The 144179-nt window shown below is 32.4% G+C and overlaps 1 pseudogene across 1 annotated transcript; it reads right to left on the reverse strand.

The window, feature by feature from the left end:
• Positions 1–64599: 64599 nt before the first annotated feature.
• Positions 64600–109358, reverse strand: LOC147823526 (eukaryotic initiation factor 4A-II pseudogene; annotated as a pseudogene). The gene has a single exon (XR_015443719.1). The product of XR_015443719.1 is annotated as a eukaryotic initiation factor 4A-II pseudogene (transcript).
• Positions 109359–144179: the final 34821 nt, after the last annotated feature.

The raw sequence follows: 144179 nt of genomic DNA on the forward strand, positions 1-144179 counted from the left end.
AGTAGGAAGTCTTTTGGAATGCATTTCCCCTCTAGCCAAGACAGGAAAAGAAATTTTAAAATTACCAGTGTCATATTCACCCAAAGTGAATTTTATAACTCTTTCTGAATATGGATAAAGCCATAGAAAAGTTATCAACCAAAGGGAACGGTGATAAGGGTATATGGATTTACCTCGGGTAGAATTATGTAATTGGTAACATTATGTGAGGAGCTCTGATCTTTTGGTGCACAGAGAAAATGTAGAAAATACATCTAGCAAGCCAACATTTTAATCCCCAAATACCCACAGAAGTTCTTGAGGCAAAATAGCTTACTGAGAGCAGATGTGGAAATTTGGAAAAGAAATCTGGGTGAGATATTACTTGAATGTGACTACTATGTGCAAAACCACATCTTGCAAAAGGTTTATTGTTTTAAGTTTTTAGTGTTTATAATAGTGCACACTTTTCTTCCCTATTTTGCTCAAAGCAGTTTCTGTGCAGTAACAGAAAAAGGATGGAAACTGAGGAGAAATCTTCAGCTGCAGCTCAATGTAAGTTTAGGGGAACCTTTAGAATTAGACCTGTGGGAGTATTTGTGTTGCAAGCAAGAATTTTCAGAAATAGATGCTGCGATTGTTTTTGGTATATGATATTTATTAAGAAACAGCACCTGTGGAAGCAAAAAGAAGAGAGATTGAGCAGAGGGAGAAAAAAAAATGGTGTAGTACTGACAAAGCCTTAGCAAGTCAGGTAGGTAACGCTTAAGTGAGTGCTGTCCAATGAAGTTGTCTCAAGTTGTGCTGAAATCATTGGGTTTTCATAACCCATCTTGTTCCCACAGTGAATGGAATTCACCTTCCTCCACTTTTCGAAGCCCCCCATACCCAAGGCCTCAGTCAAAGAACTGTTTGCAGAGGAGTTGTCCCAAAAAAGCTGAAAATTTGAAACTGTATTCCTGTAGCAGGGCATCAGGTATATCCTTGATTTAGGACCTGTGCGTACATCTTTGTATCTACAGGGGTTATATTAAAATTCTAAAATGGCATTGGAAGATGAAACTGAGCCCAATTTTGTATATCTAATATTGTACTCTTTAATGCATTTTAATTCTTTACCCTGCCCCTTGGTAATTTCTTTTCTTTTTATTTGTAAACCCAACAGAGATTTCTGTGCAATATATGTGAGAACTCTATAAGCTTCTCAATCCATGATCCATTTTCAATCCAATAATTGCCTATTGGGTTTTCAACCCAAAATTGAGGCAGCCACTCCTAAATGTTTCTTTATTTCTTGAAATATTACAGTATTTAGACTTTTAAGTTTCTCGTTGACTTTCTTTTGTTATGTAGATACAAAATGTTAAACTTTATTTTTTTAAGTGAAATTAGGAAAGGTGATGCATTCTTATCTTCTTCAAATATATGTAAAAAGGAAACAAAATTTATTATAAGGAAACTATTATTAACAAAGAAATATGATTAATGATTCTGATGTAGAAAATTTTAAAAAGTGTGATATATTTGAAACGCAAGCTTAAACAAACTCTAAAAAATTGTATGTATTACACTTCAAATAAAATATTTGTTTAAATAGCATGTGAAAGGTTTATTTCTCAAAATAAATTCTTGTTTCCCTGTGGGCAAAGAAGTACTCTCTTTTTCATCTTTGAGTAAACAGAAGTTTATAGTAATGTGTTCACAATCAACATCTCTAGTTTGGTATATATACTTTAGTTCATTTTATTAACAAAAAGGAAAAAATAACAGATCTTGCACTGATGTTGACAGCCCATCCTTTAGCCTTCTTCAGTCAGTCTTGACATTTCTTTGACCATTCCAAGCCTTGATGGAGCCTTCAGTCAGGAGTATTACAGAAGTAGGCAAGCATGAAATTAATTTTCTAAAGTGAAGTAGCTTACGGATGTCAGGAGATCTCGTAACTCAGTAATACTAGTAAATCCCTGAACTTGTTCTTTACCTTCTTAGGCTTTTGTTATTGTTACTGCTTTTAGAGTTTAACTGGGTGAATTCCTTCAGTATTTTTTAGTTTCTGATATAGAAAGGATGGATTACACAGTTTCAGAAAAAGGAAATATTTCATTAATGTGTGTGTACACTTACGTTTTGACTTTCTAGTTTAATCTTTTTACTACATCTTCGTTATCCAGGCAAATACCTATTTATGTATGTATGTATGTATGTATGTGTGTATGTAATGTATTTATTTATTTATTTATTTATTTATTTATTTGGTACTGGGGATTGAACTTCGGACCTTGCACTTGCAAGGCAGGCAGTGACTCCACTGAGCTAAATCCCTGGTGTAAAAACCTATTTTTTAATGTTACCCAGAGATATTGTCTTTTCACAATTCATTCAAAATTGTTTTAATCTTTTTATTATGATCCTGCAGGATACAGTAATATGTAGAGTTGATAGTCACATCTCTGTGATCTTTATTTTGAAGAATATAAATCTCTATGTAAAATCCTGTACAATTCACACATGAGGGATGGCAATATGCTCTCTCTCTATATATATAGGTTTCTCATTTATTGGTAAAAATAACGTACTAACAAAATCTTAAATCTAGAATTTCAATAAGGTGGCCATTTAGAAGATAACCTTTATAATATTTGTATTGATCTAAGTTTAATACTATATATAAATTCTTTCAAAGTAGTTATTATTCATTATTTTAAGTGAGAACCAATCAATCACCTAACATGGGAGTTATGGTATGTGTGTGAGTGTGTGTGTCTGTGTGTGTGTGTTTACATGTGTGTACACAGAAGATTCTCCAGTTATTTTGGGGTGTAATGATTAATTTGGAGATTATTTATAAGATTCCTAATGAGAATTCTCTCTCCCATCTTTCTTTGCACAGTATTTGCTATTAAACCCTGACTGATGTTTTGTGTAATGTGGTACATTGATTGCCCTGGCCACAAATTAGGGTAGACATGTAAACCAAGTTGGGAATATCAGATTCTCTAAACTAGGAAGTTACAATGAATTGCCTCTCCACTTTTTAAAAACTCTGTCAGTTCCCTTTGTCATTGTGCTAGTGTCTGGAACCTCAAAGATAAACGTTCACTCTATGTCCATCTCCGAAAGGGACCTATAAGTCATTGACTCATCCTCCTATAGTCATTTCCCTAGTATCTAAGTATACAACTGGGATGGATATGTTTAGAATTAGAAGAAGACTTGATTTTTTGATGACTTGTGTAATACATAAAAAATGGCAGATTCAGGAGGGGAAGTATAAAGAATCAAGCTGCAATATATATGTATGTACCAATTTCCCATGATAAATTTATCTATATGTCATATATATATACAAATAAAAAGAATAGAAAAAAAAACTAACACAAGTTTAAAAAATAAACCATAAGCACTATGACAACCAGATCTACAGATGGTAAAAGACAGTGTCACATAGATTTATAGGGAACAATGTTAATTGTCTCCATTGTATCCCAGTTTCCAAGATAAAAAATATTATTCCTTGGTTCTTGCTCCTACAAATAGGTGAAACACTTGGCCAATGTCTTTAGACTCTGAAGGCTACACATACCACACTTAGGAAGATGGCTTGGAAGTATTTGCTAATGCCTTGAACATTTGTCTTCCTTGGGTGAGTGCAGAGAAAGATAGGGTTTTGCAAAGGATTCAAGGTTTAATATTTACTGCTTTCAACATTAAGTCATATGGCCAGGATAACTCAAGTAACTAGAAGTGTTCTCTATAGATACATATAATTTGTTGTGTATCTTGCTAGCTTAAATACCTCTGAAAGAATTGGACCATAATTACCATAACTTTGGCTTATGGTATCATCATCAGCTGAAATCTATTCTTAATATGTAAAGTAGCTCCTGCCATGCAACTGGGTCTTAGAAGAGACTGAAAGCATACTCATGGAATCATAAATAACTACAGTTGAATTTATCCATTATGACCTGGGCACTGGCTGTGGTAGATCTGTCATTTTGGAAAGCTTGTTGAGAAAATTATTGTTTTCTATTGTTTGAGTGAAACAGTGCTTACATATTTGTCCCTGAGTTTGTTTAGTGGCTGTAAATTAGTTTAACCAACATGTGACCTGTCCACTCATATCAACACTTTCTGTTGCACAACTCCTAATTAAGTATATTAAAGCCTTGCACTAAAGAACAATCAGATCATTGAAAAGAAAAATAAATAACTAAGATCCTGGTTCATGAACTGCTAGCTCAAAACTGTTACAAGGGTAAAATGATTCACTGCTGCTCAAACCATCACTTAAAGATGGTCATAAAGAATAATGTTGAAGAGAAAACTGCAGAAAACTGTCTTGACTTGTAAATTAAACTTCAGAGCTTTGTTTCTAGTTGTACTTCTTGAAGAATCTCAATTAAGCTATCACTCTCTCTGGTATCCACCTTGGCTGAAGGTTTCTAGTCATCTCAGGCTTTGTCATTGTGGTACTAGTCCTGCTGAGACACCTACTTTCCTTCCTAGTTCCTGGTTGCCCATCTAATTTCCAGCCCAAACTCTTCTTTTTCATCCCGAAAGCCATGCTACTTACAGTGACTGATGTATCCTTCCTCACCAGTCTCCTACTCATGGACAAATGTTGCAAGCTGGGACCCCCAGGTTCCTTGTGACTCAGTCCTGTTTATGTATGAACCAATGCACTGTTTCCAATTTTATGGAACTGTTTTCTACCAAAAAATATATTGCCTGGAAATGTAACATCGATATCTCCTAATGTCGTGTCCTCAAACTGAATTTCTACCTCTAGCCTCCTTCTAGTACCAGAACTTTGATGTGAAGTATTTCCAATAATTTTCACTTTTCTCTGGCCTAGAAAGATAATTTTCAATATATGTAGCACTACTTCAGAAAATATATTTTCAAATTTAATGCATTTAAATGTCTTTAAATATCTAAAGCTAAAAATTAAATTCTATAATTTCTCATCACATTTCTTCTGTGGCTTTTTTATCAAGTAAAGATATCAAAGTCTACCTGAGAGTGGAGAAAATGGGGTAAAGTATACCTGCACATACACAATAGTTAGTACATGTAAATATTATTCCTCCCACATGTACAAGGAGAGTAGTATTAAGGCAATAGTTATAATGATATGTAATATGGGTAAGAATTCATGAATGATAAAATGTGAGCTTTTAGTTTAGCATGTGTAGAATACTTTCAAATAAAATAGAAATACTGAAATTCTATCATATGAAATGAATGTGGCATCTATTGTACCCATGTGAGTGTGAAGCAGGTGACATAGAGCTCTGAGGTGACATATAAAATACTTTTATATAGTCATAATAGTGAAATTGGATACAGATGATTCACTGTGATAATCATAGCAATGGTACTAGTGACTAATTATGCTCCGGAAGACTTCTGGACAAGATTTCAACAAAATAGAACTTTTATATTTAAATATGACTGCCTCTGAGAAAATATATGTGTAGTAATCTACACACATTTACCTATTCAAATGTTAGCTTATCACTTCCTGTAGGATAATTGTCTTAGTGTAATTTATATGTGAATATGATGCTATAATATAACCATAAATAATATGATAGAAAATAAAATATACATATCAATACACATACAAAATATAATTATATATTAAAGATAGCATAAGTAATTATATTTAAAGTTATATAATTATATAATTAATATAACTACTTTAAATTCAATATATTGTATTTAATATCTGATCATCATATATTAAAGATTTCTAAGTTATTTAATGACAGAACAAATCATACAATTATAATTTAATTAACATATTTTATACATTCTTATTTAAGAATTAAAGAATTCTTGAAATTTTGTTATGATTGTATGAAGCTTCTTTTCCTATATTCATATGTATTATATATATATATATATATATATAACTATGGGAAATATAGATATATGTTTCTAATATAATTCTTAATAAGAGAGTACTCATACATTCTAATTATTGCTGCCTATGATTTCTTTGAGCAACAACCAAACTGATTTTGCATAATGATGGCCACATAATAACATTTTGTTGATGGCTGAATTCTGATCTTCTTGTGTATTAGTGTCTTTACTCCTGTAAGTATCTTAAATTTATAGCAATATTTATTTAAAAAGGACAAGTTAGTGAGTATTGTGGAAATTACCCAGATTCTGTTACAAGTGAATGCCTCAGCTAGTCCAAGTGAAGAAGAATACAGATTGCAACGTCAGATTACAACACAGGGAAAAAGGTTAGAGGACCAATCCTAGTTTATTAACTTGTTTTCCAACATACCCTAAAAGAAAACAGACACTTAAAAAATTTGGGATGGCAAAGGTGATTTCGTTATAAATCTGTTTCCCAGTGTTTCAAGTAGAAAATATATGTTGATGATTGTATTTTGTCTTAGATGCTGAATTAATTTGCTGCTATTCACTAGTTTAACAATAATACATACCAAAGTTTCTCTTTTATAATTCTAAAATTGAAAATTAATTTCTAATCTTATCAGAATTTCTTTGATAAAACAAAAGAAAAAATAACCATCTCTCTTACTAGATTTGAAAAGTTAATCGCTAGAAATATGCTAAAGAAAAAAAAACTCTATGTATAGAAATTTCTAAAAATTAGCAAAAATCATAAGTGAAAAAGATCTGGACTTTTCCAAGGAATATGCAAGAGACTTTTAAGAAATAAATATTGCTATCTAACATCTATTGGAAGGGTTTTGTGTGCCAGGCATGTTCCTCATCAAGATCGAGTTATTTCACTTTCTCTGTAATTGAACAAAACAACAGCAAAAGAGATGCCACCATTTTACAAAGTGAACCAAGGAAGATCACAGAGCAAGTAAGTGATGCTGTTCTTATTTAAACCAAGCTAGTTCTAATCCAGAATAAGTGCAGTAAATTATGACATATTTTGTGTCATTGTGAAGAGATACTCGAATACAGAATGAACTGTGTGGTTTTATGTTTTTGGTCAGTAGGGAGGAAGAGAAGCTTCCTTTCTTGATGGAAGAAAGTGTACACTGAATGGTCTTCAGCCGCTAATACTACCTCACTTATGCTGTAGGGCATGCCGGGAGCCTGCCACCATACATGCCATGGATTTGTCTTCCAGACTCTAATCTCTAACATACTGGCAGATGAAACTGAACCCCACAAAGCTCTATTTCTCCTGGAAAACAGGGGTGCTTTCACCATGGGAGATGTGAAAAACTATGATGAGTAGCTCTATATATTCCCTCTGGTGATTGCACTTTGCTTTGAAGTGCCTCTGTTATTAAATTCAATGAGCATAAGGTTTCTGAAACTTTGAAGCTAATTAATGTCAACCAATGCCATGCTCGTAGACTCCCCTGAGGATTCTCTCTCTTGAGAGAAAAGAACTCTTAGTTCTTTCAATCATTCATCCTTTTATAATTTAGCAATGAATTAAGTACGTCTATATATATTTCACCAGGCAGTGTTTCACAAAGTGGGGATGACACATGAAGAAAACAATTCCCTTTCTCTAATGGATTTATGTTTGCAGAGAAAGAAAGAAGACTAGTATGGAATAAGACTAAAGTAGGCAGGATCTGGACTTTTTTGAAACTATGATGGAAAGTAACTGGACACTTGTGAGCAAGGATGTATTCAAGCATAACTTGTTTCGAAGAGATCATTCTGAGTACTTGGTGGCAGAGACACAGGACTCCGTTCATGTTGCCGAATTAATTTTCTTGATCCTAGATGAGCAGCTTCTACATTGCTCCCAAGACTTCCAAGAACTGGCACGTGCTGCGTTACATAGCTGTATGCTATATGAACGATGATTCGGGATTAAGACCCTTGCCCTGCAGCCTGAAACACTCAACATACATCATGACATGATGACATTTGGGGACTTAGCTCTCACTAAAGAAACAGTGTGTCTATTTACAATTCTAACAAAATAAGTTACGCATTTTGTGATTCCGGAGTTGTGTGCTGTACTTACGGAGAGGCTGGTCATTGCAGCAAGAATGATACAGTTCAATTCAAAGTAAGGAATTTGCGTGTGTGTGTGTGTGTGTGTGTGTGTGTGTGTGTGTGTGTAGTTTAAATGACTTCTAAATTTCTTGTATTATGTGCCATTATTTTTCCTGTTACTAGAAGAATGCCTAGCACTTAGCAGATATTTAACAAAAATTTTTAAATGAAAGGCTAAATATTGACTATACATAAATTCACAATCACTTACTAAATACTCTTTACATGTAAGGTAAAATGTTAAATTTTAAGGGTGATACGAGAAGATATTCTTTAGAGAAGAATATCTGTTTAGAGAAGATATTCTTTATGCCTTTCAGGAGTTTATGTTCTATTTTTTTGTTGTTTAAGAAATTAATCCTGCAACTATTAACATAATTTAAATAATAATATTTGCTGAATGTTTGCTCAATGCCAGACACTATGCTATGTACCATCTTTGCATTTTATTTTTTAATTTTTGCCACAACTAGAATAGGAGAATAATGGTATTATTTCCATTGTTCAAATAAAGAAGTAGAAGCTGAATCTTAGAAATTTTGAACACTTAGACTAAGGTTCCAGGACTGAAAAATAAAGCTAAATAGTCTGATTTGCCTTCTTAACAATTCAGTAATAATTGCCTCTAAAGAGTTAGAAATGGGAAGCTGTACCTGGTATTAACCTTTAGGAAAGGGAAAGATGTGCTATCTTTGGATCCCCAGGGAAAGGTTCCAGGAGGAGGTGAACCAATGAATTAACATAAAAAAGAGAAACCCATGCCAGGGGCACATTTATTAGTTTCAAAGTTGAAACAGTCAAAAACTGAAAGATGTGTAGAAAAGCCTAGAAAAAGGAAATTGCAGACTTAATAAGTTTTAAGTATATATGGTATAAGCCTTTTTGTATATAATTATATTTTTATTCATTAGATATGATTTTAAAATCAGAAATGTGATTTATCTGTATTTTAACATTTACCTGTGAAATAATTAGCTGACATAATTTTATGAATTCATTTTTCAGGGTGGCAATTTTTACAAATTATCCAAAAACATTCAATACCAAGAAGTTGAAAAGGACTTGTAAATTTAATGTAACACAACAGAGGAGGTATATATGGGGAAAGGATATGCAGAAGAGAGGGAGAGAAACAGAGGAAAAGAGTAGGGAGCAAAGAAAGCAAAGGAGAGATGAGGAAGCAGCTAAAATTGGAGAATAGGCTGTGAAGAGAACTAAATCCTCACAATTCAATGTCAGAAAAATAATTCTCAAAGGAAACTATTCTGTTCATTCAAATTCAAGTAATGTGTACTAAGTGAAGCTGTCTCAGAGTCAAACTATTTATACAGCACACAACATTGACATATAGAAATGATTGCTGGGGGTTGTATGTCCATATGTTTCCATGTCTCTATAGCTGTGCCCCAAGACTGCTCATGGTGAGCATAAGGGCAATCTTGTCTTCCTGCTGTCTGTCTCTCTTTCTCCTTCTCTCCCTCTTTGTTTTTCCATTATGCTTCCAATCTCCTATAGAGCAAGAAGACTAAGCCCAATATGTTCCATGCTGTGAGGATTTTAAATGACAAGATAAATGCCAGGGTAGTATACTAGTACTGGCAGGGTATTTCCAGATCTTAGGGTTTAAATGCTTTAACCTTCAGTTGCAAGTAGCTCCTTATCTCTGATTGACATATGTTTTTTAGTCTTGTTGGTTTCTTCCAATGCTTTTACCAAGGACTTTATATTTGTTCCTGAAAATGTATGTGATATCATCTTTGTGTATATCCACTTTTTTAATGGAAATTCCTTTTACAATTTTGAGCAAGACAACAGGAAAGAAACCACCCAGAAGAGCACGCATAGTGACAGCTATTCACAATTTTTCCCTTTATAACTCTCAAAATCTTTATTTACCCTAACCTTAATTTTTTGTTCCCTAAATTGTACTATAGTAGTTACAAATAACATTGGATGAAAGTAATAGAGAGTAAACTACAAAAGTTTAAACAACTTTGACCAATTCCCCAGGAGTTGAAATGAGAATATTTGCTTGTTAACATTTAATAAGTACTACTCATGTGACAAACAACTTGCTAAGGAGTTACATCTTATTTCATGTTCTCATTTCCTGTCACATTTTATTTTATATTCTTACCTTGTCTATGAAAGGGGCGTTACTGATAACTTGCTGTGGTTTTAATTAATAGAGTTAACACTAAATTCTTATCAAGCATCCTGGGCAGAGTAAAGCTAGACATCTCACCAGCCTTTATGTTTCACATAAGGAAAGATTGTGTGCTCAATGTACACTTCCCTGAGAGCAGAGTTGGGTGCTCTGTTAAAACTGTTGGTTAATGAATGCATGGTCACACTTATGGCATCACTTTAAATACTTATATCTGACTCCAGGATTGGCAGTTTGAACCACTCTGCATTGCTTTTTAATTTGTTCTTAAAATTTTCTTCTTTGGCGTTTTATTTATTCATTACTTCACATTTTTTGTAGTGCTTTTTTCTGCCAAATAGTTTCTCTGAAAACCTGATGGAATCAGTGTATTTTTATTGCAAGTGAAAGAAATCCAATTCAAAAAAAAAAAAAAAAAGCTTAAGTAAAATGGAAATGCATTTCAGGGAATTGGAGCTTGCAAGGAACTCAAGGATATGAATATGCTCAGAGTTCAGGAACAACTGAAAAGTACTATACCAGTAAAGTCAGCACTTTCTGTTCTGCGCATCTGTTCCTCTCTGTTCAATTACATATTTCTTTATCACTGCATTTTGTCATTTTATGCTTCACTGGTTCACAAAGAAGGGAACAACACATTGTCAGCACCCAAACGTGCTATGTTCTATCTGTATGAATGAGAAGAAAGATATTGCTATTATTATATTGCAGATGTAATTAAACCCCTAATTGTTTAATTTTAAGTAAGAAAGGTATCATAAATAATATGGAGGAGTTGACATAATTGACTTGCAAGTCATAATTGACCTGCTGATTCTTCTTAGAACTTTCCCCTACTGGTCTGTTAGCTTCTGGACTTATAACTAGACTCAACTCCCTGCAGGTCCCAAAAGGTGAGGTATGAGGCATGATCCAGAAATTTGTGTACTACCTACTAAAAGAATCGCATAATATTTCTATTATGTAAAACAAATTCAGAGGATATATTTAGAAACTGATCTTAAAACTGTTAGATCATGGTAAGAAGAACATAAAGGTGGATCAGGCTAAATTTATTGATATGTGCCCAGCTAAGCAGACACTCTGAATTCAATGCTTTAACAGGAATAATTACAGTGTCTCTAAAAGTTCACTGGTTTTAGGCTTAAACCTTTAAGCTGCCCTACAACAGAACAGCCTTATCAAACTGCAGAAAAAACTAAGGGATCGGGCAAATTGAAATGTTAGAATGAGTTTATCAATAAGAATTAATCACTCACTCCTGCTAGTACAAAAGATACACTTCTAATCACAACTATGTGAGTGGAACTTGTAAGAAGAGCCCCAAAATGCACATGGAACTGTCCTTCCTCTTCTCGAAGACCTTGAGTTACAGTAGCAACTGCAGAGTCACACTGAGATCTTAAACTGTAGTAGGGATATTATGACCCCAAAGCTAGCAAGGCCAAATGGTGGCACTTAGTCAGCGAAGATAAGGTGGGTTGTGTTTACAACAATTGACAGTGCAATAAAAGCAGTTATCAGAAGAATCTGACCCAGTGAAAGGAATTGAAAGTTCAAGTTGAAAATTGTGACCCTAAAAAAGAAACAGAAGGGCAGCTTACTAAATTCTTACTTGTCTCATATAAGCAGAAGTGTTCTAGGTCAAATGCACAGAATTCTCACTTGAACAGAATTAAGCCTTTCAATAAACTCAAACAATTTTTCACATACCCAAAATCTCTCTTGATGATGTACCCTGTTATAATGACCAAGATGTTTTCTGTTCAAATGTTTTGTTTTAACTCAAAGGAGTTAAAACAATTAACAGTATGGCTGCATTGGAGAAAAGGGAGTATTTTTAGGCTATTTGAGTTTTCCTGGACGTTGTCTTTGAACTGAAATAAATGTTTAGAGACTCAAAACATTTGGATCCACCATTCAGAGTAAGAGCTTGTGGAGGTCATAGCAATGGAGTTTTAGCTCAGATCCATGTATGTTGGCACTAACTGGTTACCAAATACATTCTATAGATTTTTTCCCAGCTGCAATGCATTATCATAGTAAACGTATTTGGCATCTGATAGAATTTTCACATCTGTTCCCTGGCTTATTCAGTGATGGTATTACAGTCAGAAAAGCCATATCAGAGGCACTAAAAGTTCCTCCATCAAGGATAACAATGGGCCAAAGAAATACCGTAATCCTTGATGGACTGCAAAGATTAGTGTCACCATCAAGGTCACGAGAAAGGCAGGAGTCCTGGCTCCCATCACATGATCACATGATCACATGATCACATGATCATTTCATTGGCCTATTTGTCCTGTGCAGAAGAGAGATGAAACTTGAAAAATGACAGTGGATTACAATTATCACAAGTTGAACCGGGTGGTGACTTCAATAATAGCTACTCTTTCATGGGCCCACCTACTGCTTTCAGCCGGCCAGGACCAGCAAAACCAACTTCATTGTCCTAGCTCAAACATATATCAATTTTCCAGCCATGAATCATAATTTACTTCATAGGTAGCTTGATTCCATTTCTCTGCCACAAGATATTACACTGGCCCATTATACTGATATTATTCTTATTGGATCTAGAGAACAAGAAGTATCAATTATACTTAATGTATCAGTAAGACATTTTTGTACCAGAGTGTGGAAAATAAATCTAACCAAGTTTAGGGTCCTTACATCTTGTTTCTATTGTTAAGGATACAGTGTTCTGGGACATGTATCTTTTCCTAGATGAATAAGTCACTGCATCTGGCTTCTTCTGCAGCAATAGTAGTAGTACACATAATGAACCTCTTTGGCATAATAAAGCAATACTTTCCTACTTTGGTCATGCTGCTGTGACCAAGAAAGCCACGAGTTGTAAGTGGAATCTGGAATTTAAAAAAAAGGCATTGCAACAGATGTGGATTGCCATGTAAGATGCTCTATTAATTGGGCAGTATAACCCAATAAGCCCAATAATGTTGCAAGTGTGGTGCCTTTGGAATATCTCTGAGAGTTAATTAAGCATTAGGTTTGCAGAACAGAGTCCTACCCTCCTCTACACATAACCACTTTCAATGTGAGAAATTGTTCTTGTTTTACTTTGGGGCATTGTAGACACACTGAGTACTTATTGATAAACCAACAAAGTATCAAATAATCTGAGCATGTCATTGTAAATGCTCACAAAATAGTGACCTCAGCAGGAGATGTGAATAACAAAGTGGATAGGATTACCAATTCTGTTGCTAAGAGTCAGTCAGTGTCTTTTCCTATCAGTGCCCTGTGTGTTCATGAACAAAGCAATGTGGAGCAGAGATTGTAGTTTTTCATAGAGTCAGTAATCATAAACCCATACCTGATGCTTCTGACCATATATTTGAGCATGCATAACAGTGCTCCATTCTCAAATGAAAGTGATGTACTGTATATGAAATCAGGCTTGAGCTGGCCCTAGAGTCACAAGTAACTTGCAAGAAGTCAAGAAGTGGCCCAAATGCCTATGGTTCCTGCTCTGATTACAATATTGTTACTCTTTGAAGACCATAGCAAACTTTCATTGGGAGGGCTCTGAGAAATGTAAAGAAGGGAAAACTTGGGCTTGTTTATGGATAGATCTGCATTATATCCATGTAACACCTGAAATCAACAATTGTACCTCATATGGGATATGTTTAAAGGATGGAATTGAAAGTAATTCCTCTCAGTATACATTTATCTATCCATTTATCCTCCAAGTTCTCAAATTTAACACATCATTGTTTATTTTAGCAGTTTATTTTAGAGGACAATGCTCAAATGTACAGTAAATCATGTTTAGGTTCATATTCACTTATTCTCATAATCTCAGAATTTTGAGATTTCTAGCTGATTACTTAACATGCAGCTCCAATCTCTGTAATCTCCATGATCAAGGAGTCATTTTATTATTAAGTATTTAAGCTGGGGCTATGTCTTTTTATGTAAACATAGTCTGTGTTTTTTACTTTCGGTATTCCAATATATATTGTAAGTATTCACCCATTATTTTCTAAGCATTTTACTATTCATGTCCTCCTTTTGTCTTTAACTTTTACTGGAGCAAAATTGCTGCGGAATTGTCCATTAACTCTTCTGAGCAATTGTACTTTTTAAAAAGCAAGACCATGCTAGCTCAAGGCAAAAGGAGAAGATATTGCCAGTGTTTTCAGAATCTCTCTTACATAACGAAGAAGGGAAGCAAATTAGGCTTAAAGAATATTAAAGAACTAGCAATACAAGGTCTTTGTCAAGAATATTTTTGCTGAAAGTTAATGTGCTACTCTGAACTACAGAATGTGTTTGTGATACTGATAAAGCTCTTCCTTATAATTCAACACCAACAAGACAATTAGAATATATTATCATTCTTTTAAGTATATATCTTTATGAAGACAACTAAAAGTGAGTTAAGGAGAGAAATGAGCTAGTAGGAAAGATAGGTTAACACAAGCTAGAAAGTGGAGCTCTTAAATTCTTTTCACATATTAGTTCCTATTTTTAAAAAGTACTGAAAAAAAATGAATTCTTGAAATAATATTCAATCTGTGGCAACTCAATGCATAATTTAGTCTGTCTCACAATAGCTTAACTGATTCATAGGATTCAGTTTGAATGTTATTTTCTTAAATACAATTTTGTCTTTTAGAAAGCTAATTTCAAAAATACTAGTAAGCTGTAATCTGTCAACAATGACAGATGACAAAGGAGAAAAAGAAAAAGTAGAGGGGAGGGAGAAAAGATGGGAGGAAAGAGAGAAGGAAAGGTGACAGAATGGAGAAAATAAAGGAATGCAGATAATTTCAGAGCATAAGTATTGAGGTCAAGGACTCTGTTTTATTTTAATTGATAATTTCTATCATGGTATATATTTTATCATTTTTGATGTACTTTTTGTGCCACATGTCTGTGTCTTTCATTATGTCTATTACTAATTTGAAAATGTTTTTAGGAGACTACTATACAGCATTTTGGCGGTATATTATTGAAAGCCGTGATAATTTTCATACCCTCAATTTTAGTAACATATCTCTTGCCAGATGAACCTAAAGAAATATTAAATACTCTGAAAAAATGTGTGTCCAGTATGTTGCACATTACCGTATACATTTCTAATAGAAAATATTTGGAAGAAAGGAATAAGAAAACAATAAATTCATGTGGATTGATTCAGTAAGTTAGGCTTCAGCTCTAGAAGGCCTATCCAAAGGTCACCCCTGCTCACAGGCCAGGCTTATGGAAGGTGATTGAATCATGGGGTCTCTGTATTCACCAGTGGAATCATCCAAGATTCATTCAGTGGCTCGTGTGCTTTAGCAGAAGCTCACTGAAGGAGGGTATATCTCCCTTCCTGACTCCTTTCTTCTCTCTCTGTTCCTCACAACCAGGACATGAGCAGACTTCCTCTACTAGACCCTTCCACCATGCTGTTTCTGTTTTTCTGCCTTCTGAAAAAAGACTGAAATTTCTGAAACTGTGAGTCAAAATAAACCTTTATTTAAGTCAAGGCTGTTGTATCTGTCTCAGGCACAAAGAAAGTGACTAACAGATTTGGTACTGCAGTAGGATCATTTCTGTGAACATGCCTGACCACGTGTTTCAAAGCCTTTCAAACTATCTTGCTGGAGAAGATTAGAAAGGTTTAGAGATGCTGACTAGGGAATCCCAAGAATGCTATAAACCAAGCTTGATTGGATTCTCCTTGGAACTTGGAAGACCAGAGTGCTGATAGAAATGCAAATGGTAATGGTCAGGCTTAGGTTTCAGCAGGAAACAAGGACTTCATTGCCAGTGGAATCAAAACCTTGTTTTCTATCCTCTGGAAGAAAATTCATCTATATTTTGTTCATATCCTGAGACTTTGCAGGTGACTGAGATTAAGAGTGGTAAATTAATTACTATAGCAGAGGAAATTTCAAGGCAACTCAAACTTCAGGCTGTGGCATGGACATTTTGGGGGGCTTTTAGCCAGTTCTACATTGGGGAATCAAGCACAAACAGCACAGCTAAGTGATTTTTGAAGTTTTGAGTTTCAGGAGAAAAAGAAACACTTGTAAAGTTGGTATGTGCAAAGTTTTGGTCAAGCAGAGCTAGGTTGCTGAAAAGATTAGCATTAAAAAGAAACCAAATACTTTTCATCAGGAAAATGGAAAATATGTCTTGAGGGAATCTGAGGAACCAGCACATCCCCACCCATTGTAGGTTAGAGGTGGAAGGGTGAAAGTCTTCTCTGAGAAGAAAGCCTCAGTGCACTCTGCTCAAAAAAGCCTCTGAGGGAATTGTTTTGCAAGAGTTTGGTTTATAGCGCTCAACCATCCAGGTACTCAGAGCCCTCTGCAGTTATGATCTGAGAAGGCCCAGCTTCTGCTCGAGCTCATGACCAAACTTGACATCATCTAAGTGGTTCTGGTTTTATTGCCATATAGAGTGCAATAGTTCTGGGGTTATGAAGGACTCTACTCAGATTTCTTTTTTCTTTTTTTTTGGTACTGGGAATCAAACTCGGGACCTTGAGTTTTCGAGGCAGGCGCTGGAACCACTGAGCCAAATCCCCAGCCCTCTACTCAGATTTCTGAAGAAGGCATGTTGGTAAGCCAGTGTGCCCCTAGGTGGGCAATGTTTGAAGCTGTGAGAGTGAAGCTAAAATTGCAGTGGAGACCCCCAAAATTTGAATGTGCCACAAACATGGGACATCTAAGGAAGGCTGCAGGGAATGAGCAGGGCTGTCCCAAGACAGAAGCAACTGGAAATGTTATGAGCACAGGACCAGCCAAACTCTTTGCTGTTCATATTTTATTCCCACAACTTTCCCTGCTGCTGGGCATGGAGCTGCAGTATATAATGTTTGTCCTGCTAGGTTTCGGTCTTGCTTTGATCTCATTCATTTCCATCCCCCTATTACTTTTTGAAATGGAAATGTTTATCTTGTGCCACTGCATGTAGGCAGTTTGGCATTCTTTTTTATTGTTTTAAAGGCTCACAGAAAAGACTCTCCTTAGAGGAGACTTTGGATTTGGACTTTTCAGCAGCTTGGGAACTATTAAATCTCTGGTGACACTTAGGGATGGATTACATGTATTTCGCACATAGCGATGAGCATGAGTGTTTTAGGTGCTAGGTTCATGTTAAATAAAAAATATTCCCCAAAGGCCTCATGTTCTCACAGGCAGAGCATGTGGAGGATGATTGGTTCATGGGCTCTATACTCATCAGTGGAATCATCCACTGGTGAGATCAGCAGCTGAGTTTGCTGATGGAGGGTGGGCCTGGTCACTGGGGGAGGGTCACCGGGGGAGGGTATATTTCCCTCCCTGACACTTCCTTTCTCTCTTTGCTTCCTGGCTACTGTGACATGAGCATCTTTCTTCTTTCTGTTCAAGCCCTTCTACAGTATTGTTTCTGAGTTTAAGGCTGCTGTACAGAGACAGACACTTCTGAATGTGTGAGCCAAAATAAGCCTCTCCTTCTTAAGTCATGGATATAGGTTATTTGTCCTAGTGATGAGGAAAGTAACTAAGACAGGTAGGATGTCCTTACTAAAATGATTAGTGAAAGCACTATGAGGAAAATTTAGTTGAGTGATAAATTCAGAAGACAAATTTTGCTTGGGTTTTCATTAAAGTGCTGTATATCTGTAGAACTGAATATAAAGAGGAATAAATATGTTTAAGCCGCTATCATATTTAAATAATGGAATAGTGGATAATATTTTAATAATTTTCTGTTATGCAATAAGCAAAAAAGAAAAGGAAGTTTAACTCCTTTTAAAAATTTTTATTTATTTTTTGTTCTTGTTATTTTCACTCTGTATTGGTTACACAGATTAGTGGGATTCCTTTCGACAGATTCATATATAGATAAAACAGACTTTGATCATCTACCTAACACCCCCTTGCCTTACCCATCACCCTAGTTTCAAAATGGGGAGTTCAATGTTTATAATATAAATTTTAATTTCTAAAAAAATGGTACTTTCCTTTTTTTTTTTTGGTACCGGGGATTGAACTCGGGTCCTTGTTCTTGCGTGGCAGGCAGCAAAACCACTGAGCTAAATCCCTGGCAAAATGGTACTTTCTTATGAATTTTACTTTTCCAGTCTCTCTGTTATGTCTCTTTTCAGTTTTTCCATGTCATTTCATCTCTTGGCTCATTTGTCAGTTCTCATTGTTTTGATTTTGATTTCATTTATTTTCAGATTTCTATATTCTTTATTATCTCAGTATTTGAAAAAAAGAAATAGAGTATATTTTTCTTTTGATCTAAAGGGTATTTTTAGGGAAAGAAAGAAAAGTCTGAGAAGAAAGGAAAGGAAGACCAAGAAAATGAGAAAAAGAAACAAGAAAATGCTACGAGACAAGCTCTTAAAGGCTCACAAATGGACTCAGTCCTCTTCCAAAATGTTGATCTAGTCAAAGAAAGGAAGAGAGGCATTAAAACTGGTAATGATGCCCGGGATTTAGCTCAGTGATTCTGCTGCCTGCCTTGCAAGCACAAGGTCCCGAGTTCGATCCCTGATACCAAAACAAAACAAAAAACCTGGTAATGATTTCTCACATGCTTATAGTAGGTAAGCTCCATGAAAAGCTAGCACTTAAACACACACAAGGATAAGTTTGGAGTTTAGTTTATAGAAACCATCCACAAATACTTGATATTCAAAATTAATTGTAAAGTATATATAGAAGTTATTGAAACTTTGCATATAAATTATTGAAACTAGGTAGAGAAGAAAAGATTTTTAAGGGCTAAGGGAAATTTCTATGTGGTAGAAATACTAAAAGAAAAGCAGGCAATAGCATGAAGTTTTTAAAAGATTAGTACATGGGAGAAAGTCTGAGTTGTGACTGAGTTTAGTACACAGGATTGGGAAGAATGTAGGCTTCTCACAGGAAGGCAGATGTTTAATGTATCTCGGTAAGAATTTAGGATCTTTAAGCAAAAAAACAGAACACTGGAATATTTTATTGAAGCAGACATGAGATCAAACATATGTATTTAAAAATTCAGTAAACAATCATCTAGAAGTAGGTAGAAAAAGTGATTCTGTGCACATCAAGTAGAAATCAGGAAGCAAAGCAAAGAAATCATAGTGGTTTAGACTGGGATTCTGGCATGCACACAAGGAGAAATTGTGTATGGAAGAAATATTTTTGAGCCAGAATTCACAAGACTTGGGGATTGGCTAATGAGAAAACAGAGGAAGGTAAGACCAGACTGAGAAACATTTAACATTTGAAATTTTGTGCAAGGAACACAAATGGAGGGAGGAGTCTGAGCAGAGGGGGCAGAGAAAATAGAGGTAAATTTTTTGAAAAGGTAACCATGAAGGAGGAAGTTACAAACTGTGTGTAACATAGCTGTAACTGCCCACTGTTTCCTTTTGGAAAGATGATCTGAGCTAATTTACTGGCTGCTGTCAGAATTTGCTTTTGCTTTTTCCCATGTTTTGCAGAGACTGATTTTTTTAGAAAGATGATGTTTTCACTGCCCCCTCCGGCCACGGAGGACTCCTCAGAAAATTCTGCTCTCTCTGCTGCATGCTTCTGTGGAAGCAAAAAGGGATTAGCTACATCGGACTTTGGTTCCCTTTGTCATTCTATCAAAACCTTCATGGAGCTAGAATTCCAAGATGAAAAATTATGCTCTGAAGGGCACAAAAAAAGTCTCCAAATGGAATTAAAGCACAGAAAAGGCTAAGAGTAATATTCTGGTTAATGTGGACTTTGACTTGAACAGCAGTAGAAAAAATCTCCACAGACTTAAGCTTCCTGAGAATTAGTGAAGCCAGCAGGTTCCTCCACAGCAGAGCAGCTCCCCTGGCCAACACGAGTCCTTTCCCAAACATGGGATAACTCCAGTGCAGGAGTGGGAAGGCAAACTCCATTTATGTTTCTTTTTTGTTTGTTTATTACTGTTAAAAAGCCAAAATCTGTGACTTCTTACTGCCAATCCTAATAAAAAACTTGACTCTAAAAATTAGCATTTCACCTTTAGAGACAATGCATGCTCTATCCATTCTAAAGATAGAATGATTTGTTCAATTAATACTCTCTTCCTCTTCTTTTAAAATTCATTTATCATCATTTAGAGTCAAGATAATTAAGTTATTTTCTGCTATGTTGGAGTGTAAAAACAACAATTCCTTGAAAACATTTGATGAGATTTGGTTTTGATTTTCCATTGAATATATATATATGTGTATATATATATGTATATATATGTATATATGTGTATATATGTATATATATATGTATATATGTGTATATATGTGTATATATATATAAAATCTCCATTCTTTGTTAAAAAGGAAGATAACAAATATGTACTCTGTCAAGTAAGTTATTGCCTGTCTTAGATACTAACTCAAATACTGTGAATACTAAGATATTTTACTGTGTAGAGGGTCCTGTTAAACCAATCTAGAGCTATCTAATGAGTGTGTTAGGGTATTTTCTAGACTAGAGTGAACTGAGAGTTAATAAGAAAGGGGGAAATAGAAACAGATTTTGGTCAGCACATACCATTTATGGCTCTGAAGAGGAGGAAAGAGCGTAATTATTGGATAGTGAATTTTCAATTCCAGGAAAAAAATGTTAAGTTGCAGAAGTCACTTCTTTATATATAAACAAAGATAAGAAGAATACCAGGCAGGAGGTAATGATATTAAAACAAGATAAATGAGACTGGGGAAAGTGGAGGAAGCAAAGGCAAAGAGGATGAAATTCAGAGCAAAAAAGGGAAAATGTGCCTTGATAACAGTTGAGGCACCATCTTCACTAAACATATGTACAAATAAAATAACTAATGGATTTTGTGGAGGTAGATTTGGATATGTGTGCTAAGAACTGAAAATAATTTTTGCTTTATGAATTTTATTTTCTTAGTGAAACATGATACAACACCAAGTATTCCAAATGTATAGAATTTACATTTTCTCTCCTTGTAAATATTACTGGGGAAAACTGATTAGAATTGTCAATCATGACTTTTTAGGTTTCACATTCTTTTGGGCAGTATGTGTGACATTCTGCAGCAGCTTGCTATTTTATGCAATACACAGAGGATGAAAACATATTGCAATCATGGTTCAGGGCTGTGTTTCACTTTTCCCCACTACAAATATGAACTACACCTTACTACCTCTCTACATCACAATGAACTTTCAAGCTATGATGAAATATATATCTTCTGGGTTAAATACCTCTGAGGCAGCAGTGCTAGCATTACTTTTTTGTTTTTGTTTGTTTGTTTGTCTATTTGTTTGTTTTGCACTAGAATTGAACCCAAAGCTCTCAGCATTTTGGAACCTCTTTTTGACAATAGAAAGTGCCCATCTTTGTGGTTTCTCAACTTATACTTTGCAGACCTCTATAGCATTCATATTAATACACACATCTATAAACAAGCACTTATATTCTTTATTAGAAATAAAGAAGACTAATAAATACATACTCTGTCAAGTCATTTCCAGTCTTGAACACCAACTCATGTTGTAATGAGTGCAGTGTTCTTATTAACATCAGCAAAATCTTCTTCCATTATTTTACCTTTAGTACATGAAGCTCAGCTAGTTTTTTGGGGGAAATGCTTATTCAACAAAAGGGAATGCATTCAAGATTTTATAACATAAATGCCCAAGGCAGAAAATCTTTAAGGTTATATTGTGACTATATATTTAAACCTTCTTTCTTTTTTTTAAGCCTACTTATTTCTAACTATTTGACTTTAAATTATTATTGTAGTGTTTTGCTATGAAATTAAAAGCCAATGTCAATAAACATTTCATTTTTCTCTATTAAAATTATTATTCTTGAATATAAGTGGAAGCAATAAATAATAATGTACGAAATGCTACACAGTTTAAGACTATGGTGATAAATCTAAAGTACTATTTTTAAATATAAATTTATTACATTACCATATATTTATACTCATATATATCTTTTTTTTTTTTGGTACTGGAGATCAAACTTGGGACCTTGTGCTTGCAAGGCAGGGGCTGGAATCACCGAGCTAAATCCCCGGCCCTATATCCATATATATCTTACATGTGTAAATTAATTTTCACCTGGTTATGGAAATTTGAAAATTTTGTCCTAACTCTGAAAAGGAGGAAATATTTTTATTTAGGGTGAAATCTATGTTATTTCCAGTCAACCAAGTAAAATACTACCTCTGTGTGCTAAATATGACTATATGCAGGTAAAGTTGATTCACTCACATTCCCTGACACTAGGAAGAAACTATGTGATCTTTCACACTATTTCAGTTTTCTTGTGTGTGCTTTTTATTGTTTTGTTTTATTTATATAATATCTGGAATATATTTATTAAAAATGTATTTGTTGGAAGGTAGAAAGAGTAAGGAAATCATCTTTACACTCAGGTGAATTTTAACAAAATACATGCCTGCCACTGAGTCCAAGTACATTTATTCTCTTCCTGCTTTTGATTATCATCTTTTACCTAAAAATATATTGCCTTAAGGGCAGCACAGTTATTCTATATTTCTAGGTGATTATCTCATAATTTCTCTTGTTTGGGGGAGCTTTCCTTAATAGAAAAATTTTGACTCTTGATCTATGAGGATCATTTCTCAGCAAAAAATAATTTTCAACAGTGGGAAATGGAAGTTTTGTGTCTCTTCCCTGGAGCTGACTTCATAAACTTAACATTAACAGAAGGAAAGAAACTACATCCTCAACCCCCAGGCTGTAACTGTTTTTTAATGTCATGGTCTGAAAATTCAGCAGGGTCATCTGAGAATGGCTCTTGGCCTAATCCTAAATACTGGCTAGTGAAATACAAGAATTGATGAAGTGGCTGATATGATATATCCTCTCTGCCTCAGGATTTGGGGCTGCTAGGAGAAGTTACGTGAGAATATTTTTCAGCATGTTCCTTGTAAGGGATTTTAGAACTACAAAATGCAGGGATATTTGTGGTAGACTTTGAACCTTTTAATCATAATTCAGGAACATATACAAGCTAGTCCAACCTTGACCAGAACTGGTGGCATAATCTTCACTGAAACATATGTGAAAATAAAAATAATGGGTCCTGTGGAGGTAGATTTGGATATATGTGCTAAGAATTGGAAACAAAAAATAGTAGGTTATATTTCATATTTTTAATATATATTAAATAATATATATATATTTATTATATATAATGTAATAAATATAATACATAATAAATATATTATGGTCTGCAGTATTTTTATTTATTGAATATTTTCTTTAAAAAATGATCCCTTTGCATCTTTTGGTTTCTCATCTTATTTTGTTCCCAATCCCAGGCCAGTACTTACAGTAATTTGATAAGTTATTTTAAGTAACTGCACTTAAGGCATTTTTAAAATCTAAAATTTGGATTTTAGAAAAATTGAGGGTATCTAATACTCTTGAGTACATTAAAAACCATGTGAGAAAGCTGATTAAAAATTATTTTTTCACTTGAAACTACAAAAGTTGACTTTGGCTACAAAATGGTAGGATAAGAAAAATGATCTTTAAAAAAATATAATGGTAAAATAGATTGTACCCATTTTGATAAAATGTTTACTATTACTGAATTAGCATCAGAAAAGCAGAATGGGTGGGATATGATTTGTTGACATTTTTTTTCTTGTATAACTTTGCTTAGAATATTTATTCTAGTTTGGAAAAGAACATTTTCTCATAAAAATGACTACCATAACATTTTTCTTAAAGATTTTTTTCTCAAGGGATCATATTCCAAAATACTGTGAAGGTTGTTTTAAATAAAGTATAATAAAAAAATTATGAGATAATAGAAGGGTGATTTTCCCAAAGTTTTCATTAATGTTAAGTATTTGTTGAAATAATACCTGCTTATATTGGAAATAGTTTTAAAGGCAAAAATACTAATATAAGTATCAACTATTACTCAAAATAGTACAAGTAAGGAAAATAAATTATTATCATTTGAGGTACTTACAAAATTATATTAGAATTTATGCTATGAATTTTGTTATTTTTGATAAGCATTAGACTGCTTTAAACATTATTCATGTTTTTCCAGAAAAATAAGTGCAAGAAATATTATTATATTTCTTTCTTCTTACATAGCTTGAGGATGTGAAGGAGCTAAGATTTCAAGCCCAACATGTGTCAGTCAATTTGAACACAAATGTTTTTCCTTGGATCTGTGTGGAAACTTTTTCTGATTGAGAAACTTATAAATATATTTTTGAACAATGAATTGTTATATAATACTTTATTAGGAAGCATGAAAAAATATTATAAAATACTAATCATACAGTGATCATAAAATTGTAAACATGTAATCTATTTTTGGTGTGTGTATAGGTAATCATGAAATCAGTGTCTCTATGTATATGTGAGTATCAACAATATTATTTCTATAGTTGGAATTCTGCTACTTGTTCTTTATTGTGACGTCAATGAATTCCATTCAAGGTTTATAGGTATATATTCTGAATTTTAAAAAGAAGCTTTTAGTGTTTGAACTTTCATCAGTTCAGTTTTTGAAAGTGAATAATTAAGCAATGCATGCTTTGTTTGCAATTATTTGTTTTCTTATTCTTCAATACTGTGCATTGTTATTTTAAATTAACTTATCTATTTCATCTGTCAATGTTATCTAACAAAACATTATCACTTCTCATTAACTGCATATTTCCCAAATTTGATAAAGAACTAAAACTTGTTTTTCACAACAACATGGAGTATCCATTTGATTACTCTTGGTCATTGACTTGATCAGAATGTTTGTTTATTTAATAGCTCTTCAATTAGTCAAAAAATAAAATTCATATGTGTCTCATTTCCTATACATTCCAACTAAGTATATATATATATTTCATAAAAATTTGTCTCTGTTTATAAAGACCAATAATATTCAAGAAAAGTAGTCAGTATTAAGTATTTATAGTTTATAAGAAGAACTGAAAATTGCTCATGAAACTTTTCCATATGCTTTTTACCTTTAAAAAATATCTTGCCTATACCTTTCAAGTATAAATGACCAGACTTTGTAAATTGTAACTTACAACTAAATCTACTGTAATCCCTATACAGTAAAACTTGAAAGGTCAGAATAGTGTTCAATGTTTTACAATTTATATAAAAATAAACTGAACCTTAGCTTCCTATTTGGCTTTGACAGGTAATACGGAGATAATAGATTATTCTAGACTCTCTCTTTAGAATTCGTACAATAATCTGACATCACCTTCAATTTTAAATTTGCCTCTCAGTTTGCTAACACTTGCAGAACTACTGGTATATAAAGGTCTTATTCATACCCTGACTCTATTATTACCACGACTGATCTGCATCTCTATTCAGTCACCAAAGAAAACCTGTCCTACTTATAATAGCAATGAAGTTAATGAAATAATTAGCTTAAAATGTTACACTGTGATGTTGTACATTGTAAAGACTTTTGCAGACATTATAGCTTTTAGGATATCATTTAGGACGTCATTTTTGAAGTGTACTGTTATTTAGAAGAAATTTCCCGACAAATTTAATGCACTTGGTATTTCTCCTTGACATTTATGCTGTGCATATATTTTCTTCATATTTTTGGTATTGAAAAAAACCTTTTCTCTCTTATGTAAAGCAGCAACATGATATTGAGAAAAAAGCCCAAATTTGGAGCAAGAGAGAGCTGACTGTTGATAGCCCATTTCTTGGAGCCCATGTCTTGGAGCCAGGTCTTGCTGCTCTCTCATTTCCAAGCAGTTTCTAACACCAATGAGAATTTGATCACTGGAGCATTAAATGTGTTCATGTAAACTTGTTCCTTGTAGCGTGTTTTGTTTAATTTAATTTTACTATATTCTAGTTATATTTCTCTCTGTGTTTATTTCATAAAGGGAAAAAAGCAATTTACATTACCACCATGTGTTAAGTTGGCAGCTTGAAAAATTCTGCAACTAGGAAAACTTTGATATAGAAATTTAAGAACCTGCTGTGGGAGAAAGAAAATAGACTCAGGAGTCAAGTATCAATTTTGCCAGTTAGTGGTTGCATGTCCTCTGGCAGGTCATTCAATCTTCTGAATTTCAGTTTATTTGGTGTATAAAATTGTCATTTTTACAATATTTTATTCAACAGGGTAGAGTAAAGCTTGCATAGTTAAGATATGTAAAGTTTCTAGAATGTTAACCAGCCACAATAAATATGTACAAGAATTATTACTTACCCTTTCCCTTATCAGGTAACTTGAATTCAACCAATAGAATATTTAGTTTCTCCTTAGTATATGTATGTATGCATTTCTATCCTTTATTTTTCAGACTTACTTTTCTGCCTCAGAAATAGCAGAAACCTATAGAGTGCTTAAAAATACTTTATGCTCCTTGGTTTAAAAAGCTGACCAGGATGGCTCAAGAGTGAATTTGAGGCAGGAAAATATAGAAATATGACAGCCATTGTTTAGAATAGTTGGCAACTGGTGAATAATAAAATGTATGTGTGGTTTTATTCTATTTTATTATTGTTGTTAACTTCTCTACAAAGGAAATATTACCCTTATTGCGTTTTCCTTTGATATGATGTTGATGGAACTGGTGATGTTGTCTGTTGTCCTTAGGATTGGTTATCTCAGATGCATCATTCCTATATTCCCATGTGTTGTTGCATATTTCTAGAAGTCGATGCCACTGCTGTGGTAGGATCAATTATTGCATATATCATTATTCTTATATAAGAAACTGTCATGTGGGCCAGGGATTTAGCTCAGTGGTTTCGCCACCTGCTGCGCAAGCGCAAGGACCTGAGTTCGATCCCCAGTACCAAAAAAAAAAAAAAAAAAGAAACTGTCATGTTTTTAAAGAATGATTAGAATACAGAGAAATTCATTTGCTTCACATACACCCTCCAAATTCTACAAAAATGTTCTATTTTTGCTTCAGTTGAACATAAGTAACTTAAGAAATATGTACATTTTAATATAAGTAAGAATCACAGGTCTAAAAGAGTCTTATCAAAGACTGATTTTTCAAACACAAAGAGTAATCCTTACTGTGTTTCAACTTGGACAAATAGCCAGACTATTAAATATACTTTAAAGGAAAGTCTTTAGGCAGAAGATAAAACATGACTTTGATATGCTAGCACAGAACTTTACTTGTTTCAGCTACTTCAAAGTTGCTCTCTTACATTTCTTCTCTAAAATTTGAAAGGAGTAGCTTTGACTCTCTTTTTTTCACTTTTGAACCTTTCATTCACCGTTCAGCCCACTGCAACCCAACTTCTGCTTTCAGCATTCAGCTAAAGCTGCTATCATTACAAAGGTCATAAAAATGGTAAGTCTTAAATCTAATGGATATTAATTCATTTGATTTTATTAAAAGACTATTCTACATATACCTGTCTCCTTGTTGTAACTTTTAATTTTTTAAAAAAATGACCACACTTGTCTTTCCCCATATTCTGCATAATGGTATTTTACCAAATAACCTAGACCAGTGGTTCTTGTCACTTGACAAATTCACCCACTTTCCTGGTATCAATGACCTTATACGTGTTGATTTCCAAACCTGTGATTTCAAGATCAGAACTTGAAGGCAAAAGTTGAAGTTGAGATTTATTGATCAAAATCATAGCTTTCTTTCAAAAAGATGCTGATATAATCATGAGTTGACCTTCTTTGATATCTCCCCCCAGAGATATACAATATGTACATCTAATTGAATACATACCAAATGGCACTAATTGTGTCTATGTTTAAGTAATACCAAATTTAAGTTTATACTACTAGCTTCTATTTTTCAATTCTAGAAATCTGGGTTATATTTTTAATCATCTTTCACCTACATTTGATGAATAACCTATTCCTAAATTATTCCAATTTCCATCTCTATTTCAGTTGCTCAAGGTCAAGTCTTCTCTTTATTATTATATATAAATACTGTGATTCTCTTGTTTTGGGTCTCATCTCACTATATCCATTCAGCAAAGAATCTATATAAAGTTCTATAATGCAAATATAAATATATTTTTCTGTGCAAGCATGGAGATATTTAAAGCATGCATTAATTTAAAAATTACATCGCTCTCCAGTACAGTACTATGTTTGTATTCTCCCATTTTATTTATTGTGAAGAATTCTTCTTGTAAGACATTTCACCATTGACAAGTTAAACAATGAACAAACCTGGGTACTTACTGGATCCAAGGAGCCAGGGCCTTATTAGGTCCAGCTGATAAATCTTCAAAATGTGATAATGCCACAATCAGGCTGAATTCTTTGTTTTCTTCATTATTTTTACCACTTCACAATGTTATTCTTGCAAACAGATGATTTATGTGATATTTTCCTGTCTCTGCTGATGATCAGTGGGGATTTCTGATAGAGTTCCAACACTTGTTTGTTATATGTACCAAAAAACATTCCTCTCTCCTGATATTATTTCAACCACAATATTTTATACCACCACAGTTATGTGCTCTCCATGTAATTGCACTTGAATGTACATGAATCTCTCCCTCTCTCTCTCTCTCTCTCTCTCTCTGAAGCACATCTTCATACTGTTAGGTTGTTTTGCTTAGGAATATGTCTAACCCAATACACTACTTGCTTCTTCAGGTACAAGCCATCTTCTATGAAATTCAAGGACTAGGGAAATAATTCCCCCCTATTTCATACTGAAGATTTCGTCCTCAAAGGGACCTTGGTATCCTCACTAAGGTGTCACAATCAATATTATATATTCTAACAACACTGACCTTTCAAAGGTAAGGAATAAACCTTGATTCTTTCACTTTTTTTTGCAGAAGAATTTCTCTATCCAGGAAACTCATTTTTTCTGTTTAAAATTGCAGTTTTTACTTCAATGACTGCTATTGAAAATAATATTCTATAGTTAGAATTTTCCATGTATAGTTCATATGTAAGTATGCTATTATTTTAACTGATATTTTATATGATTATTTTTGCAAATTATTTTCTCTTGATATTTTAGTAAATATCTTTGTACATGGATATTTACTGTTTTGACCCCCTTGGAATATGACTCTCTCAGTGGAGTTACCACAGGAATATTTCTAAGGTTCTTCAGCAAAAAGTCAAATTATTTTCTATAAGTTTATCAAATTTATATGTATAGCAACATTACATAGAGATGCCCAATTCTCTTATGGTTATGAGTCCTTTAGCATTTTAAACTGAAATAGCATTTTATATTTTATTTTAATTCAATAGATTCCTTGTAATCAGAACTCCATTCTCTCTGCCCTCACGAATCTGTCTGTTACTCATAAGGTCCTACAGATATTTCAGATTAATTGACATCATTCTGGTAGTTTCTACTTTTTAGCAAATTATTTCTACATTCCTCCATGTATTATGAAGACTTATTATTTTAAAAGACCTCACTGCTGAGGTTGCCAGGAGTGATTTTTCTGGCTGACCACTTTAAAGATGTTAAAAAGTCCAAAGGTACTCTCAGTTTTTAAATCCTGATGAATTTAAACCATACTATTATATCATATACCATTATACTTCCCACAAAACTAAATTTTGTTATTATATCCTAAATTGGCATTCTTTCAACCTTTGACATACTTTACTCATATGAATCCTGTATTTTCAAACACTATAATCTGATGATGAGCATTTTACCTGTTGTCTCTTGCAAGTAATCTCTACAGCTTTGGGTCAAAGTTATCTCACATTCTTTGGACCATTCTGAAGTATTCAAGCAATCTAAATGTGAGACAATGTCAGGTTATATTCACTTCCTCATATTACAGCAACGTTTTGGGTGATGGAGGACAAGGTGACTCCTATACTACATTGTGACATCAGTTACCAAAGCATGCTCAAAATTAGATAGATCAATATGCACTGTGGAAGCCCTAGATCCACTGTTATCATCAGTTGTTTATAATTAATGCAAAGCATAAAGAGGACTAAAAAGAAAGGAAGAATTCCTCTCATACCATGGTAAATTCTTTTAATTCAGAGATTTATGTAGTTTCATAATATACATGGTGCACCTGAATTTATATGAAAAATTTTGATTGAATCACTAATTTTCCCTGGTTTTTATAGATGCTTCCTGAAAGGGCTCCATGACTCAAAATATGTTTCATTATAAAACCACACAGAAGCAGCATTCAACAAGATGACAGAAGCCATTTGAGGAGAGAGATATTATCGAAGCAAGAGAGATTATATCAAAATCTTTACTTTGTCTTATTTATTGTTGAATTGCTTGTTCATTTGTTTGCTTTATGTCCTGTTCTTTGTGTATATTGGTAAATTAAGATGAAAGAGTTTAAATTTTTTTTCAGTTTTAAAAAAATTGCTGGTGGCAGTCTTCTCTGTTTAACACTACCATGCAAGTTTTAATTGAAAAGTGTGTGTATGTGTTGAAGAACAATAGGAAAATAATTCTGACCTTTCTGATGAGAAAATTATTGAAAATTCCTATCATCTGATGTTCTTTCTTTGCCCTATTTCCTACTGACCTTTATTGAATAATTTTGAATTAGATTTATATTTCCTTTGGTCTTTGTGGTATTTACTATTGAAATATCATTTGCTCTGTGGATCATTTTTAAGAGGTTCATTTCTGAATTTAGCATTACTATAACTTTAGTACAGATATTTCATGAAGACTTCCCCTTTTTATCATTTCAGCTAATGTTTGATTTCCACACATATACTATAATTCTGAAAATTCTGTTTTTCATTATGTATTGAAGTGTTATTTTTTGTCAAGTAATGATATAACAATAAATGCCACTATGTGGAAAGTTAATGCTAATAAGACACAAATTAACTTAATGAATAAAAGCTTAGAATTCAATTTTTTGAAAATAACATTAATTTTTTAGTCCAGTGCAATTTAACAAACTTATTTCAGTGCCTAGCATTTTCAAGTCCCTGAGCTAGGTATAGGAGAAAGGGAGAAAAATATACTTACATAATTTCACAATTTGCCACAATTTCTATATTCAGAATGCTTAGTGTCTAATATAGCATTAATTAGGTTATTGTAACATCACATGTGTTCCCCACTCTTATAATGAGTTAAACTGGTGACCCAGTGTACACAGGCTCAGACTTCTACTGAGTCATCCAGGACTCAGAGCTCTTGTCACCCATATTTTTTCTTTCTTCAACTATTCCCTTTGTCTGCATAATCAAACTCAAATTGCCAACGTGTCCAACTCTGAGATTATGGCAAGGATAAAAATTAAAAGGAGAAACAATTCTTAGTAGTTTTAAAACAAGGCCCACCTTTATAACAATTGACTATTTCTGTATTACCCAACCATATTTAACTGCAAAAGAAAGTATATTTTGACTCTGTTGCTATGGACAATAGATTTAAAAATTTCTAATAATATATGAGATTGGAAACTGGAGAATTACTACCATTACAAACATGTTTTTATAAAAAAAAGACATATATGTATATGTATATGCTCCTATAATAGGCAAAGAGGTTTTAATATAGGAACATGAGCTCTTAAATTGAATGTGATCAATTTGGAATATTTCATGCATGGCTTTTTGGCTGAGTGTTGCTTGATGTTTGATTTGAAAGTCAGCACATAAAGATGGAGGAAAGCACCTTTCAAAGAGAAAAGTTAATATGACTAAAGGTATAGAAATGAAAATGTGTGGGAAATATCAGGGGAAAAAAAGGAATCTGGTTTGATAAAAAGTAGAATACAGTTTTGAGATCTGATCACAAGTTTCGGACAGAATTCAAAGGATCTGAGGTTTACTAATTAGAGAATTAAAAAGTACTAAATATCTCTATAAATATTACCCTATATTAGAGAAACATTTCTGGAACTAACATGACTGAAAGAATAAGTTTTTAGCAAAAACATTTAAGAAACCACTATAGTAGTCATGGTGATAGATATTCATTAAGCCAATGAAATTAAACAGTTCAATATTTTGATTTGTAGTTCTAAAGATCAGCTCTTTAAATAATTTAATGTAGCCCTTGGAATGTCTATAATAATTAACATTTTAAGCTGTTAAGAAAAATATTCTCTCCATTTTTCTTTGATTTAAATATCTATAAAAGAAAGTAGTATTTCCAGATTGACAATATGGAAGATAACCTATATTGTCTACTGTTAATTTCAAATTATAATGTGACTTGAAATTAATCATACTTTAGTTTCTTAACAATTCTACCAATATTTTTATTCATAATATTTGTGATTGATAGATAGAAAATAAATAAAATAAATACAATGTAAGTATATAACAAGACATGTCATGACTTCTAATGGTGTACATATTTCGCAGGAAGTAATAATTGGAAAATAAAGTCAATCATTGTACATTTCAAAAACGTTGCCTCAAAAATCCAACAATAGTCTATGGTAATGATTTTGAAAGTATTTGTTAAAAACAATTAAAAAATAGTAATTAAATCACAAGTTTTGGATTTTTTCTTTAAATTCTTTCTGAAAGATATAAAATCTACTCTTTCCCTTTCTTCTTCTATACCTATTAAGGTGTAGGGGAAAAATATGATGATGAAAGAACTTTGAATAAGGTATTATTAAACTCTATTTATGTTCTAGATTGTCTACTTTCAAACTATGTCTGCATTTTGGTTGTTGATTATGGCATTATAACCTACTCCAGAATGTAGTGCTTGAAAATTAAAATGATAATTGTACTGCTCCTAAATCCAGTATTTGGGTTTGGCTCAGTGAGGGCAGCATATCTGTTCTATTCTTTGTCAGCTGGAGCCAAGGGATGAATCTCAACTTGGCTGGCAAGTTAGTGGCAACTGTCAGCAGGGAGTCCGAGTTGCTGTCCATGGGGGCCTCTTCATTGATTGCCTGGACATTTTCCAACAGGGAAGCCAATTTCTGAAGGACTGGCCAGGAAACTGACACAGTATCACTTCTGCTAAAATATATTGATCAAGAGAGTCTCAGAGACCCAGGATTAAGAGAGAAGGGACACTCAGTGGGGTGTGAGTCAATTGTATCTCAAAAAGAAATACTTGGATTGCAGTCTTAGCAAGTTCTGCAGTACAAACAGTCTCACTGTAACAGAATGTAAGTTATTCATATGATGTTACTGAACACAAGAGTTAAAAAAGGGACAGGACGCTGCTTTTGTGAGCTGGTACAGGCAGGTTCTAGCTTCATGCACTCGACATCTCAGTGGCACATAAATATGAGGCCACGTTTAAGCAGACACACATCCACAATGCCATAAAACTATGTGAGTGTCTGCAATAAGATAGGAATAGTTTCTGCACCAATTCACAAATTTCTGTTAGGCAAATATATAGGCTGTAATCGAAAATACTTTAAAGTGCAACATCTTCATTATGAGAAGTTAACTTGAAATTGTGTCCTTAATAATGAAGATGATATTTTGCTGTAATAGAATATATTTTGTTATTTTACCATCTAATTTTTCATGCTAAAATAATGAACATGCAGAAAGTGTTTCATTTTAAAGTATAACTCACTTTCCAATGAAAATATTATATTTTATTCAGGGATTGCTCTAAAAACTGTAAATAGTTTTAAATATAGAAATGCTTCTTGATTCTGAATAAATCTACAGGTTTTATTCATGTCTTTTCTGAGCTTCAGTCACACCTTTTCAGTGTTGGATAGAGGAAGACTAAAATTACTGGTCTCCTTTACATAATAGAATTCTTCCTACTAAAATATGATAATAAAAGTGGTGTTATTTTCAGTGTGATATTAAAATATAGGAAGCATTTTTCTAGATTAATAACATTTCAAATCACATTTTATAGACTGGAAAATCTTAATATTGACTTTTGATTTACAAAGAGTACTTTGCTCTGATGTTAAGCAAGTATTTTAAAAGCAACTTATTTCAATATATTTTATGTCTGTGCATTTATAAATCAATCACCATATAGGAATTATTTTGGAAATGGAATGTCTTCTACAACATTTCCAACAAATGTAATATCCATATATTTACTCTGAGATTTCAGGAAATATTATTTTTTGAGCATTATGTCTTATGAATGTATTTCCAACAACACTTAAAAATGTACTGACATTTTGTACACATCTATATGTTATTATCCACATGGACTGTATTTCTCTATTTCAAAAAGCATTTTCTTAGGTATTTCATACTACTAAAATACTAGCATCTTGGACTACCTTGCCCAGGTTTGGAAGAAGAATATATTAATCTGCTATGATCTATATCTGTATCTATATCTATGCATTGCCTTTCACTGCTGTCTGAAACAAAGGTTCTTTTATTTTCTTTTCTTTAGCTGTTATTTAGCTACTCTTTTTAAATTGTAAAATACTCCCTGTATAGTTTTGTTTGTTTTGTTTACAAGATAAGTGCAATATACATTGGTAAAAGAATTCAGAAATTGTCTCCTAGGGCAGAGAAGGTGAGCCGGACCCAGCACCCAGAAGGAAGCTCCCCACCGCCATCCCAAGCTCCTAGGGCAGAGAAGCTGAGCCCCGTGGGAGCCAGAAGCATCCCCCTCCTCCCCCATGGAAATGAGAAGACACATAAACAAGCCTCAAAAACAGACTTCCAGATCACTTACAGCAACCCCAAAGGGAAACGAGATGGAACAATCTGATACTCAACCACCTGGACTCTCTGAACTGGCAACAAAAGAGGATCTGGGAAAAATGAAATCAGAAATAATTACTCAGATAACAGCAAAGATTTTGCTCATGGTGTAAGACATGATTAATAAATCTAGAGAGGACACAGAAAAAAAAATAGGATCTGAGGAACATGACGGAATCCCAACATAGGAAACAAATGGAATCCATAAAACAGATACAAACAGATTTCCAAGAGATTAAAAATTCCATCGAAAGTCTGCTCAGCAGGATGAACCAATGTGAGGATGGAATTTCAGATATAGAAGAAAAGATTGCTATTAGTGATGAGGAAAAGAAAAATTGCTTTAAAATTTTAAGGGAACATGAGAAATCAATCCAGCACCTGCTAGACGATCCAAAGAAGAATAACATAAGACTGCTTGGAGTCAATGAAGAAAGAGGAGAGAGTGCAGATGACATAAAAAAAAAAAAAAAAAAAAAAAACTGTTCACAGAAGTGATGGCAGAAAACTTCCCAAGGAGGGGAAAAGAACTTGACATACAGATAAGTGAGGCCTATAGGACTCCAGCTAGCCTTGATCAAAAAAAAAATCTACACATAAGCATATAATAGTTAGGATTCCAGAAATCCAACAGAAGAACAAAATTCTACAAGCAGTGAGAGAGAAGAAACAAATCACTTACAAAGGAAAGCCCATCAGAATCACAGCAGACTTCTCAATGCAAACCCTCAAGGCAAGAAGAGCTTGGAGTGATGTATTTCAAGCCCTAAAGGAAAACAGCCTCCAACCCAGATTGATGCATCCTGCAAAACTATCTTTCAAAATTGATGGAGAAATAAGATACTTTCATGATAAAGAGCACCTCAGGAACTTCATGAATACCAAACCAACACTCCAAAAAATTTTAGACAATACCCTAGGAAAAGACAATGAGGATCAAAACCCCAGGAAACCCAGAAGAATGAATCCATTGGGGGTGACAAATTAAACACAAAGGGGGAGAATTCAACAAAAAGAAAAGGTCATGACAAGGCTTTTAAAACTTTTAACTTCATCTCCCTAATGAGTGTATAATTCAATCTTGTTATTGTACTGATTAGTATTTTTCTGATTCTAGAGCTGCACACCTTTCCTTGTGCTATACTGGCTATTTGTCATCTTCTTATGTCTACTTTTTAATTGGGTTGTCTATTAATGAACTCTAAGAATTCTTTATATATTCTGGTCATAGGGTATATGTATTGTAAATATGGTCTGTTTAAGGACTACTTTTCATTTTAATGATGTCATTTAAAGTTCTAAATTTTGATGGAATCCCATTTATCAATTTTTTTCTTTTATACATCATGTTTTTTGTATCCTAGGTAGTTCTTGCCTACCCTGAATTCATAAATATTTTCCCTCCTAATTTCTTCTTAAAGTTTTATACTTTTAGGCTTTCTTATTTAGGTTCATAGATTCCCTTCAAGTTATTTCCATGTATGGAAAAAAAATTGTTGAGGTTAATTTTTTATATAGGGATACCAGGTGTTCTAGTGCCATTTGCTGCAAACACTATCTCTTCCTTGGCTCTTGAATTGAGTTTATATTCTATAAAATGCTAATATTAAATAATCTTTCAAAACTCAGTGGACCATCTATGTGTGGTTCTATTTCTAGATTCTCTGTTTTATTCCAATGATCTATATTTCTTTCCTTACAACAACACTGCCTTGATTACTATAGCTTTAGAAGAAGTCTTAAAATGAGGTACTAAATGCCTTCCAACACTGTTTTTGTTTTTAACTTTTCTAGGTCCTTTGTACTCCTACATAACTTTTAAATTTCAATATCCAATTCTTCATTTATAGCAAGTATACATAGACCTGAATTTTTATATATACCTTGTGTTTTCTAATCCTGCTAAATTCAAATACAAGTTCTAGGGGCTCCTAGAGATTTCTTAGTATTTTCTCTGTAGATGATCATTTCATCTACATATAAAGATTTTGCTTCTGCTGTGGCAATCCTATCCTAGTTGTGTCATTTTATTGCCAGACTATTTTGGTGGGGACTAGGTTTCAAAGTTTAATGGACAGATAAAGAGTAAGCATATCTTCCCTTGTTCCCCACCTTAAGGAGAAAGTTTGTATCTTCTCCAGTCATATAAGGTGTTCTCTCTGGAAGTATGGAGTACATGTCTTTAATTTGTTGAGAAGTTTCTGTTCTACTTCTAGTCTCCTGATAGCTTTTACCATGAACAGCTTTAGAATTTAGTCCAATACTTTTTCTCCAACTAGTGACAGGATCATATGACTTTTTCCTTTCCTCTGTTAAAATGATGACCTTTGGGGGTGGATCTTCTAATGCTGAACCAACACTGCCATCCCTATAACAAAACCACTTTTTACATCCTGCCAGATCTGATTTCTAATTGTTTTGTTAAACAAATTTCTATCTATGTTCATACTTTTTTCTTCTATTATCTTTATCCAATTTTAGGATTAGCAGAATGTTGAGTTCCTAAAATGAGGGGACAAGTGTTCCTTCTTTTTTCTGCTTTAATTGTTTGATATAATTTAGCAGTTAAAATGTTTATGAGCCTGCTGTTGTCATATAGATAGGTTTTCAATCTAGGAATATACTTTCTTTAATAGGTGCTATTCAAATTTTATACTTCCTCCAGAGTTAGTTTCATTAATTTGTCTTCCAAGGTACTTCTTAGAAGTTGTCAAATTTATTTCAAAAAAGATTTTTGTAATATGCTTTCTATATCCTTTTAAATTCTATAACATCTGTGGTAATATCTCCTAGATCTTAATATTGTAATTTAAAAAAATGTATATCTGATATTGTGTAACAGGAAGAAAAGGTCTAAAAGAGCAGGGGAATTGGGAGTGGTAGGGGAAGGGAAAAAAGAGAAAGGAAAAAATATGCAAAGAGGAAAATAATGGAAACACAGCCTCTGCAAATAGGGAAGTGTGGAGGGGGGGAAGGGAGGGCAAGTGAAGGGGAAAAAAATAAGAACCAAGAGATTCATGTAATGGTACAAGATCCCAATGATGAATGTAATTGTATTTTATACCTAAAATGTACCAATAAAATTAATGGGGAAAAAAAGAATTCAGAAATTAATTTAGAGGTAAAATGAAAGTAAAAAAAAAAATAGAATAAGATTTCAGGCAGATTTCCAGACTCAATCTGATCCTTTCGGGGAGCTCTGAATTAGAAATTACCTCTGACATGATCTCAAGTAGGCAGCATAACTGGATTTTCATATCCAGGCCTCGTTATTGTGCAAGGCCTGGGCTCCTTGAGAGAATTCCCATAGAAAGACAATGAGACTGTAACTACTTAGGGCAGTCGTCGGAAAAGACAGGCAGCGATGTTCTTGTAAGATGAAAGGGAGGAAGAGATACAGAACCAAAGACAGAAATCTGGGGCATCAGAGCAAAACATCGAAAGTGTACTTACAGAATTGATTGTGTACAACTTTTGGAATCTTGTAAAGGCCTTTTTGCTTTTACTATAAACAAGAAGAGAAGCCATTGGAAGATGCTGAACAGAAATGACATAAGCTGATGATTGTTTGAAAGAAAATATAAAAGAGAGTGAAGTAGAGGGGAATAAAATTTTGGAAAGTTTTAGTTCTGTTGCATTTGATTTATTTTTATGTCTCTAATGAAAATAGTAATAAGTGAAACATTTAGAGATTCTTATATTTGTGTTAAATTTTGAATATAAAAAAGACAAAATTATTACACAAGTTGAAAAATGCAAAAACAAAAATAAAGATTCAAGGATATCTCAAAAAATTTTGTCTGACCAAATAACAAGATGGAATTTAAAAAAAGTGATATAGTAAAATCTAGGGAGAAATAATTTTTGAGGGTAGGAGAGCATATAAAGAAGATCACTGATATTTTGATTTAGATGAGTTTGTCAAATTTCAGGAAAAGATTCTTGTTGGAATTTAAATGTGTAACTTGGCAAATTATAAAGATATGCATAGAGCATGAGATAAAATGAATGTTCTGAGGGTGAATGCAAGCCAAAAAAAAATATTTCAAGAATAGACATCTAGAGCACTCCAAGATTTATATACAAATAAATGAAAAGAAAGAAACAGAGAAAATTAAGAAATAACGTTAAATGATGAAGGGGCCAAAATAATAATACGTGAAAGCCAAAGGAAGTAAACATGTCTTTCCCAATCTAAGATTATATAAGACACTGTTGTATCTCAAGATCATGACAAAAAAAAGTTTATTCAGCAACTTAGAAATTACTGATGATTTTGACAACTTGATTGAATGTATTTTGATGTAGTGACGGAAAAAGTTAAAAGGAATTGGTTTAAAAGAGAGAGAAAAAGTTAAATCCAGAGAATGTATAGCTGATATGAACATGAAGTTATGAAGTTTTATTTCAATTCAAGAAAAATAAATGAGTATTGGTTGAAAATGAATAAACAGGAAGGAAAATGTTAAATATTTGAAGTATGAAAAAATTGAAATAGTTATCTTTTGACCGGAAGAGCAGATAGAATAGAGAAATGTAATGACAATGGTATAACAGTGGGTACTGCTTTGAAATAATTGGTAATAAATTTAAACCACAATCAGCAAAATTTCATTTTCTCTTATCCACATTTCAAGAGTTAGTTTCATAACTGAAGATCAGAATTGGTTTTTGGCCAATTGAGTACTAAAATTAATAGTTCCATGAGAATGAGAGTTTTTGCAATTAAATGATAAAAATGACTAATCATAGAATTTAATCAAGTTATGTTGGAATAAAAACATAATGGTATTATGAAATAAGAAAAAAATAAAAGTGTTAATGGTAGATTACAGTGAGTTAAAAGGATTGTTGTAATTAGAATAATACATAAAGAGAGTGGGAAAATAGAGGCATTAAGTCAAATAATGACACACTAGTTATGATTATTTTTGGAGCATAAGTTTCTGTCTTTGTTGATATAGAGATCTAGATCAGAAGTGGAGTACCTATGAGATGTGATGCATTTATTACTAAACATGCATTTATTATTAAAAATTAAAATTAGCAAGTAAAACCAGCTTTTTCTAGAGATGCAGAAATGATTTCCATTAACAGGAAATTGAATCTGCCATTTGATCTCTTTGGGCTACTAAAGCGAGTGAGCACAAGGCAAGAAAGAGGTACCTGCATGACTAGACTAATTGATTCTGATTATAAAGAAAAGATTATGATGATGTACTGGAAAATGTACTGGAAATATGAAGTTGTACTAGAAAATATAGCACAAAAGGACAAATATTTCACTCTGGAGGCCCCATCTGTACTCTCATACTCTAAAGTTACTATCATCCCAATATACCATCAGCTCAATAGTTGGGATGTCTACTGATCCATATGTAGTAAGAGTAAAGATTTTATTCATTTAGCTTCCCAAGTGACTACAACCAGCCAGAGGAGAGCTGAGGAATACAAAATGATAGTGACAAGAGGCCAAAGACAAAGAACTATGCAAATCTTCTTAAAAAGAGAGTTTGTATGCTTATGTTTGTTAAAAGTACAACTAAATACTTTTATAAGGAAGTATGATTTCGGAATTTATACATGGCTACAAAGGATGTGTATGAATTCCAAAATGGCAAGAAATCAACCTCGATGGCATTGTACTCTGTCAATTAGGCTAAGCTGGAACAATATTTCACAGAATTGATTTCCATCTATGTTTTTGTTGGCTAGAGTTGGCCACCACAGAAACTTTGATGTGCAATTTAAAAGGTGGAAGCAAAGACCAACTTGCCTGAGGCCCAAACAATAGAATCACTTCCATTAAAGGAAACACACAGTGGTGTGGCTCCGGGCTTCACTTCTTTGGTGTGAAGCAGTGGCTGGGCTTCTGCATCCTGTACTAACTCCTGGATCTTATCGGTCATATTCTGACTCCTGGGCCGAGTGTAAATGTACACTCTTCACAAATAGCACCAGAGTCTTCCCCAATTCACCCACATCATTGAAGCTGGGTAGTTGGAACTAGTAATGCTGTTCCCAAATGATACTCTCAGGCTTAGAAAACCCGGCTTAATTTGTAGGTTTTTGTGTCAGAGTTCTATCACAGAAGAACTGCTAAAAATAGTACATAACAAAGTCTTTTTATTAAAGGTTTTGTTTATGCAGTTGCTGGAGTGGTTAAACAGTGCACCTATAACTACTGCTTCTATAGGTGGGGCTGAGTCTGAAGTGTAGAATTCTGGTGATACATAAGGAACATAGATATGTAGGGCAGAACCAGGGCAAAGTGGAACCTGTGATGATGAACTAGAAGATATTTAATAAAAGATATTTTCATTATTTTTGTAACATTTACATGGCTCTCTCTATTGTATATAATCTTCCTGTGCCCATGTAACTGTTTCACACAGGTTTTATTTTGTTTTTCTATTTTAAGAACCTAGCTCCATGATTGCACACAATACTTGTTGTTGGAATTATTTGAACAAACTGAATGTATTTGTACATGACTTTTCAGAATATGATTTTGCTGTTCTCTCTATCTAGATTTTCTGTATTTTGTACAATTTAGTGTTTGGAAGTTACTTTTTATAATTCAATTTTAAATAAACAAGGCCTTTTTTGTTAGATGAGGAGCATTGTTTCTTTTTCTTTACTTTTTCTGAAATTTTTTTCATGTTTGACATAATCTATTTTAATTGTCCTGTGCGTAAGTGAGCACTACAATTATCTGCTTTCATCTCTTAATTTGAAATGTACTCAATTATCCTCATAAAAATATATTTTTTTTTGGTACCAGGGATTGAACTCAGGTCCTTGCACTTGTGCAGCGGGCAGCGAAACTACTGAGCTATATCCCCGGCCCTCATAAAAATGTTTTTTAATTACACTGTGACTTTGGTATCTGATACCTAAAGAGTATTACATATTATCTATTTTGATATTATTCATTATTTATTTAAGATCACATGTTTACATAACAATGAAGCATTTTGTACTTACATTTTAATAAGGAGTAAACCGTGGCTGTACAAATATAAATATCACTCAAGATTATCAACTGTTCAGAGTTGAAATAATTATTTTGTAGGGAGTATCTTCATTATACAGATTGGGTTACTTTTTTGATTTCTACAGTGCATATACAGTGGACTATTTTTAGTCCAAAAAACACTGAGACTGTGTCTCCATTATGCCACTTATTAAGGTGAGCAAAAATTTCAATTCATCTAAATGAATACGCAATGTGGAAAAAACAAAACTTAGAAAATTTACTTGCATTTTTTTCTTAAGATTCCAGCTGAAATTACACCAGGCCCAAGACTGTCACTGTAAAAATAGTTTTGAGTAATAACCAGAATCATTTAGGAGAAAAATTTCCTAAGAATTGAAATTTTAAAAAGAACTAAATATATATACCTTAACCATCAAAAATATTTCAAGTCTATAGTGCAGAGTACAAATGATACATTTGTATCAATATGTAACATTTCTTCCCTAAGTTATTTATTTGCAATTATGTAGGCATGAGTTTAGTTTGTTTACTCTTAAGATTCCCTTCATGTCCAGGATAGTATCCATCTGAATGCTTTATTATGATTGAAATATTAAAATAATATATAATTTTTATCCTATCCAAAATAATTTTAAATTACCATTAGAATAAGAAATGTCAAGTTTTCCATTAGTAACAAAAATAAAAATGCCCTGCTCTGAATCCTCCACAGATATTGGCACTCAACAATATTTCTCTATACATTAATATGTTTCATATATTGAGAAAGCTATGATATTATGAAAATTATCTAAAAATTAGCACAAGAACTATTTCATTTTTATATTTGCCCTTATTATTCTAGATTGAGATATTTTAATAATTTGTCTTTCTACTTAAATTCTGGAAAAATCTATTTAATTTCTCTAATTTTTATGTTTTTATGTGGATCTATTAAATATCAAAGTCAAGTTATCTCCTCATTGATACCTCTGGCTCAAAATTAATTTCTCTCTCTTTTAGTACTAGACCACACATAGTACAATTTAGTACTTTGATGAACTCTCCATTTATAGAATTTGTGCTCCTCCATTTAGACAAGTGTCTTTCAAATAACTAAAGAGTTGGCTTTTATTCCCTTCTATTTCATTCCTTCAACAAATGATTCAAAAGTTATAGTACCAAATATTAATTGGATCTATTACATAAGTGTGAATAGTTGATGAACTGTTTTTGCTAAAAAATTTTTGAAGTAAGAAGAAAAACTTTAGTTGATATATCTACATACTTAGATCATAATTGCTTTGTCCTTGTGGATTTGGACTAACTCATTTATATATTAATGGATAGATGTGTATATGGGACTGTATCAATCAATAATAAAGACATGGAAATAAAAATAAATTGCAAACAATATAACACCAAAATAAAAATTATTAGCTCTAGGACCAAAATTCCTATACTTTTCTATCAGCTCTATGATATTATCTCAATCATTTGGATAACATCATCCAATGACTGTATTTTAATATTTTCATCCATAAAATGGAAATAATATTAGTTCATACTTTTCTAGGTGTAGAATAAGTAGGTAATACATAAGAAATAACTAGAATAATAAACAAATATATATTTAAATATACTTACATAAATACTTTAGAATGATTATAGGGTAAGTTAGGTGTTGTATTTATAATGTATACATCTATATACACATATAGTTCACACAGTACTTTACATTACAGTGAACATAATGTTGTGTCATTTTTAGATATCTTTCAGAACTGTTTAAAAGTTCTTTGGGGGATCTAGATAGAGGCAATATCAAGAAAGTTTCTGGAAAGAAATTCATTCTGACAGAAGTAATTATAACATTTAGTGTGAACTAATAAATATTCTTAAAATCAAAAAAAGGATAACTTGTTTACCACATAGACTGTGTCTTTTAAATCACCTTCTGACTCTGCCTGCAGACTGATCCCCAAAACCTACCTATGGAAAAAGGTATGTGTCACTAAAAATTATGTGTTTGACATTTGGAAGAAAACATGATATTGTTACCTATTTTGGGGAGAACGATTATGATTATTTCGGGGAAATGATGACATCGATACCAACACTTAAGGACACCTCAAGAATAGGAGTCATTGTCAAGGCTATTAGCTTTGAGTCACTAGTTCAACAAGCACCTGGGAAATATGATTTTATAATGTTTAAGTGTTGTATGTAGTTTCAGAGTGGCTTCCTAGCAATTTGGGGGTCATTTGCAGCAATCCTCTTTCAGTAGCAGGAGCTATGCATGTCAGGAAACAAAGGGAGAAGTTGGACTGCACAAAGTAATTTATTAAATACTATACAACTTGTTAAAGATTTGAAATAGCACAACAGGGAGTTTCAGAAAGCTTTTTTCTGATCCAGTGTTTTTGTACTATGCTTGGCCATCATCTTTACCTAGATTTTCCTATCTTGTTGATGATCAAAGTTACCTGAATAATATTTTAAAACATGGAGCCTTGAGTCATTGAAAATGGTCCAGAAAGTCATGTTTTTAAGTCGTTGTTTCTGAATCTGAGACATATTTAGTTTTAGAAATCAGTGACCTAGACTATAAAGGATCTTTTAATAAAGGATCTATATTCAACTTCTATTATTCATCTAGTTTAAAATCACTTAGCCTAAGTAAGCATCCTATTCAGTTATGTAATTAGCAGCTCAGACTGAGACATTTTAGAACTTCACAATTTTCTTCATAGAAACGACACAATATCAACTATTTAGTATTAATTAGTGTTGTTAATACTACAAAATTGTGATATGATCTGTCATAAGTAATCAATATATAATATCTCTTTTTTAGGTCAATAATGATTTTTGGTCTTTGTTGCATCAAAATAATTTTAATCGTTTTTCATAAAAAAAATACCCTGTGTATGACATGAAGGTTGCTTTCTATGCATTTTTATAGACATAATATGTGAGTGATTGTATGTAGTATATTTAAAAAGCACTGTTTATAATTTTATGCAACTAGGATAGGCATATAACATTAAAACCTACAACAAATTATAACAAATTGTTTAAAAATAATATCAAAATGAATGACATTTTCTGAGCTGAAAATTTTTATATTCTGGTATTTATCAAAGCAAATAAATTATTGAAAAGCAATTTTCAGAGACAAAATATTTATTTTAAGAAAATCAGGTGAAGCGGGAGGGGAAGGGGAAAGGAAAGAAGGGAAAAGAAAAATATGAGAAAAGGAAAAAATTGAAACAAAGTCTTTGTAAATAGAGAGGGCTGGAGGGGGTGAAGGGAGGGCAGGGGAAGGGGAAAAAAATAAGAGCCAAGTTACATCATGTAAAGGTACAAGATCCCAATGATGAATGTAACTGTATTGTATACCTAAAATGTACCAATAAACTAAATGGAAAAAAAAATCAAATACCAAGAAAGTATTATTATTTACTATTTTAATACTAGTTATTATAGAAAATTTATAGAATTTAAATTTCCAATTTGTCAAACACTATTTAGATATTTGTGTTTTAATATTGTTTTATAAATTATTCCACATTATGAAATTTTGCTGCTCAAATTTGAACTATTTTAATATGATATATATTTATAAAAATCAGAGGATACTTAACACATGATTTGACCCAGTTCTACATATTCTTGTAGACCAATAAAAAGATGAAAATAACAGATATTTGCAATATTAGAATTTCTTTTCATTTCTCAAATTATTCATAGAAATCTATATCTGTCTAATTCCTGGAGTATTTTGACCAGATATGCACCTATATTTTTATACACATCATTGCATAATTTTGGGGTTTTTTTGGCCAAACATCCTGTACCAGTTTAGATTCAATCACATTTAGTCCTGTTTATCATTCGTGGAGAATGCTCACCTAGAGAATGTAGCAATTTGTTTTGTTATGTTCATCAGATGTTCCTTCATTATCCACAGGGATCTTGTTCCAGGAATCATGGTGGGCACCAAAATCTGAGGATGCTTAAGTTTTTTATATAAAATGACACATTATTTGCATATAACCTAAACACATGATACCATATACTTTAAATAATATCTAGATTATTTATAAATCTATTACAATGTAAATGGTAGTAAATAGTTTTACCATATTGTTTAGGAAATAATGAAAAGAAAAAAGTTTATATAAGTACAGAACAAGTACTTTTTTAAAAAACATTTTTCAATCCACAATTGGTTGAATCTATAAATGCAGATTCTATAAATACAGAGGACCACCTTACAAACACACACATTTACACACACACACACACACACATTACATATATAAGTGTATTAACATGCAGAAACATAATTATGCAAACATTAACATATAACTTTAATTTTGTTTTGAAAGATATAGGTAAAAATTTTGTCTTTTCAAAACTTTAATAGCTTGTTAAAGAAAATATCTTTTATAAAAAGGCTTTTTATATTCTTGCCATTTTTCTTAGCTCTAACTTACAAATTTCATGGCCAATATTTAATCAGTGTTAGTGTTCAGTATGATTCTGAGAATCCACAAATACTGTACTTTTATTAAATAATACTGTACAACTCTATTTCAATTTTTCTAAAATATGATATAAACTGTATTTGAGAGTTGCTATGATTTCAAATATCAGTCATAATATAATAAAATACAACAGAAATAAGAATATATTTGGTCTAAAAATTATGTAGAAATAAACACTTCTGATAAGGAATGAACACATAGATGAAAACACAAGAAATAAACTAAATACAAATTTACATCAAAGGTATTATATCAAATGGATAAGCAAGTGTTCAATTTAACCAAAAATAGAATAAATGGTTATGGAAATATGTAATTTATATTGATTAGAGAAGATAGATTTTTTAAATTTCAGTGATGAACTAGAAATCTTCATAAAGAGATTTTGGTACAAATTTATAAGATAATAGATTGTACATAAAGAATAAAAAGAAAGGAAAAGATTTCTAGAAAAGATATGTGTTAAGGAATGTACTAGATCCATACCTTTTTAGAAAATTACAGATTGGTATCTGGCTGAAACATAAGATAGATTTGGGGATAATATATTAAATTAAAAATGGAAAAGTTGAGTGACATTATAATTTATAAGATTATATATGTTAATATAAGGAGCTTTCTCTTTAATAGTCATCAAGCAATTCCAAATAGACTAATGTCTCAGTTTAAACTGTTAGAATAACTACTATCCAGAGCATGAAGAATGTATAAGTAAAGTGAGGGAATCGAGTTTTAGTAAACTATTAAGCCATGGCTGGGCAAAATGTAATGAAATCTTGAATTGGCAAATAGAATAAGCTGGAAAGAAGAAATTAAGAAATACTAGAAAATTTTTGCCTCGTTTTCTAAAGTTGTATTTAGAAAAGTCTTAAATATTGTGCTTTGTAAAAGAAAATGATTAAAATGAAATTTTGTGAAGAAAAAAAAAAGAAAAAGAAATACCAGAAAATAATTTAGGTTATATTTCAAGGTGAATTAAGAAACCAGTGACACATTTTTAGTCTTAGTATAACAACATAAACTAAATTATTTTCTAAAAATCAAAATCAATTTAAAAATTCTACAAAATATGTTATAAAAATTTCTACAAATCTATTGAGTATTATTTAAAATATTTAATTATTTGACTTTTAAAGAAAATCCAAATTTATGCAAATTTTAATGTATTAAAGAATATAGTTAATAATACGCATATCTTAAAATATGTAATAGATCTAGAATGTTCTTGAGCTGATAGATATGCTCATTATGCTAATTTGATCATTCTAAAATACATACATATTTGTATCCCACAGATATGTTTTTATATATCAATCAAAAGTTAAATAAAATGAGTGATAGACTAAATGTTTTCATTTAAAACAGAAAAGAAGGCTTATGTGGAGGAAACAACAAAATACAACCTTAGTGGTGAATTTTTGAAATACTATGTTATTTCTCCATGATAAACTTTATAAATCTCAACAGTAATATTAGATATCATGTTACATTTTACTGTGCTTAAAATTATTTCTAGTGTGTAGTCCGTATTTTATTGTCATCTGTGGTTTTTTTCAAGTTATTACTCCCTAACAGAAAAGTCATACAAGATACCTGTATGTGGATACCTGTAAATGTTGCAAAATTAGAAAAATACTCATTGCATATTAGATAAACAAGTAAAAGGACACTTAAATGTTTTAATAATGTTTTGTGAGAATAACAGCAACTCAGTAAAACAAAATAAAATTTTGAAAAGCAATTCATAACACAGTGGGGGTTCCAAAGTTTTGACAATATTTAATGAGAATAAGAGCAACTCATCAAATCTAAACTAAATGAAAAGTCCAATTCATTTATGCTTAATCTCTTCAATTTCTTTAAATAAAAAATTAATGAAAAGGACTTAATATTTGCTAAATTTTTCCTGCTTCACTGTATTCTTTGGCATAAAATATCAAATTGTCAAACTATTCAAGAACAAAAATAAAAGATAAAGAAATGGGACAAATAATAAATAAACCCATGGATTGAAATGATATGGATTAATTCAACTATTTAATAATTCCTAAAATAATAGTAATTTCAGGATATGAAATAGTTTAAAACAAGTAAATGTTGGATTTTATGGCTCCATTATATATTTTTAATTTTTGAAAATTTTATACCACTTCTATAAATGTGCCTTATATATTTTTTAAATAAGGATACTGAACCTGAAAAATAAAAGAATAAAAAGTAAGATTAGATACTTATGTTAGGATGGAAATTTCTTAATGCCAATAATTTCAAAAGAATAAGAGAAAATATTAAATCTTTGTTCTAATCATTGTTTCCTTGAGAAGTCTCAATTTACTTATTTTCACTTTGCAACTGTACATCATTAACCTAAAAGCAGTTGAAGATATGCACTTAGAAATATTTCTAAAAGTTACTGTTGATAAGGCACACTTTAGTTTTTCAGTTCCAATCTTTTCTCAAATTTACTAGGCTTAGTTTTTAATCCTGAAACATGAGGAGAAGAATGATTGAATTAATACCCTAAATTATTTGGATTCAAAAATAGTGAAGGGGGAAAAATTCACAAGATCGACTTGAAAGAGTAATATTATAACAAGAGTACAAGTACATGCTACACATCAGTTTGATCAGTGAGGGTTTGCATTGTGCAAAAATGGTTCCACTGAGGGTGACAAATTGAGGTTAATTGTGATGGTGGGTGAGGAAGGTGTGACTGTTGATGACCAAAATAATAAAGCACATTCATCTGGAGGCAAACATTACCCAACTCCACTGTTTGATGTGAAAAGATAAAGGTCTCAAAGAAGGCTGTCACCTCACCTCATTCTTCTATTAAGGTAAAAATAGGAGAGTGCAAGCCAATTTGAGTCATTTTTGCCCCACAGACATAACCAAAGGTAAAAGAGATCTTTATTTAAATGCTAAAAGAGATACCGAATGGGCATCTGTGCTGCCAAGCTTCTCCTCCTGATTATACACTGCATGATTGCTATTCTCATAAACATATGCCAATGCATTTGTGTAGAATGTATGTAATCTCATTACACACTAAGTAGAATGTTCCTATCTCTGTGGAGTAGCTTGTTTTTATGTTTTGTTTTGTTTTGTTTTATTTTGTTTTGTAGTGGGCTTCTCTGTCTATGCAGCATCTTTCTGTTGTGTCTTACATGATTCTTACAAATCCTTTCTCTTTACCCTTTCCTGTTGACTATGTTTGACTTTTATCTCTCATGAGTCGAAGAACTCATTGAGCTGGTGACACCCTGAGCTCATAATAGAGCTGAAAATTTTCTATCCCCTAACAGTCATTAAGGGGGAAGAGCATCACATTGCTCATGCATTGTGGTAAAGGTGCTGTAAACAAATTAAATCAGCATGCAATGTCATGCTGGATACATCTAACACATCTTCAGTTTACTCTATGTCCAGGTGGCATCAATAGGTCACATGGAGCTATTGACCTGTACCATCTACATTTATGTAAGCATATTTATGATGTTTAGATTAAAAAGGAATCAGCTAGCATATTCTTTCTCAGAATATATCTGCTTTGTGAAGCAACTCACAACATATTTGCTATAAGTCAACCATGTAACCAATAAAGAACTAAGCCCTCAACATCATTTAGTTAATTATCACACTTTTCACAGGAATATTTATCAGCAATCACATTTTGTGTAAGAGAAAAGTGAGTGCTACTAATGCTGTCAGTTAATTAAAACAAATCCAGCCAGCACAAGGGTGGTGCAGGCTTCTAATGTGCAAAAGCTTGACCTTGTCCATGCTTTCATCTCTGTCCCACAACATCTCTCAAACACATTAGTTTCTGCAGAATATTGGTATTCTGTGCATTTAGGTCAGCTTTCATCTAGAATTCCAAGATTTTTGTTCTGACAGGTGCAGTACCAGTTGACTACTCCCAGTTTTTCCTTCTAGTTTTGAATCTCACTGAATTATTCAGCAAATGTAATAATATCCCTTTTATATGGGTGCAATTAAATTCAGAATCAGTGCCCCCAGAGTCAAATTAATGAATTGTCAGAGTAACATCTTTCTCTGTTGTCTTTCTATTTAATCTTAATAAAGAACCAAACTGAATAATGTAATCTCTCCACTATTAACTCTAATTTGAGACTTTGACACTTGAATTTCAAGGTATTCTTAGTTTTATCTTCTTAGTTATCTTTTAAAAGTTAAATATAAAGTGGGCTACCACTACTAACACACAATTTTATTTCAGTATGAGCTCTTCTAGCTGTTTTTGCTAGGGTAAGTATTGGTTTGAATGATTAGAAAACATTTCACATAATTTAGAGGACAGAAAATGAGCTTTTCATGCTGAAGACATGGCTTCTTAGAATTCCTTTGTAGAAATTTTCAAGTACGTACTTTGCTCTTATCTAGGTCTTTGATTTATCTTTGATGCATTTCACCATTTACATAAAATTGAGAGATTGATTTATATATTAAATTTCTGAAGGAGGTAAAAGTAGCTCATCATTTTTCTTCTGCTTAAAAGTGTTAGATCTACATTAAGATCATTTTCCATTTCTCTTGGGTCTTTTAAAATTGTGTTCTTAGGTGAGAACAATGAATTACCTGACAGAAAAAGGTTTCCCTTGCACTGCCAAACTTCCACTGCATGATAAAAGGATTTTATGCACTTTTTATGCAGCCCATAATGGCTGCTGGCAGGAGCTGTGACAGGTAAGGGCCAGGCAAACCTTTATTTTACAGATCACACAAAACAGTTAGTGAACCATGGAAAGGAATGAAATAAAGAATGAGAACTCCAGCTCACTTTATTTAGAAAGTACATGGCTTACATTTGGCTTTCTACTGTTGAACAAAATTGCAGTAGTGCAATAACCCAAACTCTCTTAAAGGAGATACAGTTTGGAAAATTACTCAAAACTAGCAAGAACTGTGTTGTAAAATTAAGAATCTCGCCATAGAAAATGGCTTACAATTAATTTCAAAAATATTATGATATCAAAGATATCAAAGATATCATATGAAGTAAGTGTTATCAGACAAAAGATCATGATATGATTCCACTTATATAAAATACTCAGAATAAGAGAAGTAATAAATGCAGAAAGTGTATTACTAGATGCCACGGTCTATAGGGAAGCAAGGTCTAGATAGAAATGCAAAAGAATACAAGTTTTGGGAAGGTGACTGAAGAAATGTGTAAATAATAATGATGGTTATAAAAATTTATTGACTATATTAATACTAATTGAATTGGCTGCTTTAAAATAATTGGATATTACTGTAGGTCAATTAAGATTTTTAAAAACTTGCCCCAGACAAAACATTTTGAAGATATTAGTAACTGAAATTTTGGGAGAAAGAAAATAGAAATTTGACCAAATGCTAAAGAGGTTAATAAAAATACATATTTTGAGCTGAATTATTCTCTAGTATGTGAACTATCCTTCAGTTAAGATAATTATTATATACAATGGGCAATTCTAATTCCTACAGTTTTAAAATACATATTTTTATAATATGTATGAAATTTGAAATCTAGGATTCAGTAAACTTTTTTTGGTAGAACTCCTGATGAATAAACTTTCAGAAGACACACATAAAATAGCCTTCAGGTGACCAAAATATAGAAAAGCAAAGTAAACCAGGGTTATTATGTTAGTACATCCACTATTTATTCTAATTTTACTCTGTGGTCTACATACATAATTTAATATTTTAATATTCATTCTGAAATATAACCTCCTACCCTTTAAAAATCTAGTTTTTCAGTTTCTTTCTTTCAAAAATACATACTCTAAGAGTTGTTTTAATGAAATGACACATTAAAATTGCTTTTTAATAAATAAAACTGTTATGTTTATATGTAGATGTAGCAATTTTTATACGGTGTATTTAAGTATATTGCTTACTCAAAAGCAATTGTGTTTACGGCCTATTTAAAACTTCATTGTCTCCTCACATTCAAATACAGCTGAAACCTCACAAAAACATCCACCAATATAGAAACTCTGGCAAAAAAATATATACTACTCATATAAAATTTCTTCTTTAAATATTTCTGAATAGAAAAGAAAAAATTTGAAGTATCTTATCTCTGTACCTGCATTATACACAAATTGAATTGCACAAAAAAATAAATGTTCCATATTCAGATTTATAGTTGATTACTTTTATTTGCTAAATCATCTCTTCAATGTCTTGAAGTAAAACATGATTCAATATCATGAAGCTAACATTTTAATAATCATACGGAGAGACCTGAGGGGAAAACAAGAGGAAACTAACAGAATAAGTATCTTTAAAATTTAGAATATGAAAATGGTTGTATGGGAGTGTTTACTAATTATTAGACACTGACTTTTTATAAAAATATCAATTAATTCTCTCTTCATACCTTCAACTCATCGACAAAAAAAAAAAAAAGAAAAAAATTAAAGTAGAGGCTAGGTGTAATTTAGTGATAGTATGCTTTGCTACCATAAAACTGGTAGGCCCAAGTGTCTGGGTTTGATCTTCAGGAATATTTAAAAAATGGGATAAAAAGCAGTTAAACTTTCCCAAAGTCACACAACTTCCTAAGTAGAAGTTGATTATTTAATATTTTAATAAGATTAGAACATATCAGTTTAAATGATTTCCATCATGCTGTAAAACTGGTTATAGGACAGACAACTATACACTAACACAAAAAGAAAAAAAGTAAGAACAATAATTAATAAAAAACTACCAAAGTTGATTCTTTCTTCTTAAAGATATATATATATTTATATATGTAATATATATATTTAATGTCATTTATATGTTTATTAAATATATATTTAAAACTACATAATTATTTTGTAACCACTCCACTGGCACATATTTAATTCTCCAACTGTCAAGTATAATTATTACATTCATTTATTATTCACAGATTTTTGAAAATGTGCAAGAAGGTATTCTATAATGCATAGTGATACAAACCTGAATGAAACCCCAGAGATATAACACATTTATAAAGTATGGAAACTTTGAATCTTTCTACTTTAAATGAGATAGTGTTATAGGCCCCATAGTTACCACAATTTGTTGTTAAAGGAACAATATTTTGGGTAAAAAGCCAGTTGCTAAAGATAATCATAGTAGTATTAGATAAAATGTATTAACTGAACTTGAAAGAAATACTAGTATAATTTCCAAAATAAATTTATTATATTGCATATATATCCCTATTTGGATTCACAGACTGTTTATATACGTTAATTTTCAGTATCTGTGTTATACATCTAATACTATTTGAATAAAATGAATGAAAATTCAATGTATGTATGTAAGTATATATGTATGTATGTTTTTTGAGACAGGCTCTCTCTAGGTGGTTCATGCTGGCCTTGAATTCAGTATGTAGCCCAGGCTGGTCTTGAACTTGCTATCCTCCTGCCTCAGCCTACCAAGTTCTGAGATTACAGGTTTATGTTACCATGCCTGGCTTCAATAACTCCTAAATAAATGCTTCTCAGAATTTAAAAATGTCACCAACATATGTTCCTTATAACCTGAATAAAGTTCTATACCTTTCATGAAATACTCAATATCATACCCTTCAATTTTTTGTTGCTGCAATTTTATGTGACAATGAAAACATTGAGGTACTCTAGACATAAACCACAGTCATAGCATGATTATGTGTTTATGGACAAAATGTAGAACACAAACTATTTATTGGACATCAGTGGCTTCCAGTCTATGTCTATATTGCTTTCCTAATATCAGTCAAGTAAATTAGTCTTTTTATGAGAGAGAAAATGAGAAAAAGAGAGAAAAAAACAGAAAATGAGAGAGACAGGACAACAATCCATATTCAAAGAACATCGATGAAACATATTAATCCTATTATTAAGGACTATAAATTTTTCTCAATTTTACTTACAGAAAGTAGTCCAAATTTGCTGCTTCATTGAAGGAAACCTTGAAAATTAGGACTGAAATGTACTTCATCCCAAAGCAAAGATAAATAATAAGCCAAACTAATAGAAATCAATAGCAGCAAACATAGAATAACCTGTAATGATTTGTTAAGGTTATGTGTGTGTAGTTATCTTGTTTGCTTTTGATTTTATTTTTGTTTGCTCTCCTGTGGCTGAATTCTTCATGTCTTTAGCTACAAGGAAAAAATCTTTATGTGTTTGAGAGAATCAACTAAAATATAGAGTGCAAAAAATATTTCCTAATTTATCTTTCTGATCTAACCCCAAGAAGAATATGCTTTTTCCCTTTCCTTTATCATATTAATCTCAATATTAAGGAACTAAATGCGAAGGAGTTACCAGTGATGATGAAAAAGTCATCCATCCAAAATAGGTCAAGATATAAGATATTTACAATGGACCTTCATGTCATGTCTCCCTAATGGATATGAAATTTGCAAAGTATATAAACCGCTCCTGTAACTGAGAAGCAAGAAGACCCTAATAACTCATTTAAGCAATAAACAAAGGACTCCAATATAGATCTCTTCAAAGAAAACATGCAAGTGACCAGTAGTTGTACGAACAGATTCTCATATTATAAATCATTAGGAAAAGGAAAATTAAACCAACATGAGCTATCACTTCACATTTGTTAGGAGGGCTGCGTAAGATATACCATATACAGAAACCTAATAACTTCAAAGAGTTTAAACGTTATATGGCATAGATATGAGCTAAGAATAATAACAACAACAAAAATGAAAATGAGGAAAGGAGATTTAAAGGAGGAGTTTGGGAAGTGTGTGAGAGGTGGGTGAGAAAAAGAAAGTGATTAAAAATAGCAACAAGGTGTATTATGTTCACTTACCTACTTCCCAAGATGAATGTAAATTTCATGTACTGCAAACATGTACTAATAAAATTTATAAAATAAATCAATTAGTCTCAGTAAGCACAGTAATAAATTGGTAAGAATGTAAAATGATACAGCTGTTATAGAAAACAGCATAGAGTTTCCACAAAAAATTAAAAATAAACTACCATGTGATCCAGGTGTCTCACTTCTGGAGATATATATATATATATATATATATATATATATATATATATATATATGGACTGAAATCAGGATTTTGAACTAATATCTATGCTACATGCATCAATGTATCTATGTTTTATGTTCATTACATAGATAACATATAGAAACAACCGACATGACAATTAGTGGAATGATGGAAAATAAAATTTGTTACAATATGTTTCTGTTGTCAGTTTCTAGTTTCACTCCAATATGGTGTAAAAGCTTCTTTTCCAGGATTTCCATTTCTTTGCATATGTTAAGGTCTTTTTCTCTGAGTATGGACTCTTTTGAAAAAAAATTAAATACCCAGAGTAGGAAAATCTATGAAGATAGGGAGTAGCTCAGTGGTTGTCAGGGTTTAAGGGGAGGATTGGGAGATGACAGGCGGTAGGTAGCATTTTGTTTTGGAATAACGAAGACAATTCAAATTTGATTGTGGTCATGGTTGTACAGCTCTGTGAATGTGCTAAAATCTACTGAACCGTACACTTTCAGTTTGTAAATTGTATCATATGTAAATTTTAGTTCAATACAGCTGTTATTTAAAATAACAAAGGTACACTACAGTGTCTTTAAAAAAGAAGGGTATATTGCCCTATATTACAACATGGATGAAGCTGGAGGACATTATGCTAATTGAAAATCTCCAGTAATAAAAGAATTAGTTCTGCATGATTCCACTTGTATGAGTGACTAAAATGGTCCAACTCAATGATGGTGTCTAGTTGTTGGAGAAGGCAGAAATGAAAATTGCTTAACTGATATAAGTCTCAGTTACAAAATGAGTAAGTTCTAGGTTTCTTCTGTAAAATATTGACTGTAGTTCACAATGCATATTTTGAACTTACAATGTTATAAAGAAAGCAGATTTTCTGGTTTCGTTTATACCACAGTTTTTAAAAAGAGAAAATACTTAGTAATTCCTGGAGTTCCGTAAGAAATAGTTTGGTTGCAAAACAGTTAATTTACATTTATATAATTCTCTCAAGGGCGTATCTGAATGTAATTTTTTAAAAACACAGTACGTTCTTGGACGTAATTATGAATATTTATTGAAATGATAGGAAAATGTAAAATGAAGTAGCATTCATATTTTTGTTAGATAATATGCACATAAAATTTTTTCATTTCCATTTAAATTTATGCTAATATTTTAAGTATCCTATATATAGCATGTCTGTTTTTGTGGCTTCAATAGAAATAGTAAAATTTATCTAAAACTAAAAGGCTTAACATTTATTATATTTTGTCACTACCATTATATGTTTTCCTTTAATCTTTGATATTTCTTTTCCAGCTTACTTCATCACAGTAATTGTTGAATACACTGTGAATTTGCTATCCTACTAGGAACATAGTATTTCTAACCTTATACTCTCAAGAAAATCCCTACTCAGTTGGAGCTAAGTTACTTGTTAGTGAGATGTCAGAGAGTTTCATATGAAGTCGTTAGATCATGTGGTTTCAAGAGTACTGATTTTCCATATTTTAAAAAATACTTTTCCTTCAATAGCACAGGGTTCTATAGTGACTTGTAGAATATGTTGTTCTTATAATGTGTGCTTAGTGGCATGCTTTCCTTAAGAGGCATGCCATAATGAGTGAGAGGAGAATCGTTTTACCAGAGGTAAAATGTAATATAAGTTAGATAGACAACAGTAATTATCATAGGAAATGTCCTATCCCTGCCATTTTAGGATGAAGCTTTTGCCTGATGTAACAGTATTTTCAAACTGTCTTTTCATATCTGTTTTAGCATACAAAGCAAAACATAATAATAATATTTTACTCTATAATGAATAACATTTTTTCACTCAGTGTCGTCAACTACCCATGTGTAATTAATATAATCACTCCTTTTATTGCTTTCAGAATCATTAACTGAGAAAACCCCTAAAGGTAGATTCAAATTAAATATATAAGATCCTGAAATTGTAGATCCTGAAGCAATCATTTATCAAAAACACCCTATTACTAGCATTGGGATTGGTAAATAGAGCTTATGTCACTAAAGTACTTGTTTGTTTTGTACATTTTAGAAACATACACTACTTAGTATAAATTTAGTGATAGAAAATATAATCACATTAAAGTTTTGATAAGCTTATTTCTTGACAATATTTAAAGATTTTGAAAAGCATAGGAACATACATATGTACAATAAAATCAGTTGATTTATCCTTCACGATTTTTTCTTGTTATTTAAAAAGCATTTTTAGTAAGTTATTGAACAACTTAGCCACATATCTTCATATTTGTTGTGGCCCATTGATTAATAAGAGTAACCAGTCAAAACTGATGTTTTAGTACAGATATACATATGTGTAGCAAACACCAGTGAAACAAACCAAATATTGTTTTGAATTGTTAGCGAATGTCATATGAAGTCGTTAATCATGTGATTTGAAGAGGACTGAGTTCCTGTATTTCAAAAATACTTCTTCTTCAATAACACATGCAAAAGAAAATTGAATTTTAAAACTTCTATATGCTAAAAGGAATGTGTTGCATGATTTCTCTTAAATAAAGCCAAGAAAAAGTTAAACTAATCTGTGATCCTGTTATAGGCCACAAATAAAATGTAACACAATCTGCTATGGGTACTGGTGATCTGCTCTTAGCAGTGTGTTAATTACACAAGTGGGATGTCCACCAATGTAGTATGTAATTAGTTAGGTCAACTTCTTTTAAAATTGTGGAAGTAAAATTTCTTTTAAAAAATCTTCCATAAGAAGGAGTAGTGAATGCGATGGCTTCTTAAACTTAATAAATTAAATGAATATATATTTTACTTTCTATGTTGTAAAAAATATTTGGCATTAAAATATGTATTTTCAGCATGGAATGGTAGACACAGTCATCACATTAAAGTGCTAGTATAATTACAATTATTAAGATAATATTTATAAAGAATTATAAGAATTTTGAATTAAAGCTAAACAGAATAAAAGGAAACAAATATATTTAGAGACATTGCACAATAAAGTTAATAAATACAATAATTTTAAAAATGACTATATTATACTATGAATGGTTAATCTTTTCTAATTATACTTTTCTCTATTTTCAAATTTTCTAATATTAACAAGAATTATTATGGCCTAAAACTCTTTCATAATAGTGCCCATTTCAATTGACCAATGATTCTAAGACTGGGTTTTATTTTGTATAAATTTACATACAAGGTAAATAACATCATGGCATTATTTATAACAGGTGAATCTGATGAATGTCTAATCAAGTTGGGACATGAATCAAGAGACTGTTATTGCCATAGCTATTATATACATTTTATAAAGAATTTACAATACCATAGTATCATAAGATGACTTTTAAAATTATAATTTCTCTTTCAATATATACTTTTCTGCTGTTATTATATACCCTGAAATTACATTTTCTTATTAAATTAATTTTTTGTTTGTTTTGTTGAAACACTGTCTCACTATTTAGTGTCTTACAGACCTTGAATTCACTATGTAGCCCAGGCTGGCCTCAAACTCATGACGATCCTTCTGTCTCAGTCTCCTGAATACTTAGATTACAGGTTTGTAGACCATGCTTGGCTTAAAATCAATATTTTAAGTGCATAATATAGGCTTTTATTAAGCAATATTTAGGAAATATTAACTACATCTCATACGCTAATATTCTAGGTTAGCCCCTGTAAGAACAGTGTTAATTTTTCCATGATGGAGACACATAATGAAACCTTTCTGCTTGGAATTCTTATGTAAAGGAAAACTAAAGGCACATCAAAATCTCAAGCTAATGAAAAGCATGGGGAGTAAAGCGTCCTGTGCACTAATTCTGGCCCTTACCTCTGGTCCACACATATTTATTACAATTTCAAAGGTAACATTATTCCAAATGTTATCCTAAAGGAATAGAGCCTGGAGAGTGTAATATTTCTTATGACAATTTCACTAATAGATCCATTAAAAGGTTATTTCTTGAGTCCCTAAGAGACATGAGTTAAGTGCCAATTCTCTTCTTCCTGTATTCTTTGAGATAGCAAGCAGAGCCGAGATGGCCAGGTAAACACAGTTGATCTGGAAACTGTCTGAGCCCAATGTCCTACATGAGTGCTCTCTGAGATCTGGTTTCTGCAGCAGAACACTCCATTTGTAGAAAACATTTTCATAAGCAAAACCCTACTCTTTTTTTACTATTCGTTTGTTTTATTAGTGCATTTTTGCAGCATGTAATGTTTACATTCCTTGCGTGTGGAACTGGTATGGATAAAAAACATCATTTTTTTGGATTTTTTAAAATTAATTTTATTGGTCCATTTTAGGTGTACAATATAATGACCTTCATCATTGGAAATTTGCACCTTTACATAATCAGATCTTCATTCGTCTTTTCATCTCCTTCCCTCCTCCTCCTTTTCCTTTCCCTCCATCTCTTGATGTCTTTCCCAATTGAAAAAAAAAAACCCATCTCCCTACTTCCTTTTTTCTTTTATTTTGCTCTTCATTTATAATTAAGTTTCTCATGTAAGAGCAACCATAAAATATTTAAGCTTGTGTGTCTGATTTATTTCACTTAACATTATGGCCTCAAGTGCATCCATTTTCCTACACATGACTCAAATTTATCTTTTTTTTTTTTTTTTTTTTGGAACCGGGGATCGAACTCGGGTCCTTGCAGTTGTGCAGCAGGCGGCGAAATCACTGAGCTTAATCCCCGGCTCAAATTTATCATTTTTATAACAGAATAGTACAGAATAGTGTGTAAGTGCCACAATTTCTTCATCCATTCATCTGTTGATCGGCATATAGGGTGTTTCCAATACTTAAATGTTATTAATTGTGCCACTATAAACACATTCATAAATGTATCACTGTGATATGATGTCTTTAACTCTTTTGGGAACACATCTAGTTTTTTGAGGACTCTATTTGACACCAGCACTCTGTCACTTTCTGTTTGACCTCAACAACTCACACGAAGACTGAAATGTTAGAGGTGAACACTTTTTTAAAAATGGAGTTATGTAGGGAACAGGGAAAGGGGGCGTTACTAGAACCTCTTCAGTGAGTCCTAGTCTCTTGCGAGCCATGGCAGCACAAGCTGAATTAACTTATTATACAGGAAAGGTAGAAAAAATGAGACTTGGAGAAGAAGCTGAGCTTTGGGCCTGATCAGTGCTGCTCTGGGCGGCAAAGATGAAAGCCCCCAGTTTACCTCACCTTTTATTCAGTACATTGGGAGAAACAGATGTAACAAATGACTCAGGACAGAGAGTTCAGTATATAGGGATAAACAAAGTGTAACATGACTGGGCGTGGTGGAAATCCAAGAACAATGAGGCACTGAGTAGATGAAGATTTTGCTCCTCCCAGGATGTCTTCAGCTGGTGTAATCTTGTCCTGGAGAATCACAGCATCAATGGATCATTGAGGTCTCAGTTGTGATCGGAGGCCAAAATGAAATTATGTCTCGAAATGCCATAGCTGGCCTGTAGGCAGGAGAACTAGGCCTAATCAAATGATTTTTCCCTAAAATTATGTAGCATTGCTCCCGACAGAGATAAGGTATTTTGAAGAAACATTAAAAGTGTTTAGACTGATTGCTTGGTTAGCTGACAGAGAGCAGAAGCTCTGGCTAAAACTCTGTATTTAATCCCGATTCTGTTGCCTTACCATTTTGATACAACTGGGTGTGTTTTTAACATAAGGAATTGGGAAATACTAACATATAGCACTGAATCTCAAGCTATATGTCTATTTTATAAGTGGTAATATTGAGTCTTATCTAAGGGCAATGAAGTATAAATGGGGGGGTGGATAAAGCCAGGAAATTGACATGAATGTTAAAATGTGGAAAGCTCTGTTTGAACAGGTGTTTTCCAAGTGCTGTCACCAGACCAAAGAGAGCATCCACATTGTTAGGAACTTATCAGAGCCTTGGCTAAGTTCTGCAGGTGATGCTGATCCATGCTGAAGTCTGAGAATTGTAAGTGTAGACTACACTATAAAGGAGCAACACAATGTAATTGATGTGAATATTTGCAACAGAAATGACTACAGTAGAAAAGAAATTACCTGACTAGAAATTGCTAAATTTATTGGAAAAATTCTTTTCCAGAATAATTACATCCAGATCTAAATGTAAATGTCTAGGCCCAGGCTCTTACAACCTTTCCTGTTTATAAAATTATATACCCTTACCGTGAAAAGATGAGTGCAGTACAAAAGAAAAATATTGTAAATTATTGATTTATATCCATATAATGAATTTCACATCAAGAAAACTTTTCTACAATCACCATTTAACTTGACTTTATCCCCAAATTCACCAAAAAAGTTTGAAGAAAATGTCACTTACATTCTTTATAGACTAGGAAGAATACTGAGGCTTAAGAGGAAATTGCTTTCTGAAAATCCCATAGAAAACAATAACTAAAGGCAAAATTTTTGACTATGAATTTAGAGATCCAGTGTACATGTTTAAAGAAGAACAGAAAGAACAATTTTTGCTTTGCAAGCATGAATCCTCAACAATTTTATCATATATAAATGAATATATATATAGGAATATATATATCTGTTTTCTGAGAGAGGGAAGGAGAGAGAGAGAGAGAGAAAGAGAGAGAAAGTCTGTATGACATTAGGTTCCTTATCCTTGTAGAAAAAGAAATGGAGTTTTATATGAATCACACAGTTACAATTAAAACAATCAAATCCAAGCTCTCTAAAAAAACTGAATAGATTGCAGATTGCTTAAGAGCAGAATATAATCAAGCAAATCCAAAGAGAATTTAATAGACAGAAATTTCTCCTATCTTTATTATATGTATCGGTGCAATAGAGCCTGTAATAAAGAGGGATCATCTTATTTTATTTTCAGCAGACTGAATCTCATTATCTTGCCATTCATCATAACAAATATTTATCTTTAAATTTGTATGTGACCAACCTCATAACTTTTCTATGTAAAGTGTCTGGATGTAAATGTCCCTTTAAAAGCAACAGGTTATTCAAAGCCCATGGGTTTTTCTAATTGTTTATTCATATTTAGGTCTACATTTGAGAGAAGGTGATATATACTGTTTCAAAAATTACCACAAGCACACTTCAATTAAAAGTAAATGCCCTGGGCCGGGGATTTAGCTCAGTGGTTTTGCCATCTGCTGTGCAAGTGCAAGGATCCGAGTTCAATCCCCAGTACCAAAAAAAAAAAAGTAAATGCAATTTGTTTTAGTTATGTAGATATAGAAATATGCAAAACAGATTACAATATAAATTGAAAGCCTGGACAATACTGTCAATTACAAATCTTTCTATTCATATATCATTGACATATTTTACAGAATTGGATTTTTTAAATTAAAATTTAACATTCACATTAATGTATACAGAATTTTCATGAAAGAAAAACTCATATTAAATAAAATTGGATGCCTATTATATGTTGGCCGCCATGTTCGGTCTTGAAAGTTAAGTAATAAAAATGAAATATATGGACCTTTTGGGAAAGACAGATAATGAACAAAATATTCCAAGTGAGGTAAATATTGTGAATGAATGTGGAAGTAAATACAAGTATGGGTCTGACTTAGACAAGGGAGAGACTTAAGCCCTTTCACTGGAGGTTGCATTTCAATTGAGAACAAGTAATGTATTAAGCAAATGGCATAGATGTGGAAGAAAGATTTCATTCAGAGAGCATGTTAGAAAATGTAAAGAACATGGCTTGTTTTAAAAAACAGCTAGAAGAAAAACAGGGGTGGGTGTGAACTGAAAGTGTGCTGAAAAAGAAAGCACAAGCCATTTATATGTCCCTGCAAGAGAGATACAGCTCTTTACCACAGGTCTATGAACAAACATGAGGGGAAATTAATCTTTATGTATACATTTTAAAATAAGTGATCATGTAATGATACAGTGTGAAGAATCAATTCAAAGAAAGCACACATGGGGAACTAATAAAATAACGTCTTATCTTTGCTTATGATGGGGACTTAAGGATCCATGGAACTAAAGTACTAGAAGGAAATGTGACGTTATGAAACAGAAAGATTGAGTGGTTGATTAATTAATAGGAGCATGCATTAGGAAGTTGATGGCTTCCTGATAGGAATGTTGGGAAAGGTTGTAGTTATATTCCCCTTAAGAACTGTAGTAAGTAACTGGAAGAGAAGCGGGTTTTGGGTGAAGTGCGTAATAAACAGTCCAGTTAGGAACATACTAATTTTAAGAGGTTAAGGCAAGTCTTGATGCAGATCTGTCTTCAAGTATCCAATTTACTAATTTTGATTTGTGTTCACATGGTCCAAAATTATATTTTTTTTGGCTTAAATTCTTTTATTGGTACACTTTAGGTATACAATACCTTTACATTTATCATTGGGTGCTTGTACCTGTGCATGATGTAGTTTGGTTTCCATTATTTTCCTCCATTATCTGTGCGCCCCTCACCCCCTCCACCTTTCCCCATTTACATAGACTTCGTTTCTTTTTTTTTTTCCTTTTCTCATAATCTTTCCTTTCCATTCTTTCCTTTCCCCATCTCCTCCCACCATCCGTACCCCTTTGGGACTTTTCCTGTTTCAAAGTATCAATTATTCCTTATTAATCCTTTTAATCTTTATTTACACTCTCAGGTTCTCACACTAGAGAAACTATTCATTATTTACACACGTGTGCCCTATTTATTTCACTTAAGAGTATTGCCTCAATATGCATCCATTTAGCTATAAATGTCTCTAGTTTCTCATTCTTTATGGCCGAGTAGTACTCCATTTTATAAAAAAACCACATCTTCTTAATCCAGTTTCCAGTTGATGGGCACTTGAGCTGTTTCCAATTTTTAGCTATTACAAACTGTGCCACTATAAACATGGGTGCACATATATCTCTGTGGTATGATTCTTTTAATTCTTTGGGGAAGATACCCAGCAGGGGAATAGCTGGGTCAAATGGGACCTCCAGCCCTAGTTCTTTGAGGTATCTCTATACTGATTTCCACAGTGGTTGCACCAGTCTGCACTCCCACTAACAATGGAGAAGGGTTCCTTTCTCTCCACACCTCCGCCAGCATTTGTTATTGGTTGATTTCTTAATAGCAGCCACTCTTTCTTAGTTTGAGATTCCACCTCACCCCAGAAAGAGTGGCTGCTATTAAGATTATTACAATTTTGACAGAGATAAAGTTACCTTCATTGAAATTCTTAATACTAATATTAAAAAAATTATTTTCATTACATTTAGATAAGAATCTTTATAAGAATTCATAAGAATCTTTATAAGAATTAGATAAACAAGATATTAATCAGATCCATCAAACATTCTATTTCATTATCATTCTCCTGCACGATGAGAAAAATTTTGTGTTGCATGGTCTAAATTACATGAGTCTAAACTGCAGCTTTACAAACATGGGAAAGTTGGTTAAAGTTCTTAACCTTCTGTGACTATTTGTAAAATAAGGAAAATAATATTTGCTTTTAAAAGAATATAAAATATAAAATGTCACACAAAATCATGTTCAATAAATGTTCTATTTTATTATACCAAAAGTTTGGAAGCACATATTTTGTTGTTGATGTCAGTTTTCCATTTTATTTTTTGAGAAAATAAGCATTAAATTTAAGGCATCATTAATTGAAGGCATCATTAAATGATAGGCATCAATAAACTATTTAAAGATTACCAGATTGTAAGAGGGAGTACAATACCTACCATTTGAGTTATTTGGAAAAGTCACTGTGTACAACTTGTTTTATACTTTATTATAAAAAATCAGAAGAAAAGAGACAAGAGAATGATACTTTTGGAATGTCTGGTGTGTGCACTAGGTACATGTGTAATTTCTAACCAGTATCTTATCTAAATCTGGAACAATCTTTACTGTTGCTAGTCACAGGGAAGTAACTGAAACTCCAATGGATTTGAAGCACTCTTCCTAGATAGCCCATATATTTCATAAGGAGTATGTGCTGTAGACCTATTTGAGGACAATGTCTATCCACATAATGCACTGAGAAAATAGCTTTTGACAAAGACCTAGTTGGGATCAGCATCCGTCCACTACATTTCAATGTATCCTGAATCACTAAAAAGAAAATTCCATAAAATGTTTCCATTTAGAAAGCTTCATGATAGGAACTCCCTATTAGGAACTTGAGAGATTCTGTTCCAGGAATAAATTGTCAAGCAATTTTGCTCACAGTCAATTAATAAAGACTTTGATATCTAATCCTCAAGATCTTTGTTATTGATTCTCATTCCATCACTAGAAAAATAATTCATTGACATGCCTGATTAAATCCTATCTCTTTTCCACAGGAATACTATATATTTGAAGAGCTATGTATTGTGGCATTTTTTGCATCCTGTTTTCTGTGGAAATAGGAATCCCATGTCCAGCAGTGATGTGCATTTTTCATAAAACACTGAAGAAGATAAAAAATTATCACGTCTTAAGTCTGTAGTATTAAGAGAAAAAAATAATTACACATTTAATCCTACTGGCTCTTCCTGAACAACCTGTAATTCTTATACCAAGAATTGAAGATACTAAATGTTTGAAATAGTTTTCAGTCAGCAAGAGAGTTAGAAAATCTTCTTTATATATTTATCCGATCTAGAAAATTCCATACATAATAGACACAGCTTCTATTTCAGTGTTTTCTCTGTCAAAATTGGCAAAACAAAAAGATGCAGCCATCTGAGTTATCATGACTTATTAGCTTTAGGCAAAACAAATATATTTTATGTTTTCTCATTTTTAGACTCCATTGAAACACCAAAATACAGGATGAAGTAGATTGGAAATTAATGGTGAATCCTATTCTCTTTCTCTCACATTTGAAAGTATTTGTGTTTACATAATGCATGGTAGCAGCAGGTGTTTGCAAGATATAAGTTCACACACCCACGGGAACTCACAAATTTATATAGGTTCTAAATAATGAATAGTTACATTTGGTATGCATCACGTAGAGCAGTAGAACAGATGATTTTACAACATTAAAAGCTTTTGAACTGTGGAATCACACTCTCATATTCAGATTGTTGATGGATTTTGAGTTTGGAAACTGGCAATGTTGCCTGTTCTAATGATTTTGAGGCTGCACACCCCTATTCTCATTTTCTCAAATGAGAATAATATTGTGCTGAAGTTGAGTATTAAACTATTCAGTTCATTTGCATTCACCTCCCACTAGGGTCCTATTGTCCTTTCTCTTTTTATCTTATAGTACATGATTAATTTATCTGTTAAATTTTACACTTGAAACAAATCTTACATTTAAGAGGTAACATTTGCTTCAAGAAGATGAAGAGACTGACTTAGTTAATGTTTTCAGCCTGAAATTTGGTTAACTATAAGAACTTTATGGGAGTAGAGTAATTGCACATTATAAAATATATATAAGGCTGTTTGGTGATTCTATTTTTGTGTATATTTTGGTGTGCATTTTAAAGACACAATATAATATTTGTATTTTCATGGCAAAAATTCATATATGCATACCAATAAATGGATTTTTCTAAATGTCTAATACTTTGCTTGTGTTTTTCCTAAAGTACTTACTACTCATTTGATGATTTTGTCTCCTATGTTATTAACTTACTGTTATAAATTTTTTTAAGAAATAGGATTTTAAATGTAAACAACAGCCTTTAAAATTTAAGTATTCTTATAAGTATGTTTTAGACAAACAAATGAATTTTTACTTAATCAAATTACTATTAGAAATAATATTTAGGGCCAGGGGTGTAGCTCAGTGGCACCTTACATTCCTCGCAAGTACAAGGTCCTGAGTTCCATCCCTGGTACCGGAAAAAAAAATTTTTTTTAAATCACATTTAAATTTAATTGTGAATGGCAAAATGTCCTTGAAATTAGTATCTTCTTACAGTTCTGAGTGTTCTTATGAGATCTGTCTAGTTCTCTATGTTACTTATGATGGTTATCACACTTCATTCTTTTTTTTTTCTGATACAGATATTGCGGCAGGTTTTGTCAATTTGAAAAAGAAATGCCTAGCAGATTAGTTTAGCACAGTTCTGAGTGTCCCTGAATGATTGACTTCCTGAAGATGGAAGACCCACCCTGGGTGTGAGTGGCACTAACCAATAAGCCAGTAGCCTGGATGAAATTGAAAGAGAAAGAAGAAAATCTAGCTTCTGCTTCTTCAGAGGAGCTCCAGTTCACCATTGTCTTTGGACTTCCATCTCCAGGATTCCAAAGCAGACTCTTCAGTCTTCCTTCACAGACTCTTTGGCTTCCTGTTACGGATGTGAATGGGACTCTGCAATGAGCTCCAGGGCTTCAACTTTTGACTGAATCTGCTATCTCTTTGGGGTGCAGAGAGCCCCTTGCATTTTTCCACATATATATATTCTGTTCCTCTAGTGACCCCTAACTAATACAAATATTGATACCTAGATATCAGTAAAGCATTAACCAAAGATAACTATATAAACATATATCTCTATTTTATAGCTATCCACATATACATCTATGCACAGGTTGATAAAAATCTCTCTCTCACAGAATCTGTAGTTTTATAAAAATTATGCATTAGAACCACCATCTCATTAAACCAGAAAGAGTATATTGGTTGTCATTTAATTCAAATTTAAATATTCATTAATATTAGTATCTCTATGTTGTCATTTAGATAGTTTAGATCCTAAAAACATTGAAATATGCTTAGATATTTCTTAGTAGGCTTTTATGTTCAGCTAAAATTAATCTATAACAAATTCTTCCATTTTCTGCTTTCTAGGTGGTACTATTTTGAGTTATATTGACTCTGAACTTATTATCCCTCTACAATTTCAACTAGCATGCAAAGGAGTTATTGGCACTTTTCTGTTACTGCCAGCTACATGTTTATTCTCATAGATTTGCTGGAAATGTTGAGATAACAATGTTTTATTACATAAATAATTTTAATATTTACTTTGGTATCATTCCTACAGACAACTATTAGTACTATCTGTAATCATTATCCATAAATTCAGAGATTAAATACATGTATTTCAATTTTATAGGTGAAGGTATTTTCTTTATTTCAATATTTCTTTCTCTTAACAGATATTCAATACTGAAAACATTTTCTTATTATTCATATATAAATATAAAATACTTGTGTAATATAAATCAACAAGTTTATGAAATACACAAGCTAATCTAGTGGAAAAATAGAATTCTATAACAAATAAAACTTCCGATGACTTTTTTTTTCTCTTTAATGGTACCACTGAGTACATTTCAGTACTAACAGAGCTAAAATCAAATTAGACTCGGAATCTGTTTGGCATACATTTATTTCTATTCTTTTCTGATAAAGGAAAGACCTTTGATATATTTGTCTATACCTTTAATCAATGTACTAACATTTCTTTTGTTTCAGGCACAATACTAGATTCAAAAATGGGTAAAACATATATGTTCCCTTCCTCATAGAATTTTGTTCTATTCCCTGTGGAGTTCAAAGTAGGTTTTTGCTAGAACTTTAATGTCTCCTTCACCACCTTGCTACAAATGCTCTTGCACTGTAGAGACACTTTTATTTATTCTAATGTAATATATAAGTAATTGAATTTAGACATACTGAGAATATGGGATTGAGAAATGTACTTTGGTGTCATTTCTTAGCATATTATATTTAATGAGGGAAATTGAGGAGAAAAGTAAAAGAATAGTTTTGAAAGAATGAAAAATATACAATTTACCTGGTCACGACTAATAACCACTTGTATAATTTTCCCAGTTTGATTTATATTGGAACAATAAAGTATAAAAAGGAAGAAAACTTTTCTTAGCATTTTAAATCTCATTTTCTTTTTTTGACAGAAAATGCTAATGGCATTTGCAATTTAGCTTAACCATTAACTGGTATCAGTGCAAATAGAAGCCTTCCTCTATTTCTCCCTGGAATCCTAATACTAAAGTTATTCTATCTTTATTTAAAACCGTAAATTGCACCATTTTCATCAGCAACATATTGCTCTGAAGCAGTTTTCACAGCAGTCTCTTTTACCATGCATCAATCAACATGATTAGTCCTGTCAAATACTCAAGAGTAAGAAATAAAGAGTAAAAATAAGACATACTTCCCTGGTACAACTTTTGAGAATATATGATTTCAAATTTCTGTATTAATGATCACTGCAGCCTATAGAATACTTAACAAAAAGGAGCTATGAAGCTAAACTTATCAAAAATCTTTAAAGAAAAATCTCCTGTGATTTTCTTGAGTACTGTTTTTTTTCCTACATAATGTCTAGTAGATGGTGATGAAATGTTGAATTTCAGTCACTAGTAAGGTAGGTGGTGTGGAAAGGACTACACCTAAAAACAAATTGTAAAGAAAAACATACAAGCAAATGGTTTTGGACTTCCAATTTTCTCTATGTTCATTCTCTCTGATGGTTAATTATAATTGTCAACCACTTTAGTTTGAGAACAGTCTGGGAGATGAGCAAATTATACTTCTGGTCATGAGTGGGTGGATGGGTCAGGAGGCTGGGTCCTTGGTGACTACATCTGGTCTCTGGCCCCTTCTTTTCTGGCTCTGCTCTCAGCTTCCTCATTGTCCTGAGCTAGCAATTTTCCTGTCCTACCCTTCCACTGTGATAATTCTGCCTTGGAACCAGCCAATCATGGACTGAATCTCTTGAAATAGTGAGCCAAAGTAAAATGTTTCCTCCTTTAAGTTGTTTGTGTCAAGCATTTTGCCAAGCAATGGAAGGTGACTAATACATGCTCATTAAACATGACTAATTTAGACAACAAAAGTCACATACTTTTTTAACTACCAAAGATAAAACCTTATGATGGCATAGATAAAACAAGGTTCTTATGGGTGTTGCAGATAATTGTTTCAAATTCCTTCTAGTGTTATTCATAAGAACTATAATTATTATTGCAGAAATTTCATAGTAATGTACTGTTTTACCTTTTGTTCCTTTGATTTTATTTTTAGTTCATCTGTGATATACATTTTAGTATGAGCTTTAAAACTTAGTGTAATACTATAATAAAAGAAACCTCATATATATCCATGGGGAAAAATGAACAAGTACAATATAAGCAAGTCATAGTCTTTATATGTCCTCTCTAATATTACACGATGTGTGAAAAATTAAAAATTAAAAGTCAATACTGCTTCTACAAATCAAACTATATTATGAGCTTCCTATTATTTCTATTCTTCTATTATTTCTATTATTATTCTTCCTATTATTCCTATTATTTCTCTGTGTTTATATATGTGTAATATGGCTGAGCATTCTATCATATTTTCTCTTCTCTTTCTCCCTCTCTATCTCTCTTCTCTTTTTTTCTAGACCATGAAGAATGTTCCTTGTATCTGATGAAGGGAAATATTAAGAAATGCAAGTTATATTGATATCCTTGGCATGGAAACATATGCAAAATATTGCTGATGGTAATGTAAATTGATAAGTCAATAAGAAAATCAGTATGGAGTTTCCTCAAGAAAATGAAAACAAAGTTATAATTTGATCCAGCTATTCCTCAGGATGTACCAAAAATAATTAAAGTCAACATACTATAGAAACCTGGATAAACATGTTTAATGTGGCACAATTCATGAAAGCTAAGATGTGGAAATACCCTAGGTACTCATCAACTGATGAATGTATAGATAAAATGTAGTTTACATATAAAATAAAGTATTTTTCTGCCATAAAAAAGAACAAAATATGCCGCTTGCATAAAATGGATGGAACCAGAGATTGTAATGTTAAGCAAAATTAGACTCAGAATTATGTATATATATATATGGAGAGAGAGAGAGAGAGAGAGAGAGAGAGAGAGTTTTTTCCTGTACATACAATCAGAGAAAGAGAGACTATTAGAAAAGAGAAGAATATGAGAATGAGGAAGAGGAGAAAGTGAAGGCCAAGCAGGGTAATTTGGGGATGGAAATGAACAAAGTATGTTATACGTACATTTGACTATGTCAAAATAATCCATTATTTTTTATAACAAATATGCACGAGTAAAAAAAACTAAGTCTCTGAATGAGATTTACTGGTTTCCTGAGGAGATTGTACTGAACATGTTTCAAAGTATATATAAGAAAGGAAAAACACACCAATGTTGAATGACCAAAATGGTAGAAAAATAAAAAACCTTACACCGAACCCCACACAGATTAGTTCTTCCCCTAACTACCCATTTTATTACCCTTCCTTTTATTCGAGGTGTTTGGTTGATTCTGAATACTCTGGGTCTCTAATGATTATCATATCCACCTTGTTAGGTATTCTTCCACAAGGCCCAGCTTAAATTAATCCTAGAATATTTCACAGTGAGGAGAATTAACACAGTGTAAGCCAGTAAGATTCAACTACATCCTTTCTGGAAATTCACTTTTAAAATGTAGATGACAATGCTACATTATCTATTGAATAAAACTGCTATTGCCCCTTCTCAGCAATCATTCCAAATCTATTATGACTGCAAAAAATTGGCCAAATGAGGCTATAGAAAATATGCATAAATTATGATTCTCCAGTGCCCTTAAGACAATAGACCCTGAATTCCATTTTCTATGTGACTTTTCTGTGATGTGATTAAGCATACATTAATATTGCTCAAAGCAATCTGAATTAGATTTTCTGTTCCTTACAACTGGAAGTATATTAACTAATGCATTGTTTCTTCATTGAGTGTTAGCTTCATTTCAGACCAATAATTGATTTATTCTTTTGACAAAGATTAAATATCTACTCTCTCGGTAAATCAAAATACATACCTATCTCTCCCTTGTATAAATACACTCTAAAAAGAGTGGTCCAAGCCCAATTACTGACTCAGTCCTAGAACTCCCATTGGAAACAATGACTTTTTTCTTCAGAACTCTGTAATCTACATGATTTTTTCAAGGTCACGTTGCAAAATGGAGAGTAAACTTCCCAATAAATGACATGTGAAAGTGGACCCCTCTCAAGTCAAGATGTATGTGCGAGCTTGTTTTAAGAAAAGTTTCTGGAAACTGGCAGAAGGCATTTCTGTCCATATCTTTTCGATAGAATTTATCCACCCAGCCATACTTGCCCCCTAAAGCAGTCATGTGTTGTCTGAGTTGACAATATTTAATCCTGGAAAAATTGGAGTGCAAACAGTGAGAATGACTAACTGCCTCACGCTGAGATTGTGGTAGATGCTGAGCATTAACCAAATGCATAACTTGCAATGTCTTTATGAGAATTATACTAATAAGTGCCATATGATTTATTGTGTGAAACAAAACAATAGTCGATATGAAAGAAACCATCATTTAAAACTACTCTGACGCTCATGGGTGTAGCTCATTGCTAAAAAACATGCCCAACAAAGATGCTGCCCTGGATTCCATTCTTAACATCATGAAATTAATTAATTAACTAATTAAATTGCATTATGCTGGGAGAACCAACCCAAACTGAGATTGACAAAGAACATTATAAAAGTAAGTAAATAAGGGATCCCATAAAGCTGCTAGTGACTTTTAAGAATTTTTTTCTTTTGAAATAAATTATAATCTGTTACACAAGTTATTTTATATCAATTATACACTCTTGGAATCTCAAAATTTAAAAATTAAAGTATGTCTTATGTATCATTCAATATCATAAGCATACTGATTATCTTCAACATTTGGAGACATTTTGAAAGCTATAAATATGTATAGCATTATATGTTTTATTTTACATGATTAAACTGTATGAGTTTCTGTTTATTCTTTGTGCTTATTTTCTATTCTCCTTTTTGTTTCAATTTAGACATGTAAGAAATGTAGTTTATAAATTACCAATATTCTACAATAGATTTTCTATTTTTTACTCTTTGCTTGGGCCACTATATTTTTAAGAATTATTAACTCACTAAAATAACATTGTTCTTCCAAAAGTGGTTCACTTTGGACTGAACAAAATAATGAATGATTTTGCTAGAATTTTGGGTAAAATAAAATGTCAAAATGGATCTAGATTCTCATCATGAAACTTAAGATAGCTATTTTAATTCACTAAGAATTTGAATTTTCTTATATTAAGTCAAATTTTTAAAACTTACTTAAGAATATGTGCATATAAAACAGAGAAATGTGTCCTATTGCTATGCATTGTATGACATTTGCTTGTCTATATGTTAAAATGAACTTTAGACAAATTCCTTTTATAGTACCTTCCCATCATTTGCCAAGTATATTGTCATTGTATCTGCCACAGTTCATTAAGATAAAGAGAAATTCCTGGCTTATCAAACAGCCTCACTGCATCTACAAGGTTGCTTAAGGCTAAAGGACAGGATGAAATGGAAAAAGAATAACACCTAGATATCAAAGTTATTGAAGCTTCTGGGCTAGATGCCATCAGCTGCCTTCAGCTACTTTGTGCTAGGAGAAGCAGCAGTAGTAGTTCTGGACCCACTAATGAGGTGTCATTTTGATTAACATTGAAATAATCAGAAGAGTACTCAAGTCCACTATTCCTTCACTGCTATTAACCACTGTAATTCCAAGGGGGGAAACAATAAGAACCAAGATGCATCATGTAAAGGTACAAGTTCCCAATGAGAAATGTAATTGTGTTGTATACCTAAAATGTACCAAAAAAAGAATTTAAGAAAATAAATAAATAAATAAATAAATAATAAAAGCTACCCAGCAAGACATAAGAGAAGTGTGGTTTGCAAATTCCCCAGTGTCCTACAATACATAACATAAAATAGAAGGCCACAAATGAGGTACACCTTACACAAGGAAAATAAGAATGAAGATCACTATTTGAGCTTTAAAAATAAAAATAATAGCTCTCCCAGCCTCAACCAGCCCGGTGAGACAAGCAGCTTCAACCTCAGGGGCCGTTGCTGGCCCCGCCCACGCCATAGCGAGGTCTGCTTAGCCTGGCGGGCCCCTTTCAAGTCCCAATTCCCCCCACCCCCGTGGGCCTCTGGCCTTCTGGCTTTTCTGCTACCTGGTCCCACACTACAGAGGCACAGGGAATTATAAAGACCCTTGTCCTGAGCACCACAAGATAGAGCAGAAGTTAATAACAGAAAGGGGGCTTCTCAGGCTCCTCGATGAAAACTGAAACCCAGCGGAAAAGTAAAGAGAATCTCTACAATAAAGGCACATCAGACCACTGTACTTGGTCTGCTGCTGGCTTGCTGAGACTCATTGACTCGTATATGCACATGGCTTCCTACGCTGCCTACTGTGACAGCAGAGACATACCCTGAAGGAGGCCCATAATTTTTATGTTTTGCTATTTGCAAAACAGAAAAAAAAGTTTTTTTCTTCCTTATTTTTAATTCTTAATTTTTACTTTTTCCTACTCTTCAAATTTTTACTTTTCTTTCTTTTATCTTTTCTTTCTTTCTCTCTCTCTCTCACTCATTCTCTCACTGTCCCACATTGCTCCTCATCTCCCCATTTGTTCCTTTCTGCACTGAATTCAGATTTCTCCCTTATTGTTCTTTTCTTCTCTTGATTATCATTAGGTTTAAAGGAAAGTAAATATGGTATCTAGCCTCCCTGTTGCTGTTAGGTGATCCTATTCACAACTTTGTTCTTTCATTCTGCCTTTTCCTCTTGCCTTTAACAACTTCTTAGAGTTTGTGTGATCTTCCTGTGTCTTCTGGTCTCACCGCTAATCTTACCTGTTCTTTCTACCTGTCCCTCCCTCCCCAACTCCTTTTAACTCCCCACCGTCAAGGAGAAAGATGCTATATTGAAGAGTTTATTCATTATAAACTTATGTTGGGTCGGTCCTCAGCTTTACTTTAACTCACATGGTTAAATGTGATAGATTAATAACTACCACAAATTGTCGTTTTCTAAGATGAACTTGATGCTATGGTATTGTTGACTATGTCATTTGGGCTAACATATTGTGATTGATCTAATTAGTTTTCCTTTCTGGTATAAGGAAAGTAAAATAGCCTCAGAGTCATTAGAGTCTCAAAACCCAAACACAAGCTATATCTGCAAGACACCTCTGAAAAGCAATCATTCCACAGGGGTTTTAAACACAAGCAACAAAGATACTTACACTAAGCAATTTTGAAATATCAACCCAGGAATTAAACCAAGGACAGGACCAAAAACAAAAATGAGAAGACACATAAGCAAGGCACAAATGCAGGCTTCCAAGCCACAAAATGGAAGTTCTGGGGGAAATCAGGTGGAAAAGTCTGATAAGCAACCACTTGGACACCCTGAACTGATAGCACAGGAAGTAACAAAGCAGATGCATGAGTCTCTAGGAAAATTCAAAACAGAAATAATCTCCCAGATAAATACAGACATGGTGAGCAGAGTGAAAGACATGATTAGAGGCTCTAGAGCAGAAACAGATAAGAAAATAGATGAGATCAGAAACGTGCTGGAAGCCATGAATGCCTGGCATAAGAAAGAAATGGAAAACATGATCGCCCAAAATAAGAAAGAAATGGAATCCATGAAACAGATTCAAACAGATATTCAGGAGATCAAAAACTCCATTGAAAGCATGCAGAGCAGACTAAGAGAATCTGAAGACAGAATATCAGATATAGAAGGCAGGATTGCGGTTAAGGACCATGAAAACAGAGATTTCTTAAAGATAGTAAGGGACCATGAGAAATCAATCCAACAGCTGCTAGATGATGAAAGAAGAATAACATAAGAGTGATAGGAGTCCACGAAAAAACAGGAGAAAGTACAATTGACATAAAAAGAACCTGTTCATAGAAGTAATAGTAGAAAACTTCCCAGACAGAGGTAGAGAATTGGACATACAGATAAGTGAGGCATATAGAAGTCCAACTAGACATGATCAAAAAAAATCTACACATAGGTCTGGAGATTCAGCTCAGTGGTTCCGGTGCCTGTCTCACAAGCACAAGGTCCCGAGTTCAATCCCTGGTACCAAAAAAAAAAAAAAAAAAAAAAAAAAAAACAATTTACACCTAGGCATATAATAGTCAAGATCTTAGAAAACCAACAGAAGAACAAAATTCTACAAGCAGTTAGAGAAAAGAAACAAATCACCTACAAAGGAAAGCCCATCAGAATCATGGCAGATTTCTCAACACAAACCCTCAAATCAAAGAGAGCCTGGAGTGAAGTATTTCAAACCCTAAAAGAAAATAACTTCCAATCTAGACTGTTGTATCTGGCAAAATTATCTTTCAAAATCAATGGGGAAATTAGGTATTTTCACGACAAAGAACACCTGAGAAATTACAGGAACACAAAACCAGCACTCTAATCAATTTTAAGCAATATCCTAGAAAAAGACAGTGAAGGTCACAACTCCATGAGGCCCAACAGAGAGAATGCACCATGCAAGGTAAGACACTAAAGCAAAAGGGGGGAAAATAAAAAAATAAAAGAACCAATAACAGTAAAACATCATGACAAGGATGAGTCAATATCTCTCAATTGTAATTATCAATGTTAATGACCTCAATTCACCAATCAAAAGAAACAGACTGACAGAATGGATTAAGAAACAAAACCCAGCAATATGCTGTATACAAGAAACACACTTAACTCAAAAGGAAATCCATAGACTGAAAGTAAAATGATGGAAAACAGTTCTCCATGTGACAGAAACCCAGAAAAAAGCATGAGTAGCAATCTTATTTGCAGAGAAAGTAGATTTCAAACCAAAACTAATTAAGAGAGACAAGGATGGTCACTACATATTTGTGAAGGGAACAATCCAAGAGGAAGAGATGACAATCCTAAATATATATGCACCAAATACAAATGCCCTGAACTATACAAAACAAATATTAATGGACATAAAAAACCAAATAAGCACTAATACAATTGTAGTGGGGGACCTCAACACCCCTCTATCACAAATAGACAGATCAACTACAAAGAAAATTAACAATGAAATTCTAGAGCTGAACCAAGCTATTGAACAAATGGACTTGATAGATGTTTACAGAGTGTTCCACCCCACAAAATCAGAATACACATTCTTTTCAACTGCACACAGGCCATTCTCCAAAATAGATCACATACTAGCTCATAGGACATATCTAAGTAAATGTAAAAGAATTGAAGTTACCCCTGTATATTATCAGACCATAGTGCAATAAAATTGGAGATCAATAACAAAAGAAACTGCAAAGCTCCCATAAACACATGGAAATTGAACAACATCATCCTGAACAAACAATGGGTGACAGAGAAAGTTAAAGAAGAAATTAGAGAGCTGGGGATTTAGCTCAGTGGTTCTGCTGCCTGCCTTGCAAGCATAAGGTCCTGAGTTCAATCCATGGTACCAAAAAAACACACAAAAAACCCAAAAAACAAAAAGAAGAAAATAAACAGTTTCTACAAGTAAATGATAATGCCAATACAACATACAGGAATCTGTGGGGCACAATGAAAGTAGTTCTATATGGGAAATTCATAGCACTGAATGCCCATATTAAGACAACAGAGAGAACTCAGTTAAATAACCTAATGCAGAACCTCAAGCTCCTTGAAAAAGAAGAGCATAACAAACCCAAAGCTCATACAAGAAAGGAAATTATAAAGATCTGGGCAGAAATCAACGCAATGGAGACTAAGAGAATGGTACAAAAAAATCAATGAATCAAAGAGTTGGTTTTTAAAAGAATAAATAAAATCGATAAACCTTTAGCCAACCTTATCAAAAGAAGGAAAGAAAAGGCTCAAATCCATGCAATTAAGAACGAAAAAGGTGAAGCCACAACAGATCCAGCAGAAATCCAGAGGATCATCAATACCTACTTTGAGAACCTGTACTCTAATAAAATGGAAAACACAGAAGAAATGGACAGATTCCTAGATACATATGAATTGCCAAAATTAAATGAAGAAGATATAGAAATTCTAAACACCCCAATTACAATGAGTGAAATTGAAAATATAATAAAAAATTTACCAACAAAGAAAAGCCTAGGTCCTGATGGCTTCACTGCTGAATTCTACAAGACATTTAAAGAACTATCACCATTACTCTTTAAAGTCATCAAGGAAATTGAAAGGGAACCAAGGCTTCCAAATTCATTCCTGGAAGCAAGTGTTACTTTGATCTCAAAACCAGGGAAAGACCCAACCCAAAAAGAGAACTACAGACCAATTTCCCTAATGAACATAGATGCAAAAATCCTCAACAAGATACTGGCAAACAGAATACAGAGGGTCATCAAGAAGATTATACACCTTGACCAAGTCAGATTTATCCCAGGGTTGCCAGGATGGTTCAACATTCATAAATCAATAAATGTAATACACTATATTAACAGACTCAAGGATAAAAACCACATGATCATTTCAATAGATACAGAAAAAGCATTTGACAAAATCCAACACCCATTCATGATAAAAACACTACAGAAAATGGAATAGAATGTCTTTATTTCAACCTGATTAAGGCTATCTATGAAAAACCAACAGCCAATATCATACTAAATGGTCAAAAACTGAAAACTTTCACACTAGAATCAGGAACAAGACAAGGATGCCCACTATCACCACTCCTGTTCAATATTGTTCTGGAAACATTAGCTGTAGCAATTAGAAAATAGAAAGAAATAAAAGGAATAAAGATAGGAAAGGAAGAATTGAATCTGTCATTATTTGCTGATGATATGATACTTTACATAGAAAATCCAAAAAACTCAGTCAAAAGTCTTCTAGAGCTAACTGACAGATTCAATAGAGTAGCTGTATACAAAGCCAACACTCAAAAAACAATAGCCTTATACACAAATAGCAGACCCATTGAGAGAGAAATTTGGGAAATAATTCCTTTTACAATAGCATCTAAAAAAATGAAATATCTAGGAATTAAGCTAACAAAGGAAGCAAATACCTCTACACTGAAAACTATAGCATTCTGAAGAATGAGATCAAAGAGGATATTAGAAAATGGAAAAATATCCCTTCTTCCTGTGTAGGAAGAACCAATATAGTGAAAACAGCCATATTTCCAAAACTACTATATAGATTTAATGCAATGCCAATTGAAATTCCAACAATATACTTCACAGAACTAGAGAAAACAATCCAGAAATTCATTTGGAAGCAGAAGAAACCTAGAATAACAAAAGCAATTCTAGGCAACAGAGACATGGCTGGGGGTATAACAATCCCCAACTTGAAACTATACTACAAAGCTACTGTGACCAAAAAAACCAAAAACATGGTACTGGCAAAGAAACAGACCCAAGGATCAGTGGAATAGATTAGAAGATGAAGAAACAACTCCAGACATACTCAGCCACCTCAACTTTTACAAAGGAGCCAACCACCCTCATTAGAGGAAAGATAGCCTATTTAATAAATGGTGTTGGAAAAACAGGATTTCAACCTGCCAAAGATTAAAACTAGACCCATACCTATCACCGTGAACTAAACTAAGATCGAAGTGGATTAAAGATCTAAATATTAAGACAGAAACACTAAACTTGCTGGAAGATAAGTTAAGTAGAACTCTTGAAGACATTGGCATAGGAAAAGACTTTATGAACAAATCTTCAGTAGCTCAGAAGCTAGCACAAAGAATCAACAACGGGGATCTCATCTTATTAAAAAGCTTCTGCACTGCAAGAGAAAATACCAACAGAGCTAAGACACAACCTACAATGTGGGAAGAGATTTTTACCAGCTATACCTCAGACAAAGGTCTACTATCGAGAATATATAAAGAATTGAAAAAAAATCAGACCCCTGAAATTCAAAGACCCAATTCAAAAATGAGCATCTGAAATGAACAGACATTTCTCAGACAAAGAAGTAAAAACAGCAAATAAATATATGAAAAAATGTTCAACATCACTTGTCATTTGAGAGATCTAGATGAAAACAACACTGAGATTCCACCTCACCCCACAAAGAATGGCTGCTATCAAGAAATCAACCTAAATGCTGGTGGGGGTGTGGAGAGAAAGGAACCCTTCTCCATTATTGGTGGGAATGTAGACTGGTGCAGCCACTGTGGAAATCAGTATGGAGATACCTCAAAGAATTAGGACTACAGGTCTCATTTGACCCAGTTATTCTCCTACTGGGAATCTTCCCAAAAGAATTAAAAGAATCATACCACAGAGATATATGTGCACCCGTGTTTATAGTGGCACAGTTTGTAATAGCTAAAGCTTGGAAACAGCCCAAGTGCCCATCAACTGGAAACTGGATAAAGATGTGTTTTTTTTTTTATAAAATGGAGTACTACTCAGCCATAAAGAATGAGAAACTAAGGACATTTATAGCTAAATGGATGCATATTGAGGCCATACTCTTAAGTGAAATAAATAGGACACACATGTGTAAACACCGAATAGTTTCTCTAGTGTGAGAAACTGAAAGTGTAAATAAGGATGAAAATGATTAAAATAAATAATTGATAATTTGAAATAGCAAAAGGTCCAAGGGTTTGGGGGTGGTGGCATGGGAAGGGGAAAGGGAAGAAGGGAATGCAAAAATTATGAGAAAGAAAAAAAGATGGAATCAAAATCTGTGTAAATAGGCAAGGGTGGAGGGGGTGAAGGGTGCACAGGTAATGGGAGAAAAAATAAGAACTAAGATACATCATGTACAGGTACAAACACCCAATGATAAATGTAAATGTATTGTGTACCTAAAATGTACCAATAAATATATAAACAAAAAAATAAAAATTATATAAATAGAAATTGAGGACTCATCTTATAACACATGGATGTGTCAACAACATTTGGTCCCTATCCTGGTAACTGTTCAGTAGGTCCTTCTTCCTGGGAACTTTAGAGTAACTTAGGGATACACCTTTTGCTGTCACATTCACTCTAGATTTCACTGCAATTAATTAACGACTAATTATATGAATTACATAGACATGGGAAGCACATTAATACAATTAGGAAATCTTACATAGTTCTCTGGAAAGTTGTGCTAATCTAAAAATTTCACTTGTATTTTGTAATGAAATTATTTTTCTGCATATAGTACTATTCATATTATTGTAAACACATTTATTTTCTATTCATCAATTCATCTATAATATACATGAATTGCATATACACATTAAAATAGAAGAGCCTAGGTTTTGGTGTGCTAAAAAGAAAGTACGAAACTCTCTGACACAGATTTATTTCTTGCTGTTCTTATCTCAACTATAGGTTCAGAAATTTGTCTCAACTATTTTATAAACACTGCATGGGGCAAATAAGTCACCTATGTTGCCAAATTATCAACATCTTCCTCTATCTCAAAACAAAGTCTCTCACATTATGCAGTATGGCATGATGAATGGAAAACATTAGACACAAACCTTCCTAAGCCATTGATTGAAATTTATTACTTCCAATTACTTCTAGTTACAAATCACGAGTTTCACTTGAATACAAGGGGAATGGGAGAATTGGAAATCTTGTCTTTTATCGTGTTTCCAAAGAAGAGTTTCAGAGCCCAGGAGGAGAAACAAAGAATATAAATATACTGAATGATAAAATGTTCATATAATAAGGATCATTTTAGGTAGCGTGATCAGGAATAATCTTCATAAGTATGTAACATTTGAGTTCAGACCTATACAGGATATACTTTTGTGTGAATCAATATTTGTTATTGACTCAGGCCTATATTTAGTTTTCATGCCATATGCATTTTATCTTCAGTAAAAGATGCAAATAATTTCTCTCCAAATGAAGACAAACCATTGTAATGAATTTCCTCGTTTTTGACACAAACTAGTTTCATATATAATTGATAAATTTGCTACTGTTTGTTTTGGTTGATTCTGTTAATCATTTATTAAAATATTCTCTCTATATACATATCCAGCCAACTGATCTTTGACAAAATACAAATCAAAAGAGAAAGGATAGATTTCTTTTTAAAAACAGCATTGGAAAAACTGGACTTCCAGAGACAAAAAAAAAAATGAAACTCTTGTAAATTTAATAAAAAATAACTTAGAATTGACTGTAGAACTACCTAAATTTAAAACACAATACTCTAAAATTCCTAGACGTTGATAGAAGAGAAAATTTCATATTGTGACCTTGGACTGTTGTTTCTTATATACAACATCAAAAACACAATCTGTGAAAGAAAAAATTTAAAATTCCTTAAATGAAAATTTGTACTATGTGAAAGACACTGTTAAAAGATGATAAGGGAAGACCAAACATGAGAGAAATTATTTCTAAAATATTTATTGGATGAATGATGGTATCCAAATTATACAATTAAACCTGAAAGCTACATAACAGAAAATAAAGACTCAATAAAAATGGGCAGAACATCTGAACAAAAGTCTCCTCACATTAAATATATAAATGACAAGTAAGCTCTATATCATATGTCATTAGGGAGTATCAAATTAAAAGAATGATAAGTAATCCATACAGACTGATAGTCAAACATTGCAAATAAAATGGCTGGTGAGGATATGAGTCAAAGAAGCTCTCATTCTTTGCAGGTGAACATGCAAAGTAATTTATTCACTTTAGAAAATATTTTAATAAATTCTTGCCAAGCTAAATATAGCCTTAACCATGTAGTCCAGCAATCACATGCCTTGGTATTTATCCAAATGTGTTGAAATATTGTCCACTAAATAAAATGTAGCTTATGACTGTTTACTTCAGCTTCAACCTACATGCTCAAAACCTGGGGGTTAAAAAGATGTTCTTTAATAGGTGAATCCAAAAACAAATGTGGCACAACCATACAATGGAAAATCATTTGGTGTAAAAAGGAAATGAGCTATCAAGTTACAAAGACATAGAGGGATCTTGAAAAAATATTGATAAACCAAAAACACCAAATGTGAAAAGGTTAACTATTGTTAATATGTTAATTATTGTTAAAATTATAGCATAGCTACTATACTATTCAATTAATCAAGTTAGGTGCTTGCCCTTCCATTATCTAAAAAATAGATAAATATAAAACAATAGCAGTAACATCAAGCCACCTATAAATAGCTATCAAAAATGAAAAAATAAAGAACAAGAAATTGAAACAGACTAAGTCAGTAATCACATATATATGTGATAATACAAGCAAAAATACCTAAAACATACTAGTAGTTATTTTGAAATAAAATATTTTAAAATCCATGCATTAATCTGGACTACTAAAAGAAAATTCCTCAGAGCTGAAAAAACACAAGATTGTATATATTGGACCTGTCAAGTACTGAAATAAAATATAAAGGACTTTGAAAGGGTAAGACAAGTTGCTTACAGAGGCATTTTCATAAAAATAGTGTCAAACTTTCTATCACCAAAATTGAATTATATTTTTAAAGTATTTTAGAGGAAATTATTTTTCAATATAGAATTTTATACCAAAAGAATTTTTAAAATGAGAAAGGAAAATATGCCTTGTGAGAATTCAAGTATTCAATAAATTTATCTCCCACACATATTTTGTTAATTTTTGTTGTGCTAACTTATAGGGTAACATATTTTAAAAAACTTTATTAGTACATATTTTCAGTAAATAATGATTACATTCATTATAGGGAATTGACACAGATGTATAACACACCTCAATTACATATTTTCCTTAAAAATTATAGAATGCAATAGATTTATCAAAAATATTAGCCAGATTCATCAACATAATTTTCAATAGATATTGATGCAATAAAAATTTACAAAGATTATGGAGCTATTAACAGAAGAATCTATTATATAGTTGAATTGCTGTTTAGTAATAATTATAGTTAACATTATTTGTCTACTTACTCTGTGTGACCCTCAATTTTGATTGTGAACTTGACTAGGTTAAGAGATTAAAAAAAAAAGAAAAACATTTAGCAGATTAGTCAGGTATCCTTCTGGGTGTACCTGGGTGGCTCTTGGAGGTGTGTCTTTGTGATTCCTAGCTTTTTCTTTACCCCTTCCTCCCTGATAACATTCCCCTTCTCTACTCCACCATGCCCTTACACCATGATATTCCTGCCTTGAAGCCAGCCAACCATGGACTGAATCCTCCGAAACCCATAATCTTTTCCTTCTTTAAGTCGCTGCTGTCAGATATTTTGTCCAAGAATAAGAAATCTGACTAATACATTTTAACGTGTATTTTGTCTTTGTACACATATTTTATTTAACCATCTAATTATGTGACATAGATAGTATTTTATTACTATTGATAGATATAACACAAAGCTCTAAACTGCAGCTTTGTGTGCTTAATTCGGAAAGCTGAAATTCAAATACAAGTTGTCAATGCTGGTGCCCTCTCAATCAACAAGTCACCCCTCTCTATCTGTGGGTTCCAATTCTGCAATTCAATCAACTGCAAATGAAAAACATACAAGGAAAAAATTTCATCTGTACTGAACATGTAAAAACTTTTCCGTATTAATTCCCCTAATAATACATAATAACTATATATTTACATAACATTTGCATTATAAATATTATAAAAAAATAGAGATGACTTTAAAAACCTAAGAGGAAATTAAAAGGCTGTAGATGAATGTCATGCCACTTCATATAAGAGACTTGAGCATCTGTCGATTTAGGTGTCCATAAAGAGTCCTGGAATAAACCCTCCAAAGATACTAAGACATGACTTATGTGATAGAAAGATTTTAAGGTAAGTGCACATTAAATCACTGTAGTATACAATAATATGCATAACATCATAACCATTGCAGAGAAACATCCTATAGATGATATTAGTAATACTATGATATTAAAAATAATTTAAATAAAACAGGATAGTAAAAATAATGGGCTAGTCACTAACATATAGTGCATTATATCATATATCATATAATGCATAGTATTTTTTATAAGCGTGTATGTATACAAAGCAAGTGGCAGTATAAGGCTAAAAAATGGTATTATTTAGAAACAAGACTGAACCAACATAGTAAGAATAGATAACACTTACTGACTACTTAATATATCCCAAATGCTTGAGCTTTTCTCAGAAAGTAAAAGCGGTACTTGGTGGTACTTCTGAAAGTAACTGTGTGAATTCATTTCAGATGTTCTTGACAATCATCTGTAACTTTTTGTCCTACAGTTTCCCACATATGACTCATAAACTGTTCCTGATTGTACTTCTCCTTCTCATTCTATCATATTACTGTCACCCAACTCCCTTCCTGCCGGTAGTGGAGATTCACTATTCAGGTTTGATTCAGGTATGCTTACTGTTACTTTAGAAAATTTAGCCCACTTGAACCCACTTAATCCTCTGGAAGAGTACTCTGGAGTTTCCAGACACAGCCATTTAGTAATTAAGTTTATCATTTCTATGAATGATTACTTCAACATTCATTAAGCCACACATGGAGCTCAGGCGAGGGTGTTACTTGGAACTTCAGGGGTTTAGAATGATAGCATCTGATTAAATAGTCACATTATATTAAGTACCTTACAATACTCTTAACAAATTCACTTAGAAATTACCATTTCTACTATATCATAATGATATTCAGACATGATATGATTTCCACATATTAAGGCATTAAAAAATTGCTCATCACATATTACTGCAAAATTGACTGCCTTATATGAATTATACTCAAATGTCATTGTAAAATTGAGATATTCATATGATAGGAGCTACTTTTCTTTATAACTATCTGAAAAAACATGTTCCAGGAATGGTGAGTAACAGATTTTTTTCAGGCACGGAGTAGTTGAAATTGGGAGTTGTCTTGAGCAATATGCTATAAATTCCCATCTTAGATTCTATTCACATCTGCATGCTTATTAAAGACTTTGATAAAGTTATTTTGTTTGTTGATAAAAACAGATTAGCTAGAGGAGAGACAAGAAATTCATACTTAATGAATGTAGTTTTCAGATAAATTGAATAAGGAGGAGAGATGATCATCCACAATAAAAAAAAATACAGACATACACTTACACATAAACACAGACACACATAGTGGATGTACTCATTCTATACAAATTGCCTTTCTAATTAATTAGCAAGAATATAATATAATAATGGAATGAAGTTTTCCATTCTGCCATAAATTTATGCCTAAAATCCTTAGTAGGAGGAATACAGTTGTTTAAACAGAAGATAATTTTTTGGTTATCCAAAAGGCAATGTCTGCTAATATTCTGAATTTTTATGCATGGCATGGGATTTTAATTGACAGTTTGGTGAGTATTCACTTATCAATTGATGTATTGCTTTTTAAGTAAATGTATAACAGTATAGAAACAAACTATGTCAACAAGAAAGATAGCACAGTTAATACCTCAAGGACTTTGAAAAAGATATTTCTGCCTCCAGTTTTCTCAATAAATGCCTTTCTTCCTACACTAGTACAACTCGATTTCAAAAAGCTCTGATGAAATAAAGAATGTGAAATTTAGCCATGATAAATGGGATGTCTACGTTTAGGCTCAGAGAACAACAGTGGAAATATTGTATCACTGGTGAGTCAGGGGTAACTTTGATTTACCAAGAAAAATGTCTATGTCAAATATATATATATGACTTTATTTTAATATCTAATAGTTCTCTGTATATCTACAAGATTAAATAATTGTCTCAAAAATTATATCAGAATGAACAAATTTAGGATCTAGATAAGGAGAAACACCTATGAAATCTATATACTCCCAGCATTATCTTTTAATTAGAATTGTTGAAAATCAGAGTAATGAAAACCATAAATAACATACAAGAAAAATAGCTTAGAAATGTACTTTGAAAGAGTGACTCTAATAACCAGATTCAAATACTTGATGGGGTTTCAGTTAGAAGTGAGCTGAGTTATTTCATGTTGCAAAAAAAAAAATGTTACAGAAGTTGACATTTAATTCTTCCAAGTGATGATATTGATTATAATTAGAAAAATACATAAGTAAATATAGACTATGTTACAGTGACAGAAGAAACAGTGTTTTGTTTAAATAAAGATAGGGGTATCTGTTAAAGATTTGTTCGTAGAAGGGATTAAAATGATACAGTTAAAACACAAAGCCATACCACAATATGGTCATGAGAAATAGGCTACCAAATAAAATTCTTGGCTCTGAAAAATCATTAATAGCATGGTACAATACAATTGTTTAGGAAAAACAAGCTACAACTTGTATATTTTTCTGCTCTTCTTTTTTCAATTCTTAGAAATATAGGTGAAGGTTTTAAACTATTCTTTGGCCAACACTCAGCCATTCTGTTGGGTCCATTTGTATATGCAAGCTGTATTGAACATTTGGGCTAGGTTGAAGTTCATCTTCATTTGTATTCTTGTACACTAGTTGCCCATTAGACTAACCTGTGTTTTTGTTTTTTAATTTATCAATTCTCAATTCCCTCTACCCACAGACATTTTGATAGAAGGGTTTAGAGGCTCCTTTCCCTAGCCATTTTGATAGAAGACTGAGTTCTTTCATAACATTTTTATTTTCCTTCTCCCTACCTGAAAGCTTAAAAAGGTCTAATTTCCTTAAAATATAAGTAAATGGCAATCCTGCTGGTAGATTTTATGTAGAGTTCAGCAGGTCCTAGAAGCAAAACCTTATTTCTCCTTTATTAATATATTAAATAAACACTTTTGCTAATGCTGAGAATAAAAGGAAAGATAAAATGACCATCTTCTGGGTGTAAAAAAATCCAATAACTTTAAGATAGGTTAGTGTGAATAGAAAGAAGATATGAAATTGGAAAGATAATAGTGTAATTTTCAAAGTGCAAAATATAATCCTGAAGAAAACATCTTTCAGTGGTGGTGTGGATGAGAAGAGTAAAATATTAGGATAGGAGGGTGAACTGGATTCAATTTTAAAAGAACTTTCTCTGTCCTAAAACATTTGAGTCTTATTCTAAAAAATGTAAAGGTATGTGAGACAGGAAAGAATCTCACTCCTTAATCTTTTCCTATTCTTTTGTTTTCAATCCTTGGACATATAAAAACAATTTTTAAATTATTCTTTGGCATGAACAAGGGAGTCTTTAAATATTTCAGAATATCTGCATTAGATATCTTTTTTGGATTTACATTTTTAAGGGAAAATACAATCCTCCTCTATTGTCTGACAGAGCCCAAAACTAGTGCTGAGATTCATAAAGACCTTTAATGAATATCTACAAGCATGGAGTATGGAACTTTGGACAAATACGGACTGAACAGATTGTTTTGAATTACAGTACTAGATATTGAAGAGGATAAAAATTCAATGAGGAATATAGTAATGGATTTTAGTTATTTTAAGAACCTATGACATCAATTAAAAGGCTTTGTCTAAATACAGTTATCCATGTGTTTTTTAAGAGTTGTTAGCACATACAGATTATTATATTGTTAATGTAGCAAATATTTGTCATACTTTTGCACGACATACACGATAAAATTGCTAGATAACTCATCAACAAAAATTATACAGTAAATAAAAATGTGAAAACAATTAAATTATGTATTTATTAGATTATTTCAACCAGTGTCAGGACATACTAAAATTACAGTGGGGATTTAGGAAGTACCGTGTAAAATACATGTACAAGAATTTATGTTAGGCTAATTTAAAAATAAGCCTAAATGTAGGACACACGTCACGTTCAAATGAGGTCGTGGCCTCGATTCAAGCTTCTGTGAAAGAAATACGTATAGGTACTTTTAATCTTCAGTGTTCCTTGTTTCTATGTGTAAGAACATGCAAGTGAATAGCAGGGAGTTAATAAGCTTCTGCAGGCATATGGCAAGAGGCTGGGCTTCCTGGCATGTGTAGTAGAATGACTTTAGTGATTTTTGAGTTATAAGTGAGCAAAAAAAGAATACTTTTAACTTTGTAAAACATTTGGATTTTCATAACTCTTTCTAATCCAAAATAACAGCAGTTATAAACTTTATACTTGGCAACCTCAACATTCTTATTTCAAACCAAAAGAAGCTTATGCTGTGAAGTGTATGGAAATGTAATCATCTGCAGGCTATTTTCAACACAGGCAGGAGGAATTTAGTTGAAGACCATATTTAACTAAATAATTAAAGCCCTTACAGATATTCTGATTTGTTTAGCAGTGTAGCTGAAATGAAAATTTAGCTGATTTCTAAATTAATATACTCATTAATTATTCCTGTTCTAAGTTAATGCTATCCCTTCAGTAAATTTTCAGATGAATGGTATTTTATAATTTTTGATTCACTTTGGGGAAGTATAATAATAAAATTATTAGTTTTATTTCTTATTACTCTGTTTAAAAAAACATATTATATTTCGTGTTTTTTGTGTGTGTTTGTTTTTTGTACTGGGGATCGAACTTGGGCCCTTGCGCTTGCGCAACAGGCTGCGAAACCACTGAGCTAAATCCATGTGCTCCCTCCCGAAGCTGCACGCTCCGTTGAAGAGGACGACCACCCCCGATAGAGGAGGACCGTTTTCCCGGTCAAGGGTATACGAGTAGCTGCGCTCCCCTGCTAGAACCTCCAAACAAGCTCTCAAAACATACTATACTTAAAAATCTTTAGCATAAGGACGATTGTAGAAAATAGTTGCATCATTGTTTCTAGAAAAGTAAAATAGAAACATGAAATTTTATATTAAATCATCAATATTCCCTACATAGACGTTGAGGTCATGTATTTAATTTGTGTACACTAGAAAAGGCTTTTCATGTCATACTTGATCAAAGCAATTTCTCAAAGACTGAATTTAACATTGATTTTCAACTAGAAATATGCTTTGAATAGTTTACTACTCAGGAATTTTTGACCTTGTTGTAACACTGATTCACATATGGTTAGCAATAATCACCTGTTTACTATTTTGAAAAAAGTGAATCAGGAAGGATTTATCTCAGTTATAGCTACTAAGTGATTACAAATGGAGAAATTTAAACACAACTGGAGGACAGATGGACATTTTGTATTCTTTTCCCGTAGCTGATTCTTGCAAAATGTTGCATATTTCTGCTTTTTCATGATGAGGGATGATTTAAAGTCTGTTACAAATGTTTTAGTTTATTTTCTATGAGAAAATTTTTAGGCAGTAATGTATTTGCAATAATAATTGAAGATGAAAGTTTTACTTGTAAATATGCATTTACATGTTTGTGGGTATATCATATGCAATGTTCTAAATTTTTTTAAAGGTTTTATTAAGCCCATACATTTTCAGATAATTATGAAATATTTATAGAAAACCTTTCAAATACTTATGTTGTTGGAATATTGTGCATGATTACTTTCATGCTTAGAAACTATTCAGTATTTATTGGAGCTCTGTTTCAAAAAATGGCATTGACTAAATGTAGTGAAAGTGGACATTCTTGTTTTGTTCTAGATCTTAGAGAAAATTCTTTCAACATTTCTTCATTCAGAATTATATTATCTGTCGACTATATATGAGAGGTATATGTCTTGTAATCTTAATTGTTTTTATCATTAAGATATGTTGAATTTTATCAGTGATCATTATGGGTTTTATCCTTCTTCATAAAAATACATTCTATGTTTACTGATTTAAAATATAAAAATTTTCAAAATGTCCATACTCTCTAAAGAGAGAAAAATGCTAAGATTTGCTTGGAACCACAGTAAACAAGCAAATACAAAACAACAACAACAACAACAAAACCAAAACAAAGAAACCTAATAGCCACAAAAATCTCAACCAAAAAAGAACAAGGGAGACAATATCTGAAAATGGAGAAGGCAATACCTGACTTTAATACAGTCTAAAAATTCTAGTAATAAAACAATATAGTATTGGGAAAAAATGAATGCCTAAATCATGAGACAGAATAGAGAGTCTGAAAGTAAACCCACTTCTACAGAAAAGTTATATTTAACCAAAGTGCCAAGAACATATTGGAAAAAAGCACAAGTTTTTCAGTGAAAGATTGGAAAATTGGACATCCAAACTCAGAACAATGAAACCGTACCCCTATTTTTCACCAGTTAATAGGATAATTTGAAAAGTAATTAAAGACAGGATATGTAATTATGAGCCTACTAGGAGAAAATATAAAGGAAACAACAATATAAGCCAGTTGGAAATAAATAATGGGTCTAAATAATTTTCAAAAGAAGACATACAAATGGCCAATCGGTATATAATAAGATGCTCAACATCGCTAATCAGTTGGGAAATGAAAATGAAACTACAGTATCACCTCATTCTAGTAAACGTGGCTGGAATTAAAAAAGAAAAAAACTAAATAATAAATGTTGACAAGGATGTGGAGAAAAGGAAACCCTTGTACATGACTGGTGAAAACATAAATTATTACAATCATTATAGAAAATGGTATAGCAATTCCTCAAAAAATTAAAAATAAAACTAAAATATGATCCAGCAACCCCATTCCTGGGCATATATTCAAAGGAAATGAAATCAATACGCAAAAGAGACATATGCAGCCCCATATTTCTTACAGCACTATTCACAATAGCCGAGAATTATTCTTTAGCTGATGAATTGATAAATACAGTACAGTACATAATGAAACACTATTCGACCATGTAAAAGAATGAAATTCTGTCATTTGCTACATGAATGGAAGTGGAGATCACTATGTTAAGTGAAATAATCCTGGCAAAGAAAGACAAGTACTGCATAATGTTATGTTCCCATAATATTATATTCCCATATGTGGAATATAAAAACCTTCTGTCCACGGAAGTTGACAGTAGAATAGTAGTTAGCTGAGCCTGGAGGGTGAATGTAGGGTGAGAGGGAAATAGGCAGAAGTCGATTGATGGTTACTCAGTTACAGATAGGAGTAAGAACTTCTCGTGTGTACAGCAGAAGATATATATAATAATGTACATACATAATATTATATTTCAAATTGCTAGAAGAAAAGACTTTGAATGTTTTGAACACAAAAGACATGGATATATTTAATATGATTTAAACACTATGCAATATGTAAGTTTATCAAAGTATCACGTGATGCTCCATATATCTATATCTATCTACATATCTGCATACCTATACATCTATAATTTTTGACTCTGTTTTAAAAAATAAATTTTTAAGATCTGGGGATGTTAGCAATGTCTGTAATCACAGCACTTTGGAGGCTGAGGCAGGAAGTTCACCATGAGTTCAAGGCCAACCTGGGCTACATAGTGAGTTCAAACCCAGCCTGACATACAAAGCAAAACCTGTCTCAAAAAGCCAAAATAATCAAAGAAAAAGCAATAAATAAATAAAATTATTTAAAATCTAGTACTATTTTACATATTGGAGTGAAAATAAAATATTTCAATGCAGGTAGTTATGTATGGTCAGTTTGTATAAGGGAGAAAATTTCCTTCTCTGATTCAATTGACAGTTTTGAAGTTGAGGTTTTTGTGAATTTTTATTTATGGAAACTGTGTTTAATGCTTTGGTAGAAGGCTGATTAGCCTCCTGTCTTAGCTTTTGATGGAAAGAATACAAAATACCACCTAATATTCACGATGGTGCAGTTTGAACCTGATAAAGTCAATGCAAATGTCATGTATGGGATTTTTCAGGGGGTGAGGGGAGGCTGGGATAGTGACAGAGTGTTCCTTCATGAAAGAAGTGTTTGTTTGGGCTCTAAAATGAACTATTTGTTGCTGTGCTCAGCTGGCTGCAATCCACAAAGTTTAGACCTTGCATGTCCTTAGCGTCCCTTTGTTTGGTATACTAATACTGTATTTTTAGCAGTTATGAAGACGGCTGACAGTGTCCCTGTACCTACAAATACAGTGGTGTGATTTTTGATTTTAGTCCACTGTAGCAGTGGACATCATGACAAGCTTTACACATGGAGCTATATTGTCTATGCTAGCATGGAAGTGAAGATGTCTTTTGCACAGAGAATCTATTTTGGTAGAACTGTATTTGTGTTCATGTCAATGTTCATGGTAATCAGTAGTCTCTTTTCTCTCTAGAATATTTTAAAAATACAGGGTAGCAGTGGTTTCAATTTAATAGCATGGCAAAATTCAAGAAATGTTTCTTTAAAATATTAAAAAAATACAGTTTGTTTTACTCAGAAGGAGGGAAATATTCAAGCAAGTCTTTATGCACTGTTTGTTTAGTGACGGAGTAGCTTCAATCAGCCTCTGCCTTAATTATAGATTATTTTTCTGTGTGGATATATTTACAAAAAATTAAAATATCTGTAGCATAAAGGAAGAAATTTTTCTTTTTTGCCCTCTGCAATTAAGTGCAGTGATTTTTAAAATGGATATGTTTATCAGTTTTTTATTTAAAAGAATGATATTTCTAGGTTGTAACAAACAAGATAAAAAAATAAATGAGTAATAATCAAAACTAGAGATATATTTTAGGGATTGAGGCCTTTTAACATATTTTAATAAACTATTTTCATTATAATTTAAATAAAATTTCAAAGGTAGTCAAAATACTAGTTTAGCTAACCAGAGGTCAATTATGAATTGTTAGGGAATTGTTGAACCTGACATAAATGTAAGGAAAATATTACTTATTAATATAATAACTCATTAACATATGAAATAATCATGAATGACATAATATATGAAATGATATATTTTCTTTTGGAAAAATAAATTTTAAAATTATAAACAAAACCATTGAGTAGCAGTATATTATGATAAATGAAGGTAAAATACTTTAATGAAAGATGCAAACTAGTTGAAAGACTTCTTAAAAGAACAGAGATCACTGCGCTCCAAGTTTCAGACTGAGTCTGGTATAGTGCCTAAGAATACATATTCCTAACCTTCTCAAAAGTTATGCCAGTCCTTCCTCTTGAAAACCACTAAATTAATGATGAAATAGGGAAATCCTATTGTAGGCAACGGACAAAAATACAAAATAAAATTAAATTTCCATTACTGTCGAGAAAATGAATGCATTTTAATATACATATATTTATTAAACAATGTGAACCTAGTGAGGTACATTCAGTGACTTAACTTCTCTCTTCATCTAATCATGGACAGAATCCACAAAATTTGGTCCTTTTCAGGCATGAAAATGTAAGGCAAGCCTAATGTTGTCCTCTATGTCTAATTCAGTGCAGGTCTTATTCCTCCCTGCCTAGGTGAGTCTTCATGTGTGGTCCTCATAACCTGTGTGCTATAGGAGCTATAGTCTACTGTGACAGACTATCCTTTCAGATGGTCCTTTCATTGGGCGATTTCTTTCTCCTTAGCTGGGTACTGGAAAAAGTAAAGTATAAAAAAGATCAGTGTTTCTTTTGAATGTACTTTCCTTCCTCTTTTATCTAACAGTAGGTGACTACTGATATTATCCATATCAAGAGTGCGAAGGCTGACTATCTCCTTGTATCTGAAGGCAAATTATTGACTGGTGATCACTAAAGATGCTGAATTCCTTTGGCCTGCCTTCTTCTACACTTTCTTCAGCTACAATTCCACAGTCTTTTGCTTGCTTGGTAACCAGTCAATGTTTCCCTTACAAATTGTGACAGACTGTTTCAAATTTGATCATCTTCTTCATACACATATTGTTTAAAATTAACTTCATTGGTTAACTCAAATTAATGGCTTTGGTTGTCTTTTTTAAAACTTGATAAATACAAATGATTTCCCTCATTCTCCTACTGCTAAGCTATATCTTGATTCACTTTTTAAAAAATGTAACCTCAGTAAGACTTATGACAAGAACAAAATGTAATAATATACATAGCAGATTCAACTACATAATTGCAACAGTTACAGTACTTGCACATCAACTATTAACCACAGTAGAAAATAAGTGGAAAATAAAGCATATCTCACAACATTAAATGATGTTAACCCATGATGTTCTGTTAAGGAAATGCAACAAAAGGCATTTCTACCAACTGCATAAAATAATGGTTGAACTCATCCACTTTTGAAGAATTAGATAACACTATTCTAATAATTAATACAATCAAACATTGTCAGGACTTTCATAAATTGACATCTGCAGGGTTGTGGAGTAGGCATCCCTCTATCTCCCTTCTCCCATACAAACACAATTTCGGCAATAATTCTTGGACAAATTCCCTTCATGAAAGATCAGACACTAACTGCAAAGCTTCCAAACCTCAGGAGAATGCCAACCAGACTCACTAATGCCAGGTGGGAGACACAGGACACCTTCTCAGCATAGACCACCTTCCTAATACAGTGCCATACAGTCAGGAAGAGGGCATTAGCTTCAATCTTCAACCAGGGTAAGGAGTTTGTTTTTGCAGCTAGCACCTTATTTTTTTCTGAAGGTGCTCTTCACAGGACTAGCTTCTCTCTTTCTAGTTCTGGATTTCTAACAAGTCTGGCACAGTCTAGCAGCCTGGGGGAAAATGAAGGTGGAGGCTTGGACTAGTAGGCAGCATTGATTTCTCATCCTGCTGCTCACAGAGTGAGTAGAAGGGAAATCACAGCTTCATAGTTTTTCTTATGGGGAAAAGACTTCATCTGTCCACCAGGTGTTCCAACTTTTGCAAGGCTCCTCAAACAACTAACATCTGCTTGGTGTTCCCAGCCCTCTAATGAGTCCAGAGCTGTTTAGTCATTTGGAGAACAATGAACAAAATGGCTAGTAGACATCATAGGGGCCTCTCCAGGCTCATCCCATAGAAAGCAGAGAAAAACAAACCTGCTTGGGTCTCTCTCAAGAAGAAAAGAATTTGTAGAGCAACCAGGATCTGTGGCCAGATGGACTGATGGAGTTCTTCTCTTGTATATAGACAGTCCACAAGGATTAACAAAAATGTTTTCTCTGTCTAAAGTGCAGATGTCAAAACACAGGGTCAAGGAGTAGAAAGAATTAGACAAATACAAAAAGAGGAGTAAGATAAATCTACAGAAATTGATTCTAGTAAAGCAGAACTATTTGATTAACTAACAAAAATAACTCTCAACGATATTGTGATCTCATCTCAAAAAGTATGTTAAATAATGACTTTATTTTATGTATAAAATATATACTTAAATTAAAATGTTGTAAAACTTAAATATATACATGTAGATTAATCAACTACAATTTTTGAAATACAAAAGAAACAAAAATATTTCTTAAACTGTTTGCCAAGGTCATGAGATCAGTATATAAACAAAATAAGTCTGAAGATACAAAAATTATTCACAACTAAAAAGTCATCCAGAGCAGCAAAATACAGTGGTTCCTTATACCCCAGATTCAACAGGAATTTAACACAATAAAAATTTATCTCCAGGTCGAAGAAACCTTCATTTCAGAAGATTCTGACCTTAATCAAGATACACTATCTGTTTTAAAAGGGATTCAAATTACTCATTACTCTCAAATGAGAGCAGATTTTCTCCATGAGAGAGTATCATCCCATGGAGTGAGGATCTTTTATGTAGGGGAGGCAGAGGGCTTTATCTTCAATATCTTGAGATACCTCCAAATAACTCCAAAGGGATACATTATCTCTAAATTCCAATTCCATCTAGTGTTCAAGCAGGCCCTTTGCTCAGAAGTCAAAAATACATGCAGAAGCACAAGCAGTCTATAGATAATTGTATCCTATCAGTGTTTAATACCTGTTTCTAATTTTAACTACTATGACTATAGTTCTTTTTATCCATCTTATGAGTAAAGGGGAAAAGTAACAAGTAATGCTCAAGTAATGCACACGGACGGGAACATAGACTAAATCTTGATTTCTGCCCTTTTCCCTCATTCCTGAAACTTGCAAATTTTAGCCTCAGATTACTTATTCTTCACATACACACACACCTGCAGAACTTTAGACATGAAGGTACAGAACATGTCGTGTTTAGAAGATATGCTCATACTGTAGTTAACTTCAACAGGTAAAAGTGAAACAGGTCACTTTGGTCAAGATTAGGTTCTCTGTCTAGTGTTATCAGATCCCTAGTGTTGTTTAGGCTTTGAGACATTATCCTTTACAAATAATATATTAATCATTTATTAACTGAAATTAAGTAACTACTGAGGGAAATATATAAGAATTTCTAAGCACCAAAGCATTGGCCTTTAAAAGTGTAACCATAGTCCAGACATTTTCTACTACCTGACCTCCATTACCCTACACAGAGCCTTTGTGAGAACTGGGGTGGGAAATCCATAGAAAACAACTGACTTTAGTAACTCTACCTGTAAAGGCTTGAGCAGTGAGCTCAGTAATTCTGTAGCATAGAATTAAGGGGGTGTTTATAATCCAGAAAAATTAAATAGAGTTGTGTAAGTAGAAAATAAGCATTGGAATATTCTAAGTCCTCCTTAGATGATTCTAATGTGAAGTAAGCATTGAGATCACTTAGCTAGAGTTTCTCTATACATGTAGCTCTCTAGCAAGGCAGGTGATTCCCAAAGGCAAATGCTTTTCTACTCCTTGATGATATTCCTATCACCTAAGAGATCATATTGCTTTTTGCTGCTTTGGTCAGGGACTAATTTAGAAATGTGATCAATGAAAGCCGGACTAGCTTTTATCCACTGGGAAATGCAGGGAATTATTCTATTTTGAAAGCCTTTTTCAAATTTGGCCAGGAGATATATATTAACTGAGGGCTTTCCTCTTTCATCTGTTGACTCTCTTGAATCAGCCCTCGAAATAGGAGAATGACATTACCAAGAGAAGATTATAAACAAAAGGCTTGGCAAATATTGAGATTTTAAATTAAAAAATTAAAATCTCTGTAAGTGTAAAGCAGAAAGATATAGAAAGTTGAATCTCTACTCTCAGACCATACAGTCTCTGGGTGGCAGGTAAGACAAAGTGGTATGTGTGGATATGGAAAACAAGGTAGACATGTTTAGGTTATTATTTGTATCTCTCACCTTTTTTAGTTCCAGGGCTTTTGAATAATGTGTTATAAATGATACAACTCTGTTGAAGTCCTGAAAATGATTTTAAGAAATTCACCACTACAATTTCAAGTTAAAGTATTGTCCTAGATCATCACTCTAGTATTATATGTCTAAGTAAGAGAGAGTGAAATCAAATTCCTAGAACTCCTACAGGCCCTCAGCATGATAGGATTACATTGCAAATTTACAGTCCCACTTCTGTGTTCCTAAATGAGGCACATAAATTAACTTCAAATGAGAAAACACAAATAAGAAACTTTCTAAGGGCTCTAAATGGCAAATTGAGGAGCAGAGCAGCAGAAATTGAGATGAACACTAACCTGAAAAATTCATTTTCCTTTTTTATCTTCTTTTTATAGATGAGTAAAGAGGTGAAGAAATTATCTCCCTAAGGAACAAATGCATGTATGAACATAGTCATCAAAACTATCTGTTTAAAGATTTTCTAAATTAGCTGAGGAAAACAAAATTAAGAAACCAAAAGAGGAAGCAAGCAAGCAAACTTATTGATCCATGAAGAACCAATGTAGTTTGGGCCCGGAGACTTAGCTCAGTGGCACTGTTGCCTGCCTTGCAACCACAAGGTCCTGAGTTCGATCTCTGGTACTGAAAAAAAAAAAAAAAAAAAAAAAAAAGAACCAGTGTACTTCAACTAAGAAACATTGCCATTGATTGAAATCAGCAGTTTCACTGCCTGGGCTACTCCCATCTCCACACCCCACTATCTTAATCCCATGATATTTTTACCATGGGAGCACTGGCTATGAAAACTAGAAGCTGCACTGGTGGAAGAAAGCGACTTGACTTATTTCAGAGAGGATATTCCAACTGCACTGCTATTGCTAGTAAAATTAGCAAACAAAGTTGGAAAAATATATGGAAAGCTTGCAATGATTATCTAAAGGAAAAATCTTGAATGATGTGAGTGGAAAACTAATGTTCAATTGAATCTTTAGGCACAAGGATCCTGTAAATAAGAAAGATATAGCAGAGCTTAGACACACTCTTTTGCACTCCTGGTTTAAGGGATCTTTGTGTGGCCACAGAAAGGATTCCAAAGGACTCAAGATTTCCAAGTAAATATGACTGAATGTGTCAGGTAGGAAGGAAAAAAACAGAGAAGTCTTAAAAACTGCTTGATTTCTGAGAAATACTCTCCAATAAACTATAAAAGAACCACTGTAGGAGGCTGGTTCCCTTACTGGTTTTGGATTTGAACTTCCTCTTTTACCAACACTGAATAAAGCTATGCAGTATGCAGACACAGGTACAACCCCTGGAATTCAAGCTAAAACTCAAAATAAGAAAACAAAAACAACAACAATGGAGAGAAGATATTACTGATAAAATACTGCAAAAGAGATTTCACAGATTAAGTCTTGACAAGTTAAAGCATAAACCACAGCCAAATAGAGAAATGAAATATAAGAAAAAGAAAAAAAAGAGAGAAAGATGAAGATATGAATAGTAAGAAATATTACTTAAAAATCAAAATCTGAACAATGTTATTCTATATGAAAGACGTAATTTGCCACAAAAAATTAAGAGACATGAAAAGAAATAGTATGATGTTTACTCAGGAAAACTACTTGTCAATAGAAAATGTTCCTGAATGTAACCAGTTAATGGATTTTGGAAACAATATGAAAAGAGCTGTTATAACTGTACTCAGAGAACTAAAGAAAATGATGTTTATAGAATTATAAATGAGATGAAAAGATTTCAACAGAAATGATAATATCAAAAGATACAAATTCTAGTAAATCAAAGGGAAATTCTTATGTTGAAGAGGAAAAAAGTCTAAAATGAAATATTTTTATCAGACTCAACAGCAGTTTGAAATGACAGAAAAACAAAGTGGTAAAATTAAAAATAGATTAATAGAAAATATAAAATCAGATAATTTAAAAAGCAGTGTAGAGGATTCTAAAAAGAAGTAAAATATAATTACCATGTAATCCACTAATCCACATTTTGGTTTATCAAAGAACTTTGCTTTATCAAAGAAATATCTGCAGTCCTATGTTCATTTCAGCACTTTTCCAATAGCCAGGACATAAAAACAACCTTACTATCCATTAATGAATTAAAAAAGATAACCTTTAGAAAGAAGGAAATTCTGCCATACATAACAACATGAAAGTAGTGGATGTCATATTCTTAAGCCAGTCACAGAAAAAACAAATACTATATTATCTCCTTTAAATGTGAAATTAGAAAATCAATGTTATTGAAAGATGGCTAATAGAGGCTGGCTGAATGGGGAAAGGAAAATGCTGATCAAGGGTCTAAAGTGCCAGTGCTTCCATTACACTGGAAAAATAAGTTTTGGCGATCTTCATGTGGTACACGAAGAAAACAGTTATTAATAATATATATTTCAAAATTATTAAAATAGATTTTAATGTTCTGAACACAGGAGATAAAAGACAAATAGTTGAGTGATGGATACGTGAATTAGCTTGACTAAATTTTTTTTGAGTTCAAGAGATTGAAACCTGGGGGCTTAGACATGGTAGGTAGTACTTTACCACTGAGTTACTTACCTAGCCCTTGATTGAGTCTTTCTATAAATTATACATTAATCAAAATTTCACATCATATGTCATTAATGTATGTAATTGTAATGTGTTAATTAATTTCTTAAATAAAGTACAAAATTTGAGGGACAAAGTGAAAGAAAATTAAACCTTAGAGATATATTGAACATTATCAGGCATATTTACATACGTGATTGGAAGTTTCTCAAGATGGAGAAGGGAGTAAGAAAAAAATCAAAGGAAAATAGAATACAATTCCTCAAATCAGGTTTTTAAAATGACAGCAAAGTTTAAAAACAAAATAATCCACACTCAGACACAATGAAGGCAAATTGTTAACATTAAAAACAAAGGGACAATCATTGAAACAGTAGCAAAAAGACAGTTTACCATGTTCAGGCTAACAAGAGCAAGATTAATGTCTGAGTACTTATCAAAACCAATGAGGCTAGAAAGTACCAGAATAAATTGTCCTATGAGCTAAAATACATATTATGTGTGTATGTGTGTACACAAAGAGTGATCAAAATATGTGGCAAATGTTTAAATGTTTTAAAAACCTTCACAAATACACATAGACATTAGTTTCTCTCAAAATATTCCCTCTTTGAAAACAGTTAGCCCAGCCTCATTGCAACTTTCTGAAGCACTTCTGTGTGTCCTTTTTCTTGATTGCCTTCACAAGGGCTCATCAAAACTTTGTGAATGCCACTCCCATGTACATCCATTGCAAAACAGGTTTATGAAAACATTACCATACGTTCACTTCCATCTCTTTCAGTGGATCTGTCACTGTGTGATTTACAGCTCTTTCCCAAAGTCAAAATGACCATGAAAGGCTAAATGTTTCAGTTCCAAAATCAAAATGATTGAAAGGTAAACATTTTTAATTTTTTTATTTTTCAATTGATTTTTTTAATCAATTCAGAATATCCAGGCAGCCGAGACAGCATAACTAAAGACACTCTTTATAAAGGACTTCCAGAACTGCTTCAGAAATTGGCAAGAACAAGACAATAAATGAGCTCAAATTGAGGAGTGTTTTGAGGTGGATTAAAGAGAATGTGCCTTATTGTAATAAAAATCTTTAAATTTAAACCCTTACCCTATATTTCAATCAAATCTCCTGTATACCTATATACAATTGATGTAATTTATGTATATTCTAGAAAATTACTGCTCAAAACAATGAATATAAACATTCCTGTATGAACAGAAACTGTGATAAACTTTTACTAGTACACCTGTCATTTAAGGTGTAGAAAAGGAAATTGTCTATCTGAAAGGAAATGACACCGGATGTTAGCAGAAGTATACAAAAAATGATAAATATTACAGGAATGAAAGTTGTTTCTAAAATATACCTCTCCTTTACTCTTTGAATCTGTTTTGAATACATGTGGTTCTAAAAAGCAATGATAATAACACTATTTTTTAATTTATAAAATATACAGATATGAAAATAATAACACAAAAGAGTGGGGATAGAATGGAGTTCTAATAAATGAAAATGGCTATGTTTAATGAGAATTACTCAGCAGTAATTGTTTGGCTACATTTCCCTTTTTTTTCTCATTTCTGCGTACCTTATCAATAGAGACGTTTCTGCTTTTGTTTTAAAATCTGCAAGAATATTTCTAGAAGGAACACCCTGGGAAGATGGAAAGAGTATTTTCTCACAGGAGAAAATCACAAGATCTTCTGTATGTAAGTTCTGAGCAAATTGTCCTGGGAATTGAGAATGAATATCTATATCCTGTAATGAACTCGCAGTGAAATTGTCACGTGACATTTTTCAATTGTCCCTGTGGGGATTAGTAAAATAAAAATTTCAAAAAGTCTACAATATTTGAAACTAAACAGAAGTAGATTATGGTAAGTTAAAAGGCCAACTATAATTCTTAGGACAATCACTGTGAAAAATCCTGAAGGTACATGTTAAAAATTTAACTAGGAATAAAAATGGACACTAAAATTCATTAATCCAGAAGCCTGAGCCTGTAATACCAACACTGTGGGTGACTGAGACAGGAGGATCAAAAATGTGAACCCTGCATGGACAACTTAGCAATTTAGCAAGATGCTGTCTCAAGATAGAAAGTGAAAAGGACTGAGTATATAGTTTATTGCAAAGGCCGTTCATTAGAACCCCAATGCTGAAAACAGAAAAGAAGAAAGAAAGCAAAAAGAAGACAGAAAGAGAAAAAATAAATATTCAAATTGTAGCTAGAAGTTCAATTTTATAGGTAATTATATTAATTAAAGTATTTTGGCCAATCATCTAATCTGACCATAAAATTAAAAATCAAGATATAAAGCATGTGGTCTGTAGAAACACATTTACATCAGAGACATCAATGGGTTAAAATTATAAGGATAGATAAAATTATAACACGCAATATAATGATCAAAAACAGATAGAAGCAACTATGTTCATACCAAAAATAGATTTAAGATAAAATAGTAGTACAGGAAAAGGGAAACATTTAATAATGATGAAAGTATCCACAATATTGGATGAGAGGAAATTATGACAAACATATGAAACCTGGCTGAAATGTTTCAAAATACATGAGGCAAAAACTGAGAGTTGAGAGGATACATAGGTAATTCAATAATCAGGTAATTTAACATTCCACTTTAAATAATTGCAAAGTAAAACTACATTAAAATTCAGCATGGAAACAGAGGACTTGAATAACACTTTGAAAAATTTTAAAAGCAATAAATTGAAAAAGTTGAAAGCATCCTTTAGTTGCAAGGAAAGCATTTGAAAAGACTCAACACCCATCAGTAATAAAAATTTACAACTAGAAGTGTAAGGGAACTTATCCTGACAATGAAAACATTTATGTAACCATGTTATATTGGTTTCATGATGAAAGACTGAATATTTTCCCTTTAAGATTAAGAATAAAACAATGTTTTCTCTTTCTACTTCTGTCCAAATATGATAATTCCAATTCATTTTGTAGACCACAACACACAACAAAACACACATTTTTGTGGAAGCACTCTTAATCTCAAGGATAATCTGTAATGTTATGTTATAAAGACCGACTCCAATGTGAGAGTTGAAATAATTGAAAGTATGTTTTTCAAATATAATTAAATTTAATTAAAAATAAAAAATAAAGAAGTTTGGAAAATGTTAAATTGTTTGAGAATTAAGCAGTGTAGTTTTAAATAGTCCTGTAATTGAAAAATGCAAAGAAATCAGAAAATATTTTGAACAGAAAGAAACCAAAAATAAACATATCAAATTTATGAGAACCAGAAAAATAGTGGAGAGTCATTGGTAATTTTACATGTCTATTAGAAAAAAAACTTTCTATTCAATAACATAATTATCAATGTTAAGGAAATAGCTAAATACATATATGAATAAAATTGAATTCAATCATAATGTTTCAAATAATAAATATCTGAAGGGAATTTAGAAAATCTCTGGAAGGGTAAGATGGTCTTTAGAGAGTTCGCAGAAAATAACAAACCATTATTTAATCTAATCTAGGTAAACAGAAAATTCAAAATATTAAATCAGTCATTTTTAAGTTATTACTAATGGCTCCACATAAATTAAAAGCACTGTAAAAACATTTTGTGACAATATATAAGATTTTAAATGAAATTTACATATTATTAAAAAAGAAATTACCTAACTGAATTAAGAAAAAAGTACAAAATCTGAATGAATTCTTTACTAGTAAATAAATGAAATTAATAATAAAAATATTTCATGTAGAAAGATCTAGGCTTTTATGGCTTTATTGGTGAGTTTTATCAAATATTAATGACAATATTGAACAACTACTTTCAAAATAGAGAAGATGAGAAAAATTTCCATCTCATCCTTAAAGATTGTATTACCCACATATGAGGACTAGACAAGGAAAGCTACAAAAAATGTATAAACAGGGACAGCAAGGATATCACAAGCTAAATCCTAAAAAATAAAAAGTATTGCATATCAAGACTATTTGGAATTTTTGAGGAATACAAGTTTGGCTCATAATTTGATAATCAGTTCTAGTAATAAACTATGTTTATAAAATGAAGAATTAAAACCATGTAATTATATCTTTGTTACCAGAAAAACACTTGACAAGACTCGAATGCATCGATAAAAAAAAATTGCCATAAACTAGAAGTGTAGGGGAACTTACTCTTGCAATGAGAATATTTATGTAAATGTATGGCATATTGCTTCTATGATGAAAGACTGAATGTTTGCCCCTTAAGATCAAAAATAAGACAAAGTTTTCTCTTTCTAATTCTATCCAAATATTTCTAAATAATTAGATGACAGTTTGGAATTTTAAAATGTTCTTTTATAAATTTTATTCACACATTATTATTATTGTTGATTATCTTTTTATATTCAAAATATTGAAGCCTTGTTTTGGTATTTTAAGCAGTGCATTACAATGGTTCACAAAAATGTGGTTTAACTAGATCTATTTTATGCTTATAAATGGCAGTAGCTTTAGAGAATTTAATATGATTTTATGTTGCACACAGTTTCCTATTACAAACAAAGAACTATATTACACAGTGTTAAAAAATCCTCTAAATTAGGCTGGATGTAGTGCTTAAACCAAATTTAATACCCAGGGTTAGAAAACACATTAAGAATATATACATATATTTATTCATCTGTGCAAACAAGCAACTAAAAATCTTCCCAGTTACCTCAAACTTGGTATTCTTCTGGTGATATTTAAGCCTACAGCTCACTTTAAAACACAAAAATGACTAATGTGTCTGCCACCGTGGAGTATTTTAGACTCAATTATATTCTCTACCCACATGACATTCACAAACCACCAGAAAAACAACCCCTTTACCACATCCCACACCCACAAGATCTTTGGTCTTGCCAGCTTAGTTCTAATTGTCCCTGAAATACACACACACACACGCACACACGCACACAAGCATGCATATACAATCACTCACTTTCACATGCAACACTGAAACAAAAATATCAAAAACAACCTAAATACATAATGTTAGATATATCCTTGTATACAGTAAATGAAATACATCTCCAAATTTCAAATATGGTGTTGCTAATTAGATGATTAAAGGACTGTTATTCAAATATGTTTTTAATTACCAAATTCTGAAACTTTTTCATCTGCATGAGATTAATATGAGAGAACAAGTTTACATTTTAAAGTAGAACAAAACTTTCCATTTTTCCAAAGCATGTATTTCAAACCTCAAGATTTTGTTTGAGGATTATCCTTAGAGATAAACTATAAGAAATTTGAGAAGCACATTCACAAACTAAATGTATTTGTTCAAAATAAAGAATCAATCTTTTCATAATTACTGTAATTTCAAATGTTTAATGCATTACTATTTCTTAAATAGGTTAACTTCAACACTACCTTTCATGGTCAAATTTCTGTTTGTACACATCATACTTTTTTAAGAAAGGTGAATATTCAATTTATTCAACATTCAAACTTCATTAAGACATGTGCAATAGGTCAATTTTACTGGGGGCTTCAACCTACCTAGGATATGATTTCTTGCTGAGGTTTAGCAACGGGGTCCAGTTTACACTTCCCACTAATTAAATACTTTATTGAATATGTACAATACCCCAAAAATACATTAAATGCTTTCTTGAAAAATCATTTTTAAAGGTCTTTCTATTCAAGCTAATAACAAACAATAAAGGCAGATATGTTAGCTTAAAATAATTGTCTGAGTTTATTATTCAGTCCTTATATCTTTTCATCCACAGTGTATTATTAAATGATAGAGGACACCTAATATAACCTTTTCTGGAGAATAAAGAAATATATTTCTAACAAAGATATCACAGATCCCCATCTCTCACACCGACCCCAAAAGTCTCACTCAAAAGAGCATAAAGGCAATGACTTCCTCATAAGAGCTCACAGCTAATGTTACATTGCTAACAAAATCTGTATCTCTGATCCATTATTACCATTAAGACAAGATTCAAAAAATCCCCAAGAAGTACAGTGCATATTATGATGCCCTATTCAACAACAGCAAGCACTGCATTCAAAACTGTCTCATTCCAGCAGTCAAATAAGGTCAGCCATATTCACGTGCATTTCCTCTACTGTAGCATTGTAGAAAGTTTCAATGTTACAAAGAATCCTCTTGTCTTCCTCAGTAACAAATTTTATAGCCACACTTTTCCTCAAACATCGACCTCCTCTGCCAATTCTGTGAATACAGTTTTTAAAATTAATAGGTACAGTAGAGCTTATAACCAAAGACAATTGTGGCACATAAATCCCATGAGCAAACAAGTCAGTATTGATCAGAATATGGCTGGCTGTGGTAAAAATTCTCTCATGACAACATCTTTCTGCTTCTGATCCATATCACCATGCAAAATGGAAACTGTGAAGTTCCTGGCATGCATTTTCTCAGTCAGTCAGTCCTTTGTGTGCCTTGTGTTGAGAAAAAGAACATGCTGTGCAATGTTGAATGTCTCATACAAGTCACAAACTGTATCCAACTTCCATTCCTTTCTTTCAACATGAATATAAAACTGTTTGATTCCTTCAAGGGTCAATTATTTTTCCTTCATCAGAATTTGAATTGGATATCTCATGAATTTTTTGGTCACTCCAACAAATTTTTTGGCATTGTGGCAGAAAGCAACACAACCTGAACACTTGTATTTAGTTTTTGGAAAATCTCATAGATTTGATCCTTAAGCCCTCAGCTCAACATTTCTGCTTCATCTAAAACAAACATTTTGATCCATTTTCAGAAAGATATCCTCTGTTTAACATATCAAACTCTCTCCACGGTGTACCAAAAACAACGTGTTGTGCTTTAGCCTGCATTTATTACATTTCATTTCAAACATTTCTTCCACCAATGGAGGTGTGACAAGTTGCTCCTATATAGTGTCCAAGTCCCAAAATTACTTTTTGGATCATTAATACAGGAATAATAGTTCTTTGCTGCATAGTTGAAGATGTTAAAGACCATAAGCATAGATTTCCTGAAGAAGATAATCATTTAAATTCATATCAACAAAGTTATCAACAATCTCATTCCACCTCTTCTCAATGATACCATCCCATTGGGGTCCATTCTGCCTGGGCCTCCATGTTCTGTAATAATCTGCAGAATCACCAAACATGATACGAAAAACAACTCAGCACCCATTTGAAAAGCCACACCATAATTTTATCCATCTGATTTAACTTTACTTCTTATATTCTCTCTTCTTTTAGCACTAATCATACTCTATGTTTTGGCAGAACCTGGAGATCAGAATGAGGCTTTAGATCTTCTTCACTCACCCCCTCCTTTCTCTCTCATCTGCCAAAGCTCAACACCCCATTTCCTCCAGCCTTTATGCTCAGTTATTTCCACTTCAAAACATTCCATCTTCTTGCTTGCATATTTTATTTTAGACTTTCCTTTAAACTCTTAAGTTTATCTATTGAACAAAGTAGATTCGTCTGAGCAAAAAATAGATATTTGAATTAAACGTTCTCTCTGATTTGTACTTCTTTTTATTCAGGCAAAGGACATGATCCCCCTAAAATTGGTATTTGAATTAAAATATCAAATAGATACTTAAATTAAACATCTTTTTTGATTTGTACATTTTCTTTATGCTGGCAATTAACATGGGCAAACATATAGAACAATTATAAATATTTTAAAATCATCTGCAGCTTTATCAGATTTGGAAGAAAGATACTAATGACAGAGTCAAGTAATAATTATTTATTTAATTTTCTAGTAGGCAAAGTTAAAACATTGAATAGAGTCAGGATGAAAAATGTAGTGTGATCCACTTAAAGATTTTTTGGAAATATTGAATATAATTGATCAAGGTGTAATTGGGCACAGACCTTAAAAATGGTACATATAGTGGTTTTAAGTTAACATTTTTAAAAATCAAGTAAATTTCTCTTTAATAAGGCTAATTTGTCTATTTAATAATAAATAATAAATATATTTTTCTACAAATTAATGGTTATACACAAAATGCATGCAACAGTTGAAGACGTGTAAACACATGACAACTTGTAAACTCCCCAACTACTATGCATGACAAATTTGTAAGCCTGATTCATGGGTGTTTTTTAATAATGTATGGTATCATTAGTATTTGTGAAAAATTATAATTGGAGGTTAAACTGCACAATTTATGTCAATGTTACATATTTTTAATTATCTCAATAATTATAATTTAATAATTACATATAACTTAAATTTTATAAATTATATGCAACAGTATTATGAATACATATGTTTAACATCCTTAAGGTCTTATGCTCATTTTTATACAAGTTTAATTCCTAAAATCTAAAGACAAATGTCAGGATGATTCATGTAGAAAGGGGATGAAAATTACACAAATAAACTAGGCCTTTAAAAACTTGGCTGATTAACGTTTTAATTCATTTATTATTTTAATTTGCAGAAAGATCTACATTTTTATTAATTTCATGTTCTCAGTGTCTCTAAACAGTTCTAAAATAGGCTTCACATGTTGGAGCAGATTATTTTTTTGCGGGGGGAGCAGATTATTATTGTGATTACAGCAGTAATGGAATGGAGTTAAAGATAAACAAAACTGCACTGAATCTTCACCCTTCCAATTGCTAATGTGATTCACCAATAGCATTTTGCTACTTAAAATATCTGTCAACAATGATGACTTTTACAGTAATCATACTGTTATTTTTGGGCACTAATTTTACTCACATTTTCATTGAAGATATATATTATATATATTATGTATATTACATGCATCATATGTACTATTAAATACATATATTTCATGTACATATAATTATCTTTCCATACATAGAGAATAATGTAGATTTCATTCTCTCTCTATATAGAGATATATATGTATATATAAATATACATATACATAATATATATAATATTTCACATATATATACACATGTATATTTCAGTTGACACAATATATTTTTATAAGCCAGGTCTTTTGCTAATTTCTGAAGATAATTTCTGGCACTCAGACACCATTAGCCTCTACTTTAATTGTATTCAAATTACCAAAAAAAATATTAACATTCAGTTCTATTTAAAAAACTTCTGATACGTCATTTTTTATTACAATGAGAATAGCCAAATGATGAGGATAGACAAATATAAAACCAAGTTTTGCAAGTTTTATTTCACTGTACTAGCCTTTCAAAGACAGATTCAGAAGGAAATATGCTAAGATAGTGAGAAATTGCTCATTTTCAAACTCTAATTAGCATGTCTTTCTCTGTATAAAAAAAGCTGAAGAACTGGCAAACTTACCATTGTGGTTAAACTATAACTAATTGTAAAGTTCTATTTGAATTGCTTGAATAATTCATTTCAATCATCTGATACTTGAAATTTCCTCAATTGCTTACATTTACACATATATGGATGAATAATAAGATTATAGGTCACATATAAAAGAGCTAGCATAGCAAGAGAGTATAAAATAATATACCACTGTCTTAAAAATTCTGATTAAAATATATTTCTAACACAGATTTAGTCACTGCGAAGATAAAAGAAAACATTCTTTAAATACGCAGTATCTCAAAAACAATCCTCCCATTTCTAGAAACTACTGATCAAGGTGATCCATTTAAACAAGGAAGCAAAAGAAGAAAGAGAACTCAAAATTAGGACAGGGAAATAATCCACTGAAGAAGCAAGGTAAGGGAGTTTCCCAAGATTATTATTTTTAAAAAGACCAAAGGTTGAGAACTAAACAATAAACCTGTAACGCAATTTAGGGCAGACTAAAAGGGAAAAAGAATCTCAGCAGGAACATCTTCATCTCTTGAGAAGAATATGAAGCTGATAATACCTGAATTTTTTTCTGTATTATTATTTTTAATCCTTTTGTGTTTCTATGGATAAATTCAAATTTTAAGAAAACTAAAAACAAGGAGATTGAAGTTTAAAAGTTTCAGTTAAATGTTACATAGTAAAGGAAATACAATCATATGGCAGTAAAAATGTACATATATAGCAAACACTGAATACTAACAAGTAAAAGTGACACAACTACACCAGCCTGAGAAGACTAGAAATGTGTTTGTGGAAGTGGGTGATAGAATTGCTTATTAGTTTGAGAAAGTGCTAATTTTTCATTGGAAGAATCAATAAATGGTGTCTAAAATGAAGAATCAGGAAATATTACTATATGTTTTTGGATGAGAAAATTGGGAATGAATGAAATATAAAAATAACTAACTTCACCATGGAACACAGTTGAAAAATGACTGTGACTGTTATAAGAATCATAGTGTTTTGTGTTATTAGTGAATTTGTTAGTTTTTAAAATAATTAATTAAAACTAAAGTGAGTGATATCATTTTTGAGAAATGATATTAGCACATTCTAATTAAGAATGGTTTCAAAACAAGATGAAACAATGTGTTTCTTGATAGATATTTTATTCTATGCTATTTGTCTCTCAGAAAGAGACAATGAAATGGCCAGCATGGCCAGGCTATTATAAGCTCATACTTAGTTATTATGGATGAAGTGAACTCCCATAAGAACTTTATACTGAGGCTGCTGGTTTAATTAAAAAAAGAGTTTTAGGCTTTCATTTGGAGTAAGGAGAGTGTACGTTGCATGTATTTGTCCAAGGTGTTGAACTGAACTTCAACTATTTCATATTGGTGCACGATTTTCAGTAAATCTGTCCTGATTTGTCCTTTGTAGGGTAATCCAGTACAGAGTGGAGATTGGAGATAAAAAGAAAAAAGATAGAAGATTCTTCAACTAACAAATATTCAGAGCTGAAAGTGGAAAAAGTGAGGTGGTTGATTTATATTTTTCTACAACTTAAATAATAGTGGATAGGAGAGTGGCAGTGTAATAGCAGTTTTATATTATTTCAATCAAAATTTAACAAAATAAGATTTTCAAAAGGTTTCAGGAGTGTGCTGTATGTGTTTATATGTCATCTCTTCATTCTACACTCTTTTCATATATGAAAATCAATATACTCCTTAATTAATTTACTGCCCAATAGAAGCCAATAAAATGTTACGTTAAGTTCTTCAGCTTTCATAACACATTTGATTAAAAGTATCAGACTCAAGTATTTGTTACTTTGCCTCTTATGTCTGGAGGAAAAAAAACTCATTAGAAATCTCACTGAAAATAAACTGATGAAATATGTTACTGACTTCTGCCATCCATGGAACTACTTATACAACATAGCAATAGAAACAAATAAAGGAAAAATATAAAATCTGACAGTCTTTTAGGAAATTGAAAACTAGAATGTGACATACATATGTCACAATAACTTTTCACGACTTATAGAATAACAATTTCTAATGTAGTTTACCCAGTTTGTTTCCTTTCATCCAAACTAGAATCTTAAAATATTGCATTCCTAATGATGTTACTTCCAGAGTTTTAAATGAAGAGAATTAAACTAAAGTTAAAAAAAAATCTCCTCAGGATTGTAGGATACATGATGTCAAATATAATATTATCCATCTAGTTATCATCATAATTACATATAGCTTTCTCATTAATAAAATCCATATGTCTGGCAAAACATATTTGTACAACTTGAATAACTAATTTTATCTGAAATGCTTGTTTGAGAACATTAGGAGTTTTTCCCATGAAATAAAAATCACTTAATATTTATATCTTATTTTCAAACTCGTTTCCTGAATAATATTTGTTTTGCTTTAATAGATACTAGTTAGGCATTTTGTATTTCTTTTTTTACTGAAATATTTTTCTTATGGAAAGAGTTCAGATATATATAAAAGTAGATCAAACCTTTATGTATCCACTACCTCATTTCAGCAATCACACATAACCAGCCTTATTTCATCTATACCACTTCTGCTTCCCCAAATACATTATTTTAAAGCAATCACCAGACTTCTAGCATTTTAATCTAGAAATGCTTAGCTTTGTATCTCTAAAAGATATGCCACAATTTTTAAAAAACTAAGCGACATCATTATTACATTTTAACATCATAAAATATAGTTTGTACATAAATTTATACAAAGTAATTGTAGCTAGGCATGGTGGCACACGCCTACAATTTCAGAACTCTGGGAAGCTGAGACAATATGATGGAAAGTACCAGCCCAACCTGTACAACCTACGAACTTAATGAAACCTTGTCTCAAAACAAGAAGTTAAAAATAAAAATGGGCTGTAGATGCAGCCCAGTGTGAAGGCCCTGGATTCAATTTCCATCACTTTTTTTAAAAAAGTCATAATTCTTTTAAAGTCCCTATTTTTGAACCAGGATTCAAAATGAACCTATTGCACTTGACTGCCACTTCTTTAAAATCTCTTTTAAGCTATGGACTCTCTTTTAAGCTTTTTCCCTTATTGAAATTTGTCATAGATTTTCTCATATTTTGGCATTTGCTGATTACATTATTTTTGTATCATTTAATTATGGTCACTGATCTATTTCCAGTTAACTAGAATAAGATCTGAAGTTTTGGTTAGAGTTAGGTTTGATGCTTTGGCTTGAGAATATTTCAGATATGTACTGTAAAATACCTTGTGCAACACCAAAAGAACATTACTGATTGGTTTTTATTTTACAACCGTTAGGTTTAAGTACTTTGAGACTGTTTCATCCATTATGTAGTTTCTCATAATTTATCCATCTAATTTTTGATCAATTATTGATGCTAATTATCTGGGTCCATTACTTAATTAGGGATTACAAATTAGTAATATTTCATCACTTCATCATTTACTAGATGGAATACTCCATAGAAAAACCCACAACATTTCCCTGTTAAATGTTTGTTTCTTTTGAGGTATAGTTCATAGATCTATAGTTAGAGCTATGAACTACAGATCTACCTATAAACTGTACAGGTCTGAAAAGATAAAAAGAAAGGGTCACATATTTTTAATTTCATGAGTTATCATATTAGCTGAATTGGTGTCACATCTAAGTCACACGAAAATCATAAAATATACAATAGTCCTTAGAATAAAAAGTTGATGGTAAATAACTGTTATAACTGTTTATCAAAAATCAGTTTTCATTGCAATCAAGTTTACTTAATTTAATATAAATCTTATTCAATTTGAAATATATTTACGAAAGTTGGATATTTAGAGATATCTCATACAGAGTTAGTTTTTCCTTTCTGCCTTAAAAAGGCCTTAACTTTACATATTAAAATGAACTAACAAGGACAACACTTAATAGATGTCCTTATTTTGAGAACATCTACTGTCCTTATCTCAGAATTTGATTTGCAATTTGTGTATATAAGTGTGGGATAGTTTCATATGGCTTAAATAAACATTTAGGCATATCAAATCTCTGTTTCACACCAAATGTTGGAGAACCAATTACAATAAGACACAGCATTGAGAACAGAATCAATGTACCTTTAGCAGTGAGAATTCCAGATTCACAAAGACCCAATGTGAGTCTGTGTTCACCTTTGGATTTAGAAGTCTTTGTGAAGCTCTGAGACCAATTGGATTTTGGGAATCCCAGTGTACTTCTGAATGTCACAGAACCAAGTCCTCCTTGTCTTTAGGTGCAAGATGTCCTTGAATATTTGTTTTTGGTCCCAGAGCCAAAGATTGTTATTTGGAATCTTTCTGAGTTCCCCAAGGAAAGACCAGAGATGACAAATAGCTTACTTCTGAAGAACAATTCTGATGAATTGATAGTAACTGCTTAAAACAGTATGACAAGAAGACTCCTTCAGTTAATTCACTACACAGCTGGAAAAATGCAGCTACAATTAGATAGCATTTCTGTTGTTTATTTGCCCACTCTGAGATATATTATACTGAAACTTCCAATCCCTTAGAAGTCTTAACCCTTGCCTGGGCTATCATAAAAGCACAGCTCAGTGCAACATAAGGAGCACCGATCCTCACCTCAGGATTTTAATCAGAATAAACATTCCCACAATTTACAGTGGCATGAAAGTAGGTATACAAATCTTCTGTTATGTAATTTTACCTAAGGTGAACAATGTGGGCAGTCACTGTAGTTATCTTTATACTACAGCTGCTTCATGTATGCTTTAGGCATCTTTCTAGAATTGAGTGGTAACAGCACCATGAACTGCCCTTCTATGTATGCTGTTCTCTGGAGGAGTAAAACAAGTTGAGGTGATCAGGACAGACAGGAGGCAACATGCACTGTGGGGAGAAGGGGATGCCAGAAAGGCAGAACAACTAATACTTGACATTGCAAGACGAAAGTAAGCATCTTCTCAAGTAGTCCTGAAATGCTTGGACTGACATCAATATAAATCAACAGTCCTGAACGTTTATCTCTCTGATAATTAGTTAGGTTTTATACTATCTGATTACAAGTTCTCAACATTGTGACTACGTGTCTGTGACATGTCTGTTATTTTAACTCATTTTGACTTTGCTCTTGTGCATCCTAGTCTATTTCACTTTCTGCATTTTCCTTCCCGTTCTCCCAGCTTTTTCTATGCATGCATTGTCATTTAAATCACTCTGCAACCAATATACTCAAATCCTTTGGCCTTTTGTTTTTTACTCCATTCATCCAGCAAAACTGCCACTCTAGATTGAAATAATTGTTATTAATGATACTGACAAAGATTGGAACAAGGGAAGTTCCCCAGCACTGTAGATGGGTAATTTAATATTTTATGTCACTAATTACACTTGGATTCCAGCTGTGCTCAGCAATAATTTTTCTAATGGTTTAACCTTTAATTTGGGTGTCTTACTCCTTTCAAGTTTTACCACCTTTTTCCTCGGAGGAAAGTAAAAATTCATCAGATAAAAACCCATTCAACTTTTTGCCACCAAACCTGCAAACTAATCCATCCCTGGAATCTAATTAGCATTTTCTGTGGACTTGGGTGATAAACCATATGCAGAATGGAGTTGTCTTTTGTTCTCCAAAAGAATTCATCTTGGGTTTGTTGGAAGTGGAGGATTGTATTTGGGGGCACAGGATGCGCAAAACCAAAATTGCTTCGTTTTGCCTTATTACAGTTTTCCTTACCTCTCGCTTCTCAATTTATGTTTAAGCAAAACTCTGGGGTGTTCTTGTGAAAATCCTGTTCCCTGGGGCTGCTGGAGGAGCTGGGTTTTTCTTCTCCGCTGGGTTTCCATGGACCCATTGACTCGGTTATACAGCATGAACGTCTTGTCCTCCAGACCTACTTACATTTTTACTTTTGTACCTGAATTTCTGTTCCTACTTCTTCCTCAAAAATTCCTGAGGAATATGTCAACTTTGGCTTATCCTTTTCCTCTTAGGTATTTTTAAACCCTCCTTTTTATGTTTTATCATTAACATTTGAATAAACCATTGTATTAATCACTTAAGTGCTCTCTCTGTAATCCTGGAACTCCCTAACTTTCTCTCCAAAATACTTCACTTCTCTGTTTTGCAGTTATTCCTGAACTTGATTTTTGCTCTTTTATTCCTTTAAAAGCATTGCTGCCAAAGTTTTTGTAGACCCTCCCAACAAAACGCAATATACATTAAAAAAATGTAGATCCTTTTGTTTTTGAGTCTGAGCAACATTTAAGTGTTGTGGCCTGCTGAAAATTAACTAACCATGGCTTAGAATATTTTAAATTTCTGTTTTCATCCTAACAGTAAGTTTCCTTTATTGTCTCTGCTGGTTCCATCAGAGTTGGAAACTCTAGGCTTTTCTTCTAGACTTGTTACAGTTCTTACTTTTACCACTTTCAGAGAGTCTATTTTTGTGATTTCAATTACCACAATGCAGAGGACTCACAAACTTACCCATATAATGAATTTCTTTTTGTGTTATTATGGAATATATAGGTTTTAGTCGTTTGTATGGCAAAATTTTATCAAAATAGCCACAGAAATAAATATAGGCCCAGATATTTTTGTAGGCAAAGTATTAATGACAAATAGGAATTTTAAAGGCAAGAAAAAAAGAAGCTCACTATAGAAGTTGGAAAATCCCAGAGAAACGTGGATACTAAAATGAAAAGTATTTACAACCTTTCTTTTATTCTAATGTTCTTTTTAATTTTTTCCATGAAAACTGGTACTTATGATAATGGCATCAGTTAGAATAAATTTGCTATATCAATCTGTTAGTATTAAAGCAACAGAAAGATTTTATAAATCTGAATGTAGAATAATAATACAAAATTTCTTTTTAAGTGTCAAATAATTGCTAAATATAATTATTGAATTCTCTGGTATCAATATTTCTTGTATGACATGATGTATCAGTCAGATTTCTTTAGATAAACTACCCATATAATTATCTTCCATCCATCCATCTATCCATCTTTCTCTATCATCTATCTAGCCATGTATAAGATGTGTATGTCAAGGAATAGGCTCACATTATTTTGGGGCTTGCAAGTTTGAGATACATTGACAATTTGTTGGGTGGCAGGATGGGAACTCGGGGGAATTTCTCTTGAGGCAGATTTCTTCTTAAAGGTACTTTGGTTTTTGCCTTTCAGAGGACTAAATGAGGCCCCCCTCCCATGTTATTGAGACCAGTTGTTTATACTTACAGATTGCTGTGCACACTAACCACATCTACCTTCATAGAAACAACTACATCAGTGGATTACTAAGTAAAAGAGTATTATAACCTAACAATTTGAAACATAGAACCAGGCATCACAGAGGATATGTATGAACTCTAACAGCAAATATTACTTTAGCAGATGAATTTTCTTTGTTCTACTTCTGTGACATTTAGCACAAAGTAATATTTAATGCATTTCAGTTTTTCCAGGGCATCACTAGTATACAAGCAGAATCTTGAAAATGTGAGATCTTTTAAAAATTGGACTTTGATAAATATAAGAAAAAATTTTATTACTAATTCGTCATAATTGTATTTCATCTTTCAATGCATTGGTAATTTTCTCTGATTGTTTAATTCACTTAACACATGTATGTAACATATGGAACGTATGTATGTAACATAGTATGTAATCACTAATGTTTAAATGATTATCTAGTAATTGGCTTGAAAGTAGACATATTTCCATATAAATGTTTTTCTTTCATTTCATAGTATATGAAAGGCCAAAGATTGAGAATCATACTATCGTTAAAGGACTACCACATTACATTATTTACAAATATTTATAATTGATATCGATTAAATCATATAAGACTAGTATATGTTGGTTTTCTCAACTCTGGTTTTGCCTTTAAAACATTTCTAACACATTTTTTTTCTATATTAGAACTATAACCACAAACTGTACTTTTATTTTTATCAACTTTTTATCAGAAGTGATGTTCTAAATTAGATAAACATTTTACCATCATTATCATTATTATGGTTTTAGTTTATGAATCTAACTAGCTAGCATTTTATTCAAGAACTATGTATAATTTTGGATTATAAATTTGCTACCTATAGGATGCTGTAGCTATAATGTGTAGTCAGTTAATATAGCTATATAACTGAATCATTTGGTGAAACTGGCAATCTTTAAAATCTATAGCATTCTTTTTTATTATTTCAGTCAACAAGAGCTACCATTTATTCTCAATATTCTAAAGAATGTATTGTGCATTTTAAAGTTTTTATTATTTTGTTTCATTAGGTATGTCTTATCTCCCATCACCTTCAGGTCACAGTGTATTTATATTTCAAATTGCTAGTTCAAAATATTGTTTAAGCTGTTTTGTTGGCATCCTCATAGAATGAATCAAGGTGTTATGCATATTTTTTTAAGTTTACCTATTCATAAGTGCCCACAGTGAAAACCAAGAGATGACCTTGGAATCTAAACAACTAGATAGGGAACATGAAAAGAAAATCAGTTTGAAATTGCAAAGGCAAGGTTGTGTGCTCTTAGCAATGTTCTGAAACACACACAAAAAATCAAAAAAATCAAGACGGGGTGATAAGCATCAAGGCAGATAGAGAACGATTTTACTTTCCTGAACCCAAAACTGGTCCAGGGTTTTTTATTATTCCATCTTGGGCATTTAAATGAATAAAAAGTACTTTGAAGCAATATTTTTCTCTACCTACAAAAATTGCTGCTTAGAATATAAGTAACTACATGTTTTAAATAAATGTAAATGTAATCCAACAAAAAACTGTTTCTTTTAAATCTTACACACAGAGGACAGAGCACATTAAATTATTTTCTACAATATTTTAAACACTTTATAAAGACAAAAAATAGTTGTTTGACTGGGTTTTTTGGTTTTGTTTTGTTTTGTTTTTTGTACCGGGAATCAAACTCGGAACCTTGAGCTTCTGAGGCAGGCAGTGGAACCACTGGGCTAAATCCCCTGCCCTGGCTGTTTTTAATACTGAGGATTAATAGGAAGGTTTGCATTCTTCTCATTAATAACCGGAATATCGCATTAATACCTAATTTAAATAAGCTTTACTTTGGTTATTTCCCACTATGTTTGGCACCCTTCCATCGTGCCAGTTTCAACTTGTAAATTGTTCCTTTAAGAATACAATATTCAACTATGGTACAAAAATGCTTCATCTCTATCTATTAGAGTTCTGCCAATTTGTTCACTTAAAATTTGCATGAACTACTATCAAAATTTTCAAAATAGGACTTATTTTTCATTTGGGGAGACAAAAAAAATCTAAATAAAAACATCATGAGGTAAGTTACTAGGTAGACCATTCTCCAGACATGACATTGACAATATTAAGTATTGTTTTTATTTTTTGTTGTCACAGTCATCTCCCACAATAAATCTGAGTGGGCACAAGTCAGTATGTTCACCTATGTAAGTAGATAGGCCTATAACCATAACTGAGGCCAAGTGTCATTGGATAGATTTCCTCTAAGATTTTACTTCCTGTTATTGAGGAAAGAAAATAAAATTTTCACAAAAGTCAGGTCAATTGATCAGCTTCAATTCTAATAACACCAAATTTGGAGAGACTTAGGTAAGACATTTCCTTGGAGTGAAGGTTTTCTAGTAAGGCTTTCTGCATTACTTCAAATGAGTTTGCAGATAAACTCACTAGTAGTCAATTTCCCTATTTTCTGATACACAGTTTGGATATTGTATCTTCTCATAATTTCACATCAAGAAGGGCAGAGAAATCTATTACATGCATTTGGAGTTAAAATTGTTTTTATAACATGCTTGTAAATACAAATATTAGAATTCAAAAACTGTAATCATAATTTCCTAAACTATATCATTTTTCAATTTTTATTTTATTAGTGCATATTTGTAGCACATAATGACCACAATGTATGTAGCACATCTTAATTCATTTTTTTATCTTCCCCTTCCCTTCATCCTCACCTGCCTCTCTTGTTCTCCTTCCCTTTTGCAAAAGATCTATCTACTTGTTTCCTATTGGTTATTTTTTATTTGGCTCTTTAATTTGTTTGTATTTAGGGTTTCAAATAAAAGATAAACATGCAATATTTAAGCTTGTGTGTCTTTTTAAAAAATTTAACATCATGGTTTCAAGGTCCATCAATTTTCATTTATTCTTTAAGTAGTAATAATGATCTGATGGATATATAGTTGAATTAGTTTTCTATTGTTGCAGTAACAAATTTTCACATTTTTTTCACCCTAAAAACAATAGTTACGTAGTGTCTGCGTGTCAGAGGAACGATGAGCTCAGCTGGTTTTCTGCACAGGATTTCACAGGGTCAAGATCAGGGCCAGTGAATCCTCCTCCCATACAGGAAGATGAGGGAATAAGGTTGCTTGTAAACTCATGCTTGCTGTTGGAGGAATTCTGTTTCTGTGCTTGAGGTTCTAGGTTCCTTGTGTATTTTTTATTATAGGAGGCAATCTTTGCTCCAGTTGGTTGACTGAATTTCTTCACATATTTTCTGGATACGTGAAACACTCTTCCAAATCCCCTTTCCTCCACCCCGGTCCTCAGCAGCAGCAGGTAATTCTGTTTCAGACTTTGAATATCAATTTCCTTTGACCTGCATTTCACTGCCCTCCTTTTCTTTATCCAGCTAGAGGCATTTGTCTACTTTTAAGTGTTCAGTTAACTAGGTTAGATGTACCTGGATAATTCAGTGTACCCTGCCTGTTTTGAAGTCTCTGACTTTAATTATATAAGCAAAGTTTCTTTTCCAGGTAGGTAACTTTCATTAGTTTTGGGGGCTGAAGACACTGCATATTTTGGGGAGTCAGTCTGTTTATCACTGCTACTGATCCACAGAACCTTATTTAGCACCTCCTTTAACTTATATTTTTTGCATTTTCTGAAACACAAGAAAAATGCTTACCATTACATAATATCACTATCCTCCATTGAAAAATATTTAAATAATGTTCCCATCTTACCTATAAAGTAGTTAGCATGATCAATAATTAAATTTTCCTAAAAAGTTCTCAAACTCATGTTAAAAAGTACTTAATAGTTACACAAACAATAATATTTTAGATGTTAATAAAATCATATTAAAATACAAAACATTTTTCAGTTCATGTTTTCTGCATTTCACAGGAGAAATAAAATGTGGGATTTGAAATTTGATCATATCTTGTCCTTTTTGAGTCCTCCACGGTAAAACTGTATTGAAGCTGGTTGAATTAAATGAGTGTGTAACAGAATATTCTTTTGATACCTAATTAATATTCTGAATGGGCACTGCATTCAAATAGTTGGTTCCTATTTCCCATTTATTCCCTCAGAGAACTTAACATTCTAGGCCAAAAAAAGACATTGTAATTTGTACCTTTCAACATGTTCTTTCCTCTCTGTGATTTAAACATTACCAGTATTCCTATGTTACATAGTGTAAGTCTTGCAATAAAAAAGTCTTCACTGTTCATCACTCTAAGTATATTTTAAGTAGTCTTTTGTACTGAAGTGTTTATAAATAAATCTAAGTTTAATTTATTAGTTTATTATTTTCTAAAATGTGTTGAAAAACTAAAAATACATTACTATTCTTTTTCAGATTGTTTTCTATTAAATTCTTAATTTACACATATTTATTAATTTTACAACAGCTTTATCCTTTTTCTAACTTCCATAAATGTAAATATACATAAATAATTTATAGTTTTTAAAGCATGACTTTTTTTTTCTATCATAAGCCCATGATTGCTAAGAACCATGATAAGGCAGAAATTCAACTGATTATAATATATATTACCATATGAATCTTATCCAGGCCATTGCTGGAATGATGGATGTCAATACAAAAGGCAATGTCAAGTCAGCAGACACCCTGTAGTAATTTATGACCTGTTATTTGGTTCTAATGTAATGAGCTACATGATAGGTGATGTCCAAGAAGATAAAGAAGCTGCGATTTCAGCATCTTGACAGGTATCACTATTAGAAAAAATAAGTCGTTTTCAAACAGATGAAAGCATGCACAAATATTTCTGAAATATACAAATATAAATACAATTAAACATGTGATGAACTACTTTCTAGCATATTACCATTTACAACTGATAATAAAACATTTGAAAAATCAATATCTAAGTGAACACTGATATTTTATTTCTTTATTGACTGTATATGGAATTTAAATCTTAGTATCTTTAGTAGCAACTAATATATAAGAAAGTATTAATAATATCTGAAAGTTACACGTGCACACATAGATAATGAGAAAATTCAATTCTGAATTATTTTCCTAGAACTGTAGAGAATTTAAGCTAGCAATTTACTCTGCTATGTTACTTAGGGAATTAAATTTTCAGAAGAAAAAGAATCTTTTCTACTGCAATTCCTTTGGAAAGTCTGTTGAATATTATAATGTCCTTTATAATGCTTTCTAAATTTAAACATGTGGTGATAAATAAATGTATTCCTTTATCTCCCAAGTATAAAGCCTTTGCATATGTTTCATGCCAATTTCTAGTCCCCAATTAAAATTTAATTACCAGTAACAAGCATAAGGACAAGGGATTTTATTCAATTGCTTGAATATTTAAACAGGCTTAATATTTATCCCCATGACAAATAATTTTAATTGGTACATCACTGTCTTTAGTTTTTAGTATAAGGTAGAAACTAAAATAACCTTAGTGACAAGACCAAAATTTTTTGAGATAAATAGAAATTTTAACTTACTGATTCTTGAAAAGTGTACAACAATAACCCCACTATAACTGCTGTTTTAAAAGTTCACATTTGCCATTCTAAGCAACCACAAGTACAGGAAACAATTACTTGTTGAATGTATAGTGAAAACTTCTATGTACAATATGCCTTTTGTACAGTGGACCACCACATTAAAAAAGTTCACATTATCATATCCTTTTAGCCTATCAATGTATATTTTCTCATAGGTTCTGAAATAGGAAGAAATTTCGTCACTTTCCTACCTTTCTATAATTCTTTCTGTGATATAACTGTGGATGATATCAACTCTAATATAATTGATTTCCTTTCTTCTTTCCAAAATCATCTAAAATTAGAGGCACTACACTTTACGTTACTAAGGCAAATCATTATTTGGATGAAGGCAGGCATATTTACCTAACATTTTAAACATGTGATACATCAAATTTCTTGAGCTCCTCAGGGTTAAAAAAAAATAATTTGCATTTCTCCATAATGGAACAAGAGTCATTTATCAGATTAAGATATTTAGTTTAACCTTATTGACTGCATCATCTTCCTGATGTTCATTGCTTTTATTTTGTTTATTCAACCCTATTCTTCACTGATCTCTAAGCCAGGCAGAAATTTAAAAGTCTTTCAGATTACAGCACTTATGATGTCTATATACCTGGCAATATGATGTCTATATATCAAGGGGAAAATCAAACCAAAAGGAAAATATCACAAGTGTAATAATGTTCATCACTTCAATTGAAAACACACTTTTCCAGTTAAGAATTGGAAGATTAGTTCTTCAACAAATCATTTTCCAAAAAGAGACTAATGGCCAAACCATCTTCTCTTTTCAGTGACTTTATTAAAATGTTATGTGATAAGCTTTTCTGTATACAGACAATGTATGTGTTATTGGTCCTAGGGAAACTTATGAAAGAAGTGAAAGATATTCAGTGTTAGGGTCACAGTTTTCTCATTTTAAAGATTCAAATTCACCAAATATTCTTTGAACCTGTACTATTTTCTGGTCCTGTTCTAGGCATTTTCTAGATGACATCTTACTTAATTTTCACAAAAATTTTTCGTGCCCTTGGTATTGCAGAAACAAGAGTAAAATAATTATTAATCCACCCAATAGTCCTGGGATTTATCAGATTTGTTTAATTTTTACAGAGAATACCAAGCATACCTAACAATCAAACTTACAAAACCTAACAAAGCAAAATCTAGCTTTTATTCTTACCAACTGTAGTTCTAAAGCCTTAAAAATACATTAATGCTGAGTCATCTAATATTTAGAGACAGGCAGACACTCTATGTAGCACATTTAGGTTGTATCTTAGTTGTTTAACCCAATCTCTTGAAATAGATTGTTTCAAGAATTCTGTCATGACTTCTGCCTACAGAACATCTAGGACACAGAGTAATAGAGCTTTTGTAATTATTACTTACTGAAAAATACAGCAGAATTCTGAAAGTTAGCTGTTGGCCCTTTTGCCAACTTGTAAAAATTCCACTTACAAAATTAAATTACAGGAAAATACTTTAGGAGCATAAACATTTTATGCTTTGCATTTTACATTTTGAATGAATATACAAAGTCACATGAATATCACACAAAAAGAGAACAAGATCTAAGTCTATTATGTAGGTTTGATCTATGATGTAATTGATTAATTTTCAATTAATCAGTCCCAGAATTATTTTAATAGTCTTGATTGTGTTAGATTTTAAAATATAATAATATGTAAAACACATATGAAGTGTCAAGATACTATACTACTTATAGAATATCTTAGATTTAACTTAATATTAAAGAAAAACTCATAAACTAAACAAAGTGGGTCAATATCTTAGTTTTCTTTTTAAAAGATTTTTACACTATTATATATTATATTATGAACACACACACATGAAGTCATTAACATGTGCCTTAGAAGTCCTTGTAAGAGTCCCTGTATCCAGGGAAATGTGTTGCCTTCCTCTTTGTTCAATTTTCAGCTCATATACAGATCTTAAAATCAAAGTTATTCCACCTCCCCCTATAGCCTGAATTGATCAAAACTGTGAAAATATCCATTAACCATTCATCTAGCAAAGTACCTCCCAGATCAACAAAAGCTTTAGTTTTTGTTTTAATTCTATCAAATTAGGAAAGTCTTCATAGGGCTTCTTTATCAAGGATACCACAAAGTTCAAATATCACACATTTTTCAAAATTACCATTTGTCACTTTCTTCCTTAGCTTACTCTTCATCTATGTCTCCTGCGCCAAACATGTTCCTAAATTTGATCACTTTTCCAACACACTTATATATTGCAGTTAGTGAATTTCAGTTCAACTTCTTGGTTGCATCCTACTTTGTGCTGTTTCCATGGTGGCCTTGACAACCTACTTGCTGAACTTTTCCACCAATAAGCAATGATGAAGTCCTGCTCTTGCTTCCTCACACCTTAGCCTTTCAGGAAGCCATACTTTTGCATGACCTTATGCATCACTCACCATTACGGACAACTAGCTTCTAGAGAAGCTAGAGAAGAGATCTGTCTCTTCTTTTGCTCACACTGGGGAAAGAAAAGCACTTTAAAAGACTATGATGGAGGTCCAGAGTCCTCTTTATGAGGACAATCTCAAGTTGTCTTTCTCTACAACTTGGAAACACTGTAGCTTCATGCCTGTCTTTATAGCTATTTTCCTTCTCTTCTCCTGTGCCTTTCCAGATCCTACTGTCATTGTCCCTCCTCTGATTGGTGCTTCACTGCCTTCATAATCATTAGAAACATGGGACCATATTCTTCAGCTAAGGGAATCAGAACTTCTCTGTAAAAAACATTTTTTGGAACACAGTCCTTCGACCTGCCTGCTGCATTCTGTGTATGTCCATAATTTTGAAGTGGTTGGAGTAGATGCCTCATTTTAGGTCAAAGAATGGGGTAAGGACTGCCATTAGTTTAACCCTTTGCCTCTTTACTGTATCAAGAACCATCTTCATCACCTGAAGTCAAAACTGCAGAAGTTTGAAGTTTAGAGACAAGCTTTCTGTTTTTTTAGTCACTGGTCTTCACTCTCAGGAAATCATTTTCTTTTCTATTTAGGGCTGGCCTGGAAGACTCTGCCCAAAGACCACCTCTGAAGTAATATGGAAGCTATCATAATATTCAGAAAACCACTAAGTGACTGATCCAAAGGTGACTTCTACCCTCATTCGAATCCCATTATCTTGGTCTTCTCATGGCTAATGAAGGCTATTATCAAAATAGTTTATGTCATGCATTGTATCTTTAATAAAATATAGATGTAATAAAGATATTAGTGGAAATTTATTTTCTTAAATTAACCTGATCTTTCTTGCTATATTTTTGAATGAAACCTTCACATTTTACTGTAAAATATCTGGGTTAACTCTACTAGTTTTGAAAATTTAGCAATACTCAATAGATCTTAAAATCAAAGAGATATTTTGGCATACCACTGAAATTAGAAGTAATCACAGAGAAGCACCATTCTTCTACATATAACTTTCCCTCAAGTTCACAGGAACTTTAAGATAAGCATAGGAGACTTTCATTGAAAATTGCTCCACATTTTGCAGTGAAAAGGATGTCACAGAATACAAGCACTCAAAAGCTCAGTGTGACACTCACACTTCACCTGTTATCTGTAGAGACTCTGGAGCCAAATTACTTGGATACAAGATCCAGATGCATCCATGCTTATGTTGGATCTTCAGGAAGTTTTTTATCATTGCCAGTGTTTCAATTTTTTCATCAGCAAAATGATAATGAAAATAGAAATAGGAACCTGTAAGTTCCTTGTATGGAATAGATAGATGACTCACTAAACAAAACAGTGGTTACAACTGTCTGACAGGTAGAAAATTTCTGTAAGTTGTTATTTGCTTAATCTTACAATACATTATATCCTAGACATGGGTAAAACTATTTTAAGTCGATTCGTTTTTTTGCTTTCAGCAACCAGTACTATTAGTACTCAGTTATCCTCATTGAAATGGCATAATGCCTTTTCAGCTAATAAAAGTGATATTTTAAGTAAGGCTAAGGAATCAAACTCAGAAGGGAGAATATATTATTACATGTACTTAGTAACTTTTAAGCAACAAAAACTAATTGGCATTGAGTTTTTCATAACTGCAAAAAATTTCAACTTCCAATAAAAGTAAATAAATATACTATAGTGAATAAGAGTATTAAAATGGATTTTGGTGACATAAATATTTATATATATAATTTATCTTCTTTCTGTATTTTAAATTTTTATTATGGTAGCTTAGAAACCTAAATTTATAACTTAAATTTATGTCTATGCTTTATTTTCAAAGAAAATGAAACCAAGTAGAAATTAGTCTTCTGTCAAAAGTGGACATTCATAATACATTTGCTGAGTACAAACACCTGATAATAATATTTTGCGATTATAGTTTCCTTTCTCTTTCACAAATGTTTTACAAATGTTTGCAAGTGTCTACATGGGGATCCCATCTCTTACTATAGTCAAGTTTCCTTTAAACACAAGTTCTACAGCTAAACAGTGAACTCATGCACATATAAATGTAGTAAATCCAAATACCTTTTATTTTTCTTTGTAAAATATCTGGGGAACTTAGATCTGTAGGATACACCAATGAAAATTATATTAAATGAAGAAAACTTTGTTTCAAACTCAATCAGGGAAAAACAGGAGCTGATAAAAATGTTATATATTTATACTATTTCAAAATTGCCTGGTGTAAACAATTAATATTAAGGAGTTCTTATTCTCCGAATCTGTTGAGATCACCAATCACAAATATTGTGTTTTCCTTAGTTACATCTGAACAATCGATTTAGTTCAGATTTACTGATGGCTTGTTCTGACAATTTTTCAGGTACCCAGGGGAATTTAGTTCACCAACAATGCTTTTATCTCCTTAGTATGTGCTGTCAAGAGCTGCTGTTAAATTACACTGGTGGCTATAATTAAGTTGCCAATGAACATTTCTTTCTGACACTTTTCTAGCCTCTCAATGCATTTGTGATGCCTTCTATGAAATTATTAATATGCTGCTATATCTCTTGAAGTTCAGCCATATTCTTCAGTATTTGGTTCAGTTCACAATAATATCAATTGCTAGATACCTACATTTCTGGAATGTACTACATTTCTGGAATTTGCTACATTTGCTACATTTCTGGAATTGTACTAACAATAATAAGAGATATAATCCTTGCTTTCAAGAAATTTACCTATTTTTTCAAGTGAGAAGAAACTTTCATCTTGATTCTTCTTCATCTTATCTTTTAAACCTTGTAACTCATTTGGATCTACCTTATAGGAAACATTTTATTTTAATGTACCCAGCACTTTAGTTAATACCCCCTAAAAGAGTATGGATGAACTCATACTCTCCTGCACTGCTTGGGCAATCTACGTGTTCTGTAGGCAGTCTGTGGAATCTTAACATTATAAAAGTATGAATGCCATTTTCTTGAATTCAGCAATTATACTTCTATAACATGGTTTATATACATACATACATTTATACATACACACACATATATATTCACTTAGTGTATGACTATTCACTGTATTATTTTCCTACAGGAGAAAATGCCCAAAAGAGTGTGAATGTCATTAAATGGCATGTCAATTAAATTACATGAACATAATAACATGCAAAGTATGCTATTGGCTCATTAAAAGACTGGGAATATTTTTCATACATTAATGAAGAACAATATCCTCAATATGTGCCTAAAGGAATAGGGTGAGTTGTAAAGCAATACATGTAGATTGCTGTCATTGTGTTTAAAAAGAGATCATGCAGTAGAATTCATAGATAGATAGATAGATCAATAGATAGATAGATAGATGATAGATGAGAAGATAGATAAAGATACATAGAGATATAAATAGGTACATGGGAATAGGAGAAGAAAAAGAGAAAGAGAGAGAAGAGAAAGAGAGATCTATATAAATACATAAATGTTGTCAAAGAATGTATAACTTGTTATGTTTGCTTCCTGGAAATTAATTTAGATACATAATAGACAAGACAGAAGAACCAGAAAACGGGCCCTCACCAGAAACTATATCCCATGTCTCCTTAATTTTGGAACATCTAGTATCCAGAATTGTAGGAAATAAATTCATCTTGTAAGTAAAGTTTTCAATTTATGGTATTTTGTGATGGAAGCCAAAATAGACTGAAGCAGAAGTTACTTTCTTCCTGTAGTAAAATAATTATAGAAGACATCACAGTGGTTCTTTTCTCCATGGGACCATAAGACACTATGTATTTTGCATTCTTTAAAGTGTGTACATACTTTTTGATAGATAAATGAATTTATTGACTTAGGCTGCTACTTTATGTTTTCACACATACCAAAACATCCATTATTCACAAAAATAGGACCCACACAGTTTCTTGTTGTAGGCCCTTATGATTTTCTACTTGTTTCTGTCTTCCTTATGTACCCGCGAAGAGTCACTGGATGAAATTGGTGACACAGTTCATTTGTGGTTATGAAAAATGTGATCCCAACTATAGTTAAAAGACAACCTGAAAACATGCATTTCTTAAAATTTAAACCAAAACAATCAACTACCCTGTCTATTTTAATGAGTTGATTGTTAACTATAATTTGTCTTCCTCAGTAAGCAAGAGATACTGGTACTGGTTGAAGGAACAAATTTGTTGGCTATCATATACATATGGGGGAAGAACACAATTTAAACTAAACTTAACTTGCAGGTGAGTTAATTATGATTAGAAGGATAACAATTTAAAAATGTGCTATATTATAACTTTCTGAGTCTTGTACTTAGAGAATAACAATTTATTTTTAGGAATGGAGCGGGTGACTATATTTTTATATGTCTAATATGTATTATGGAAAGATTTGCATTGATACATATTCTATTACTTAATCATAGGGAATAAGAAATCACATTCATTCAATCTACTAAAAGATCTGATCTCAAGTATTCTTACCACATTCACAAATGTACACACATGTACACAAGGTTATATGTAGACATATCAGAGGTGAGTTACCAGGACTTTGGCCTGGAAGGATGTATTTCTGTCCCTGGCTCCACTTCTCCCTCTTTGTTTCCTGACTGTCATGCATGAGCAGCTATCCTTCACCAAGACCTTTCACCATGCTGCTTCTACCTTGGAGCCAACCAGCTTAGGACTGAACACTGCAAAAAGTGAGCCAAATAAACTTCTCTTCTTTTAAGTTTGGGTGTGGGGTATTTTGTCCCAGGAATGGGAAAATTACTAATACAAATGGTAAATATATATGTATATGTATATATATGTATATATATGTGTATATATGTATATATGTATATATATGTCTATGTATATATATGTATATATATGTATATATGTATATGTATATATGTATATATGTATATATATGTATATGTATATATGTATATATATGAAGAGAGAGAAAGAGAGAGAGAAAAACAACAAAAGAGCAAGAAAAGTAAGGGGAAGTTAAGTAAAACAAGATGAGAAAAAATCAGCATAAAATATTATCCACAAAGTCAATGTAAAAACAGGTGTAAATGCTTGTGAAATGCTAAGTATAAAACAGATTGAGAATTGACCACAGATATTTACTATGTGGATTCCAATAATGACTTTCACAGGAGCAGTTAATTTATAAAAATTGAGGTAAAATCTGATTGGGATAGGTTTAAGGGAGAAGGAGATGGGGATATGTTGGAAGGAATGAATGGGTAATGGAAAGTTAGTTCCAAATGTTGCTTTATAACTTGTGATAAAAAGACATAAAGTTCCTCTGGCAAAGCAGGAAGGAATTAATGTAGCACCTAATGATATAAGGAACATACTTTTTTTTTTTTTTAGAAGAGCAGCAATTACAGAGTATGTTTATGCTAACAGGATGATCTAGTAGAGCGTAAAACAGACATGAAGCAGTCAGTATACACATAGTAGGTAAGTAAGTCAGGGCTTGATGGGGTCTAAGCAGAATCACATGTAGGTTTGTGTTTGTGTGGGACAGAGGTCAAGGCTAGGTGCTTAGGAGCTGGAGAGACGTATTGTTAACCACATTGACAGGAGGGGTGCTATGGGGTAACATTGAGATTGTCAGTGAAACGTAAAAGGTAATCACTTTTATCTAAGAGTGGGAAATAGGGTAATAAAGAATGACCTAAGACAATAGGAGAGTGTATGAAATACAAGAATGAAGTATAATTGGCAATTGATATTAAATGACAATATGAAGTCTATTTATAAGGATATAAGAAGTAAGACTTGTCAGTTCTTTGATTTTTCTTTGTTTTGTTTATATGTTGATTTATTTTTGGTTTTTTTCCTCCAGGTATTGTCAGCAAGTGCACCATAGGTTAAAAATTGGATTAAGAAGAAATGGCTTTCAGTAGAAATAAGCTGAAAGATATTGAGGCAGGTGGGGGAAGATACAGAATGGAGGAGTGGAGTGGGAGCCAGGGACGAAGGGAGGAAGGGAGGAAGAAGGGAAGGAAATGATTAGAAGCCAGGACCAAGAATTTCCATAGGATAAGAAAAGAAAGAGATATGTAAATGATAGCAAGATACAGTATGCCTTGGGTCAAATGTTATTGGAATTTTCAAAAATCCTAAACACTCCTTTCTCAAAGTAGAAATCATTAAAGAAAGATTACTTTGATGAAACACAGATTGCAAGGATTACAAGCTTGATATATCCCATACTACTGTAAACTTTTCAATTTTAAACTCCCTGAGAAACTTCTCAAATCTCATACTTTTTATTTATAATTTAGAAGTATAATATTTAAATATTATATCTTCATGAATATCACTTTCTTGCTTGTATTCTTCCCATTCTTTACCTTTTTGGAATCAAAAGAAAATCAGTTTCTGGCTCTTTTACCCCAGTTCTACTCTTTCATTTCAAAGGTGCAACGATAGGACCACATTAAAAATTGCAGAGGGACATTCTTCCCAACAGTATATGGATGTCACTATGGGCTCTTCCTGTTCAAAATCAGAATGCTTTTCATTCTTTTATTAAATAGGTCAGATTTTTTTTTTTTTTTTTTTTCGGTACTGGGGATCAAACTCTGGTCCTGGCGCTTGCACTACAGGTGGCAAAACCACTGAGCTAAATCCCCGGCCCTATGTCAGGTTAATATTATCAGAGGGTCATTATACATTGACATTTATAGAAACAAGTTTAGAAGGGTTTTTAAACAGAGTAAATGGCTAACTCAAGATTCAAACAATGAAGTCTGGAAGTTGTTTCCATTAGACTAGTGAATAATAATATTAATTTTTTGTGTGTGTGCCAGGGATCGAACTTGGGTCCTTGTGCTTGCACAGCAGGCAGCAAAACCACTGAGCTAAATCCCTGGCCCATATTAATTTAAAACATTTATGCTTTATTTTGTTTAAAAAACAAAAGTGTATGCATTAGATAATTTTTCTTTCCTATGATTCTTGGTTTACTTTTTGAGACAAGAGCTCTCTATGTAGTTCATACTACACCTGAACTCACTATGTAGCCCAGGCTACCCTCAAATACACAATGATCCTACTGCCTAACCCACCGAAATACTGGGATTATAGAAATGTACCACAATGACTGGATCCAGATAATTTTCAATTGTATCCTAAAATTGAAGTTGGAAAACTGTCAACTATTCCTACTCATATACACTTAAGATAATTTTTATTTGCTACAATTTTGATAAACATTGAGTGTTTTCATGAATTTTTAGAATAACCTAATAATTGGACAATGACTAAACTTGCAGTTGGAAAATTCTAATTACCATTCAGCTCATTGTGTCAACTAGAGCTTTCAGTAAGGTCTAGGATAATGTAGGCCAGATATTCTTTTCTACATCTCAGACATTCTCCATGTTTTCTCTCTATGTGTTTGTATCTGTGTGTGTCATGAGTATATACACATGATCATATTCATTTGTATTTTTCTCACTATTTGGAGCAAAAAAATTTTAAAATTAAAGCCATCATGTAGAACAATATATAAAGTTTTATATAATATGTATAATGGATCTCAATGATATTTATATTCTGGTGCTAAGTATATCCCTTCTGGTTCATATGATTAATTCTATTCTCTTTTCATGCCTACCTAACACTTCAGAGAAGAAAAATGTCACTTTCCTCTGATATTAAAATGTAATCCAAATGCTTTGTGTGCTAATGAGTTAAATCATAAATTTAATATTTTATAAATCATTACCATAAAATAAGAGCAGTTTGAAACCTCAATGACACACACTAATAAAAGAAATAGATCAAATATGTTAAAGTAGTTGTTTGTCATGTGGCAGGTAAATGGGATATTGTGAAATGATTATTTATAGCTATATAAAAACAAATAGCTATAGATGAATAAAGGTAAAGGCTTGGATAGTACCAAGAATAGGAGTGAACTCTGAAAAGTCATAAAAATAAATCAACCCTAAAATAAAATGTTATAATAGCATTGCTAACAGTGCTAATAATATAACATTAATATTCATGGTTATGATTAACATAATAGTAACTATATGAAACTGGCAAATTCTTAGTTTTAAAAAGCCAGTTATTATCAATTACATGTTTTTTAGACTTATTCAATGGAAGTAACTCATATTTACCTGGGTAATGAAATATAGAATATTCACATCACCTTTACAAAAACACTGTAACACAATCAAGATTTACACAGGATAAAGATGATTAAGTTGCTTCTCAGAAAAATTAATTGATTTACTCAAAATAGAGAGTTATTAAACTTAAAAACCACATTTCTGGAGTCCTAAACTATTGTGAACCATGGGCCTATGCTCTAGACCTGGTTGTGTCTGTAATTATAAGATGGTTTTTAAATTTTAATCTTTAGGTCTAAAATAAAAAAGTTGGATTATATGACCTGATTCATAAGTCATCAATTATATCAAAGAACTTCAATCCTATTTTTGTCTTTTGAATAAAAGTATAACCATCATTTTTCTTATGGTATGACTCTGAAGTAGAAATACAGATTCTTGTTCATTGCAATACTGATTAACACACTAGTTCACTGAGATCTTGGATTAACTTTTTCTTTTGTACTGTTCAATATAAATATTTCCGCAAATAGTTCAGCACATCTCTGTAACTCAAGACTTTAGTGCACCTTCTTTACTGAGTGCTCTTGTTCAGTTACCTAGAGCAGGGGGATTCGCAAATGCTTAGGCCGTGATGCCTTTGATTTCTCAGGGGAAGCTTTATGCAAAATGTAATATAAAACAGATTTATGTAAGGGTATGTTGTAAAAGTAACTGAGGATGAACCTGAGCTATTGTTCCTGTTTACACAAGCTTTAAAATCCTGAATCTCCAGCAAATCCAATTTAAACAATACTGTCCTGTATTTGACCATTCTATTTCTCAATATGTATGAGAACACTAGGTCTATTCCTTTTCCTTCACATTCAAGATTCAGCATTTAATTACCTCAGTAATAGTATCAATTCCAAACTGGCTCTGTGCTTTGTAATCTATAAGCAAACCTTTTAAAGCATAAAATCCTTCCCCAGAATATTCTGTAATGCTGTAGGTTATGATTAGACAAATGCCAAATAAATATCTATTGCATATGACAATTATTTAGTCTATTTGATTATTTGAAAACACATCATAGAATATGACTGAAACAAAATATCTGTTGACCTCACTGGTATTTTGTCCACAGACATCAGAGAATTTGAAATTCCTCAGTGCCTCACACATTGGGAGTGCTTGTCAGAGTGAAGACTGACATCAGCATGGAAACACAAGAACACCCTACTCTTGGTTGCCATTCCGGCAGCAATGCCCGGAGGAGAGCACAGAAACTCTCAGCAGTGAATATAAAGAGGAATATTTTCAAAAGGAACAGATTGTTTGTCACATACTCAAGGAATGCAGGAATTCAAGGTTAATTATGTTTTCAATAAACTGTTTTGTTAGGAAATTTTCCTCCTTATTCTGAGAGTATTTTCCCCATATTTTTCCACGTGTTGGGTCATGTAACTCATTCTAACTATTCTGTATCATCTAAAGAGCCAATTCAGAAACATGAATTATAAAAGGAGAAAAAAATCAAAAGAAGCTACTATTTTAAAATGCCTTTTTTATCCAATGAAAAATATTTTATTCCTCCTAAACACCCATCTCTTTCAATTTAAAAGTTACTTTTTAAATAAGTGAATAAACATATGCATATTATACTATTCTAGCACATCCAATTTCACAAATAATATTGTGTTCAATAGCTATATTGCCCTTGCATGGTCATTCTGAACAGAAGACTTTTTCTCTAAATGGACACATAGTAAATGTGCTAAGATTTGTGTACCTTACTTCCTTCTTTGTAGTCGCTCAGCTCTATAGCTGCCAAAGTAGCCACAGAGAATACATAAGTGAGGGCTGAGGGTTTAGCTCAGTGGTTCCAGTGCCTGCCTTGCAAGGGCCCAAGTTCAAGCCCCAGTACCCTCCCCCCCGAAAAAGAGTATACAAATGAACAAACATGGGTATATTAAACAAACATTTTTTTTTTACAAACGTAAACAACAGGCAGTACTTTTTCTTGTAGAAAATAATTTTCTAACTGTATAGGAAATCTTTTAAAATCTGTTATGTTAGTCATTCATTAATTTATTCCTGTGAGCTATAGAACACTAAAGGACAAAAAAATGATAAGAAAAGGTCAAATTGGGCCGGGGATTTAGCTCAGTGGTGTCGCTGCTTACTGCACAAGCGCAAGGACCTGAGTTCGATCCCCGGCACCAAAAAAAAAAAAAAAGAAAGAAAGAAAAGGTCAAATCATAGTCTGAATTGTGTATTATAGTAACTAGCAGGTTCCATAAGGATTCATGAATTCTAAGAGACTAATAGGAGTGTATTTGTAGTAATTTACTTCTTTCAAACTTGTATACATATGGGTAGGTTGAGAAATCTAAGTGAGTCTTCACAAATCTCTTTATATAGTATTGAGTATGGAAATGGTATTTCTGAACACGGAGAAACAAAGGCAAAAATTGCTGTTGTAGAGTCAGGTTGTATGACAAAGTAGCCTCATATAGTTACTCTTTATTCTTTCCTTATTGTCACTTGTTCTAGAATCGGACAATCACTACATTTCTCTAGGCTGCAATTTCCTCACCTATGAAAGGAATAGATTAGTTTAAATGATACCTAAAATCCTTTCAAGTTTTAAAATTCTATTAAATAGGAATCCATTTCTTAGCTGATATCATCAGATATTGCAATGGAAATTCTCTGTTCCCTTTTTGTCTTTGCAATAGTAAATCTCATATTATGTTTTGTCTCATATCTAATGCTGTCATTATGTTTCTTTGAAGAATCATTTTTGGTTCCCAATCTAATGACATTAATGGATTAACCTTCACTTCTCAATGAAGTAAAATAAGTTTTTAAATAACATAGGTAATTTTACCTCTCTGTTAAGAAATGTCCAATGTATGAAAATTACATATTTTCCTTTTTTTGTTGTTGTTTTTGGTTTGTTTTCAGTTTTCTTCTTTGTTGAACTACTTTTTGGATCCATGGAAGAACATCAACAAAGGCGGCAGTCCTTGAAGCAAAACAATTGACAAATAGCTCCTCTGGCGGTTGACAAAGACCCTGTTGTGCTGCTGCACAGCAGTTGGAAAGTTTAATGAAGAAGAGAAGTAAAGAGCCAAATAATTGACTTTTAAAGAAACTAATCCCTTGAAAATTAGGAGGAAGCTGTGGCATCGTATATGGCACACATAATAGGTTATCATTAACCTAAGAATGAATGAACTCAACTTCCTAATAAGCAGAATTTAAAGTTTCAGGCTCTTCAGTGTAGGTAAGGTGCTTGCCAAAATCAGATTAAAAAATACAAAGAGGGTAGATTAAAGAATCTATATACAGTCATAAAAGCACTCTTCTTTACCATGTCTGCAATTGTAGTATTTCTAATGTGAAAAGTACCATAGACATTCTTAAAGTTTTCATGTACTGTTAGTAATTTTTTTAAAGAATAAATTAAACTATTTTATCTAACTCTATTACAACTACAATAAGTTATATTCATGTATTTCAGTTAGAACAGACTTTATCACTGTCAGACATATGGGAAGAAGAATATTTCTTTCCTCTTTTACTTTCAAATAGAGAGATGATCAACATGACCCAAATGATATAAAAATGTGTCAAAGATTACTTTTTTAGACCTGATCAATGGTGCCAAAATTGACTATAAAAATCCTTGATTCAGATTCTGACTGTCTCCCTTATCTAACTATCAGCTTCGAAAACAGTATTTAACCTTAACTTAGCTGTGAAATTGAACCAATCTTCTTTCCTTCATACTTACTACTACTTGTGTTTCTCAAAAGAGTTCATAAGTGTTAAAATGCTGCAATGTTGGAAGTCAATCTGTTTTGGGAGCACAGAGAAAGAGAAATACCTGAACTGAGAATCTATAGAATCGCATTTGTTGCTTAGCTTGGTTTCACCTCTCATTACCCAGGTGACCCTCGGTGAAATATTTCTTCTAGATTTTAGACTTTTTTTTTTTTGGAAACAGGGAGTTGTTGATTGAGATGGACTCCATGTACTCTTTGGCTCAGATGTCTTTTATTTATAGCTAAAGATATTTTTCCAAGTTTTGGTTCTCTCGTCAGCATTTTTTCATTGAGTGAATTGTTCCACTCTTGACTGACCTTAAATATTTAGACTATAATTTTCCTTAACACATATTCTATGGCTACTGTGTAGAGTATGGAACCTAGGCCGTATTCCCAAGTCCACGTTATTTCAAACATCAGAAATCTTCCCTGGTATACACTAGAGATATATCAAATGCTATGAAAAAAATTAAATTACAGTTCTTCCCTCTCTAGAAAACAAGCAAAAATATGTTTTCTTCAAAATTTTATATTGAAGTGATGGTAAAAAAAAAAAGTACAATATAACTTTTGGTTTAAAAAAGAAAAACAAAAAATTAGTCCTAACTTTTCATTTTTCATCATTCCTTAAATCAGTCAGTGACAAACTCTACTAAATTTAGTTCTTTAAACATTTATCTTTTCTACACAGGCTACATTTTCTAAAAGATAATATAAAAACAAGGAACTTGGAAAATACTCTAAAAATAAATTTAAAGCTCCTAAAAAAAGAAATACACCTATAATCCTATCATTCGAGATTAAGCAAAAAGATTATGGTATATTTTCTGCACATTCATAAATATATAATTATTAGTATCTTATAAACCTAAAATATTTTCAGTACTTGAGACATTAGCCTCTATGTACAATGAAAATATTTTTGTGAGGGTCAATATCTTTCTTTTTCTAGTATACCTATCCCTAATTCATTGTTTTGAAAAGCCACACAGTGACACATCCCATAAATGGGTATTTATGTTCTTATTTTTGCAACATTCAAAAATCACTGGAATGATTATATACTTTTATGTACTGTGAAAGGAAAGTTATATATATATTGCTTATATATATGCACACAAAAAATATATATATGCAGATGCTTTACACATGTGTCCTTTGCTTTTCAGAAAGCGATATTTTTCACTATTCAAAAGTCAGTATTTGCTACTCATTTATAACTGTCCTGCTTCAGACGCTTACAGCTTCTAAACTGTTCCTTATACCTTCAGGCTTTGGTCTTTAAATCTCTTTTCCACATCAATAGTCAAACGTTTCATTTGAAAAGGAAGCGAAAACATTATTGTACATTAATGGTTTCTGCATACCCAAAGAATAAAATCACCTTCCACAGCTTTATATGTAAACTCTGCATTCTTATCACTTAGCACTCTCCAGCACATACTCATGTTGCTAAAACAACTTCCCTTCATTTTTGACTGCCATATTGTATTTACCACTTAAGGCTAATTCGAATGCAATATCCACCAGAAAGTGGGTAATATGCTCACTTCTTACATCCTTTACTTCTGAAGTCCTATCATCACATTACTCTCTCATTTCAACAGTTTCAAAGGGCAAGGGCTGTGGCCTGCCCTTTCTAAGGGTTGAAGATGCAGTCCCCTGATAGAGCCCTGCTCAGCCTGTCCAGAATCCCTGGGTTGGATCCTCAGGACAAAGAAAGAGAGAGGAGGAAGAGAGAGTGGGAAACAGTATTAGATCTTATTATCCTGTGCTTTATCAGTTCTTTGGAGGGAATTCTAAATTCTAAGGACTTGTTTAGTTACAGAATAAATATTAGTAAGCAGCACCTTGTGTCTTCCTAAGCCCTTTCTGTGGTCTCCCCAAACTCCCAAACCAAGCTTCTTAGCTGTTCCACCCAGCTTTGGCCCCAAGCACAACAAAGGAAGGACAGCCTACAGGTGAAGCAGCTACACTCCATAAAGGCAAAAGATATGTTTTTACCTCTGCACCACTCTCACATTTAAGAGAGTGCTTTATTTTACTCCTGGGATGAGAGGTCCATGATAAGAATGAGGAAAATGAAACTGACCTTTTGATTTCCGTTTAATGTCTTTACTAAACAGACTGGGTCAAAGTGTTTTATGACAATAGACAAATTCAATTAAATGTACTAAATAGAAAAATAATTCATTAGTCTTAAGGAAAATATATAGTAGGCAAAAATTTTTAAATATCAACACAATTTGATATTGTCCTTCAATGTACAAACAAGATGGATCTGTAGCTGTCATTTTCACATTCATATATCATTAAACTTTTCAATCATTGAATTTTCCTATTCTGGTCTCATGCTCACATTATAAGAAGGCTTCAAAATAATTAAAAAAATAGTTTGAGCCATCAAATAATGTGAGTTATGCTCAGCATGACTGAAACCAGTGTAAGTTATAGCTATGGTAACATCCGGTGGAGACTGGCTGAACATTAGCTCTGTTTCTGTATTACTTTCCAAGAGCTCTGATAGCAAAACAACATAAACTGAAAGGTTTAAAACCACAGAAATTCATTCTGTTTTGGAGCCAATAAATCTGAAATCAGGATGTTAGAAGGATATATTTCTTTCTGACTCTACGCACAATCCTTCTTTGCCTCTGTCTAGATTCTGGTAGTGGCAGTCGATCCTTGCTGTTCTTTGGCTTGAAGTACAATTCAATCCATAACAATTAGGAAAGCAACTGGCTTCTTTCAGTGCCATCTGAGATATAGCTTCCTTCTACAAGAGAATGTATCATCATGCACATTTCCAGAATTGTTATTACTGATGAGAAAGTCTCTGAGTTGGTTAAAAATCTACACAATAGCCAATACTGATAGGTCCATTCATCCCGTGGAACCAGTAACACACTTCTTAGACTAGGATCCAACATAGGCTCTAGATCCTGAAATGTGCTGAGGTTTCCTGTTGAGAAGCCTATCAGAGGTCAAAAAAGCTTATTAAATTTCTATTTAGTAGTGATAGCATTATTTAAAATATATTTGTCCAATATAACAAATAAGACAAAATATTATTGAAGAAAACTTCTTTCCATGAAAGACTTGATCCTGATAATACACCAGGAATGTATGCTCCATAGTGTACAGCTTCGGTGCTTCAGGCACACCAAAAAATTATAGCCTTCACTTTCTTCTCTAGATATGTCCCAGATGTGTCTCTGTATCAGAAGGGAGATCAACGCATTTAGTCCAAACTATATGAGTTCTTTTTTTTTTTTTACTCTTCACTAGTTTATTGAATTAAAAAAATTGAAGATCCCGCACTTTTAAAAGACACTTTTACATAAAGTAGAACTTCTAGGTGACAGATTGAGAAATCAGTCTGAATTGGACACACTATGGATGTGACACACAGATGAAATTTCCTCACACCACCACCTTGATATGGATCTCATACCCTCCCTCAAAAGAATCCTATAAAAAATTGCTTCGAAGCCCCTTTGAAATTGCAATAGTGCAGCAGAACCACAAGTAAACAATTGCCTGTTAAACTGTTATTTCAAATAGACTGAAAAGCCAACAGGCAGGTTTTTCTGTGTGCAATTTTTCAAAACAAATCGTAAGTTGAAGTATCAAATCTGCACAGCACTGTCCCTTCACAGAAGGTAAGAAACTTCTGGTGCATCATGTCAGAGGCCGTCCTCGATGCTGCAGGCTGTGAAAGTGGGCCTCCTTCAGGGTCTGGTTGATGTGGAAGTAAGGGCCTTGGCACAGGGCAGACTGCTCAGGCATGGGCTGAGGAGTGTTGGGGCTGGATCCGGGCATGACCTGGCTTAAGCCACTCTCTGGACCACTAGCCCGGTTTGGGCTATGGATACTGGTGCTGGTGCTGCTCCCAGGCAGGGATGAAGTCATATAGGAAAGGAGAGTCTGAGTGATTTGGAATGGCTTTTCGTGCTATACATTCATGGGTATCTGAGAATACTATCCTCTCCACTACCTCCATTCACACGAAAGTCACAGTTTGGGCAGTGATGGGAATTGATGTTCTTCTCAGTTATGTTTTAATGTAAAATGAAAAGGTTAACAAATGCTAGACAGAATACTGATTATTCCATGATTATAGTGAAAGCATGTGAGAGTTCTATTAGGTATTTATCATATTGCTATATTTACTTTTGTGTATGGAGTGCCTAGTTATTTGTTGGACCCTATAATTAACAGAGAAATAACTAAGTTTAAGGAAAAATATCGGCAAATTTAGGAATAACAAAGTAAAACAAAAGAAAACTCAAGGGACAACTAAGCACACTATGAAAGCATATTGATAGACTATAAAGCTCTGGATTTGGCTCTAGGCAGATCTCCATTATATTGTGCCATTTTTGCCTTTGCTGAAACCATCCCAATTGATCCAAGAAAGAGACATAACACTTCGTGGTATGTATTTGAATTCTTATATGCTTTTACACTTGGAGCACCCTTTCAACACTGAATAAATCATTAAGAGATTTGGAATACTTTCTACTCTGCAGAAACTGAAAAATCTTAGGCCTTGCCTCAGTGTTGGAGGAAAACAAGGTTCTGAAATTGAACTACGTGCAGCTGTAGAAAGTGATGTTAACAAACATTGGATAAAATAATGGGAATCTTTTCTGAAAATATTTGAGGAAACAGCTTCTGGCATTCAATGTTGCTTTGAAACAAGGAATAAAATTATTCCAGGCATTATTTATGTAACAAGTTGCCTCGGGAAAAATAACCTTCCAGAACTTAACAAATTAAGTTGTACAAATAACTGTTAAGTGTTCTAATAATATTAGTGAGAAAATCACTGCAATAATAACTAAAATATCTTGACTATTAAACAGTGGTGATTTAAAAAGTGTTCTGCATTCCAAATGTAAAAAGCTATACCTTGTGTTAATTAACCTAAATATTTCTTGTCAGGCTTGGTATGATAGCACTGAGGGCTGCCAGAACCTTAATTGTGTGCAAGTCCTGAATTTTTGCCAATTCTGGATGCCGTCTCATTAGCATATTCATAAGTCATAGCCTTGTGCAGGTGCCAGAATGCTGCAAAATGTTTTCAGGCTATTTGTTGCAGCAATAGAGGAAATAGTAAGTTAGACCTAAGGAAAAAAAAACTCATTATGTACTATAAAACATAATATTTAATACTGTAAAGTAACTCCAAAGGCTTTTTAGTAATTATTCTACAGCAAATGAAGCAATGCATTTTTAAATAAGCAATGTAAATAATAGGAGTCCACAGTAGAGGAAAGAAAAGTTTTCTTCTGCTAAATGATTTAGGAACAAGGTTTAGTTTTTAAGTGATCAGCTAAAACTTTCAAGATATGAAATATTCTGTATGTAAGAGAAAATGGAATTGAGAAATTAAATTCATTAAAATTGAACTCTTAAGTAGTTCATTTCTCAAGTAATTCATTTCCATTAAATAATGTGCTAAAAAATCTAATAAAATATAAAAATAGTCAACATTCAAATGCATACAAACATATTTATGTACATAAATATAATATTAACAAAGATTTATTAAGAATTTTTCTGATGTTTTTATTTATTTATTTCACAAAATATCAGTCATATTAAGAGAATATCATGGTACTCCAAGTGACCTGAGATGTTTTAGTTCTTTACATGTTTCTGGAATCCACAAGAACATTATTACAAACATGAAAATACAAACACACACACACACACACACACAAACACACATTTTCTGTTTTGTTGAAATTATTGGATCAATGTCTTATGTACTCTCATTGAAAACTAAATACTAAGATTTTCTGATGCTTTATTTTTGTTTTGTACAGAATAAAGCAATAAAGAACAAAATCTGTCAATCTGAATAATGTTTTAATATCAAAATTTAGCATTCTCATATTTTTTTTAAAAATATTTATATATAGCTTTCACATCTTGAATATTTTGTGTATAAGTGTGTGTCTATATGATATATATGTGCATGTGTGTATGTATATATATGAACATGTAGGCATGTATGCCTATGTTTGTGTGTATACTTACATACATGCACATTCATATTTGTAAGTGATATCATTGAGATATTTATATTATGAAAAATAAGTATCCAGGCTAAATTTTATTTTTAAAATACTGTTTTTTACAAAACAATGAAATGAAATAAAAATATATGAGAGTTGTAATTAAGTACTTTTTTTATGCTTTAATTAAATTTTTTGTACCCTTTATTTTCTAATAGATATTTGTATGAGCTGCAGAAATTAAAAAGGAAACTACAACTTTGAGGTCAGTGATTCTCATATTTCTTTTTTTATTTAGCCATTTGGACATAATGCATCATTCTTTGTGATCTTATTAGTTCAATTCATTGCAATAAACATCTATTAGGGGGTTTCCTATGTACAAGCCAGTATAAACGCTTTGGACTGTGGGAATAAAAGAACAAAACACATTCTCTAAACTAGCTTTCTCTGAGGCAAGGGAGACAAATAATTAGAAATTTCAAAATAATGCAGAACATACTATGATAAAGTTATGCCTAGGGAGAAATTCTCCTCATTCTCACCTTTCCTAGTTATAAAAATTACCTTCTTAATTTGAAATATTGCTAAGCAATCAAGACTTCAAGCAGACAAAACTGAGCAGTGTAATTTGATCTTCCCTTCATCAAATATGAGTCATAGGTCTGCCAAAGAGTAGGAGAAGACAAAGGACCATTTTAAAATAAATGTCTGTAATAGCTATGGATTTTCACCTGGCAGTCAGCCAACTATGTGTGAAAGGTAGAAACCTTTGTGATCCTCAAGGTGCACAATTTTCACAATAAAATATGTTATGCTCATAAAACTAAACACCAGTAATGAAAAGTACTTGGAAAATTTTCAAATTGATATAATATTTCCCACATTAATCTAATTATATTTTGCTTTCCATTATTTGTTGCATTTTTTGAATGAAAGAAAAGTGAAAACACATTAGCAGAGAATTCTGACATGTCATATTCTCTTTGACTCTGCTTTTAATCTCAGATATAGCCATTATAAAATTTATAATGAATACTCTTTCAATTTCAAATTTTTTATTGGATGAAAGAAGTAACTACTATTCTTACCTCATAATTGCCTCATCTTCTTAAATAGGACAAATGGGTTCTAAGGAGATTCAGCCTCTCACTCTCTCTCTCTCCCTCCCCTTC

Source organism: Heterocephalus glaber, unplaced genomic scaffold, assembly GCF_053883595.1.
Source record: "Heterocephalus glaber isolate CG9 unplaced genomic scaffold, H.glaber_assembly_v1.0 deba00001577, whole genome shotgun sequence".
Lineage (NCBI taxonomy): Eukaryota > Metazoa > Chordata > Mammalia > Rodentia > Bathyergidae > Heterocephalus > Heterocephalus glaber.